At 40.7% G+C, this 144,179-nt stretch overlaps 2 protein-coding genes across 3 annotated transcripts; both read right to left on the bottom strand.

The window, feature by feature from the left end:
- Positions 1 to 57,662: 57,662 nt before the first annotated feature.
- Positions 57,663 to 64,723, bottom strand: MCM10 (minichromosome maintenance 10). The gene is made up of 13 exons (XM_086508547.1): positions 64,567 to 64,723; positions 64,432 to 64,500; positions 64,124 to 64,328; positions 61,727 to 61,801; positions 60,380 to 60,617; positions 60,171 to 60,295; positions 59,644 to 59,677; positions 59,524 to 59,570; positions 59,307 to 59,441; positions 58,825 to 58,901; positions 58,610 to 58,748; positions 58,254 to 58,413; positions 57,663 to 58,174 (listed from the first exon to the last, which is right to left on the bottom strand). The coding sequence occupies exons 1-13, from the start codon at positions 64,646 to 64,648 to the stop codon at positions 58,127 to 58,129; spliced, it is 1,434 nt and encodes a 477-aa protein (XP_086364673.1). The 5' UTR covers positions 64,649 to 64,723; the 3' UTR covers positions 57,663 to 58,126.
- A 7,118-nt stretch (positions 64,724 to 71,841) lies between these two features.
- On the bottom strand, positions 71,842 to 108,377 carry LOC147460857 (uncharacterized). 2 transcript variants are annotated; one of them, XM_086508544.1, is made up of 15 exons: positions 108,095 to 108,377; positions 107,849 to 107,934; positions 107,699 to 107,749; positions 107,475 to 107,588; positions 104,399 to 104,467; positions 104,203 to 104,313; positions 74,441 to 74,494; positions 74,318 to 74,380; positions 74,148 to 74,210; positions 73,902 to 74,078; positions 73,653 to 73,808; positions 73,475 to 73,558; positions 73,314 to 73,375; positions 73,129 to 73,234; positions 71,842 to 72,097 (listed from the first exon to the last, which is right to left on the bottom strand). In XM_086508544.1, the coding sequence occupies exons 1-14, from the start codon at positions 108,258 to 108,260 to the stop codon at positions 73,144 to 73,146; spliced, it is 1,347 nt and encodes a 448-aa protein (XP_086364670.1). In that variant the 5' UTR covers positions 108,261 to 108,377; the 3' UTR covers positions 71,842 to 72,097; positions 73,129 to 73,143. The 2 variants fall into 2 exon arrangements, with proteins under 2 accessions (XP_086364670.1, XP_086364671.1); XM_086508545.1 differs by having other exon boundaries at positions 104,257 to 104,313; positions 108,095 to 108,376.
- Between the last annotated feature and the right edge of the window lie 35,802 nt (positions 108,378 to 144,179).

The following is a 144,179-nucleotide window of genomic DNA, read 5'->3' as shown; positions in this document are numbered from 1 at the left end:
TGTCTCCCATTGTCACTGTGTAAAGCCTTCACCTTCTTGCCTAACTAGTTTTCAGCCATAGCTATAGTCCTATTCATGTGCTTGGCAAATGCACTTTGAGCAGGTGTGTACGACATAGTAAACTATTGCCAAATTTCTTGTTTGCTATATAAGTCCTTAAACCCCATTGTCAATGTGCAAAGCCTTCAACTTCTTGTCTGGTTGGCTCTTTGCCATAGCTAGGAACTTCTAGAAGACATTAAAGACTTCATCTTTTCTCTTCAAGAGGGAGACCCACACCTTTTGAGTAGAGTCATCTATAAACGTTAGGAAATATAATGCCCCCTAGAGACTTATGAGGCATATGCCTACATGAATCACTATGTACTAAATCTAGAGAATTTCCTAACTTTCAATCTAATGGCAATGTGGTAAGCCTACTCTGCTTCTCATATATGCAATGCTCACACAAACTAAAATCATGATAGTTGAGCACATGGATATAGCCAAAATGATGTAATTGCTTCATTTCCTTTTGACTCAGATGACCAAGCCAGCTATTCCACAATTGAGTAGAAGGGAGCTCAACTACATAGATAGAGTTCTCTTTCACAAAAGAGACACAGAAGGAACATAATGAGCTAGATTTTTGACCTTTGAGCATGAACAAGTTACCTTTTTTTATAATCCAGGAACCATTACCAAACAATTAGTGTATCCAAGATTGTCAGCTTATCCTGTTGAAACCAAGCTCTTAGTTAGATTTGGCACATGTCTAACTCCTCACAACATGAACCCACTACCATTGTGCATACGTAATGGAAATAGGGTGCTAGGGGGCTAGCAACATTGATGACAATGCCTTGGAGGATGCAACCTGCTCTGATACCGATTTTTGCAAATAGGGTTGCAAGGAAACACACACAACTTGGAGAAGATGAAGAAGCTGAAGGCACACAATTGAGGACATGATCATCGACAAAGGGGAATAATCCCAAATCTTTGTAGAAAGCTTTGAACTTCTCACAACAAAGGCAATGCCTTTGTGAAAAGATCTACAAGGTTGTCCTATGTCAGCATATAAGCCAAGATGGTTTCTCCTGCTGAGAGTCTCTCTAAAATATTGATAATGAACCTCAATATGCTTTTTGCAAGCATGAAAAATTGGGTTCCTCACAATTGCCAATGCACTCTCACTATCGGTGTAGATGATGTTGGTAGAGTCGTGTCCAACGCCCAAATCAACCATAAGGCATCTAAGTTATACACACTCAACCGTAGCTATGCAGATTTCCCTGTACTCAACTTCACAACTAGAAGTGGCCACACTAGGTTTCTTTTTGTTCAACCATGATATGCATGAACTGTGGAGCATGAAACAAAAACCACTTGTGGACACTCGCGTGTCATAACAACCAGCCCAATTTGAGTCCAAAAACGCACGCAACTCTGGCGAAAACGATCCCCCCTTGGGATAAAACAAGCCAAGATATAAAGTGCCACTCAAGTAGTAGAAAGCCCTCTTGACATCTTACCAATGCTTATACCCTGGGCTCTACATATATTTGTTGCCTTGTGAGACTGAAAATTGAATATTGGGCCTCGTATCACATACATAAATAAGGCATCCAACAGTAGTCTGGTAAAGAGCGACATTAGCGGGATCACCAGCATCATGAAGACTCAATTTCAAACCAGTTTCCATGAGAGTAGCAATAGGTTTGGAGTCCTCAAGTCCAAACTTACATAGAAATATCTCTATATAGTGTGTTGAACACAAAGCAATACCACCATCACACTGCTTAAATTGTATGCCCAAGTAATGATGCAAAATCCTCATATCTTTCATCTTGAAATTGCATAGCCTTTTGCAACAAGTCGATCCTTACAATGATCAATCTCACCATCTGGCTTATGTTTCAACTTGTAAACGCACTTTGTACCACTGGCATGTTTACCAAGAGGAAAATCACATAAGGTCCAGGTGTCATTTTCTATAAGTGCATTATATTCTGATTGTGTGGAATCCATTCAAAAACAGAGATTCCTCCACGTCATTTAAACTAGAAACAACCAAAGCATAAAAATATGATGCATAAGATGCATGGTGAGAACTTGAACCAATACGACTACACATAGGTGCATCCAATTTCATTCACACAAAGTATACACCAGCCATTTTGGCATACCTCTAGCTTACTCATTCTCAACCCTTTCCACATCAAGTACATCATGTACATATCCATCAATATATATCCAACAATAATAGGATGATCCATATCATTTCCAAAAACCCCCATAGGTTGTACATTTGCCTCATTGAATTTACATTTAAGTTTCCACCATTGAAAAGAGGCAACAAATTGTCATAAATGTCGTGTGAGCTTACATTCCTATCTCTAGTACATGTTAGAAGCGGCTAACGGCTACACCAATTATGCACCAAATTGTGGATATGTTATGGATGTACACAATATTTACTTTTCATTGTATAGGGCTTGGGCTCATTTAGGAGTTCCAAAGTTGTATGAGTCTAGGCTAGAGAGCTCACTTTATCCCATAGTTGAAGGGTTTGAGGCCCAAAACTATAAAAGAGCCCTATGCTTAATGAGAGGTCATTCTTGAGTGGTCCTTTTGAGAACTCTCTCCCTAGAGGAGGTCTTGATGGCCTAGCCTTTGAGCTTAATGCCCATGCTTAGAAGGCTAGTGCTAATCACATGTAATTAGTGTAATCCTCTCTCAATTAATCTAGTCTTCATTATGTTGTCAATCATGTTTCTCTACTTTCCTTCATTGTTTTGAAGTGTCGATCTTCTCTAATCTAACTCTTACTTATGCTAAGCTTCTCCGATTAGTGGAGTCCTTATCTATCTCTCTCGATTAAGCGGAGTGGGTGTACTCGTGATTGAGGGATTAGAGTTGTCCTCTAATGGTGTGCTTGTGTGTGTGTAGGTTTAAGAAGCCTTGAGCTTAATTTGATTATGTGTGACTTGATTTGGACACCATGATGGGAATGGTTGGGGTGGCCGACTTGAATGCGATCTTGTGTGCTTAATCGTCAATGCATGTAATTAGAGTTGTGCTTGAGAGATTCCAAGATTAGTGTGTTTCACTTCGTTGCTTGATGTGTGTAGATGGTTGCTTGAAATTGATGCTTGACGTGCGATTAGCATTAGTTGATTTGGGATGATTTCTATTTGCATTGGAGGATGCACGCTCTTGAATCCTCTCAATCTTTGCATCCAATGACGCTCTCGCACATTCTTTGTGTGATGCCTCCAAGCCCTAGCCGGGTCATGCTCTCTCTCTCTCCGGATTGATAGATTTGTGGGAGATTGCCTATGCTATGGCGAGCCTCCAACAGTACATGACAACAAGGACTGAACAGAACTTTCCACAAACACAACATCTCGTGAAACTAAGATACATTTAGTTTTTAAATGGTACAACTTGTAACCTTTGATTTCAATACTATCATCAACAAAAATGCATTTAACATCCTTAGCATCCAATTTTTTGTATTGTGTTTGTGGCACCAAAGCATAAGCTAAACAGCCAAAAACGTGCACGTGATCAATAAATGGCTTCTTATCATGCCATGCTTCATAAAGAGTCATATATTGTAAATCTTTAGTAGGACACCTTTTGAGTACATAAGTGGCACACATGATGGCCTCAAGACAAAACGAATGTGGCAAAAATTGACTGTTGAACATACATTGTGCGATCTCCATAAGCGACCTGTTATTTTTGTTTCAGTAACACTGTTTTGCTAAGGTGTATACGACACTATACATTGGTGTTTTATCCCACGGCTAGCCATAAATGCATTAAACTCATGAGACATATACTCCCCCTTCGATTTAAAATTGAGGGTGTCCATAGTACATTTAGAGACATTTTCAGCCATAGCCAAAACTTGTTTGAAGCACATAAACACTTTGGACTTAGATTTAAGTGGATACACCCATGCATGCCTGGAGTAATCATCAACGAAAGTCACGAGGTAAATGTAATTGCCTAAGGATGAAGTTTGCATAGGCCCACAAACATCACTATGCACAAGTTTCAATCTGCATGTAGCCTTGAACCATCCCTTGGAAACTTTGAATGCTAGATCTTACTCAAAATACATCCTTCACAAACATGCTTCAGAGGTGCTTCAAGAGGTGGCAAAGAAGCAACGATATCAGATTTTTGCAAACGGAGCAAACTAGCAAAATTCAATTGCCCAAAGTTTTGCTTTATAAGCTCACTTTGTCATACAAAGTGAGCTTATATAGCCCATGGCACAACATGCAAAATGCAACATCACCAAAATTGAGATCATGAAATGTACATCTTTGATCCACAAATTTCACAACAAGACCAAGTCTAGCAAGTGTAGATACAGACAAAAGGTTCTTTTTTATCCCAGGTACATAAAGTGCATCAACAAGTGTGAAAGAACTGCCATTCGTCTCACAGTCAACACAATCTTTCCAACTCCCTGGACCAGATAAGAGGCATTGTTGGCACAAGTGACTGTATTCCCATGAGGATAGCCTCAAGAGTTACAAACAAGCCACGATGTGATGTAATGTGCTTTGCAACACCACTGTCAAAGTACCACACATGTGAATCAGTAGCAACTGACATACATGCATCATGGACATAAGGGGGATTTAACATTTGCGAGTTTTTTATTTCAAGTTTTTTTGACAATTTTAGCAATCTTTAGAGTTTTTTAAACCAAATATGTGTCATAGCATAAAGTATCTATTTAATGTAATTTTCAATCATCAGAAGACTCCATATATGTGTGGTTGATGGAGAGAGAAAGTATAAATTCTAGAGAGATAGTATTTATGCAGTTACCATTGGAAGAAGGATCATAAATCCTTGAGCGAGAGAGAGTGACTTCTCTTCTAGAGAGAGAAAGTAAAATCATAGAGTTGTATATCACTACACAGAGAGAGAGAGAGAGAGAGAGAGAGAGAGAGAGAGAGAGAGAGACCGAGAGGGCATAACGACGTGAAAATGTAAACAAATAAAATCACCATTTCACAACTCATGCCATTAGAGTCAAATATGCTCGCAACGCATGTGATCAGAGTCAAATAATCCACAACATATAATCATGTGATAAAGTAAAAAATAATGCAAAATAGAGACAACACTATTTTCAGAGTTAAATAATCCATAGCATATATAAATGTGATGAAGTCAAAAATCATGCCAGATAGAGACAATACTAATTTTCCCAAGCTTGAGCTTTTTGAAACAACGTAAGTTTGAGGATGTAAGTACATTCGCTAAACTACCACAGGATAAGATCAAAATTAGAGTACAAAAAAGGATAGTCGCCATAAATGTAATGGTCACTCTAAAAGGCAAGTAATTTGCTCCCAAATAGCTTACACTCACATTGCTGGTAAGCACAATCAAGTGGCCAGTGCATACCAAACCAGTTGTAATTAAATGGAGGGAGAAATCCTCCTTGGTTGTCCAAGAATAAAAGCGATGTCCATTGGTGAGAGGGTTGGCTGATGAATAATCATGTGCTCCTTAGGTTCAAGTCCGAGCACTTTTGTGTACACATAGTACATATGTTTGCATGCCAAAAAGGATTTGTTGGTATTCTCTTGCTTTTGAAAATCCGGACACGTGCATGTTGGACTCTGTTTTATATGAATCTCATAACTATTTTCAGTGAGAACTCGGAAAATTACATGCTCTTGAGACCTTTTCACTTCATCCAAAAATATAATTGTCATACTATTACATGCTTCCAATTTCTTCATGGCCTCTTTAGAGATTCCATGCCTCCACTTTTTCTTCCTCGAGCTGCCACCACCTTCTTTGCAGTCGCTAGCAAGAGGTTGTGGATTTACCATTGAATTCTCTGTCCGAAATCCACTCTGATGTAGCGCGGCAAGTTCCTGTGTGGAGATATCTGTCCCTCTTGCTACTGGCCAAACATTTGGAGCAGGAGGTAAATCTTTGACTTGTCTTTTGATTGATTGAGTATGCAAAATATGATGATTACAAAACCATAACCATTGCTCAATTGTTTTACCCTTGAACATTCTTTCGGACCATATACATGGAGCAACAAGACCAATTGAGCGACTATGCAAGATATTGTCACAATTTTTTCTCCCTACCATTCCAAAACATTTTCTTTGACTTTGAATGGGCATTCTCCTGAGGGCCCACTGAGTGCGTGGCACATCACTCTCAAACACGTTGTTTCTTTGAGATGACAAAGGTGTGGTTGTTTCTTTTTGAGATCCAATATCATCATCAATGTCACTAATTTGCAGCGGAATGTTAGAAATACCTGGTCCTTGGGTATCAAACTTGATTTTTTTTTGTCGATCGCGATGATTTCGTTGCTTAGATTCCATGACATATTCCGGCCAATGGGAGCTACTTGTTCCTGTTTTGCCCCTCTTTTTGCGTTGTACTGTTTCTTTGTCTCCATGCAAAATTGGCTGCGTATACATGGGAGTCCCTGCAACAGCCTCCTATAATAGATGGGCCACGTTGGTTGGAGTTGGAGTTTGCTGAGATTCAACTCGAGAAAGCAAGGTCTCCATTGTGGGACCCGTTCCTATATAACGCCCAGTAGTATATCCCAAACGCTTTGCACGTTGAATATATGAGTTTATAACATCTGTTACAAATGCATCATACAAGGATATTTTTCTCTCTCCACCTTCACCCGCTAACCAAGTGGCATGTACACTTTCTGATAAATTAACATTGGGAATTTGTGCCCGCTCCCACGGACTTAGACCACCCTATGAAATTCAAAAAAACATGAATTAAAATTTATAAATTTCATGTATGAAAAGCTTATAAATTTTTCTAAAAATATAGATTCTCATAAAGGTACTTACATCTGTTCCAATTCCTCCCCAGTGTGAAATTCGTTGCTCCCACCATTTAAACCATCTGCTCACTCTTGTGATGCTCTCTATAGATAAATGCTGTCTCCACCATTTTTGAATTGAAAGTGCCTTTTGAGATGCAAGCACAATGGTCTTACAAGATCTCCATTCCTCACACATATCAATGTGTTGATTTATTAGATGTTGAGGTATCCACTTTTTAGCATATTTGTGGAGACTCTGCTCCCAATGAAATAGGCATGACCGTTCACGTCCCTCCATGATATTATCTGGCCCGCCATTGAAGACTGTTCGAATAGCATTCCAATTTGCACCAGCTTCATCAGACATAAAACCTGCAAAGTCAGTTGCACCATGTCCGTACTTTTCCATTGTTGAATTAAGGTTCTTCCAAAAAATAACTTGAGTCTTTGCATCCTCCTCTTTAGTTTCACATATAGCAATTATTTGTAGTGATCGTATGCTGCAAGATATTCAACATAAACATTTTCACACATCTTCTTTTATTTAATGATAAAAAAATATGAGATATTTAAATACTTAAAGATTACCTTGGATCATAAACTGAGCATGACATTGTTGCCCATCCATCTATTCTATGGGTAAAATCAAAATGTACCCACACATTTCTCAAGTCACCAGTTTCAGTTCTTTTCATCCGATTTACTAGATCAATCCCACAACCTGGTCCTTTAGTGGACATTTGAAATAGGAAGCACTTGTCATCCTCTTCACCCTGTCCAGGAAATCTACTCCCATGAAAAAAAAGGAAACATGCACTTTTTTTGAAGCAATAAAATATTATCATATCCATCCCCAATAACAACACCTTGACTCTTCCTCTCCTTTGAAACAATTGAAGAAAACCTACATGATGCATCACAAGAAGGCTAAATTTAAAATAGTTATAAAGTTAACAAATGCAAGGAACAAAATTGAGTTTCTCTTACCCTTTGGTTTGAACCAGTGGCATCATTTCTTTCAAAAAATCATTGAATTGTACATCGGATGTAACTTCAGCTTCCTCACCAATCAAGGAGTGAAGAACAAGTTGTTGAGCCACCAACATTTGAATTTTTCTTGGGCCACCCTTTTCTATTTTTAGTACTGCACCTACCAGTTTCCGCACTCTTGAAATAGCAGCCCTAGAGGTTCCTGCCTTAACATTATGACAATGTTTACCAACATGTATTGCCAGTCGCGACATTGTACCATCTCTAGGCAAAACATAATAGATTTTGCAGGGACAAGCAGCAACACAAGTAACAACCTTCTGACAATAATGACAAGTTATTGTTGTATTCTCTTCCATTGCAAGGTAGTTCTTTTTGACCTGTCTGTCCAAATATCCATGAAAATCTCTACTATTAAATTCTTGCCCCTTAATATAATGAGGACACATTGAATAATTGCACTGCATGCATCCCAAACAGTGGCTTAGACGAATTGTGCATGCTATTGCCATGGTTGTCACAGATGGGCGAGTCCACAAGTGACCATCAAAGCATTGTTCCATCCCTGTCATTCGTTTTGTTTTATCCTGAGTCACAGGTAACTCAAAACACAAATTTCCATCATAATGTTGTGGAAGTTCAGCAACTTGCAAAGGAGCTCCACGTAATGTTAACAAATCATTTAACTTTTTTGCCCCTGGATTTTGTTGAATCCAAATGACGATTGACTGAGTTTTGAGCTATCCAATATCGTCACCACTACTTTCAAGATGCACAATGCTTAAAACATCTTCAGATATCTCTTTGTCATTTCCTTTCTCATTGTCAGATACCTCTATAAATGTGTCTGAATGAAGTATCTCAAACAAGCTCGAAAAAGATCTATCTATTAAGAAATGTTGATGACCTTCGATATCCCACTGTGGTTGCAGTAAGACTTTTGTTAGGTCACAATCACTTTCAATAAGAGCAGCTAGTGACTGAAAATGGTAAGATGGAGGCAGCAAACTCTGCAAATAGTAAGCACTAAGCAACAATGAGTTTTCCTTCAACTGAATGTCGCGATTGACTATCTGACCACCAACCTTCCAAGTTATTGTTACTTTCATGTTGGACATATTCTCTCAAGCAAAAGATTACAGGGTGGAGATGCGAGAAAACTGTGGTGGATTAAGTGAAGGTGGTGAAGGTTAATGAAAGTTAAAGATAAAGTGAAGGTTAATGAAACTGGTGAAAGTTAATGAAAGATGTGAAGGTTAATGAAAGTGAAGGATTGGTAGGTAGACGAAAAGATAGTTGCATAAGATCTTGTGACGGCTCAAAGAATAATGAAAATCATAATTGAAGAAGTGCATTTAATATATGACGATTGTGAATGTATGTGCAGTGGAATATGTCATCAAATTTGAGGGGCCATTTAATTTCTAAATGGTGGTTCAAGGACTGCATTTAATGCAGTCTAATAGTGTCTCCATCTTTTGTGTGTGTGTGTGTGTGTGTGTGTGTGTGTGTGTGTGTGTGTGTATATATATATATGATTGTGTGAGTGTGTGTATAAAAAGCATAACATTCTATATGACTGACTTTGTATAAAAAACGTAGCAATTTTTTTAGTTAAGTTATATATATGCTTCCATCTTGCCATTTTATATATATGTGTGTGTGTTTTTGGTAGTGTGTATATATATATTTTTAGTTAAGTTATATACATTACTGTGCGTGTGTATAAATGATTTTGTGGGTGTGTGTAAACAACGTAGCATTTTTTTAAGTTAAGATATATATAATTAGCTCTAGAGAGTGTATGTATGTATGACTGTGCACATAGTTTTTCCATCTTGTGTGCGTGTGCGTGTGTGTGTGTGTGTGTGTGTGTGTATAACTTAACTTTAAGAATGCTACGTTTTTTATACACACAAACACATACAATCATTTTTTTAAATATATGGTTGTGTGTGTGTGTGTAAAAAACGTAGTATTTTTTTAGTAAAATTATATATATGAATCCATTTTGCGTATATCTTTGTGTGTGTGTATATATATATATATATATACATATATATATATATATATATATATGAATGTGTGTGTGTGAGTGTTTTACCACAATATCATTTTTTGTAATATATGGTGTGTGTGAAAAAAGTAGTAGTTGAGATGAAAGTGGAGTGAAGTTTAAGTGGAGTTTTAATTGAGATTAAAGTGGAGTGAAGTGAAAGTGGAGTTTTTCTGTGAAGAAGGAGATGAAAGTGGAGTGAAGAGAAAGGGGAGTTGTGCTGTGAAGAAGGAGTAAAGAAGACAAGGTACTGTGTGTGTGTGTGTGTGTGTGTGTGTGTGCACGCGTGCGCGCTTACCAGCACACGCTTGCCCGATCCACCGGAGGAGCTCCATTGGAGCTCCCCAATGTCTTTCAAGGCATGGGGGAGCTCCAATGGAGCTCCTATTGGACCTCCTCCGGTGAATCGGGCGAGCGTGCGCAGGTAAGCACACACACACACACACACTCACACACACACACACGATGATACACACTTTCATTCACACACATCAAAACACTTGCACACATAGCACAAACACACACACAATCATGCATACGCACACACATTACACTTGCATACACACACATACATACACCCACATATATAAACACTTGCATTCACAACATCAACACACTTGCACACATAGCACAAACACACACACAATCATGCATACGCACACACATTTCACTTGCATACACACACATATATAAACACTTGCATTCACAACATCGACACACTTGCATACATACACACATACACATATATAAACACTTGCATTCACAACATCAACACAATTGCATACATAGCACAAACACACACACAATCATGCATACAGACACACACATATTACACTTACATTCACACACACACACACACAATCATGCATACATCCACACATACACACATATGAACACTTGCATTCACACACATCAACACACTTGCATACACACATACTGAACACACTTACAGTAACAATTACAATGATGTAAGAACAGGTCGTTGTAGAGAAGAGGTATACAAATGTCAAAGTGGATTTGTATTTTTCCTTGCCATGAGCAAGTTGAGAATGGTTTTTTTTTTAATTTGCATTTTACGCTGTTATGCTGTCGAAATTTAGAAGTTTATATTTGTATTGTAATGCATATGCACACATACACATATATAAACACTTGCATTCACAATATCAACACACTTGCATACATAGCACAAACACAAACACAATCATGCATAAAGACACACACATATTACACTTACGTTCACACACACACAATCATGCATACATCCACACACACACATACATCCTTACATAGCACAATCATACATACATCCATACATAGCACAAACACAAACACAATCGTGCATAAAGACACACACATATTACACTTACATTCACACACACACACACAATCATGCATACATCCACACACACACATACATCCATACATAGCACAATCATGCATACATCCACACACACACAATCATGCATACATCCACACACACACACACACACACACACACATATACACACTTGCATTCACACACATCAACACACTTGCATACACACATACTAAACACACTTACAGTAACAATTACAATGATGTAAGAACAGGTCGTTGTAGAGAAGAGGTATACAAATGTCAAAGTGGATTTGTATTTTTCCTTGCCATGAGCAAGTTGAGAATGGTTTTTTTGTTTTAATTTGCATTTTACGCCGTTATGCTGTCGAAATTTAGAAGTTTATATTTGTATTGTCATTGCTAAGAAGATTTTTGTTGTTTGTGGTTGATAGATTATGGCTCGTACACCATCTAAACGTGGCAGGACAGGTATCTCTCAAAGTAAGTTCAAATACATTAAGCTATTTGTGTTCTTTTCTTTTTGTCTCATCATACTCACTAAACTAGTTGTGTTCTTATTGTTTTTTGCTTGTAGGAGTAGGATACACATTAAGGTCTGGCACTACATGGCATAGGGCCAATGCACGATCTTTCATTGCTTCTTTCAATGTCCGTCGAAAGGAGGATATTTTGGGTGATGTGCGTGAAGAAGAGGATATATTGAGTGATGTGCATGAAGAAGAGGTGTTCATAGATATTCATGCTACACAAGGTGAATTGGTGGCTCACAGCGTGTCTGAAGCAACAACAATTGTTGCTAAACCTCCCGATCATCCAACAATATTTGGAAAGGATGTTCATGGTCGAATATTGGAGGAGATTGTAGAGGGTTTTATTGTAAAGAGAGGTGGGGAACCTCCTCGCATTCCTCTCTGCAGATTGATGGAAAATGAAGCCATTAGAGTGGTGGGTCTAGGCACTGAGGGCTTGGTGAAAAGGTTTGAGATGTCTGGATACAGTGTGCTCGGAGCTCCATTTCTTGTGTCATTTAAGAAGCCAGGCCATGATCAACATTATGTTTCCGACTTAGACAAAGATGAATGGGGGCCTATTTGGCGAGAAATAAGCGATGATTTTGATGATTCCCTTCCCCTTGAGTGGGAAGACTTAAGGGGAAAAAAATTTATCGTTTGGGATGGTAATCGCCGTTTGAAAACTTGGATACGCTTAATAAAAACACGTAAGTGGTTTCTTTTTTGTTTAATGTAAAGTTGACTTGTATTACTCTATGCTTTCTAATTTTCTTTTTTGTTGTTGTAGAATTTTCAATGATAAAGTGGAGACATTGTTCTGTGAAGTGTCAATTTATCAATGTTCATAGAAGTGCAGAGGGGGAGCTTATGCTAGCTTTGCGCTCTCAAAATGAGTAGGCACATTTGTTGTTTTGAAAGTTATTGCTATTACTTTATTGATGTCATTCTACTGCCATTTAATTTAAGATATTGTGGTTTAGGATTGGTAGAACCACTGTGAGCACAAATTTTGGGCAGGAGATCTTCTTGTTCCAAAAACTGGCTGTGGCAAGCAAAGATTCTTTAATGAAAGACTTTTCCCAAGATTGGATTCGATGGATAGAGGTAGAGCTTGCTTGTGAGAAGAAGGCATCTAAAGGGAGTTGGTACAACGATCCCGCTCTTTTATTAGCAATGCTCATATGGAAGATATATTTTTTTGCCTTAAAGTACACTTTTTATGTAATTTTTAAAACTTGACATTATTTTGTAAAATCTTACTTTTTTTTTCATTTGCTCTACAAAAGGAAGACTTTGACTTGTCTCTTATCAAAGAGATGCAAGAGATCAATGATCCCTCGATTTCACTGCCAGAAAACGAAATGGTTGCTCGAGAAAGAGTAGAAAAAATATTCAAAGAAAGAGCTTATAAGGTAAACACTTTCTCTTCTCACCGTTTATGTTTGAATTTCTACAAAATTGTAAGTTCACATGTCATTTGAATTTGATTTATTTGATTGAAAAATTGATTTGATTTGATCTCGTGCTAATGCAACATAGATGTTGGCCATTGCCAACCCCGCCAATGGCCAGGGGTTCTTCTCTTTATTATTTAACTTCAATTGGATAAGAGAAAAGGATCAAGTGGGCCTTACAAGAGACAAGGTCCACTCTTTGGCAACTTCTAAAATATCACCAGAGAGGTAATAATTTTTGGATAAAAAGTACACATGAAATCATCAAATGAATCAATGCATTTATGGTTTGTTTATTGTTTGCTCTATAGGAAAAAGGAAATATTGCACTCTTTGATGCATTGCCGTGTAGATGATGTTACTTCTAAGCGTTATATTAGTGCAATGAAATTTAGAATGTACTTCCATAAAGAGTGGTATTGGGGAAGTATCTTGAAGCAATGCTTGAGGATCAAAGGGAAAATGATTGAAGAAATGCCGGAGGGCTTTGAAGCATGGTTTCATCACCAATTGAGGGACCACATTGATAAAGCTTTTGTGGAGCTTTGGAGTAAGCTCAACACAAAAGAGTCGGATGAAAAAATTCGAGAGCTTATGGAATCTTCGAGGAGAGTATTATTCAGGTAATACAATTGATATTTTTATGGTTTTTATTCTATTTTTTACTTAGAGTTTGTATAATAAATAAGTCACTTAGGAAAGGAGATCAAATAAAGTTAACTGCATTTTATGTACATGGCTAATTCAGCTTTACGATCAAACTTTGTTGAAAAAGTTGTCAATTGCTGTTGAAAGTTGGAGGGACCTCTCTTGTGAGGAGTGTATGTATCCACTATGGATGAGAGATTATGGTTTTATTGCTTGGGAAATTGAGTATTGCCCTTGGTGGCTAGATTACACTCGAGGCACCTACCCACGTGATGAAGGGAACTTCTATAAAGGTTATTTTTGGCATTTATAAAAACTACAAAATTGTTAAAGTGCTCATACTATTTAGGTTATGTTTGTGAGAAATATATTTTTGTTTGCTTTAGAGCCCGTTCTTGAAAGAAATGAAAATGGTATTGAGGAGATTGGCTCAGCTTCCAAGAAAGCCACCTCTTCGAAAAGAGTAAACAATAGTACAATTTCCTCTATAAAGAAACGATTGGATTTTGTTAGATCCAAGAAGCCCAAGAAGTCTCCCAAAAAGAACCAAAAAGGTGCTCAAGGCTCCACAGGTAAACTTGCTTGTATAGATATCTAGCTGTCACTTTCTTTCTACTCAACAATCCTTGATGAAATATTTTATTTTCTGATTATGCAGTGCCTTCCATAGATTGTGATGTGACCGTTATTGGCAACATGCTAGATGTTTACAAAATTTCTCTCGATGATGAGAAATGGTAAGCACATGTGAAAAGAAAGACTAACTATGTGTGGTGTGTGTTGTGAATGTTTGAAATACATGTATTTGATCGTATGCAGGATCTTGGATTTTCTTCATTCAGCCCATGTTGATGGGAAAAAGAGCAATGAAGTGGCCTCTCTTTTGTTTGCGGATTTTCCAACAAACTTTAAAGTTGAAAATTTTTCGGAGAACGAGGTATGCATCCTTCAAAACCACAATGGACAGTCTATGATAGTTTTGTAACTTTAATTAAATTAACAATGCGTATTATGCAAGTCCCTCCATGGAATCAATTCTCTCGAAAATTAAGTAAGAAAGTGGCTGTAATAGCTTCAAAGTATGTGGCAAACAATGGGTGGTACATCACCCTAAGCTCCACTGATCACTTTGGCATTGTGTCTAGCCATGCCATCGAGATGGGATTCAAAATGATACACACCATCCTTATTTTGATCCCCGATGGTTATGTGCGAAAGACCATTGAGATTGAGAGAGTAAGTAAATTTATTTGTTGATTGAAAAGCATGCTCGTAGTTTTCTTCAATTAGATCACATTATAATTGTAATTTGTAGGTGGAAACACTATTGCTAGGATTGTTTTATCATAAGGGTCAACGTCCTATCTACGATCGACGAGATGGAGAGAGCGTGGACAACAACTCTTTCGATGCCAAGTCCGGAATACTGGTGGAGTGCGCCGACGGAGAGTACATTGGAGGACACGCTCTTAGAGGTGCCGTCGAGCGTAGCCTTGAATTCTTTTGGTAAGAATATATGCTTCCTACTATGCGTTATTGGACTATATTACATAAAGTAAAAATGCGCATATTTTTTGCTTTTTTTAGCTAGCTTGTGCGGACATTTACTGCGGAGCACACCTACATTGTTGATATGTTTTCTGGATGTGGTGGCTTGGGCAATGTTTGCGTTGAGTTGTCTAAACACGGTCTCTGCATAGATAGTGATCCAGAGGTCTTCCATCAACATCTTTCACGCTTCAAGGCTGCATGTGTACGTGCTATTTCAGCAGTAGATGCAAATAGCGACGAGGAGACTGATTGGCAACAATATGAGCCCGGATCACATTGCCCTTGATTGACATCAACATTGGTATTATCTATCGTTTTTTCTAGTTTGTGATTTTTATGGAACGACATGTGACCATGGTGTTTGGGTGCCACTTTTTTGGTATTACTGAAGACATGTTGTTAGTGTTGATCGTCCTTATCAATTCAGCCATGATTTCATATTTATTATGCTAGATAGAAGTTAGTTGAGAGCTTTGGATTTACCAAAGTAATATACCAACACATGCTTTTTTGCGTATGTAATTTCTTTTTCCCGTGAGCATTCGCTGCTGCACGGAAGCAAGTATGAAATGGGAATTTTTTTAGTTTGAATTTTCATGCCGTTATGCTGCCAAAATTTTGATTGCTTGTTAATATAATCATGCTTTTTGTTCATGTTTGAAAACATAATCATGGTTTCATGTATACAGAAAAGTTAGTCAAGCTTCACGGAAGCAAGAATGGAATGGAAAATTTTTTTGTTTGTATTTTCACGCCGTTATGCTGCCGAAATTTTGATTGCTTGTGAATATAATCATGCTTTTTGTTCATGTTTAGAAACATAATCATGGTTTCATGTATACACAAAAGTTAGACAAGCTTCACGGAAGCAAGTATAGAATAGGAAAGCTTAACGAATGTTAGGCAAGCTTTCACAGAAGCAAGTATGGAATGGGTTTTTTTTTATTTTTCACATTGTTATGCTGTCAAAATTTCATTTGCTTGTCAGTATTTCTTTACATTGTCGGTCTAAGAATATATGTAGTTTTACATATAATATATATATATATATATATATATAATATCTTTTTATTTATTTATTTATATGTGTGTGTTTATGTATGTAAGCAGTTCTTCAACTCGGTAAAGTGTTTTTAAGTACTTGTTTATACAATATATATAGTTATTTATATGTGTGTGTTTATGTACGTATGCAGTTCTTCAACTCAGTAAAGTGTTCTTAATTACTATTTTCTATGCAAGAGTCTATGCGTGTATCATTACTTTGAGGTCTCTACCCAAACAAGTACAACCATCAATATTTTTTAGATTCCTAGTTTCAAATTGGCTTATTAGGCATTCATCCTTGTTTGCAACAACACCTACATGGAAAGGAAACAACATTCTACTAAAAGTAGGGTAAATACTAAAGACATGCTCATCTTTTTCTTGCATTATATAAAAAACTCACATCGATTTTCTTTACGTTTGGCTTTCAAACAGCTTGTAGTTACATTTGGCGGTTCAGTTTAGCTACAAGATATCAACAATACCCTAAATTATGACAGATCTTGAAGATGTGCTAGTAGACCATGCCGATTAAAAGTATCACAGCTACTTCAATAATAATAATTCAGACAGAGACATATGAATTCTTCTTGCCAAGGCACTAAAGAGTGGAACACCATCATATAGTTAAAATAAGCATCATATAATTAAAATAAGTTGTTTACATGATTAGGTAGGGAATCAAACCTGCACACACACACACACACACAGAGTACAACTTGCATCACACTAGTACAATTTATCATGTGCTAGTGCATATTTATTTAACTATATATATATTTAGTGCATAATTATTTAAATCTTGCCTCAATCTTCTACCACATTAGAGCCAGAGATGTCGAACAGGTTGATTGTGCGTTTTGCAGACAAGAAAATGGTCAATCTCCGCCTGTAAAGCGGCCCTTCGAGAGCTGTCTATGTACCCCCATGTCTCCCACTTGCCCAGAGCTTCTTGCATTGTCTCAAAGCCATCATTGAGTTCCTAGTCTCCCGTGTTGCGAGCGCGAATAAGGTGGTTGAACATCCGGATCGCCTTGTTTGTGTCACGCTCTCTCTGTGTAAACGTCTTCTTTTCTTCAAGGGGTGCGTTGGGGGGGAGTTTGTGAAGCTCTTCATGGATTTTTGCAACTACCTCATTACCAGTAGTTGCATATCCTATAGGCATTGTATAAGTACAGGGAAAATGAAAAAATCTCTCTTGATTAGCACCTCCGATTCACTTGTGCAGCATATGCTGCTTGCCTTGTAACATTTATATAGGCTAAAGCAGCATGCTCTCAAAAAGCATTGATAGTGATGGAATAGTGGCATGTGTCAGTGACATGAGGGGTCCCACGCAGCATATGCTAACTGCTAAATTGGAGCGTGCAATAATATATGCATGATTTGTCAATATGAATATTATAATCGTCTACTACTCCACCACTAACTTTTAAAGTGGGGCGTGCAATAAAATATGCATGATTTGTCACTAAAATTATTATTCCCCTATAAGATTTATAAGCATCTAATAGTGCAATGAGTAGACACCACTAACTGCCTCTCTAAGGGCTCGGGAAACACTATGATTATTATTCCCCTATGAATACTATAGGCATATAATAGTGCAATGAGTAACCACCACTAACTGCCTCTCTAAGGGCTCGAAAAACATTATTTGTGGACCCGGATTTGGAACCTTTTCACATACATATGAACAGGCAAACTCTCTCTCTCTCTCTCTCTCTCTCTCTCTCTCTCTCTCTCTCTCTCTCACACACACACACACACACACACACACACACACACACACACACACGTGAGTAGAAAACGTGCACACAACCTCCTTCTTCACAACAAAACTCCACTTTTACTTAACTCCACTTTCATCTCAATTAAAATGTGGGATATTTATAAAATATATACATTAAACCAACACATAAACAATTCTATACCAAGTTACTAAATGAAATAATTTGAACGGGCTTGAGAACCTTCTTGCCCAAACTTGAGCCGGACTTTTTTCATTTTGAACCTATCTTTCCTCTCTCCCCCTCATCTCCCACTCTCAGGCTCTCTCTCTCTCTCTCTCTCTCTCTCTCTCTCTCTCTCTCTCTCTCTCTCACACACACACACACACACACACACACACACACGTGAGTAGAAAACGAGCACACAACCTCCTTCTTCACAACAAAACTCCACTTTTACTTAACTCCACTTTCATCTCAATTAAAATTTGGGATATTTATAAAATATATACATTAAACCAACACATAAACAATTCTATACCAAGTTACTAAATGAAATAATTTGAACCGGCTTGAGAACCTTCTTGCCCAAACTTGAGCCGGACTTTTTTCATTTTAAACCTATCTTTCCTCTCTCCCCCTCATCTCCCACTCTCTCTCTCTCTCTCTCTCTCTCTCTCTCGTTGTCGGTACTCTCACACCCCGATCCTATCTCTATTTCACAAGTATGTTTTTCTCTCTCCGTCTAATCCTTCTTCTCTCTCCTTCCCTCGGTACTTATTTAACATACCACAACGCCACCTTAGAGAGCATACATATGAGTGAAATCCATGCTTCTATAAACTCGAAAAAGTATCACCTATAGCAAAAAAACACGAATTGATTAACTCGCAAATAAAATTAACCCGGACGTAAGGAGTCATAAGTGCATTGTGCACTAAATGCACATTGTTTCTATATGAGCATCACAATCTCCTTTCATAGAAGATTCTACAATAGCTGCACTTGTAATGGAACGAGCCTCTTTCTTCTTGGCCTCTTGTGCCTTTAATTTAGGGCACTACTTAATCAAGTGATCATTGACCTTGCAATATTGGCAACACATCTTCTTCTTTCCTTTTTCACCAAAATTCCCAGACTAAGTGCTGCCAGCCGAAGTAGTAGGAACAAGTGATTTTCCACTCCATGAAGAACCATGAGAAGTGGCTACATGGCTAGCTATTATCACCTTTTCTTTGAGCAGCAACAAAAGCCTATTCAACTGCACGTTGTCTAGCCCTTTTCTTTCTTGAAAGTGACTCTTGCAACAGAAATGTGCATAATGCATCAAACTTGACAACATTAGGATTTCCTTGGGTCATAAGTCTTCAAGTACTAGCAAAATTCTGCTAAGAATCTGGAAATGCATCAAGAACAGTCTACACAAGTGAACTGTAAAAAATGACTTCACCTGCAAAAATGAGTTGCTCATTTATATCCTTGACACTAGTAAGGAAAGTGTCCATGTCATCTTCCTCATGCATAATCTTTGATTATGCATGATTCCACCTCTTTACGGAGCAATGCAATTTTAGCCTCATTGGCGACTTGCACAAAGACCAGCCCAAATATCCCAAGCCTATTTAGTTGATTTAGCTGAGCAAATGTGAGTAGTAATAGTGCTCTTCACAGATAATGCAATATATGCATGAGCTTGCACATCTCTAACATCCCAAAAAGCAAGCTCAATTGTATGCAAGATAGCTCTAGTAGTAGCAATCCTGCCAACAGAACCTGCAACATCCTCAATAGTACCTGTATCCACAAAATCCAGACGTACATCTGTTGGGGTATAAAGCCCAATGTGGTCGCCCAGGTAAGTGGCCAGGCCGCCAGGTATGTACACATATTCTTTTGTAAAAACCTAATAAGAACTCACTATGCTCTACACATTACAGTAGAGCGAGTTCACCATATCATCGTGCTCTTCTTCTCGAACTCTCTCACGTCGTACTTTCGCTCGTACTCCTTCAACTGGTATCAGAGCTCAGATCGAGGCTCGGGGCAGCTTTTGCAGGTAGCCAAAGTCAGAATTTCATTCTGAGGTGATCTCGGCCCCCGTTCGGCTTCGACAAAGATCTGCGCGGGCCATTTTCGACTACGTGGTCTTGGCGGGTGCAGATCCGACTCTGCAAATTTGGGGTTTCGGCCTACGACTGCAAGTGCTGAGGATATCTGCACTTCTAGAGTGCTGATTTGTGGCTATCTACACAACAAGGACGGCTTACAGTTCTTGGAGGCGTGTCACATACGACACGGGCGCACCTACACACAGACTGTAGCCGACATCCACCAGTTCATCAGGTAGCTTGTGTTTGCTGCTTGATATTCCAGATTTCATCCTGACATTGCAGGTACTTCCACATGGGATGTATTGTCAGAGATGATGTATGTCTGTTGAGGGTTTGATGGCTGTGAGTCACGCAACAAACAACCGCCGCAGCGGTTACAGTATACAGTGGGAAATTTATGGATGTATGACTTTGTGGGAAGTCTATGTACTGTCAGATTTACTGCAGCCTTTGTTGAGGGTCGAGTGAGGTTTTATTGAGCTGGGGGATTCTCGAATGTTTAGATCCTTTTGGTGATACAGGTCTTAGAGCGATCCCTCGAGCACCCTTAGATAGGCAGCTAGGATGTATTGACTGTGAGTTAGACAGTTGGGATTGCATCTTTTCTTTACTGCCGTTGAGGCATTGTCGCAGTCTATGCTTACTGGACAGTGACAAGATAGTGAGAGACAGTACAGGTGCAGGACAAGTTTACCCACAGCTTACAGTGTTAGAGAGACAATGTTTTTGAGCTGTTTTTTGGTCTGTTTTTTAGTACACCAAAGCCATCTTACAAAGGAGACTCTGCCAAAATTTTTGCAGAATCTGAAGCTTTCTTGGTTCATTTGACAGGTTGATATTGGTTCAGAGGTCAGTTTACAGGGGGAACTCTGCCGAATTTTTCCTAGGAAAGTAAACTACTGTGAAGCGTAGCTATGGCTGGATCACAGGACACTGCTCTTTACAATATCAAGATGAGGCCAATTTCCCATTGTGGAAGAAGTAGATTTGGCACGTGTTGGTACAAAAGAAGCAGATAAAACCTATAAAGCTCAAGGGGATAAAACCACAAGATATGGACGAAGATGAATGGAGCGAAATGGATGAATTCACACTTTCTACCATTGTGCTGACTTTGGAAGAAAGCGTTTACTTCAATGTAGCAGACGAGATGTCGGCTTATGAAGCATGGACAAAGCTGAGTGATCTTTATGAGAAGCAGAGTGCAGCTTCACAGGCATACTGGCTTAAGAAGCTTGTTGACTTGAAGATGAAAGAAGGGACACCTATGTCCAATCATCTGAATGAATTCAACACCATCTACAGTCAGTTGTCAGCTCAAGGTGTCAAGTTTGATGAACCTGTTAGAGCTATGTTCCTATTGATCACATTGCCGGAAAGTTGGGACACTTTTCGCACAACTTTGAGTAATTCTACACCTCCAGATGGTTTGAACATAGCAGGTGTAGAAGGAAGTCTGCTTACTGAAGAAACCAATAGAAAGACAATGGACAAAGGCAAAGGAACAACCTTAGTTGTCAGGGGAAGGACCAAAGAAAAGTACAAAGGTGGAAAGAGGAATCAGTCTCGTAGCAAGTCCGGCAGTGCTAAAGGCAAGAGTGACATAGAATGCTACCATTGTGGCAAGAAGGGTCACATGAAAAGAGACTGCAGAGAATGGAAAGCAGAAAAAGGCAAAGAGAAAGCTGAAGACCATGGTGAGAAGAACAAGTCCTCAGTGAAGATTCACGAAATAAATGTGACAAACACTGTTGCAGAGGATGACAGTCTAGTGTCAGGAGACATCTACTTCTTGAAGAATACAATGGACTCAGCTCTTCTTACAGCATCTGATGGAAATTCACTGAGTGACTGGATTATAGACTCAGGGGCATCACTTCATGTGTCTCGATACAAGGAGTGGTTTACCTCTTATGTGACCACTAAAGATCATGTTCGGCTAGGCAATGGGCAGACATGTGAGATCTTAGGTGTTGGAGATGTTCAATTGAAGTTTCAGAATGGCTCTTCTTTCACGTTGAAGAATGTGAGACATGTTCCCGCAATTACAAAGAGCTTGATCAGCATAGGTTTACTTGATGATGCTGGCTACGTCACCACTTTTGGACAAAACATGTGGAAGATATCCAAGGGTTTGATGACAGTAGCACATGGAGTAAAGTCTGGAGGACTTTACATGATTTATGTATCAAATGTCTCTAAAAATGTAATCAATGTAACCAAGCAACCGAACGTTTCTTTGTGGCATAGCCGGTTAGGACATATGTCCAAGAAGGGAATGGAAATCTTGTCTCGTTCTGGTTATTTGCCTGGCTTTTCATTTAATGATTTTGAATTCTGTGAATATTGTCTGTATGGTAAGCAAACACAGCAGCCACATAAGCATAGAAGCAGTAGAAGAGATATACAGTTGGCACTTGTTCATAGTGATTTGTGTGGACCTATGCCTAACCTATCTCTAGGGGGAGCTTCTTACTTTATGACATTTAGAGATGATTACTCGAGGAAAGTATGGTTTACTTTCTCAAGCACAAGGATGAAGCGTTTAGTGTTTTCAAAACGTTTGTGACACTTGTGGAGAATCAAAGTGGCAAGAAGCTTAAATGCTTACGCATTGACAATAGTGGAGAGTATGTTTCAAAGGCCTTTCAGGACTTTTGTGAGTCAAAAGGTATAAAATGTGAACTTACTGCTCCTTACAATCCTCCTTATTTTGTATGTGGATGACATGTTGATTGCTTGCAAGCACTTGGAAGAAATTTCAGCTTTGAAGTCAAAGATGGCAAAATCGTTTGACATGAAAGACATGGGTGAGGCAAGTCATATACTTGGTATACGCATTGAGAGAGAGAGATCAAAGAAGTTGATTTGGTTATCTCAAACAGAGTATATTGACAAAGTCTTGCAACGTTTCAATATGGAGAAGGGAAAGGCATTGAGTGTTCCATTGCCACCATATGTGAAACTTAGCAAACAAGATTGTCCTGTGTCTGAGGAAGAACATGCTGAAATGGATAAGATTCCATATGCGTCTGCAATGGGTAGTTTGATGTATGCAATGATTGCTACTCGCCCAGACATTGCATTTGCAGTGGGAGTAGTAAGTCGATACATGTGAAACCCAGGCAAGAAACATTGGGAGGCAGTGAAAGGAATATTGAGATACCTGAAAGCTACAAAGAGTATGCGCATATGCTATGGGAGTCAGGAGCTAAGTGTAAAGGGTTTTACAGACTCAGATTATGCAGGTGACGTAGACAACCTTATTTTGTATGTGGATGACATGTTGATTGCTGGCAAGCACTTGGAAGAAATTTCAGCTTTGAAGTCAAAGATGGCAAAATCGTTTGACATGAAAGACATGGGTGAGGCAAGTCATATACTTGGTATGCGCATTGAGAGAGAGAGATCAAAGAAGTTGATTTGGTTATCTCAAACAGAGTATATTGACAAAGTTTTGCAACGTTTCAATATGGAGAAGGGAAAGGCATTGAGTGTTCCATTGCCACCATATGTGAAACTTAGCAAACAAGATTGTCCAGTGTCTGAGGAAGAACATGCTGAAATGGATAAGATTCCATATGCGTCTGCAGTGGATAGTTTGATGTATGCAATGATTGCTACTCGCCCAGACATTGCATTTGCAATGGGAGTAGTAAGTCGATACATGTCAAACCCAGGCAAGAAACATTGGGAGGTAGTGAAAGGAATATTGAGATACATGAAAGCTACAAAGAGTATGCGCATATGCTATGGGAGTCAGGAGCTAAGTGTAAAGGGTTTTACAGACTCAGATTATGCAGGTGACTTAGACGACCGAAGGTCTACATCAGGGTATGTCTTTACATTGGCTGGTGGAGCAGTATCATGGCGTTCTAGATTACAAGATTGTGTTACTCAGTCTACTACAGAGGCTGAATATGTTGTAGCATCAGAGGCATGCAAAGAATCAATTTGGCTTAATCGATTAGTAACAGATCTAGGAATCAAATAAGAGATGCCTGTGTTATATTGTGATAGTCAAAGTGCTATACAATTGGCTCGCAGTCCAGTTTATCACTCAAAGACAAAGCATGTGGATGTGAAGTATCATTTCATCAGGGAAATGCTCAAGGATAAGCAACTTCAGCTTGTTAAAGTTCACACCACAGAAAATCCTGTTGATCTACTTACAAAAGGACTTCCCTCAGAGAGCTTTGCGCATTTTCGCAAGCAGTTAGGTGTAGGGTAGTACATCACTTCTCTACATCTCTTGTATATTAGCTTGTATAGTAGCTTCTCTCACACTTAAAGTACCACATTGGACTTTAAGTGGGAGGTTGTTGGGGTATAAAGCCCAATGTGGTCGCCCAGGTAAGTGGGCGGGCCGCCAGGTATGTACACATATTCTTTTGTAAAAACCTAATAAGAACTCACTATGCTCTACACATTACAGTAGAGCGAGTTCACCATATCGTCGTGCTCTTCTTCTCGCACTCTCTCTCACGTCGCACTTCCGCTTGTACTCCTTCAACATCAATGCAATGCACAACATTCCAAATGCCCTTTGACACAAGATCATGTTGCATCATGTAAGCCCACATTGGGTTATTGTCCCCATCCAATTTATCCTCAGCAGCATCAAACATCTTGAATACATTTGTGTTGATGTCAGCCATGGGGAGTGTCTACACCTGATGTGAAAAATGCCCAAAAAGAGGATAAAAAAACACGTGCTATATAGCACAACCCAAAGAAGATTGTAAGGGACCTGTTATGTAAAAAATTGCACTGGCAAAATTTTTGCACAAAAGGACAAAATTGCATGTGCAGTACGCCTGTAGTGGAAACGGAGGCCAAAATGAGCCCTAATGAAAATTTTGAGCGAGACTATGCTCTTTGAGCTCTCTCAAAGTATTTGTTGGGTGATTCTCATCAGCTTGAGGTGTCGCATTGGAGATGTAAAGCTGCATATGCGCAAGGGTACTGAGTCCATGTTGTGAGCTACACGTGTTATACATGTGCCAAAGCTAATGAAGAGCTTGAGATATGTGCCATTGGAGATGTGAAGTTGCATATTATTACCATACTATGCAAATTTTGAGCGAGACTATGCTCTTTGAGCTCTCTCAAAGTATTTGTTGACATGGTGATGCTCACCAAAGCTGACCCAAATTGGAGAAAGTGAGCAGTTAGGTGCTGATGATGCTGACAACTATGCCTGGGAGGATGCAATCTGCTCTAATACTAATACTTGGAAATAAGGTTGCAAGGAAACACACACATCTTCGAGAAGATAAAGAAGCTCAAGGCACAAAACAAAGAGTATATTTTTTAGTGCACAAATGAAAGATAATTTAGCCCTAGAATGATGGGCGTATATACAATGCACGGGAGGAAAAAACCTCCTAGTGAGGGAAAAAATGCCCCGGTGGTCCTAAGTGTGTTCACACACATCATTACCACATATGTATGGTAATAATATGCAACTTCACATCTCCAATGGCACATATCTCAAGCTCTTCATTAGCTTTGGCACATGTATAACACGTGTAGCTCACAACATGGACTCAGTACCCTTGCGCATATGCAACTTTACATCTCCAATGCGACATCTCAAGCTGATGAGAATCACCCAACCTAACTGAACCATCTGTGAAAGCATAACTCGAGAACCACTCGTTGTTAGGAGTAATTTGATAGTTGTGGCATGTCAAGAACAACGCTAACATGTGGAGACTCAATGAGATTGAGCTCTCTATCTTTACACTGCTCTTAGAAGGTGCATAACTTATGACAATGGCTTTACCCTTCTCTCTTTGCAGCAAATGGCAATCTTTCTTCATATGTCCTTGCTTGAGACAATGGTAGCCCTCAATGTTCCTTGTGTCACATCCACGGCTCTTGCTACATGCATTCTTGCGATCCTAAGAATGGCAATGACTACAACTACAACCTCTTTGCCTTTGATTGTTCCTTCAACTACTTCCACTTTTCAAATATGCATCACCATGTCCACTAATGTCAAGAGACTGACATTGAATCTCTTTCGTGAGCAAAGCACTGGTAACATCACTAAAAACAAACTTGCCCTTTGGGACAAAGTTACTAATGGCATTGTTAAATGTGTCCATGATGCAAATAACGAACATAGCAAGGAAATTTCTTTTGTTTCATCATCAAAATCAAGCCCCTTTGATATCAATTGAGTAAACACACGGTTGAACTTGTTCAGGTGTAAACTTGCACTGCTACCTCCTTTTATGTTAAGATGCATAAGCTTCTTCATTAGAAACATTTTGTTCAATGCACTCTTACCATCCCACAATGAGCATCAAGCTCCTTCCATTGATCATCAATGTACAAACCCTCTTTGCACTCTTTCAATGGTGCTACAAGTCCTTTGTTGACTAGCACATTAAGCATTCTATGCTTCCATATAGTGAAATTTTTTCCATCAAAATTTTTACTATAATAATCTTGTTTCTTAGAAGATCCAAGCATACCGACGTTCTAACTACCAAAAAGTTACACTAAGAACTTATGGAAATTTTTTTGACAAATTAAATCAACAATCTCTCGGCACATAGATCAAAACCTCAACTAGAAACTAAGCAAAAACACTACAATGTAAATGCAAAAGAGTGTTGTAAGGAAACTAGAGGACTTCTAGCAAGAATCCGACAGAGTCTTCTATGTACATAGATAAGATGAAGTCAAAGGGAGAACCAATGTGTACAAGGGATCCTTGCAGGGGGAGCGTAGACTATTGAGCAACACAAACCTGCGAGCTTTTGGCCTTACGGAGATCGCGTTTCACAGTGGAGTACAACTCATCATGATAGCAGCCATCTTGGAGCACTGTAGCAAGCGCTAGAAGCCTGCTCATCATCGTCCTCACTAGCCATTTGTAGACGAGAAAATCACTTGAAATACTTCACAACTTTAAAACTTGAGTTGACACAACCCGACGTAGTTACGTGCCCAGAGGTATTGGCCCCAAAACGTGGCACCCCTTTCGGTATTTCTTTATTATAATATTGCTTGAGCAAAGTACAACACCCAAACGGGTCCTGTGCTCTCAGACTCTACGTCCATATGCTATGAAGAGTGAGGCCCTTGGGCTTATTTATTCTTACAAGGGATGCCCCAAAAGCTATTTAACTCAAAACCAAGTAGTCCCAAAAGAAAATGGTCAAAAATCTGCCAAAAGCCATTTGCGCAATTTACGAAAATCCGTACAGGATGCCACATCATCAACAAGCGCATATTTCAAGATTATGTACAGTCTACCTTGCCTCTGTACTGTCGTGCTGCCACGTAAGTGTCTATTGCCACATCATCACTTATGTCCGATGGTCATGCCACATCATCATTTTGTGACATACCCCCCTCTTGAAAGAATTGTAATCGCCCTCGATTACGCCTGCAAAATTAGACACCATAAACTAGTTCAGTAGACACTAACTTTAATGACCGGTGCATTATTCGACACAAATCTAGCACTTGTACAAAGACGATAGTCACATCACATAGAATCTAGGACCGTGATTCAACGTATTTAGCAATGACATCTAGATCCGCACTGGACCTCATTTTGACGTTAGATTTACTAATCCCATATTGCAATCACGTCCATAGAGTTCGTTCTGATGTAGGACCACGATTCCTGGAAACGTATTTAGCAATCACATCTAGATCTATCCCAAATCTCACTGATGTCAGATTGACTAATCCCATATTGTGATCATGTCCATAGATTTTTGAGACCAAAATGCGACAGCCATTTGGTCAATCATTCCATCTGCACTCAAGCACTGTCATGTGCGAACAATCATTTTCGGGGATCCCAATCCATCAATCACACATTGAGTTCATACTGAACAGAGTGGTTCAATCATTCAGTTCTAGCTGTGTGGCCATCTCATCCCGTAGGAATTCTTGATGCGCACACGACATTTCCAATTGAATCATTCGTGATTCAAAATTCATGATTCGCTATCAAGTTCATTCGAGAGCTGTTGCTCCAAAATCATCATCATTCTCGATTTTCGCATGTTATTTGCACACAACTAGAAATTTCTTTCAGAAAACATTAATTTCATACATAAATCAAATTCATCTTGGGGAATTTCCTTGCAGTTCACAAATCACACACTTAGTTCATTCTGAACACAATGTTTCAATCATCTAGTCATCTCATCCTTCCAAAAGTCTTGATGCACCTAAATCCCTGTGTAGCCATCTCATCCTGCAGGAACTCTTGATGCACTCACCACAGTATCCAGTCATCTCATTCATATGGGAATCTTGATGTAATAGAATCATTCAGCATCATCATTCAACTTTCAAAATTCACCATTCTTATCTTGAATCGATGGATTCATTCCCGAGCTGTTGTTGCTTTCGATTGCTTTTAGATGCAAATTCCTATGTCATCCTTGATTTCACCTCCAAAATTTCAAGAAAATGGTTCACCTTGTTGCAAAAGAGACGATGTCCGGCTCCATGCTTCCAAAAGCTTTCATAAGCATGTTCCTCGCTCCTAGTAGTAATCTGCACATAGATAACAAGAGCTTCCAGAAACATTAATTCCACACACACTGAAAGTTGTTGGATATAAGCTCTATTAGTTGCAATGTGTAGAGCTTGTTGAGGGGATCAAATTTTCCTTTTGTTACATATCCAAATTCTCAACCATTGAAGAGATTTTTAAAGGTCACGTTCTTCAATTCAAGCACCGAATTTCGACTTTTCTTTGCCTTCCCGTTGAAAGGTGTTATCTTTGTTAGATTCTCCACAAGAACCCATGTGTAATTTGGGATTCTCTATGGCTTATACCCTGTAAGACAGAGCGATGAAGATGGGACCGTGCCCGATGCGCGATGAAGTAAGGGTGGGAGTGGCTAATAAGTCTGGGGTTGGGGCACGAAGATTCTTCACTAACAATTTCCAAGGTTCCTAAGTGCCCTGTCTACTCTTTGATGGGATCAATATGCTTTGAGAAAAGCACACACTTGATGCTTTGATACCACTATCACACGCTTGGGCATCCCCAACTCAAGAATCTGTCACAACACACGAGAAAATCACTTGAAATAGTGACAACTTTAAAACTTGAGTCGACATGGCCCGGCGTAGTTCCGTGCCCAGAGGTATTGGCCCCAAAGCCAGGCACCCTCGTTGATATTTCTTTATTATATTAATGCTTGAGCAAAGTACAAAACCCGAAGGGGTCCTCTGCTCTCAGACTCTACGTCCAAATGCTCTTAAGAGTGAGGCCCATAGGGCTTATTTTATTCTTACAAGGGATGCCCCAAAAGTAGAGCCCCAAAAGCTATTCAACTCAAAAGCTAGTAGTCCAAAAGTAAAGTGGTAAAAAATATGCCAAAAACCGTCAACGCAATTTGCGGAAATCCATACAAGCTGCCACATCATCAACCAATGGGATTCCATACAATCTGCCTTATCAACGTCTATATTGCCACATCATCATTTTGTGACAATGGACACACTACATTACACTTGGCAAGTGCTACATGGCACTATTGGACGTGCAAAAAGTAAAGCGACATAGTTGTAGTACACTTGATAATGCCACATGATGTGCTAGGTTTAAGATCGATGCTCATTCTACATATAGAACTAAAGGGTCCACTCAGATACCTACCGTTTGTCTCCAATCTAGAGGTAGTTGATTAAGAGGCTATTTCAGAGCTAGTTTTAGAGTATAATTCAAAGCCTTCTTCAAAGACTGTTGACAATTTTTTCCCTTGGTTGACACTCTCTTCTATTGAGGTACAACTCTGGAAATCCCTAACCAATCCTAGGTGATGTTCATAAAGTTTTCAAATCCACTAAATTTTAAAGCTAATATGGCTAACTCGATTGCCAATCTCTCATCAATCCATAGCATTTTTCTTGCTCCAATCTATTCCTTAGCACCATCATCTCCAATAATGCCCAAGCCTCTAAAGGATTGCCAAATTAGAATTATTGATGTTCAATATTTACACTCTATATAGGACCTATTTTTGGGCAAGAATTCCCATGTTCAAGGTTTAAAATCTACATTGATGTAGAATCTTGCTTCAACTATAACTTGACTAGAAGATACTCAAAATGTATATATAACCCTATTAAGTCAAATATCCCCCTTATGAACAATAGTCAAGTATCGGCCTATTTTTCTAGACCTTTTGTGGGTGTTTGGCATGACACACTTGTCCCAATGTCAAGTATAGTATCCTAGCAAAGTTTGGTATGATTTGGATTACTTTAGGTTAACAAAAAGCCCAATCTTCACTTTGGTAATTGCTTGTTTTAGTTTTGGTTTTTGCAGGTGATCAAGATGTCAAAATTTGGTTTTGAACTCACTTATGGGCCGTTTTAAGCATGTGTATACCTTTTGTGTCCTATACTTGGGCGAAAAAGTCAAGTTTAGGTATCCAATAGCCTGATGTAGACCTCTTGTTGTCTACATTCCTTGAATAATTGTCACCTACGTATCCAACAATGGATAAATCACTCTTTCCAAAGCATAAGCACCTACTTACTATTTCTTTCAAGTAATTGAGGATATACTTTACTACATCCCAATGTTTCTTGCTAGGCTTAGCCATGTAATGATTCATTGCTCCCACAACAAATGGAATGTCTCGCCTCGTAGCCACATTTTGTACATGAGATTTTCAACAATTGAGGAATATGAAATCTTAACCATCTTGGCCTTCTCAGCATTTGATTTAGGAGAATCATCCTTGCCAAGTTTTACATATGCCATCATTGGGGTACTAGATGCCTTCCCTCACTACATATCAAAACAATGTGAGACCTATCATGTTCGATACACATACCAAGAAAGTGACTAGCTTCTCCCAAATAATTCATAGAAAAATTGTGACCTAAAATTTTCTTTAAATTTGCAATCTTATGAGAGTCCTTCCCAGCAATAAGCATGTCATCAACATATAACACAAGAAGGATGAGTGATAGATCATTGAGCTTCTTCATATACAAGCAGTGATCTTCTTGACTCTTTTGATATCCATGAGATTGTATAAATATGTCAAACATGTGATTCCATTGCGTGGATCCTTGCTTCAAGCCATAAAGTACTTCTCTAAGACTACATACAAGTTTTTTTATGCTTGGTTTAACAAACCTTTCAGATTGTTGCATGTACACATCCTCTTGGAGATCACCATAAAGAAATTTTATCTCCAAAATCCATTTGAACCAAGTCCAAGTCCTCATTAGCTACTATTTCAAGTCATCTTGACCACATTCAAAAAAGATTTCATCAAAATCTACACCTTTTTGTTGCTTGAAAACCCTTATAAACTAATCTTGCCTTATACTTAGGCTTTGATCTCCCGATGTAAACTTCTTGTAAACCCATTTGCAAGGTAATGCTTTATTTCCCTCAAGCAATTGACAAATTCTCGTCTCATTTTTGACAATCAAATTATATTTTGACTACATAGCTTGATCCCACCGCACTTATCATCCATCTGCATGGATTTCTGGAAGCAAGTCGGTTCTCTACATTCAGTCAGTATGGCATAATCCACACATGGGTGAAACTACTCAGGTGGATATGTGGGTTTACTAGAGCATTTTAGTCCTTGACTAGTGCTCTCTACCATCTCTAGAGTGTTGCTAGTGGAAGGCTTCTCACTAGACTTCTGAGTTGTTACTAAATCTAAGGCAACATTGGCAAATGTGACTCTTTTGTACCAGCCTTTTCTAAAAACTTAGTCGGTATAGGATCGCATATGTCTTGATGATAAGCTCTAGTGGCTCAACACACCTTTTATTCAATGGCAAATGAACTATTCCAATTTTCTTGCCATAAATCCAATGTTCACACGTAGAAAAATCATTGAAACCCAACACTAAAAAATAACTGAAATATGCTACAATTTTTGTTCCCTTCTTGCTCATATGGCCTAGCCGGCTATGCCATAACTCCATAGAAATTAGCTCAGCTATAAAAATAAAATTGTCTTTTACAAAAGACATATGCATGGAGTACAAAGTACCATGTTGTTGACCCTTGAGAACTACAATATTTTCCTTCTTGACAATCCATGAACTACTAAAAATAGTTGCATATCCCAAGTCATTTAGATGTCCAACAGAGATTAAACTCTTAGCTAACTCAAGAACATATCTAACATTTTTAGCATAAATTCTATGCCACTTGGACGTACTAGCTTTATGTTTCCAATTTCAATAATCTCAAGTGCATGAGAGTCACCCAATTTTACTATACCCTGATAGACCTTTTCATAAGAGGAAAACCACACTCTATGCAGTGCAACATGGCAACTCACAATAAAATCTAGAAGCCAATTATGTATATAACTAGCATCTTGTGTGACAAGGGTCTTTGCAATGAAATCTAAGGTGGTCTCCAAGATTTGTAAGGTATGAGTAATCTCAGAACACTGTGAGTCTTAGGAGACTCTACAACATTGATTTCCTCTAGCTTAGCCTTGCCCTCTACATCATTGTCAAACTTCTTAGTCTCTTGAGACTTCCTGCCTCTTTGTGTAGCACAACAATACTTTTTCAGATGCCCTTTGTTATGGCAATAGTAGTACTCAACATTGGACATGGAACCATGAGACTTACTATGATAGCTCACAATCCTTAGACTTGGCCTAACCATGAGTGCAGCCTCTCTCTTTGAGAGAGGCTGCAACATAAGCATCACCACTCTTGGTAGTCTCAAGAAAGTTCCTATGAATCTCCTCGGTGAGTAAACTACCAATTACATCATTGTTGACCTACTTTCCTTTAAGTGTGGAGCTTTTGATGGCTATACAGAAAGTATTATATGAGGACAATAAAGAGAATAACAAGAAAATATATTGATCCTCAACATCAAAATTGAGTCCTTGTGACATGAACTGACTGAAGATAACATTGAACTCATTCAAGTGTCCAAAAATGGTGCTACCTTCTTTCACATGAAGCTCAAATAAATTTTTCTTCAAGTAAACTTCATTATGATTAGTCTTGGTCTCGTAAGCATTGCATAACTTCTATCATAAATCACGATTATGACTTCACTCACAAAAGTAAATAACACGGACTCTACAAGGTGAAAACAAAAGCTAGACCTTGCTTTTGTATCAAGTGATTTTCACTTAGCATCTGTGTCACCATCACCCTCTTGGCATTCAAACAATGGCTCTAGCCGACCTTTTTGGATGAAAACATCCTAAATTTGCTCCTTGTAAATACTGAAGTTTGTGTCATTGAGCTTTTGAATTTTATAAATGTCCTTTTTAGAGCTAGAAGCTATAACTAGCAAGTATCAAAACTATGGCAAAATCCTAGAAAGAACTTGGTAGAGTTTTCCCTATAACCGGAGAAAAATCTCAAAATTAATGAGCATAAAAGTGATTAAAAAATATTGATAGTATGCATAAAGAGTGTCTTTGATAAGTGTGCATATAAAAGTGACCAATCATTGACAAAAATTGAATGCCATCATAGTGTCAAAAGTAGCTAATTCTCTCTATACATGTCATGAAGTGAGGCGGATCCTCCAAAACAATCTCCATCACCAAAAGGATCTTAACATTCAAGAATCCTCCTACTCAATTAAACCTCACCACAATCCTCCAAAGGCTCAACAAATAACTCAAGAGCAAGACCAAGCTCATTAATGACCATCTACTGATCAAGTCTCAAAAATGATGTGGAACTATTGTTGTAGATGCCAATGGGGTTCCACAAACAACATACAATGGCAATATCCACAACTCAAAGTATATGAATGGAGTAAGTCACAACTATGTGAAGTAGGATATGTGCTTGAACAAGTGTTAGTAGAGATGCAAGCATTAAACATCCCTGAAATCCTTGGGGGGATAAACCACTCTCAAAATAGATCAATGCAATCAAAACTTCTCAACACATCGATATGCATAAACCATTGAGTAAAACAATGCTCATACGTATCCACTGTTGGAATTAGGGTTGCAGGAAAACACACACAACTTGGAGAAGACGAAGGAAGCTCAAGGCACACAACAGAGAGTGTATTACTTAGTGTGCAATGGAAAGATAGATAGCCCTATAAAAAATGGGCATATATACAATGCATGGGGGGAAAAAACCTCCTCAAGAGGGAAAAAATGCCCCAACGGTCCTAAGTGTGTTCACACACATCACTACCACATGTATATGGTAACAAATGCCCCTTGGAGTGATGTGGTGAACGATAGCTTGCACATGAGTAAAGGGAAGTGCCATGCACTGAGGACACGATTAGTCCACAAAGGGGAGTAAGCCCAAAGCTTTGTGAAAAGCTTTGAACTTCTTGCGAGACAATGCCTTTGTGAAAAGATCTGCAAGGTTGTCCTATGTTGGCACATAAGCCAAGATGATCTCTCCTACTGAGAGCCTCTCCCTGACATAGTGGTAATGCACCTCAATGTGCTTTCTGCGAGCATGAAAAACTGGGTTCCTCGCAATTGCCAATGCACTCTGATTGTCAGTGTAGATAGTGTTGGCAGTGCATTGTCCAACACCCAAATCAGCATAAGGCATCTGATCCGTACACACTCAATCGTAGCTGTGAAGATTGCCATGTACTCAACCTCACAACTAGAAGTGGCACACTAGGTTGCTTCTTGCTCAACCATGATATGCATGAGCTGCCAAGCATGAAACAAAAACCACTTGTGGACACTCGTGTGTCAAAACAACCAGCCCAATCTGAGTCCGAAAAAGCATGCAAATCTGGCCGCAATGATCCCCCTTGGGATAAAAAAAGCCAAGATGTAAAGTGCCACTCAAGTAGCAGAAAATCCTCTTGACAGTCTGCCAATGCTTAGACCGTGGGGGCTTTGCATGAATCTGCTGACTTGTGAGACTAAAATTTGAATATCCGGCCTCGTGTTGCATACATAAATGAGACATCCAACATCAGTTTGGTAAAGAGTGACATCTGCAGGATCACCAGCATCATGAAGACTCAATTTCAAACCTGTTTCCATGGGAGTGGCAACAGGTTTGCAATCCTCAAGTCCAAACTTACATAACAATGTTTCTATGTAATTTTTTTGACACAAGGCAATACCACCATCACACTGCTTAAATTGTATACCCAAGTAATGATGCAACAAGCCCAAATCTTTCATCTTGAAAGTAGCATTCAAATCAGCCTCAAATTCACAATATGTCTCTCATTTGGTCCAGTGATCATCAGATCATCCACATAGAGAAGCAGAATGAGAAGTACTTCACCCTCACGCTTTACATACAATGTGCTTTCTGTTGGACTATTATGAAAGCCTTGTTTGACCAAATGAGTGTCAGCCTTCTCATACCAAGCACGAGGAGATTGCTTCAACCCATACAAAGCTTTGTTACATTTGCACACCTTATCCTCTTGTCCTTTCTTGACAAAACCGCGAGGCTGCGTTACATAAACTTCCTCAAATATGTCACCATTCAAAAAAGTAGTAACAATATCTGATTGATGTACATCCCAACCAAAATGAGCTACCAACACACATAGAAAATGCACAGTAGTCATATGACAAGTGGGAGAAAAAGTCTCTTCATAATCTATGTCTTTTTGTTGTGCATAACCCTTTGCAAGAAGGTGAGCCTTATAGCGATCAATCTCACCATCCGGCTTGCGTTTCAACTTGTAAACCCACTTCATACCAATGGCCTTTTTGCCATGATGCAAATCACATAAAGTCACGTGTCATTTTCTATAAGTGCATCATATTTTGATTGCATGGCAGCCATCCAATATTTTGAATTTTGTGCTTCATCAAAAGATAGAGGTTCCTCAACATCATGTAGGCTAGACACAGCCAAAGCATCACAATCTGATGTATAAGACTCATGGTGAGAACCTGGGCGACTAGACAAAGGTGCATCCAATTTATTGTCACCCAATGTATGCACCAGCCATTTTGGCATACCTCTAGCCTGCTCATTTTCAGCCCTTTCCTCATCAAGTACATCATGTACATCTACATGAGTAATAGGCTGATATGTAACATATTCAAAAACCCCATAGGCTGTACATTTGCCTCATTGGAATTTACTTTTGTACTTCCACCACTGAAAAGAGGCAACAAAGTGTCATAAATGTCATGTGAGCTTATTTATTGTCTCTCTAGTACATGACATCAAGGGCTGAACAGAATCTTCCACAAAGACAACATCCCATGAAACCAGAATATGCTTTATTTGTGGATGATACAACCTGTAACCTTTGCTTTCAGCATATAACCAACAAAAATACATTTGACAGCCTTATCATCCAATTTTTTGTGATGTGTTTGTGGCACCAAAGCATATGCCAAACATCCAAAAATACGCATGTGCTCAATAGAAGGCTTTCTCACATGCCATGCTTCATATGGAGTAATAGAATGAAAAGCTTTCGTAGGAAACCTGTTTAGTACATAAGTGGCACACATGATGGCCTCAAGCCAAAAAAGAATGCGGCAAAGCTTAACTTTTGACCATACATCCTGCCATCTCCGTAAGTGACCTCTTTTTCCTCTCACCAACACCATTTTGTTGAGGCGTATAAGGCACTATACATTGGTGTTTTATCCCACGACTAGCCAAAAATGCACTAAATTCATGAGACATGTACTCCCCCCTCGATTGGAACGTAGGGTGCCCATAGTACATTTCGAGACATTTTCAACATAGCTAGAAATTGTTTGAAGAGCATATAAAAACTTTGGACTTCGCTTTAAGCGGAAATACACATGCATGCCTGGAGTAATCATCTATAAAAGTCTCAAAGTAAAGGTAATTTCCCAAGGACGGAGTTTGCATGGGCCCACAAACATCACTATGCACAAGCTGCAACCTGCATGTGGCCCTAACTGAACCATCCTTTGGAAACTTAGAACGATGTAGCTTACCTAGAATACAACCTTCACAAACATGTTTACAGGTGCTTCAAGAGGCGGCAAAGAAGAAACCATATCAGATTTTTACAAATGCAGCAAATTGGCAAAATTCAGATGGCCAAAACGTGCATGCCAAAGTCTTGCATCTAAAATAGCCTTTGAATCCAAAACTGCATTTGCAAAATTCTACCCACACTTGTCATACAAAGTGAGATTATACAACCCACGGCATAAAATGCCAGATGCAACAATTTCATCACCAAAATTGAGATCATGTAATGTACATCTGTCATCCACAGATTTGACTACAAGACTAAGTCTAGCAAGTGCAGATACATACAAAATATTATTCTTGATCCCAGGTACACAAAGTGCATCAACAAGTGTGAAAGAACTACCATTTGCATAGCAGTAAGCACAATCTTTCCAACTCCTTGAATAAGAAAAGAGGCATTGTTGGCACAAGTAACTGAATTCCCATGAGGGACAAACTCAAGAGAGTGAACAAATCATGATGTGAGGTAATGTGCTTTGTAGCACCATTGTCAAAATACCACACATGTGAATCTGCAGCAACTGGCATGTATGCATCATGGATAACATAGGTACACTCTGCACTAAAAGCCCATTTTGTATCAACATCAGCATCACTGTCTCCTTTCAAAGAAACTCAAAAATAGCTGCATTTGTAGTGGAACCAGCATTTGCAATGGAACCACCCTCTTTCTTCTTAGCCTCTTTGGCCTTCAACTTAGAACACTGCTTGATCAAGTGATCATTAGCTTACAATAATGGCAACGTCTTCTTTTTGCCCTTATCACCAGAATTTCTAGACGAATTGATGTTAGCAGAAGCATTAGGAACATGTGATTTTCTACTCGCAGAAGAACTATAACAAGTGGTTGCATTGCTGTTACCACCCTTTCTTTGAGCAGCAATAAAAGCCTGTTCAACTGCACACTGTCTAGTCCAATTTTTTCTAGAAAGTGACTCTTGCAATAGCAATGTGCACAATGCATCAAACTTGACAACTTAAGAATTTCCTTGGGTCATGAGTCTCCAAGTACTAGCAAAAGTCTGGTAAGAGTATGGCAAAGCATCAAGAACAATATGCACAAGGGAACTTTCTGAAATGACTTCACTTGCAGAAATAAGTTGCTCATTGATATCCTTGACACCAGCAAGGAAAGTGTCTATATCATCTTCGTCATGCATAATCTTCGACTCCAGCTCTTTACGCAGTAATGCAATTTTTGTTAGGAAATAAGACGTAGCTAAATAGATAATTGAGTAGATTACTTAATGGAGAGAGACAGATTTATATACACGAGATTATAGAGTAGAGAGAAAGAGAGAGTACACACGATATACGTGGTTCACCCAATGTGGGCTACGTCCACAGGAAAGCAGCCACTCAATGGCTTTAGTACTTCAAAAGAAGAAGTAGTTTACAAAGGGATTAAACCCTTGATAGAGCTCCCGCCTTGCTTCACTCTCACCACCTCACACTCACCTTGTTGCATCAACTTCACACTATGAAATGTGTGCAGAAATGGCCTCCTTTTATAGGCCAAAAGGGTTGCCCTCTCTAATGAGAGACAGCCATGTGTAGCCGCCCTTGTGCGAATAAGTCCAAATCGGACCCTCCAATCCGCCCATGTGTGGCCACCCTTGAGAAGACAAGTCCGCTTTTGAATTTGGCCACCGGCCATTGAATTCGGCCACCGGCCACCAGCCATTGACTTCCGACCACAGGCCACCGGCCATCGACCACCAGCCATCGGCCATTGACTACCGGCCACCGGCCAACCGACCGGTTGTTTTCCGACCACTTTCCGGCCGCCATCCGGCCATAACATTCCGGTGAAAAGGAATATTCCGGCGAAAAAAAATCTCTGGGTCCTCCGTCCCCGAGGCCTCTAAAGTTGCCCCTGATTTTTGTCTGTGAAAATTTTGGTTTCCGATGAGTGATTTTCCTTCACGCACGATGGCTTCTCCTCATAATGGGGGCCTTACAAATGTGCGCTTTTACCACAGAAAATTACAAGGGTAAATCAGGCTCCATACTTAACAATCTCCCACTTGGAGACTGATCTTCAAACCAAACCTGTGACTGCTTTCCATTCTGGCTTCTTATCCTTGAATGCCGATTGAAGATGAGCAAAAGCTCAACTTCTCCTTGTTGACCACCTTTGTAAACATGTCTGCAGGATTTTCACTTGTATGCACCTTTCCTAGCTTGAGTTGTCCCTCTTCCAAAAGAGTGCGTATGAAGTGATATCTCACCTCAATGTGCTTTGTCCTTGAATGAAAGGCTGAGTTCTTTGCAAGATGGATAGCGCTTTGGCTATCACTGTACAAGACACAATTGTGTTGTTTGAATCCAAGCTCTTCTAAGAATCTGTGAAGCCACAGAATTTCTTTGCTTGCCTCCGTCATTGCTACATACTCTACTTCCGTGGTAGAAAGTGAAACCACTTTATCCAGCTTTGAAGCCCAGCTTATTGTTGTGCCTCCAACCGTGAACACATAGCCAGTAGTGCTCCTTCGAGTATCTTTGTCACCTGCCATATCTGCATCAGCATACCCTTCTAGAAAAATATCAGTTCCTCCAAAATACAAAGCATTTGTTGTTGTCCCTTTTAGATACCTAAGTATCCACTTCACAGCTTGCCAATGCTCTTTACCTGGGTTTTCCATGAACCTACTCACAACTCCCACTGCATGTGAAATGTCTGGCCTTGTCCAGACCATAGCATACATTAGAGAACCTACTGCTAGAGCATATGGAACTTTAGACATATAGGCTATCTCCTCTTGTGTCTTTGTACACATATCCTTCGTTAGTTTAAAATGACGAGGCAAAGGTGTAGAAACTGGTTTTGCATTTTGCATTGCAAACCTTTCTAGTACCTTCTTGATGTAATCTTCTTGAGATAGCTTTATTGTCTTCTTCGTTCTGTCCCTTGATATTTTCATACCAAGTATCCTCTTTGCAACACCTAAATCTTTCATTGAAAAATATTTGGACAGCTCCTCTTTTAGGTCTTTGATGTCCTGCATGTTAGCACTTGCAATCAACATGTCATCAACATACAACATTAGTTTAAAATGACCAGGCAAAGGTGTAGAAACTGGTTTTGCATTTTGCATTGCAAACCTTTCTAGTACCTTCTTGATGTAATCTTCTTGAGATAGCTTTATTGTCTTCTTCGTTCTGTCCCTTGATATTTTCATACCAAGTATCCTCTTTGCAGCACCTAAATCTTTCATTGAAAAATATTTGGACAGCTCCTCTTTTAGGTCTTTGATGTCCTGCATGTTAGCACTTGCAATCAGCATGTCATCAACATACAACATTAGGATGATGAATTTCCCATCTCCCAAATTCTTCGTGTAGACGCAGTGATCCGAGTTGCATCTTGTGAATCCATGATCCAACATCCATCGATCAAACTTCAAGTACCATTGTCTTGATGCTTGCTTTAAACCATACAAGCTCTTCTTTAATCTGCAAACCATTTTCTCCTTACCTTTTACTTCATACCCCTTTGGTTGAAGCATGTAGATTTCCTCCTCTAAGTCACCGTGAGGAAATTCCGTATTTACATCCATTTGCTCGAGATTTAGATCATGAGCAGCCACAAGGCTTAAGACAAGCCTAATTGAGTTCATTTTTACAACAGGAGAAAATATTTCATTGAAGTCAATACCTTTCTTTTGAGAAAAACCTTTTACCACAAGCCTAGACTTGTACCTTTTCTTCCCACCTTCTTCTTCCTTTAGCTTGTACACCCATTTGTTTTGAAGTGCCCGCTTACCTTTAGGCAACTCAACCAACTCCCATGTTTGGTTGCGATGTAGTGAGTCCATCTCCACTTGCATGCTCTTCGTCCATTGTTCTTTGGATTCATGTTGCATAGCTTCTTCGTATGATTCCGGCTCTCCAGAATCTGAGATCAAGAGATGGTTGAAGGAAGGAACAAACCTTTCTGGAGGTCTAATTGCTCTTGTAGATCTTCGGGGAATAGGTTGAGGCTCCTCATTTGGTTGACGTTGTTGCACATTGTCACCGTTTGCAGTCCTTGAGTCTTCACCGTCCTCAAGCTCCATGTACTCATCACCTGTTTCTTTTGTTTTTTTTCTTTCCAAGTAATCTTTGTACATATTTTGTTCGTTAAAAATTACATCCCTACTCCTTAAGATTTTACCATCTTCAGGATTCCATAGGCGATACCCAAAGTCTCTTTCTCCATAGCCAATGAAGAAACACTTTTTGGACTTTGCATCTAGCTTTGATCTTAGGCTTCTATCTATCTGCATGAAAGCCTCACACCCAAACACTTTGAGAAATGCATAATTCACCGGTTTACCTGTCCATGCCTCTTCTAGAACTCCCCCATCCAATGCCGTTGAGGGTGACCGATTGATTAAGTACACAGACGTACTTACAGCTTCCGCCCAAACCTCAAGCGGTAGGCCTGCATGTAGCCACATGCTTCGTGCTCGTTCCATGATTGTCATGTTCATCCTTTCCGAAATCCCATTTTGTTGAGGTGTCCTTGGGGTTGTCCTTTGCCTCCGAATTCCATTGCTAGCACAAAAGCTTTCAAAAGCTTGGCTGCAATATTCGCCTCCATTGTCGGATATGAGGCATTTAACCTTGGTACCTGCTTCATTCTCCACAAAGACTTTCCACCTTTGAAATATGGAAAACACATCGGAATTATTCTTCATTACATAAACCCATGTTTTCCTAGTTGCATCATCTATGAATGTTACATAGTACAACGAGCCACCAACAAGTGATGGTGTACTTGGAGGACCCCAAACATAAGAAGGAACCAACTCAAGTTTTTTATTTTTTCTTTCATTTTTTGATTTTTAAAAGTTTACCCTCTTTTGTTTTCCATAAACACAATCTTCACAGAACTCTAAGTCCACTTCTTTCAAACCTTGTAGAAGGTTTTTTGATTGAAGGATTTGCATTCCTTCGGCACTCATATGCCCAAGCCGGCAATGCCACACCGCACTGTTGACTTCTGTATCTATTGCACAAGTTGAAGATTGCGTGCTAATAGTACACAAGTAAAGTGTATAAACCTTTTCTCCTTTGGCAATCACCAAAGTTTCCTTTGAGATCTTCCACTATTTGTTTCTGAATGCAATGTTGCGACCTTCATTGTCCAATTGTCCTATAGATATTAATTTTTTGCAAAGAGAAGGAACATGCCTAACATCTTTAAGCTTCCATTCATTTTCATTAGTAGTTTTGGCACAAATTGTACCTTTGCCGACAATTTCACAAGCTTTATCATCTCCAAAGTATACATACTCAAAATTACTTTTGATGTAATCTTGGAAATGCTGCTTGTGCGGTGTCGCATGGAATGAAGCCCCAAAATCTATTATCTAGGAATTAGACACATTGTCTACTGAGAGAATTAGAGCATCTTGCTCTACTTTACTTGCCACATTGGCCTCCAATGTTGGCTTGTTTCCTTGAGACTCCAACTCCTTCTTCATCTTAGACTAGTAATCCTTCTTGACGTGGCCCTTCTTGCCGCAGTTCCAACATTCAAGAAGTGACTTTGTGTGTGAAGGAGTACGAGCAGAAGTGCGATGCGAGAGAGAGTGCGAGAAGAAGAGCACGACGATATGGTGAACTCGCTCTACTGTAATGTGTAGAGCATAGTGAGTTCTTATTAGGTTTTTACAAAAGAATATGTGTACATACCTAGCGGCCCGCCCACTTACCTGGGCGACCACATTGGGCTTTATACCCCAACAACCTCCCACTTAAAGTCCAATGTGGTACTTTAAGTGTGAGAGAAGCTACTATACAAGCTAATATACAAGAGATGTAGAGAAGTGATGTACTACCCTACACCTAACTGCTTGCGAAAATGCGCAAAGCTCTCTGAGGGAAGTCCTTTTGTAAGTAGATCAGCAGGATTTTCTGTGGTGTGAACTTTGACAAGCTGAAGTTGCTTATCCTCGAGCATTTCCCTGATGAAATGATACTTCACATCCACATGCTTTGTCTTTGAGTGATAAAGTGGATTGCGAGCCAATTGTATAGCACTTTGACTATCACAATATAACACAGGCATCTCTTCTTTGATTCCCAAATCTGTTACTAGTCGATTAAGCCAAATTGATTCTTTGCATGCCTCTGATGCTGCAACATATTCAGCCTCTGTAGTAGACTGAGTAACACAATCTTGTAATCTAGAACGCCATGATACTGCTCCACCAACCAATGTAAAGACATCCCTTGACGTAGACCTTCGGTTGTCTAAGTCACCTGCATAATCTGAGTCTGTAAAACCCTTTACAATTATCTCCTGACTCCCATAGCATATACGCATACTCTTTGTAGCTTTCAGGTATCTCAATATTCCTTTCACTGCCTCCCAATGTTGCTTGCCTGGGTTTGACATGTATCGACTTACTACTCCCACTGCAAATGCAATGTCTGACGAGTAGCAATCATTGCATACATCAAACTACCCACTGGAGACACATATGGAATCTTATCCATTTCAGCCTATTCTTCCTCAGACAGAGGACAATCTTGTTTGCTAAGTTTCACATATGGTGGCAATGGAACACTCAGTGCCTTTCCCTTTTCCATATTGAAACGTTGCAAAACCTTGTCAATATACTCTGTTTGAGATAACCAAATCAACTTCTTTGATCTGTCTCTCTCAATGCGCATACCAAGTATATGACTTGCCTCACCCATGTCTTTCATGTCAAACGATTTTGCCATCTTTCACTTCAAAGCTGAAATTTCTTCCAAGTGCTTGCCTGCAATCAACATGTCATCCACATACAAAATAAGGATCAGCCAACTACCATCCTTAGCCTTCTTTGTATATAGACAGTGATCGAACTCACTACGTTTGTAGCCTTGAGAAAGCATAAACTTGTGGATTTTATGGTACCATGCCCTCGGTGATTGTTTTAAGCCATAAAGACTCTTTAACAACTGGCATACCCAATCTTCCTTTCCTTTCTCAACAAACCCTTCTGGCTGCTGCATGTAAATTTCTACATCTAAATCACCATGCAAGAACCCTGTCTTGACATCCGTTTGGTGCAACACCAAATCTAATATGGCAACCAACGCAAGAAAGCATCTCAATGTAGTCATCTTGACCACCGGAGAGAAGACTTCATCAAAGTCAATGCCTTGTTCTTCCTTAAAGCCCTTGGCAACAAGCCTTGCTTTGTAATTTGGGTGACTATAATGAGCGGTGATCTTATACCTGTAAACCCATTTACAAGGTAGAGCCTTTTTGCCCTGTGGTAATTTAACTAGCTTCCATGTCTTGTTTTTATGCAGAGCTGTCATCTCTGACTGCATGGCCAATTGCCAATTCCCGGAGTCCTTCATTTGCACTGCTTCCTTGTAACATGAAGGCTCATTGCAATCAGTCAACATGACATAATTCATAGATGGAACAAACCTATCAGGAGGTCGCGTGACACGTCCAGATCTACGCACAATAGGTGGCTCAGGCACAGCCACAACCTATGGTTCCACTCTATCCTCTCCTTGCTCCTCTTGAGCCCTGACATTTTTTCTTGCACGTGCAGGTCCATCTTCTTGGAAGACAACTCTTCTAATCTCCTCAACCCTCTTTGGTTTAGAATGACATTTGGATTCATTAAAGTGAACATCATTGTTGCGGACAACCTTTCTAGATTCGGGATCCCAAAGTCTGTACCCCATCTCACCAGAATTACCATAGCCTAGAAAGATGTACTTTCTACTCTTTGGCTCAAGTTTGTTCCTAAATTCCTTTGGAACGTGAGTATATGCCTCACAGCCAAAGACTCTGAGATGTTTGTATGAGGGCATTTTGCCTGACCATACCATCTCTGGCAAAACCTTGCTAGGAGATCTATTTATAAGCTAAACAGCTGTTGATACAGCTTCAGCCCAAAACCCATTTGGCAGCTGTGCATTAGACAACATACTTCTGACCTTCTCTTGTATGGTCCTATTCATCCTCTCAGCAACACCATTTTGAGGAGGATTGTAAGGAGCAGTAAGTTCACGTTTTATACCTTTTGACTCACAAAAGTCCTGAAAGGCCTTTGAAACATACTCTCCACCATTGTCAATGCGTAAGCATTTAAGCTTCTTGCCACTCTGATTCTCCACAAGTGTCACAAACGTTTTGAAAACACTAAACGCTTCATCCTTGTGCTTGAGAAAGTAAACCCATACTTTCCTCGAGTAATCATCTATAAATGTCATAAAGTAAGAAGCTCCCCCTAGAGATAGGTTAGGCATAGGTCCACACAAATCACTATGAAGAAGTGCCAACTGTGTATCTCTTCTACTGCTTCTATGCTTATGTGGCTGCTGTGTTTGCTTACCATACAGACAATGTTCACAGAATTCAAAATCATTAAATGAAAAGCCAGGCAAATAACCAGAACGAGACAAGATTTCCATTCCCTTCTTGGACATATGTCCTAACCGGCTATGCCACAAAGAAACGTTCGGCTGCTCGGTTACATTGATTACATTTTTAGAGACATTTGATACATAAATCATGTAAAGTCCTCCAGACTTTACTCCATGTGCTACTGTCATAGAACCCTTGGATATCTTCCACATGTTCTGTCCAAAAATGGTGACGTAGCCAGCATCATCAAGTAAACCTGTGCTGATCAAGCTCTTTGTAATTGCGGGAACATGTCTCACATTCTTCAGCGTGAAAGAAGAGCCATTTTGAAACTTCAATTGAACATCTCCAACACCTAAGATCTCACATGTCTGCCCATTGCCTAGCCGAACATGATCTTTAGTGGTCACATAAGAAGTAAACCACTCCTTGTTTGGAGACACATGAAGTGATGCCCCTGAGTCTATAATCCAATCACTCAGTGCATTTCCATCAGATGATGTAAGAAGAGCTGAGTCCATTGTATTCTTCAAGAAGTAGATGTCTCCTGACACTAGACTGTCATCCTCTGCAACAGTGTTTGTCACATTTATTTCTTGAATCTTCACTGAGGACTTGTTCTTCTCACCATGGTCTTCAGCTTTCTCTTTGTCTTTTTCTGCTTTCCATTCTCTGCAGTCTCTTTTCATGTGACCCTTCTTGCCACAATGGTAGCATTCTATGTCACTCTTGCCTTTAGCACTGCGGGACTTGCTACGAGACTGATTCCTCTTTCCACCTTTGTACTTTTCTTTGGTCCTTCCTCTGACAACTAAGGCTGTTCCTTTGCCTTTGTCCATTGTCTTTCTATTGGTTTCTTCAGTAAACAGACTTCCTTCTACACGTGCTATGTTCAAACCATCTGGAGGTGCAGAATTACTCAAAGCTGTGCGAAAAGTGTCCCAACTTTCCGGTAATGTGATCAACAGGAACATAGCTCTAACAGGTTCATCAAACTTGACACCTTGAGCTGACAACTGACTATAGATTGTGTTGAATTCATTCAGATGATTGGACATAGGTGTCCCTTCTTTCATCTTCAAGTCAACAAGCTTCTTAAGCCAGTATACCTGTGAAGCTGCACTCTGCTTCTCATAAAGATCACTCAGCTTTAACCATGCTTGATAAGCCGACATCTCATCTGCTACATTGAAGTAAACGCTTTCTGCCAAAGTCAGCATAATGGTAGAAAGTGCCAATTCATCCATTTCGCTCCATTCATCTTCGTCCATATCTTCTGGTTTTATCCCCTTTAGCTTTATAGGTTTTATCTGCTTCTTTTGTACCAACACGTGCCAAATCTGTTTCTTCCACAATAAGAAATTGGTTCCATCCAGCTTCTTGATATTGTAAAGAGCAGTGTCCTGTGATCCAGCCATAGCTACGCTTCACAGTAGTTTACTTTTCTCGAAAAAATTCGGCAGAGTTTCCCTTGTAAATTGACCTCTGAACCAATATCAACCTGTCAAATGAACCAAGAAAGCTTCAGATTCTGCAGAAATTTTGGCAGAGTCTCCTTTTTAAATGGCTCTGGTGTACTAAAAACAGACCAAAAAACAGCTCAAAAAACACTGTCTCTCTGACACTGTAAGCTGTGGGTAAACCTGTCCTGCACCTGTACTGTCTCTCACTGTCCTGTCACTGTCCTATAAGCATAGACTGCGACAATGCCTCAATGGCAGTAAAGAAAAGATGCAATCCCAACTGTCTAACTCACACTCAATACATCCTAGCTGCCTATCTAAGGGTGCTCGAGGGATCGCTCCAAGACCTGTATCACCGAAAGGATCTCAACATTCGAGAATCCCCCAGCTCAATAAAACCTCACTCGGCCCTCAACAAAGGCTGCAGTAAATCTGACAGTACATAGACTTCCCACAAAGTCATACATCCACAAATTTCCCATTGTATGTTGTAACCGCTGCGGCGGTTGTTTGCTGCGTGACTCACAGCCAGCAAACCCTCAACAGACATACATCATCTCTGACAATACATCCCATGTGGAAGTACCTGCAATGTCAGGATGAAATCTGGAATATCAAGCAGCAAACACAAGCTACCTGATGAACTAGTGGATGTCGCCTATAGTCTGTGTGTAGATACGCCCGTGTCGTATGTGACACGCCTCCAAGAACTGTGAGCCGTCCTTCGATGTGTAGACAGCCACAAATCAACACTCTGGGAGTGTCGATATCCTCAGCACCTGCAGTCGTAGGCCGAAAACCCCAAATTTGCAGAGTCGGATCTGCACCTGTCGAGACCACGTAGTCGAAAATGGCCTGCGCAGACCTTTATCGAAGTCGAACGGTGGCCGAGATGACCTCAGAATGGACTTCGATGTGTAGACGCCACAAATCAACACTCTGGGAGTGTCGATATCCTTAGCACCTGCAGTCGTAGGCCGAAAACCCCAAATTTGCAGAGTCGGATCTGCACCCGTCGAGACCACGTAGTCGAAAATGGCCTGCGCAGACCTTTGTCGAAGCCGAACGGTGGCCGAGATGACCCCACGAGATTTGGGGCCGTGTCTTCGCCTGTCGAATTTCACTCCAATCTGAGTTGGTGACTCTAGCCTCCTGCAGTGCTGCCTCGAGCCTCGATCTGAGCTCTGATACCAGTTGAAGGAGTACGAGCGGAAGTGCGACACGAGAGAGAGTGCGAGAAGAAGAGCACGACGATATGGTGAACTCGCTCTACTGTAATGTGTAGAGCATAGTGAGTTCTTATTAGGTTTTCACAAAAGAATATGTGTACATACCTGGCGGCCCGCCCACTTACCTGGGCGACCACATTGGGCTTTATACCCCAACAGTGTGTGGCTTTGAGCGATCATGACCCTTTTGGTTTTTGAACCTCTCCTTAGGCCTTCCTCTTGTTTCCACTGACAATGCATCACTTGATGAATCACCTGTGCTTCTCCTTCACATTTCCTTGCTTAGGAGAACACCCACAACATCACCAAACTTAAGAGTATTTGTGTCAGAGATAGAGTTACTTATATCCATCACAAGGCTATCCCAATTATCCGGTAGAGACGATAGTATAAGGAGAGCTCGCACTTTGTCATCAAAATTTATTTTCATTGATTGAAGTTGACTTATGTCGGTGTTAAAGTCATTTAGGTGTTCTGCAACTAAACCTTTCTCTTCCATCTTTAGATTGAACAAGCACTTCATCAGAAATACCTTATTGGATGCCGATGGTTTCTTGTAGAGGCCGTCAAGTGACTTCATCAAGTCCTTTGTGGTCTTCATGTCCGAAACGTTAAAGGCCACCATTGACACCAAGCTTAGCCAGATTGTTCTTAATCCCTTTCGGTCAAGGACAATCCATGCTTCATCTGCCATTGTTGCGGGCTTCAGAGAGCAAAAGTGTAAGTAACAATTTACTTCATGAGGAAGATTTTTGAGCTTTGCATTAAAGAAGGTGATATAATTTTTGAGCACTTGAATGCATTCAATGTACTTTTTAGTCAAGTGATATCTTATGGATTGGAGTTTGACAATGAAGTACGGCCTATCTTCTCATCGTGCTCTTTACCCTCTTTATGGGACATATTTTGCACAACAATTAGTAACTTTGTGCCTAAGGGCAAGTTGACCTATGATGTTGTGTTTTCTAGTCTAATCATTGAAGAGATTCATAGGAAGTCTTTGGAGCCTACAAAGCAAGGTGATGCATATGTTGCGAGTGGCAAATGTAAGAGAGGTAGCAATCATAGCCGTGCCAAAAGTAAGGCTCATGGAAATTATTGAAGCAAATCTAGAGGTTCTTTACATAAATGTCAAGTGCTACCATTGTCACAAGAAAGGACATTTAAAGAAATATTGTTGTACATGGCAAAGAGACAATAAAAATTATCAAGACAGAAAAAAGCCTAAGAATGACATCAAGGGAAAAGCTAAGATTGAGGAGCTCAATGTGCTAGAGTCCTAAGATTCCAGGCGTGCATGAGGTCCATAGTTCCTTAGATGTTCTAGTCTTTACAATAGATCTAAAATTGGATACTCTCATTGCACAAGATGCTAGCTTTGATTAGAATTAGGTCATAGATTCCATGTGACACCTTATAGAGAATAGTTCTTTAGGTATGAACATACTCGTGACAAAGTGATGCTTGATGATACCTATGAGCTTGAGATACATGGTGCTGGAGAAATCAAGCTAGTCATGTATAATGGCACAAAATTCATAGTCATGTCATATATGTTTCCAAGTTAGCGAATAGTTTGATATCTGTTGGTTAGCTTGACGACTTGGATTGCACGATCACCTTTGGGAATGGTTCATGGTCAATAAATAAGAGAAACCATGTGATTATCAGGGGTCAGAAGCATCAAATGCTTTACTCTATGTTTGTTTTGTGTGTAAAAGAGGATTGTATATCCATAGCTGAGTTGTCGTCTATTGAGTTATGACATAGCCGGCTAGGCCATATGAGCCAAAAGGGAATGAAAACACTAGCTTTTTGGTTAGTTTCCTATGTTAAATTATTCTGATTTTTCTAATGTGTGAGAACTCCATCTATGGTAAACAAACTAGAAGCACCTCATTGCCAGGTGTTTGTAGCCACTAGAGCTTGTTCATAGCAATGTTTTCCGTCCTATGTCAACCAAGTCTCCAAGGGGAGCTAGCTATTTTGTGACTTTCATAGATGGTTTCACTAGGAAGTTGCAGGTTTATCCTTTGTGTCATATGGATCACATCTTCTCTACTTTTCAAAAATTATTAGCATTGGTAGAGAATCATTGTGGTACAAAGATCAAAACCTTGAGGACTGATAATGGTGGAGAATACATCTCAAAGGAGCTTGAGATTTCTATAACAAGAGAGAGTATTAAGAGGAAACTTATTGCATCTTACACACCTAATCAGAATGGACTTGCAAAAAGGATAAATTGAACAGTTCACAAGCGAGTCACAACCATGCTTTCTATGGCAAATCTAACTCAAAGGTTTTGGCTAGAGGTAGTACTAACAGTGGTACATATCATTGATAGGTCATGTAGTATGCCATTGTATTACCAGATTCTAGAGCTACCTTGGTCTGTAAAGAAGCCACATTATGATCATCTATGTGTCCATGGATGTGAGGAATATGCACATTTTTCCAAAGAGATTAAAAAAAATCTAGACCTAAAGTCGCACATGTGTATTTCCCTTGGTTATGATGCACATAGAGAGAAGGGATATCGTCTTTGGCACCCAAAATCTTGCAAAGTAATTCGTAGTTCACATGTTAACTTCATTAAATCAAAGATGCACAATAAACCTATCAAAGAGATTGAGTATAGAATAGTCACATTCAAGGACATTACCTTAGAATCTATGAAAACTCAGAAGACTAGTGATGTACCTTCCACTAGCAGTGCTCCACTTGACAAGGTAGAGAGCGATATTAGGCTTTGAGACAATTTACTAGATTCTCACATTGAAAAGGGATTTTAGTGTCAGTATTGAAGCAAAAACCATCATATAAATTCACTGACAAGCCATCATCCTGAAGAACAACCCAACTTAAGTGTTTGAATTTTTTTTTAGTATGTTACTAGCTAGAGCATTGAACAATAGTTGGCCTATAAATTTGAGTTTGATTTTGCATCACAGTATAGTCACACAAACAACAAAAGTCAAGACCCAACATCTCTTCAAAGTATGGCGTACCCCATAGCATGTGTATTTGTAAAACTTAAATTTGAGATTAGTAAGACCAGAAGGCCAAAAAAGCCAACAGATGATGCTCCCCTTGAGTGAATTAGTAACTCAGATCCCACACCTTGACTTCATGGTTGTTCATCATCGTTATGTTGTAAAGGTGGAAACTTGGAGTCTTGGGAAACTTGACCCATGTCACTAACTTATAGCAAATGAAATTGTACGACGCATCATTGTCTACCAACATCCACACCTTGTGCCCTTGTATAGACCCATGCATATGCGCCAACTCATGTAGACCAAAGGTCGGCTACCATATAGAGGCCGTTATATAGCATGCGTGCATTGCTTCGATGTGTTTTACCTCCACATTGGAGAAACGAGAGGAGGAATCAAGAGGTAATTGGTACACCATGTGCACTGCTTTCTCGTTACCTTGGGAAATAGATCTCCCCTTGGGACAATCCTTTTTGCTATGTCCACTCCTTAAACATGAAAAACGTAAATTTTCCTTTTTAGCCTTCTCAAACTCTTCACTAGATAGAGGGCCCCTAGACCCCTTGGGTTTCTTGGATGCCTCAAATGCAGCTACCATAAACTTCCTTTTATTGTGCCCATGCTATGTATGTGCATTTTCATGTGTAGTGTCAGGCACATGGGTGTTATGTAGTGCTTTCTCATCAGAATCGTCATGTATATGTGCTTGCACCATAGCTTCCTCCTAGGTCTTGGCATGCTTCTTAATCTTTGATAACAAGCTTTGGATAAACCCACACACTTGCTAAAAGGTATCTAAAATCTCTAGCTTGAGGATCACGTCACGATAGTGCAAGATATACTCCAACAATGTCCTATGTTGGCGCATAGAGCATTGGCCCAAGCTGCCCAATTTTCATCCGCTTTATTTGTGAGCTGAAATTCTTTTCTAAATATAGCCTCAGAGGCTGCCCAAGTCTATGGTATGATGCCCTTTTCCTTGAGAGACATCCACAACTTGTAGGCCTTGCCTTCTAGTATCATACTTGTTTGCGGTTCCTTTACTACATCTAGAGTGCATCTAAGACCATGAATCCCATCCTATTTGCTAAGGAATATACTCACAGTATCTTTGTTGCGTTCGCTCTCCTCTCCCCTAAAAATTGCTACCTTGGTATTTTTCAAGAATTCATCCACCTCTTTTGGGGAGAGAAGGCGCAACCCCTCCAAATTGGGCCTTGCTCATGCAGACCAAGTGTGTTCCCCACCCAAATTGCGAGATGCAAAAACCCGAGTCTACTCATTTATTGGGCCCTTGGCTGAGTGTTGCATGAATTGCACAAGTATATGAGACATTTTAGTGATATTTTCATTCAGATTTGCAAAATTAGACTCTAAAATAGTCGTGCGTGTTTGCAATGCTCTAAAATCTTGAATGTCAAGTAATTCATAGCTATCATCTAGCCCTAATGTCATGCGGGTACCTCCTTTAGAGTAGCGGACCGCGAGGCATTGAAAAGTGGTACTTGTGCAAGATTTTCTAAATCAAAATATGCTACATGTTAATGTTCAAATCCATGGCAGTGTCATGTTGTGCTAGTAAGAGAAAAGAATTACCTAAAAGGTAGCATCGCCAATTGAAAACAGTTCAAAACCACCGCACCTAGAGATGATTAGTTGTGCTAATTTCAATACTTCTAAATTCCACTGTCATCGAGATTCCCTTAGAGATTGGTCCACCACGATCATTCATAGGTGTTGGTAATTTGTCGAGCAATGAAACCTTGACCTTATAAAAACATGTACCGGACTATGATTCTTTGTATATTTTTTGACATTGTAGAAGACTGATTGAACTTCTTTTCCCTAAATGCCTCTGCCACCACTTCAAGCGGGTAGATTTACCTTGACTACAGTGAGAAAACAAGAGTGTCGTGACGGATTCTCGACTTGGGGGTGCCCAAGCCTGTGACACCCATAGTACACTGGACACTACCACGTAGGTGCTTGGCACACGACCTAACATTTAGGATATTGACAAGTGCACTATGATTAAACTATTGGACCACACATCATGTGGTATTATCAAGTGTAGTACAACTATGTCACTTTACACTTTGCACGTCCAACATTGCCATGCAGCACTTCAAGCACTTGCCGAGTGCAATGCGGTGTGCCATAGTACACTGGACACTACCATGTAGGTGCTTGGCATTTGCGACATTGACAAATGTACTACCCTTACACTACATTACACTTTTCACTTACCACATGGTACCAAATCCATTTGGTAAGTTCCAATTACAATGCAATGCATCCATAGCACAACTGGTGCTGCCACATGGCATCTATGTGGTTGTAGGTGTACTATGGTTACACCGCATTATGCTTGGCACCTACCACATGACCGTTGTGTGTACTATGAGTACACTACATTACACTTGGCACCTACCAAGTGGCAATTGTTGACAAGAACCAACTGTAATGTGACATAATTGTAGACACTTGGCATTGACATGTAGGGACTTGGCATCTAGCCTTGACATGTGGCATTACCAAGAGTACAACAGTTACAGCCACATTGCACTTGTTTCTAATTGTCATGTGCCAAGTGTAATGCAATGTAACCCTAGTAAACTTGGGCAATACCGTGTAACACCCCATGGTTGGCAAGATTACTACGATTTCATTGCATATTATGCCCGGCACATGTCACATGGCCAGCAATGGTCATGTGGTAGGTTCCAAGTGTAATGCGATGTAATCATAGTACACTTTGAACTACCATGTAGGCGCTTTGGGATGTGGCCCTATCACATGCATCATTGCCAAGTGTACTAGAATTACACCTCAATATACTTGGCACCTACCATGTGGCAACAATTGCCATTTATTAGGTGTCAAGTATAATGTGGTGAACCATAGTCCACTTTGCAATGCCACATGGCACCTATTTGGACATTAAATGTAATACACTTACACCACATTACACTTGGAACCTACCACATGTCAATTGTTGGCCATGTGGAAAGGATCAAGTGTGATCTAATTGTTTTACACTTGTCATTACCACATAGGCACCTAGCATGTGGCATTGCCACGAGTACTATGACTATAGTGCATTACACTTCGCAGTTTCTAATGATAGGTGCAGTGTAATGTTGTGTAATGATAGTGCAATTTGTGTCCATGAGAGAGAGAGAGAGAGAGAGAGAGAGAGAGAGAGAGTGCGCTTTTGTACAAAAGAGAGAAGGGGGTGTACCTAATGCCGAGAGAGATAGAGAGAGATAGAGAGAGAGAGAGAGAGAGAGAGAGAGAGCATGTGTGTACTTATGATATAAATCCCTTCATAATATGAACTATATAAGTAGACTAGCTTATGTCTTGAACTCTAACTCCTTATGCAAGTAAGCAACTTTTGCCAAATTCATACCCGTATACAAAAAAGCTAAACTATCCCATGCCTCTTTTGGTGTTCATGCTGAGCGAATGTGTAGAGTAACACGACACTTAACGAAAATCATAATCAATGCATGAGCCTATGCATTCTTTGCATCCCAATGTGCCTGCTCAGTAGTAGGCGAAACAACTCTAGCAACACAAAAACAGCTAGAACATGCACCATCATCTGCAAAACCTAGTCTTACATCATAATCCTGCACAATGTTCCAAACGCCCTTTGCAACAAGCCTATGTTGCATCATGTATGCCCAAAGTGGGTAATCATCCTCATCTAGTTTGTCCTCGCCAAATAGTAAGTAAAAAACGTACTAGTTATCAGCCATGGCCAATGACTGCACTAAATTTGCAAAAATGTAAAAAAACCTACATACAAGGACAAGATAGCTTGCGCAATACTTCCAATAGTGAAAATGGAGACCAAAATGAGTGTGAATCAAAATTCCGACAAACCCAATCTCAAAGATCTTGTCTAAAGGTTATGTAATATAATGTTTGTTTACACACATCACTACCATAATATGGTAAAGCATTCTCAATATGATACTCTTGCCCATGGAGGCTCAAAAAAGGAGGAGATTTGAAATGTTGAAGGTGTAGGGAATGGCCCTGCAGTGGCCATTCCCTAAAATAATGGGCGACCTCATGGCGATCGACGGAGGCCGGGAGCCATGATGGGAGCGCATTATTTTAAGAAATGGCCACTACAAGGCCATTCCCGACCGTCATGGTCGTTGGGGGAGAGGCCAAGTATAGCTGGAGTCTGACAACAAGCGTGAGGGTTGTACCCTGCAGCTGCACAGTTGATACTTGCACAGTTTCCTAGTGCTGAGTTGGCCTTCAATGATTGCATGCGGGCAAACAACGTTCTGGATGCTGATGTGTCACTCCCTCATTAAATTCTGAGTGCTGATGTGCTGCTCACCGGTTCATCCAAGGAAGCATGGATTCCATTTGCTGAGATGGCGTGCATCCCATGGTTGCAGAGGAGCATTCTACAAAGGAAACGGCAGTAGATGGACAATCGAGATTGTCAATCCCACAACCGACGGCTCTAATGATAGGAGATTACTTATGCTGAATCCAATGGTTAGGTTAGATTACAGCAAAATTCGGAGACTCATGGGAGGATCTCGAAAGCCAAGATTTGGGAATGGGATCAACACATGTTAATGTTACAGAAGGCTCTTAAGAAGCTTACATTATAAAAGCTCACGAACCTTAAGGAATAAGGATATCTTGCAAAGGCGTATTAATTTATGCTTGTCTAATTTATGGCTATGCATTTCATGATTGCTTGGCAAACTTATTGTTTCCTTCTTTAATGCACACTATTTGCCCAATCCAATTTGTACTACTAACCTCTCTCTCTCTCTCTCTCTCTCTCTCTCTCTCTCTCTCTATACTTGCTAGGTGATATGAACTATCTATCTTTGGATTACACATTCAATACCTTTACACAATTCCCATTTGCCTAGGGCATGTGTGCACATGAATCCTACCACATCAAAATAAATACACTTTGGACTACCACAATTTATACATTCTTGACATAATAATTGGAAAGAACGCTCCATTGTGCCCTATGGATGCTTTGTCATGTAAGAAGTTTACCATGTCATCTCAAAATTCTCATAATGTCCTTCAATCTTAGCTTCATATCATTCTCTCTATATGTTACACTACGCACCTTCCAAACTCAATGAATTGAAATTGAGGTTTAGAAAGGAAATGTCTTACTTTTGCTCTATCATTGCAAATTTTATTGGGATTGTCTTGGTGTAACGACCACATGGCACCCAACAGATGCTAGGTGGCCACCTAGTATGAAAGCTCTCACCTTGGATCATCTTAGAGGGCTCTCCATAGACCCTCTAAATTAGAGGGCCTTCTAGATTGAGGGGCCCTCTCATGATGGTAAAGCAAACCCACACACCACCTACAATGCATACACAACCAGTACCGTGTTCAATTCTCAAGCTTGGACCCAAAAGCAAGAGTTGTTAAAGAAGATGACATTCCCACAATCTCAGTTAGAAGGCCCTTTTACATCTAGGGAGTGATTGAAAGAACCCCTACATTAAAGGTGCCACAATTCTAGGAACGCTTTTAAAGTGTTTGGAGAAATGTATGGACCAACTTTTTCTCGATCGGAGGACCCTTCACAGTCAAATGCTCATCACAGTCAAATGTAAATGTCTGAATACCTGTTTGATTGTTTCTTGCACGACTTGGGTTACTTCTTGTGCACCCCAAGCTGTTTTGAGAGCTCAGCTGGCCCTTTGTATCAACCTCCTAACCTCTTCAACTTATGACACTTGATGTCGCAAAAATAATGCTCTAGTTACAACCTTGCAGCCTCTTTCAAGAACTACAGAACATGGTGTATAATCTCTTGCAATCACCACACCATGCTAATAGAATGGTGGAGCTTTAAGAGGCTTGTCGGTACTATTTTGCATTGGCATGTGCACCCGAATCTTACATTGTTCAGATGGATAAGATTAGCAAGAGATTGCAAAGAGCAATGCAAAGAATGTGGAGATTTATTTGGTTGATTGAGGATGGAGATGGAGAGGTCAAGTATGGAGAGAGGTATAGAGATAAGAGGAGATGAAAGATTTGCAACAAGCCATTTTAAAGAGGACTAAGATCTACAAGCTATAGCTCTTAGAGAGAGAATGAGGCTAGAAGCGAGGGCCCTTATGGATTATAGACCTACTGGCTATGACCTCTAAACAGAGAAAGTGGAGATATTGAAATGAGAAACTAAGGTAATGCACTGTCAGAGAGAAGGAACTTTGAAACACACAGGGAGTGCAAGCGTCTGCACTTTGAAACACACAACGGAGTGCAAGCGTCTGCACTATATATTCGAACCCCAACTGGTGGGATAGACAATTACCCGTGTTTTTAACAACCATTAAGTGAATACCAATGGAAAAGTCATTTGATCAGTTAAATAAATTGCAGATTAGATGGAAAAATCAACAATAAGGGCCAAATCTCTTACACACGGGTTGACGATGCTACAAATGCTTATTGTAGTGATCATTCAATAACTTACTTCCTGGATAAAGACCATTATAAGGAGAACTCTGATTGTTGGTTCTCAAGCAACTTGTTTAGGTAAGGTGAGACCTTCAATATGCGAACTCAAGCAAGATCAATCAGAGCCACCCTGCCCAATAAGCACCACCCTTTTTCTGCTTTCCACTCATACCCTCTCTGCCAAACAAAAATCTAAGGGAAGGGCAAAAACCTGCAAATGCATGACTTTGAGGCAGGTAAAAGCAGGTCTGCTCTGCAAAGAGCAATGACAAATCCCAAGTTGCCCTGGTTGGATGTAACAAGGACTACACAAGGAACCTACAACATTCTGAATGTGTAGAGGCTTTTGAATATCAATGTGGCAGCAGACCCCCTTGACCAAAAAGCTTCATTGCTTGCACCTGCATCCATGGGAAGCAAAAGAACATAAGTAAATCTCCACAAAGATGTTGGCAGCACCTCATTTACTGGCATTCCTACCATAGCATCATCATCATGATTGTCTTGTGCCTCGAGGTCAAGCTCAATCAACTTAGGCTGGGAAGACAAAACCTTGCATTTGCGCTTTTCAAGCGGTTTGGAGGACAAAAGCTTGTCATTTTGCCCAGATTTCGATCTTCCAAGCTCTTCTAGTTGCTTCCTGCAAAAATGACATGATTACTTGGCATATGTGTTTTGTCTGTGTGTGATCTTCCCAAATAAGAGAAACAAAGTTGTTCAAAAGCTACCATACCACATTTATTCATAAACAGCTTATTCAGGGACTAAATTTATTAGGCATTATACAACCTTTTGTCAGTGCTCAATAATAATGCAGATGAGTATAATCACTTTACCTTTTTTGCACAGGTCCAGGATCAGTGATGCCTTGCTTCCTTTTAAGATCTGTAAGTCCATGCTCCGTCTTAGTCAAATGGTTTGATTTTGATTCGCTGGTGCTTCGACTTTTTGAAGTTGAGCTGGGTTTGACATTCTCTGCAATACAAATCGTAGATTTAGATATTCAAGGAATGACGCTTGTGCTTGTCATCGATGGATAGTTTTCACATACCCTTGCTTTCATCAGCTAGACATGCAAGAAATCTGATTCCCTGAGATTGAAACTTGGTAGTCACCTTATCTGCATTGCTTTGAATAGCAGGTCAAAGTCAGTTTGTCAGATGTGAGAGCATAGAATGCGCAGAACAAAGAGCTCAAACAAACATTTCTATGACTCTCACTGATGTGCAGAAATGCCATGCATCTACAATTAATGCATGATTAACCTGAATGTGATAGCAGAACAAGAGCCCAAACAAGCATCTCGCTGATGTTGTGCAGAAACAACATGCATCTACAATTAGAGCACGATTTGAGCTGAATGTGAGGCTCGTCCTCTTTTCTCTTTTATCAACACTCATTAAAATTTCTGAAAAAGCAGTCTTCTTTCCTCCAACGGATTGGTTTTCCTAATTTTATGCATGCCATCTCTATAGCTGACAATTTTGATGTGCAATTTTGTCACAATTTGGCACGAGAGTGTACAGCAGCTACCTTAGAACATTTTTTAGTCCTTTCACAGACATGATTCTGACCGGTTTTTCCCGTTTAGTTGAGAGATTTTCCTCAGAACACATATTCTGAGATACCCTTCCTTTCTGTAGAAAAGACAGCCCAGTTGACAGGTTCCTGGTAACAAAAACCTAGGCATGAGCTAAATCAAGGATTTGCAAAGGTCTTTGGATTAAGCTTCCAACTTCAACAAACGCACCCCCCCTTGAGCTCTGCTCGTTGTGATCTATATTTTTGTCGCATTGCCTGAAAAACAAGGCACCTTGTCAAATGTTTGTGCATTAGACAGTGTCATGAAGAGCAGTGTTAGGATACTTACACCACTGTGATATTGACAATAGTCACCATGCTGCCTGAAACATTATTGATGTTTTATATCAGTCATTTGTAGAAACCTTTGCATGATCAAAATGCTTCATTCACATTATGAAAAGATAGAAACACATAATCATTGAACTTCTAAGGTTCAAAACTTCTGAGGAGGAAAATTAGAATATAAGAAGCAAACAAAAGTGAGATATAATCATAAAAGACATCACAAGACGAGCTCCTGTCAAGAAGAAATCAGCTGTCTTAAAAATGTAACTGTTAAGATTTAGAACTAGAAAGCCAAGAGATGGAGCATGAAAATCAGCTCAGTTTTACAATTCACAATAAATTCAAGCCAATCCAGGTAAAATAGCATGCAAGGTTTTCAACACATCAAACGCACCCAGATCAGCAACAAACACAACAAATACACCCCTCGTGGAAAGAGGCCTTTCTTCATCAAATTTTTCTCGATCAAGTCGTTAAACTACTTACAATAAGCATGCATGAGAAACAAATCTCAAGTCAAAACCATACCGATTAACTACGGCAGTGCAAGGAGCACCATCTTTTCTTTTCCCCTTGCAGACAGAGAAGTCAACAGATGTCCCCAACTTTAGAAGCTGATCACTTGCAGATATGTTAAGGCTTAATTCCTTTCTCTGGAAAACGACAAACAGAAGACTGATTAAAGGCAAGGTTTGAAGCAGAAATAATGCCTAGATGTATTTACTCTTCAAGGCCACCTTATCATCCCGTCGTACTTTTGCATTGAATATGGCAAGAATGCAACCTGCAGGCTCCTTGTAATGATGTGAGAAGGCCTCTCCAAACAAGAATACTGAGATCATCGTAGAATCCAATGAAGCAATCTTCCATATGGTAAAACTTTGACCAGTTGAGCTCACTTTGGGAGTCCCTTTTCCAGCTAAGACGCCTATGGTTGCCCATGACCCGCTGATGTTCTCACTCATTGTGGCAATTCTGCAAAGCCAAAAAAAAGGCCAACAAAAACACAGTGAAAAAATGTATCATGTAATGGGCTCTTTATGTTCATTTGTTTGCTGCATGCACTACCTCGCATGCATGCAGCAATAACTGAGTAGCTAATTAATTTGAATTTCATGATGTGCAATGGATTTCATCCAGATGTTTGCTCTTTTTTCTGTAAAAAATATGTAACTTGACACTCACCACATGGAGGTGGACAAACATGAATCATAAGCATCTTTCCCCTGGCAATTTTGATAATTGCATTTCATTGGTGAAGACAGTATTCCCATTTTGCCTAAGGATGCTTATAACAGAGTTGAAGGACTATAGTTGTGTTGTGATACATCGAAAGGTTCTTTAAGAAAGAAAAGGGATAATTGCAGCAAGTCCATTATACTGTTGTTGGGATCTGCATAGCCATGTGAACAAACATGACTTTGGCAGCCACTGAATACGAGTTTCCAACACACTGCTCTCCTCTCGATGTCTGCTCCTTGGTGATTGAGTAGTGCTGTGGCTTACTTGATTTGGCAGGACAGTATGGAAACTAAGGGCGATGAATGGGATCCATGAGCAGTAGTCCACTTTCCTTAAAATCAGGAAAGGTACCTCAAATACACAGGATCACAATGTACCCAAAGCATTTTTGAAAGATAATTGACAAAAAGATTGTAGCAAGTTTATTTTTAAGGTAGGCTTTCCACTTCTGTTTAGCATTACTCATGGGCATCAAAAGTACCTACAGGTTAAACTCGAGTTGCTACTTGGCGATGATATGATGATGTGGGATACCCTAGTAATGACATGAAGATGTAGGACCTTGACATGGATGACCTATACAACTAATGAACTTCTTTTGATGAGCTACTGCTCACTGTTTCATTAGCCTTTGAACTCAAAAATACAGCAATGTCAATTTCATAAGTTCATTCCACAGGATTACAGACAAAATGCACACACTCGTGGATAACAAATGGATGCATTGTCATAACTTCTCAGTCCTCTCTTGTAACTTGTTCTACATGCCAAAACTCATGCTATTTGTGAGTAATTTCCGATATATAAACGAATCAAAAAGTGTCAGTTGCGATGGACATTACTTGATAGCTTGCAGAGGCACAAAACGAAGATCCAACAACTGATTGTTCAAGGAACTTTGAGAAACCAATCTGTTTCTGCAGCATAGCAAGAAAAATCCAAGAAATTATTTGAAAATCATAGTGAGCTACCAATAGACTTAAAGAAAATGAAATCCATCAATCACCTGTGAAGATAATCAGTGCTATCATAGCAGTGAATCAAGTCTACACTTGAGTCTTATGAAAAGACATTTGACTATCAACACGGGGCAGCCTCGATGTAATAAGTCTGCTATTGCTTGTAAGAAGTTAAGAGGCACCATTCTTAAGTTTAGGTCTACCATTCTTAAGCCTCGATGCTATTGCTTGTGCTACGAGCAACACCCAACATTTAGCGTAGTCACATAAGCACATACGTACAAGTTGATTCCATACCGTATCTTCGTACAGCACAAAAATCGTAGGTATGAATTTTTACTTTAGTCGTGCATTTCCATTGCTTGTGGCTGGGATACTTGGGTGTCTTTGTCCCTCTACAATATTATTACTAGAAGTGTCAACTAAGCTCCACAATGATTGATATGCTCTATACTAAGGACTTTTGGCGTGCAATCAAATCATACAATTATACCACTACTTAAGAGTGGAGACCCACTACTCCCAAGAGTTACGGGACCATCATGATTGTTCATCTATTGGCCAAGATATATGGCTCTACTTTAGAGTAGAGCTTTATGTATTTCAACAAAGTTTGAGGACATTAGATCGAATGGTCTGACTTTAGCCAAGAATATAGAACTTTGGGCCACATTTTACCTTGAGAGCAATAATTGAGGAGGGTTGGACACACGAAAACGGGATCTATGATTGATTGGTGGATCTCTGCAAAGCTTTTGTTACAACGTCACATGCAATGAGTGATGAGAGGGATGGAGGATATTGGTGTCTCAAGTGCGAGCCACTGGGGTATATCCAATTTTGTTAGATGTACCATTAGGGTAAAGCAAGGATATTTGCTTCTCCTAATGCTTTTTGGGCTTTACATAGATGAGGTTTTCAGATATATCGAGGGAGGAGGGACAGGAACTACATTAGCTAGGGTGTTGTGTCACATGCGCATTGGACTTAAGGCACGTGGGCAAGCTACTATTGTAGGTCAACATCAGTCTTAGTTAGCTTAGGATCTAGCCTTGCGTCTGTGAGCCTAAAGGAAGGACGTGCATGATCAAGTGGGTCATAGTTGCATACTCTCACTTGCAGAGGACAGTCAGTTAAACATAAAGGCATATGAACAGGCACTTAAGTCAACATTTATAAAAAGGAGGTAGGGCAAATGGCAAAAAAACCTACAAAAGAGTCACTTGGCCTTCAATTTATAGGACATCAAACCTAATAGCTGCAAGGGCATCCAAACCCCACAACACCTCAACAACTAGCGTTTCCATCGCTAGCACCCCAACATCATTAGCATTTTTGCATCAGATAAACACCAACGTTTTGCAATTTATCCACATGAAGTATTCAACATCAACTTTCAACATTTAGCCATTGTATCAACATTGTGCAAGTAATCTAAAGCAAGTACTTGCTTTGGCAATACAGCAAGGGGGTCCTTGAGGGTCGACATGCGGTGTCGTCTCTCTTTTCTCTCTGTGCCTCTTTCATTGTGTTCAATTCTTTCAAGTGAAAGTAAAGTAACCTTGTGTTTGTGCGAAGTACTAGATCAGACTTAGAATCTTTGTACCCTTTCCTGCACCTGACATGTTGACATCTATATTGTTATATGAAGTTTATATTGCACTTATATCAATAATCAAACTCACCCAACACAGTTGCAATCCTTAGAAACCTTGAGCACAGATAGTGATCTTTGGGTGGACTTGCAAAAGACCAAAGTCGTGGTCTCAAACACCTCAAAAATGTGGGGTGAAAAGATTTGCATATCCGTTTAAGGAGCAATTTCAATCCAGTTATAAAAGAATATTGTGGACCATCTCAACTATTAACACTTGAGGAGGAAGGCAGATTATTTCGCTGATGCTTAATCCTTGAGCACTCTGTTCCTTGAGTTGCCATGCTTCTAAATTTTGCCTCCACAAGGTTAGGCATTTGTCTGGTATGTACTACTGTAGTATCAATTTGTGTTTATTATGATTAAGGAATTTCTGTGATCATTAAACAATATATGCCTTATAAGAATGGTTTAACTATAACCTTTATTCGTAAGACTATCTATTTGCAGAATCCTCCTTAAGAACGAACATAGACTACTGCTATTTATATGCAGGAACATTTTCAAGCTTGACATGCATTCAATGTATGCCTTCGAGCAATGAGATAGTTCAGCAGCTTCATCTACAACCAAGTGCACTACAACACGGTTTATTCTAAAGTTTGTGGATGATAACAGAGTAATACCTGATTCTCAATCTTGAATGCAGCTCGACTTCGATATGATTAGCCGTATCAAGGGGGCGAAAACGGGGGTGAGAATTGGGAACGCTTGTGCGATAACTATATTGGGGAGGGCATGGGGGTGCAGTTTTTGGAGGCAGCTTCACCACCTCCCGAAAAGCCTCCATGCTTGCTTTTTGATGGTGATCATCATCGTCTGACGCATATCCTGCAAACACCAAGTATGCTTCGTTTTCTAGTGACCAAACAGGCAATTGCAAAAAAGCTAGGCACTTGTCAGAGGAGAATGAATACATTGGAAAGTGCCTCACCAAAAACTTCAGCAAGAGCCGATCGAACAGCTAGTGGAGTAGTAGCCCTGCTATCCGGAGACGTGGTATCTACGTGCAAGTACGGTAAGCGGGAGGGTTGCTAAGAAGCGAGCGATTAATCAGAAAGAAGCTTACCAGAGCGAGAGGGCGAAGATGGCGGGGTTTCTGGAACACTTTGAAAGGCCAGAAGCAGCTCCAGCTCGTCATCGCTCGCCATTGCGCGCACGAGAGACAGGAATGTGCAGCGCGGGAAGCTTTCAAAAGCGTCTACTTGGGAGTATATTGGTGAGAGCTCAAAGGAGGTATACCCTCGCCACTATCTTACACACCCGTCAATGAAGGGTGCGAAGCGGCTTTGATCCCAGCCGTTCAATCTTTGGTGAACTCGGGATGAACTAAGGGTGAACTTGGGGCAAAAATGGTGCCATGTGTTCACTCCTAGTTCACTCGTCTCACGCGGTGTGGGTCGAACTCGAGACCTCTCGGTTGACACACGAATGCCTTACCACCACGCTAACGCGTGTCATTGTCCATGTTGGCATGGCACATGATCACACCCTAGTTTACCCGCCCCCAATTCACCCTCAATTCATCCCAAGTTCACTGCATGATCCGACGGTTGAAATTAAAGCTGCCTCGCCCCGCCAAATTTAGGCCCTAGATCCCCTCTAAGCCATATGGCCGTGCCATATAGTGACGGGAGTATACCCGCTAAAATTTTCCAAAACCAATCCTCGCAATAACACATCCTTAGGCTGCTTAAACATCGCTTGCCCAAGCTTGGGCACGTAGACGTGGAAGCCAGCAAGCATTGGTGGACGGGCATTGGACCATAGAGCGGGCAGCCAGAAGCCCATGCCGCCCAAGGTTGGGCGGTGAGTAAGCTGGTGACAACGAGTCACCAGCTCACATGAAAGGGTGTTTCCAACCAATGTGCTATGTAGGCTTTTTGACAGGCATGCAGAGTTTCATACGTTTGATGTGTAAAGAATGCATGTCTGACCTGAAAAGGGATGGGCATGCAGCCCTTGAATCCAGATTCTCACGAACAATTATTACTACTCCAAAATTAACCTTACGAATTCCACAAACTTCTGAGTTGTTTTTAAGGGTGCAAATTCTCTCGGATTACCTCTTCTTCTCTTGAATCTACCTCACAAAATTCTTTTTGAGAAGTTAATGCAAGTTCTTTATGATCTGTATTATGAGTTTATTATTACACATTTATTGCTTGTCTTATTTACAAATAGCAGGGTGTGACATGTCTTCATGGAAAAGAAACATTTGATATATGTTAGCTTGAGAAAAAAAACGTATTGTGGTTTTTGCTTGCTATTGTAAGGTGTGCCTTCTTGACAAACATCATCGTGTAGCTTCAGGTTTCTGATCATGCATTCTGAAGGTTGAGCCTTAGGTCTACATAGGGCAAAAGCTTGAAGGCTTGGGGAAATCATTCCACTCGAGAATCTAAACGCTTTTAGTGTCTTTGATTGTGCATAATCCTCATAGTGTCGGTGCCCCACAACCTTGTCACTTAAAGATTGCATTGATTTTGTGTATTGTGTCTGGTTCTCAAATCGTTCTCGTACTTAAAGTTTAAAATTTTGACATGTGTGTTCAGCTTTTCCTTTTAGACTTTCCCATGTCTCAAAGAACATTGTGGGCTATGCTTCATTTCACAAAACAACATCCACCTTTTTAGAAAACAAAAGAAGAGATGTCGTTTCAAAGATGATCCTTCTATTGAGGAAGATGCAGAGCTACATCTGCATGATAGCAAAGTAAGCAATGATGATGCCACAAATAGGAGCATACAATTAATGCTCATGAAAAAAAAATGAATCTAAAAAAAGTGCTTATATGCGCTTGCACGGAATCCTACTTGGGCTGGAAGTAACAACGCTTTGAATTGGCAGATTTTGAATCTGGAGTGTTAGAATTGTTTGTGAGTATTGTAAGCAAATAACAAAGCATGCAAGTACCAAATCTCATGAAAACACACCCTACATGTTTGGAAAAAACAAGGTGACTAATGATGATGGGATCCAAGGACGTCGAGACCCTTCAATCATAAGCACTAGAAAATTGTGTGTTACGATTAGCTTTTAGTATGCTCATGTCTACTCAATGATAAGATAGTGAGACCCTTCAATGATAAGCACTAGAAAATTGTTTGTTGCGATTAGCTTTTAGTGTGCTCATGTCTACTCTTGATTTGTTAGAATTTTGCCAGACTCTTCATTTGTTGAGAGACCTGTATCGAAAGCATGCAAATCTTTTGTGGGGTATATTATTGAGGATTTTTTACTATCTTGTAACGTGTTAAGGCTTCAAATTTCTACGACATTATGCTTAAGGAGTCAATTGAAGTAGCTTTGGATCAGCACATGATTGTGTGTGCATCTTTCATAGAGTATTCAAAGCATGTTATAGCTTTTCTAAGATTCTTAGAGATTGAGGAAGGTACTTCTCATCATTTTCACAAACATGCAAGTCTTTTTTTGCGGTGATTCAATAGATCAATTCAAAATGGTGTGTATAGGCACGATGGTGCCTCGACCATGGTTGGTTGGCATAACGGGGTAACAACTCCTTTTTAAATGAGCATATCCACTCATTGCCACACTAGTCTAATTCTTGTTGAAAAAGCAAAAGTCTAACTCATTGCCTCACCTGCAAAAGCCGTCTACTAGTATAGTAGACCAGTCGAAACCATCCATTAATTGTTTCCTGCATCAATACACTGTCAATCACATTGTCAGAAGAATCAACAAAGACATGGAAATCTTTTTCCAATATGGAGGTAAGAGAACTAGTGTCTGGGCAGCATCATTTTTAGGCGGTGATAAGTAGAGTCGCATTTCGAAGTCCATTTAAAATTATCCGCAGTGCTAACACATTTAAAGGTACCACAATATGTGCCAAAAATCACAAGTGCCACCCATGCCACCGCACCTATCCGAGAAATCTTAAGGTCACTTTTCGTGAATCGTGTGGTGGTGCTTACATGATAGCCGCAGTTTTGATGGGATCAACCGTAATTCCTTCTTTAGAAATGATGTGTCCCAATAACATCTCACTCGGCACAACAAACACACACTTCATCAAATTAATGCTTAACCTGGTTTCTCAACACTTTTCGAAACAATGCTGGAGGTGATGCAAGTGCTTTGATTTTTTACCAAAATAGAAAAATCATCAAAGAAAATCCACATAAAATATAACAAATATGGACCAAATATTTGTTGCATATCCTTTTGAAAAGTGCTTGGTGCATTCCGCAATCCGAACCATATTAATGTACAAGCAAATACTTCCCAAGCAGTTATTAGTATCGTCTTTGGTTAATATTCAATTGTCACTCGCATTTGATTCTAACCACTGTAACCATCCGTAAAAGAGTACGTATGTTGTCCTACAACTTCATCCAAGATGGAATCCAAAAATGAAAGCGAAAGATCTAGCATCATGGCCGCATTTAGCTTCCGATAATTGGAGCTTCTTTTTCTTTTTAAGGACCACAACAATTAGGGAAATCCACTCCGTGTTTTAAATTGGATCTATGAATTCCACCTTCAACAATTTATCCAGCTCCTCTTTTACTTATTTGGCATAATAAAGATTCATACAATACCTAACTTACTTGGTAGGCACCACATCCTTCTTCAAATTGATACAATATTGGTAGAATTTGAAATCAAATCATGATTTGCCTTTAAAAATTCGGCTTCTTCTTCATCCACCAAACATTCCATCACATTCCCTGGCTCGATAACAATAGAGCGGGTCTCCTCACAAACATAATTGACTTGTTAGTACGGGATCTAAACCTTCCTTTATCCTCTTCATATGACTAAAGCATGCTTTGTCCAATTTTACTTAAATCTTAACATGCCAAAGCCATGGTCGACCCAACAACGTCTGATAATCTTTTTTCATTCTTTGTATATTTAGCATTACAAAGAACATTGCAAAGGATATTTCACAATATAAAAAGGCACACCTTGTAATATACCTTGAGCTCTCACTCGTTGTTGAGTCATCTACATCTAAAGGTGTGGCTCTGTAACATTCACGATAAAAGATAAAGATCTCATCAACATGTAAGCTTGAATTCACCAAATATTTGTGTACTAATGGCTTCTCCTTATATGGGGACCTTACAAATCGTGCAACATACATGGTGATGGGCAAAACTAGCAAGTGGACATTACATGTATACTAACAACATTAGCCATATTGAAATCACTTCACTAAGATCGATGAAGGAACAATGTTGATGAATTTGATGGGAAGGCTAGCTCATTAGCCCATTAAAGGATCACAAAAAATCAACGAGCTAATGAAAAGATTTAATTGACACAAAATTTGTTAATTCAATGAAGAAAAATATTCCAACAATGTAGAGTAACAATCAATCCAACGATGGAGTGAAGTTCATACTAAAGATTATGGTACTAGTACTCACATAGAGAAGGAAGCAAAGGTAATGGCAAATAGAAAAGAATGTTACTAAAAATTGGTTATTGCATAGAGACAAAAAGTAAAAGTGTGGAATCTCCGTTTGAAGAAGAAACTTGGAAAGGGGAAGCTTAACAAGAATCCAACGTAAGAGATTAAAATCATGATTTTTTTTGTACACGCATACTTTAACTTGGAAGAGTTGGTTGATCCACAAGTATATATGCACTAGATGTCACTTAACTATGATGCTAGAGATGATAAAATTTGATATGTACAAAGTGAATCCAACCATGTAAAGAAAGCTGAAGAGATTACAACCTTCTTCATGCAAGGTTTTATTGAAATGGATAATAGTATGAGTGGTAGTTTCTAATTGGGGCAATACTGAAGAATAGTAATACACTGTTTGCAATGACTTCAGAAACTTCACTACCCAATCAAATATCCTTTTTTTCTACCTATCACCAGCAGGCTATTGGATGAGGTAACAGGTCATCAAATGTACAATTTTCCTAGATGAATACAATGGTTTAATTATTTGAGGATCGCTCCAAACAATAGAATAAAGACTACATTTCTTACTATGAGATACTTGCATGTATCTAGTTTTTTTTAAAAAACTATTGGCTCTACTTTTTAAAAAAATCAATACATTGGAATATACCCTCCTCCCAAAACCCTGCACGAGCATGGCCATCACAATCGCCTCCCCCCTCCTTGAGCAGCTTGGCTCGCCTCTTCGATTCCCTCTCCCCAGTCTGCCTACCTTTCTCTCCTCTGACTCTCAACCTGCCCCCCTTCTCTTGCTGCTGCCTTTTTTGAGCTTCTGCAACTCTTTGCCGCACAAGCTTACCATTCCTATGAGAGAATGCCCGCCTCATTGCTGGGTTTGATAGAGAGAGAGAGAGAGAGAGAGAGAGAGAGAGAGAGAGAGAGAGAGAGAGAGAGATGCCAAGCTTCCGACCTCATTCAGAGGGAAGGAAAGAACACTTTGAATCGAAAAAGAGGGGTAGATGAAGAGCACTAGGGCGCCAAAAGCAGGGTAGCAGAAGGCAGACATGTGTGCACCAAGCTAGATCACTCCCCCATTGTATCTCCCAATTGCCTCCATTCTTGCCTCATGCAAACTGCAATTGTGGAAACCTTTCAATTCTCACTTCTTACAATGAATTTCCCTCACATCTTCAAAAGATTCTTCATAGATGGAATTTACAAAATGGGTATCCCCTACTTATGCCATTTGGTCTATGCAACATAACAACCACCCTTCAATGGGGCACGATGGAGGTATTTGTTGAATTATTGCATAAATTCCATGGAAATTTTGTAGATATAGTTATCTACTCAATTGAAGATAAAAACTGCAATCTTGGAGATGCCTTCAACATGCAGAGGAGGATTTATTTGAAATCATTAAAGATATCTTCCGGTATGGAAAGACCAATTGTAAGAGTATGTGGTCTCTAAAAACTGTATAAAGATGGCTATACACTTATATAAAAGGGTATCAAGTTTGTTCAGACTCTTATCAACTTGAATTTGTAGCCATTAGCAAGCCAATGATGGTCTAACTAGACACTATACCTGAAAAGTTACTTTCGATGTTGATGCAGATACTTAAGACATAGCAATTGGAGCTACATCGGCTCTTGTGATGGTAGAACTATACTACAAGTGGAGCTCAATTTTACTATAGAAAGAGAAGAGTGGGAATGGTGTTTAGTGCCACTACACATTTAAACATAAGAGGTTCATTTACGTGTGGGTCAATCAACCTTCTTTCTTTGATAAACAAGGTTGCTAAAAAGAAGAGACTCGCCCAACAGATGATTTTTTTATGACAGTTCGGGGTCAAAATACATGATACATGGGAAGCCATACTATGCTGCCAATTTCTTATCAGAAGCTGTAGGTGAGGAGGAGACTACCTAAGGGAGCCTGTAGATCTCTCAATCAGAAGCAACAAACAAGGTGGATACTTCGATTAATCTAAGTTGCTGAATACACAGAACTACCTAAAGAGATGAGCAAAGCTGAGAAGAAGATGTGAGGCAACAAAAAAAACAGACCACCAAGTTGGTATTATGGGGGTTGCGGTTGGCATAGCCTCTGGTCGAGGCAAAAGACATTGTGCAATGTGCAAGAGGAGGGTCTCGAGAAATTTGCTCATGGTTGTTTGATGTTGAGGCTTCCTAATCACTTATTTGTTTTCTCAAGATTTCAGAAGAGCAATGCTTTGAAAGAGTTGCACTCAGTACAATCGAACAAAGCATGCTTTGATTATCCAAACAAACTAACTTAAGTACTGACATCTCCCAATTTTGGAGTAAATTTGTCTTTTCAAAGACAGAAATCCAAGTCCAATTTCAATGGCCCTAAAATTTCAATGTCAAAACTTGGAACATTTTAGTCCCTTTGAGCTAGCAATTGACCTTTTAACATCAAGTTTAAAAAAATGATTTTTCTTGAGTATTACATGAACTTCCCCAACAAGTCGCTGAATAGCTCCACCTTAGAACACACAACTTTCCCAAGCCAGCAAAAGAGCTGTCCTTTGCAACAATTCAAAACGTTCACCAACCTTTCAACTTGATACTCCATAATAAAGAAATCTAGAAAATAAAAAAAGGGAATTATAGCATGAGAGAGAGAGAGAGAGAGAGAGGGCAAAGTTCCCTGCTTCCGATCTGCATGTTCTCTCAAACAACTGACAGAAGAAGAATAGCTCCTCACACCCTCCAATCACCACCCTTGCCCAACTTATCCCAGAGGAACCTAAAAACACACTAGCCAGAAAAGGGATTATCCTTCTCTTCATTATTTTACATTGCGCATAGCAACCCTGCCGTGTACTTGCATTCAATGTGCGACATAAACTTCTAGCTACGCTTGGAGCAACAGTCTCTTCCACGAGTTGGTTGGAAAAAACCCCCGAACCATCAATCGTCCATTCTTTTCAGAAGTTACGTAAAAACTGACCGTTGGACTATGTAGTGTCTTTGACTACGCTATGCCATTTCTACCTTCCTTGAACAACTGTGGGTCCGCATGTCTAGACGAAATAAGACGAACACTGACTTTTTTACATCAGAGACAAATCAGCTGTCGATGCTGTGACTGCCAGGCAAAGCCTCTGGAGCCATGAACCCTGTATTTTTGCAGCAAAGCGCATAATAATCAGCTTCCCCTGAGGTTGAAGAACCTGCACATAGAGCTGCATTTCAAGAACAAACATATCTAACCACAACAAAACAAATGCAGAAGGGCTAGACATGCAACAAGTTCTGAGCAAAAACTTACTACTGCAATTAACCGTGAAGACAAACTTCAAGAGTAAATCATTAACAACATCTTCTGTATTTGAAGAAAGAAAGAGAGCATAATTATTCAGCATATTAATTTTATAAGACTGCCTAAATTGTCGAATTGATGGATACAAAGCTCTGCGACCGATATGTAGTTGTACTGGCGAAGCTTTCGTAAAAGCTTCATTAGACAATAGTGGCTTTGATCGAACTATATGATGCCAGCCCTTGCAATGCATCTCAAAGGCAGGATAAAGCCCCCAATAACGGGACACCCCCTTTAAAAAATCATGACCCCGCCCCCCCCCCCCCCCCAATTTACCTACAAAACCGGTTGGTCAAGTGGAGAGCACTAGCTTATGTGGAGTAATCTCATTTGCTAGTACCCAGGTTCTCACCCTGCCCGTCGCTGTCTGTTTATTGGCGGGTCACTATCCTTCATACTCTGCTGCCTCCTTTTTGCATTGAGGATAGTGCAAGCTGGGCGCAAAGCCTGTGTGCTGCACCACAAGGGAACAAGCCAATATTGGACGAAGATTTTGCAGCTTTCCTTCCCCCAATTTCAATCTCCTGAAGTTGGGGATTTTTTCCCTAGAGCACTTCTCTTGTTAAAACACGCCTTAGAGAAGATTCTCAAGGTCCTGCATTTTCCAGTAGTGAACGTATGTCCGTCAAGTGGGAGTCCAAAGGTATTAGAGACTAAACAAAATCATTATGTTTTTGAAGGTGTGGTCTTTACTTTAAGAGGTACTTCCATATGCTCCACATATATATTTTTGTCATCACTTGACTCTCGTTTAGCCTTAGTAAAAACCACATTTTCCTTTATATCCTAAATTTTGACCGTGAAAATCAAGGTCTAATGTAATTACAACCAGGTACTTCATTTTCAACCAGGAAATTTACAATAGTTTTTCAATTACTTTACCTGAACACAAGAAGCTCATTTGTCAGCCTGCTTAGCACGTTTTGCTCTTTTATGTGAATGACCACCGTGGTGGCCCTTGGAAGATCTTACCGGCTTCTTGCTAGGTCTGCATTCATCACGCAAAATTTAATCCCTTCAGATTCCAACAGGTCCTCTTGATCAATGAGCATGATTATTCTACTTACGCCAGTGCTGATGACAAGAACATGAAGATAAATAATGGAGGAAGCACCAACAGTGCTGCACTCTGCATTTGCACATCAAATTATCTTCAAACTCCCATAAAAGTTAGAAGCACTAACAATCAAAACCTTCAAAATCAATTGAATATGTTGAGTAATCATACCAAAAACCCCAAAAATTCGTTGCTTGTTGCTAGCACTGCTAAAAAATCAACTTTTTCCATTTTTCCTTTCATTGACTCTTGAAGCTGTTAAAGAAGATCCCCTCTAGAATGTAAGAATTCCATTACAATACTCTGGCATGTGAAAACCCACCTTCATGCTTTTAAATAGAACAGAAACCTGCTTGTGATAAGCTGTAGCAGACGTCAAAAATCTTCTATAACCCTTTGTGAACTTGTCACTATATGGCTTCGTCAATGATTGAGCTTTCTCATAATATGGCCTTAATAAAGATGCAGCTTCTTCCACATACGGTCTGCACGCCTCTCTTGCAACCTGCATAAACAGAGGCTTGTGGAATATGAAGGGAAAAAATCCAGCAGAAAAGGAGGCATGTAAAAATATCATAAACACAAAACGATGACAGACCTGTATGTGAGGCTCCATGGCAACTTGAGCTTTATTCAAATGTGGCGAGACGAAATCCTTGGAGGCCTGGTAACCTTCCAGCAACTTCGACCTAGCTGTTTCAAAATGTGGTGAAACCGTGGTAGACACAGACTCCACACTACTCCTGAATGCAGGAGCCCAATTATTCTCTGCATGCTGTTAAGCAAGATCTGTCACAAAAATAATCGACAAGAAAATCATTCACTCTAACGTCAAAGAATTTACCGTTTTCAATTTTTCAAGATGAGGCTTTGTCCACTTTTGTGCAGCTGTCATTTTTTCTGATGCCTGCAAGCAATGTTCAAGCAACATTAAGCATCCTGCAGTTAAATTACCAAAGAACGGAACATTCTCAAGTGTTTCCTCAGTAAAGTGACAGATGCCAAAACGCAGACCCTTTCTACTGTCATGTCAACCAAAGGCTGGCCATACTTGCTCCAATGCTCCACTGCCATGGCCTGCAGCAAGCATTCGAGTTAGAAATGTCCTCCACAGACATGAGGTTTGAGTTGATTTACCTGCAGTTCAACTAGCCTCATTGAAGTCCACGGAGGCAGCCAACCACCATGAACCTGCACAGGAGTGTAGTAGTGAAATTCATTAGCTTATAAAGGAAGAACGTTTGATGGAAAGTTAACAAACTTCACGGCTTGAAATGCATTGGCCCTTCATACAAACCTACTATAATAATAGTGGGGGAGCTTCTGTTGAAGCACTCTTCCAGTCACAAGTTTATATAGTCAGCTCTAAGAGGGAGGAGAGGGGGGGAGGGACCACCTTTCCTCTTCTAAGAACTCGCCACCTGCAGCGTTTTCGATTTATCTCTGTTTGTGCCTTACAAAGGTACTTTCTTTCGTTGCCTAGTTTGCTGCTTGTATGTATGCTTTGGTGTGTGACGTTCTTTTCCTTATGTGCAGTGCCTGCTTTTGCCTGATAGATTGTCTGGTTGATTGGTGTGGGGTTTTGCAGGTACGAATGCATGTGTTGTGCTTGCACGCTTGTTCTCTGCTTGCTTTTCTGTTTCCTTGGAGGAGGGGTGGGTGGTTGTTAGACTTACACCACTCTGCTGCTTCACAAGTCTAGGGCATACTTGTACGGCTAGTATGTCTCCGGGCTGGCCACCCATAGTCTAGGTTGCTCTTGATCCGGCCGCCCACTTTTGTCCGGGCACCCACATATATTTCCATTAATCATTTTTCTGTTGGGTCGGGGGGATTTTTATCAAGCCTTGCCCTATCTCCCCTTGGGCACCTACTTATGGGGCCAGGGGGTACCCACTTCCACATCTCTCATCTCACAGAGATCACACATTATACTGATTGTACTGAGGGTCTTCTGCTCATGGTAGTCATGGGGGTACTGATCGCCCCCTCTTCACCACCTTTGGCGTTTGTGTCTACTGTGGGAGAACCCCCGAGGTCGTGGACGTCTGGATCTGCTTAGTTCTGTGGCTCGATCAAGCAGTGTACCTCTAGTATGAGTAGGCTCCGAGATTTGTTGTAATGACTGCTCCGTTGGCTCTCCTCTGGCTGGTGTAAAGAAATCTGTGATTCGTCTCTAAGACTGTCTTTCCTCTGATGTTCTCAGCAAGCTCTCCCTAAGTTTGCGCAGCTCTAGCAGGAACAATCCGAGACACCTCTGATCCTTGTATCTCATGACTCTAGAAAAAGGTCCGAACCCTTCTCTGAAGGGGCAGTGGAAGTGGCCGCGTATCTCATAGTGTGCCGGGCAGTGACATGTGTAGTGCACCTCTGTCTCTGGCTCCGACATGCAAGACGCCCAACCAATGTACTGACCATGGAGGAGGTCGATGAGATCCGGCAGTGACCGATGAGAAATTTCATCTGAACCCACAAACCCCCCCCCCCCCCCCCCCTCCATTTCCTTTCTCCTTAGCGTCTTAGTGTTAGTTCTTTGTAACTTTGTAATTTCCGTACTCAGACATGGTATCAGATTCACCAATTGTAACTTTTTGGTCTCATAGGTCATTTTGGCCTTTTGAAGACGTTAATATAGCATTTCATTTCTCTCTCCTCTCTCACGCTTCCGCACACGCACACTCTCCCATGGTATCAGTAGCCAAGGCACGTGGTATCAGAGCTTCAGGCTCTGCCTATTCTGAGGCGTTACATCGCATCATGTTCTTCTCCCAAGGGCTGGATCAACCAACTTTTTGCCAGATCTGCCAGCGTTTTTACATCAGCCAGGCAAGCGCACAAACGGGAGCCATTTCTGTCACGGAGGACCTCACCTCAACCTGCGTTTTTTGCAAGAAACATCAGATCTGCTGATTTCCCTGCTAGCGCTACCATTTCTGGACATCTTTGTCGTGGAAAACCCCTCCAGATTCATTGGCGTCTTTGACCTTCATCTGCGTTTTTGGGGTTTCAACCCATTTTCGACGGTTTTATTGGCCACTTTGTGTCGTTGACACCTTCTACAAGTTGCTGAGCACCTAGGGTACCCATCAAGCCTTTGTTTTTTCAGCAAACAGAAGGTATTTGGTGCCAAAAAGTGCAGCAAAAGTGGGCTGCAAATTGACCTGCGTTTTTGCAGCAGGAGGGCAGCGCTCAGCTTTTGGACCCCGGATCTTGCCACCACCTACCTGGCTTTGCATCTTGTGCATTGCCGGGGAGTATCCTCTTCGTCTTCATCAGATTTCAGCCATTACCCCTTGCTGTTTTCTCTGTTTTCAGCCCATTTGGGACAATGACAGTGATTCACCACCCTCCCCTACACCCTCTGCACCGCTTAGGACCATGCCGGGAGCGTATGAGCACGCTGAAAATCGCTGGACAGCAGTGTTTTTAGTCACCTCCCAGTTGTGTTTTTGGGGGGACAGCAGCCACATGGCTTGTGTTTTTCATAGAGGATGAAGTTACCTCCTGCAAGGACCACCATCCGGTGGTGGTCCGTGCGGTCTCTCAGTGACTGCTACAATAAACGATATCTTCGACATCGGCTTGATCATCTACGGGCGTACGAGCACTCCTGTAACAGACTTGGACACTCCAAGTCGAGAATCAACCGCGACAGCACCAAATAACCACTTCAAAACAATTCACAGATCACAATAGATTTGCATAGGCCCGGCGGAGTTCCGTGCCTAGAGATATTGGCCCCAAAGACTGGCGCCCCTTTCGGTATTTCTTTTTGTATTAATCAATCATCAAAGTACAAGAGAGCGGTTAGGGTTTCACTCTCAGACTCTGTGTCCAGATGCTCTGAGAAGTGAGGCCCTCACCACTAATTTAAAGATTACAAGGGATGCCCAAAAGCAGAGCCCCAAAAACTTTTAAAATAAAAAGCATCAATTCTCTCTCTCTCTTAGAGTCTTCTCTTTTTTTTTTTTTTTTTTTTATAAAGCAAAATTCGAGTCGCTCATCATTTCGAAAAATATAAAAAAATAAATAATTAAAAGCCTCCGCGATTTTCGAAAATTAGGGTTTCTGGCAAAAATTAGGGCTTGCAGGAATTTTAGGGTTTTTGGCAAAAATTAGGGTTTTTGCTGTCCGCCACGTCATCACTTTGTGACATACCCCCCTCTTGAAATCATTGTAATCGACCGCGATTACGCCTGCAAAACCGACAAAAGCCATAAACCATCTTAGCAGACACTGACTGTTAGTACCTACGTACTAAGAACACACATCTAGCACATGTACAAAATCGACAGTCACATCACAGGACATCACCAGACATCACAGGACATCACATGACATTCAACATTCATTCGGATCTTAGACCATGATTTATCGGCAATGTAGCTAGCAATCACATCTAGGTCCAATCCGGACCTCATCGATGTCCGATTGACTAACCCATATTGCAACCATGTCTATTCGAGATCAATCAGACCAAAATGCTGCAGTCATTTCGGCATCAGTTCCTGCACTCACAAGAAGTCAAGAACAAATCAGTATCATTATCAGGAATTCCATTTCATAAAGTCATCCAACAGAATACTGTTAGCTCTCAGTATCCCTGAAGCTCAAAGAGACATCAGTGACTTTAGTATCAAAATCGAGGCATCTATTGACAAAGGAGCGGAGTAACTCCCCTCTTGTGCATCCCACTGCACCAGATCTTCGGCCAAGCTGAGTTTCTGGGTTCCGTTTGGAGTAGACTATGCTAAACCAAAACATCGAGGTAAAGTTTCACAATCCGAGGAGTATCTGCTAGGTCCTCCTCCTCCATCCACTTCGCATCAAATGCAGGAAAGTTCTTGAACTAAACCAAGAACCGCCTTCAGACTTTACCTTTCTTCGTATCATTATGTGCCAAAATCTGTTCAGGAACAAAGATCTCCTCGTTTTCTTCCACTTCGGGTTGCTCATCAGGCTCCCCATCATCAGGCACATCACCCTTAACAGGGTTCAAGAGACTCACATGCAATGCATTATGAATCCTCCAAGTATCTGGCAATTTCAATCGGAAGGAGACATCATTTATCTTGTCAGTGATCTGGAAAGGTCCGTAGTATCGCATACTAAGCTTTGGAAAAAGCCTCTCCTTTCCCTTTTTCTTTCTTAGGCGTGCCTTCTCAAAAGTAAGAGCACCCAATCATCCTCCTTCAGTTTCAAGTCGCAACGATGGCGATCCGTTGCCTTTTTCTGTCGTTCTTGAGACTCCTGCAAAGTCTCGCGAACCTTGGCAAAAGCCGTATCCAAATCTCGCGAATATTCATCCGCTTCAAATATCTAATCTTCAAACTCAGGAAGGATGGAACCTTCGTAGCACTTTCAACAATCTCACATGGCGTCTTCCCCGTCGAAGAGTGTATCGTGTTATTATAGGCAAATTCCACCAAAGGTAAGTTCTTTTCCCATTGAGTCTTTTGATCTAAGATACAAGACTTCAATAAATCTAAAATCACTGAATTGGCAATCTCAAATTGCCCTTCAGTCTGCAAGTGGAACGATGACGAGAACTGCCACTGCGTGCCAATGTTCTCCCAAATTGCCTTCCAAAACAAACTCATAAATCTGGGGTCTCTGTCGGAGACAATCGTCTCAGACATGCCATGTAATCAGAAAATCATCGTGATCATTCTGTGTTCTTGGGAGATCAAAAATGAAATCCATTGCAATACTTTCCCAGGGGTGGGTGGGTGGGTATGGGTAAAGGCTGTAACAATCCCTGTGCCTTATGCCTGTCAAACTCGACCTTCTGGCATACCAAGCAACTGCGCACAAACTCTTCCACATTCTTTTTGAGTCTCGGCCCAAAGAAGTAGTATCTCTCTACCCCCTTCATGGTGGTAGCAATGCCGCGGTGACCCGTAAAAGGTGGACAGTGGCATTCAGTCATAACCTTTTCCCTCAACAGCTGTGTAACGCACAACATAGTCTTTTTCATCAAGTAGCCTTCCCGAAGGGAGTATCCAGCTACTGTCTCCCCATCGTGTATCCGTGTGAAAATATCTGCAAAATCTGTATCTGTGGCATACTGATCGACCATATCCTCGAAGCTCCTATGATGTATCGCGGAAATAGCCAAAACCAACGGTTTCCGAGACAAAGCATCTGCCACCACATTCTTTTGTCCCTGCACATGGACAATCTGGAAGTGGAACTGTGACAAGATGTTCGCCCACCGCATCTGCTTTTCCGAAAGCTGCTTCTGTGACAAGAAGTAGCGCAAACTCTGATGGTCCGTAAAGACAGTAAAATCCGCTCCGAGTAGGTAATGCCGCCACTGAGTAAGAGCATGGATAACCGCCAAAAGCTCTTTCTCATAGATCTGTGCTGTCATCTCCGGCCTAGAGAACAAACGGCTCTCGTAAGCTATGACATGGCCTTCTAGCATCAAGACCGCACCCAGACTACGACCACAAGCATCACAATATACTTCAAATGACTTCTGCAAGTCCGACAAAGTCAAAATAGGTCCCGTAGTCAATTTCTCTTTCAATGTCCGAAAGGCAGTCACCTCTGTGGGTCCCCACGAAAAAGGTACTCCTTTCTGTGTCAAGGTATGCAAAGGGGAAGCAACCTCTGCAAACTTTCATATGAACCGCCTGTAGTACGAACACAATCCCAAGAAGCTTCTAACTTCATGGACATTCCTCAAATCGGGCCAATCACAGATAGTCTCTATCTTGGCCGGGTCCATTTGCACTCCTGCTGCTGACACAATGTGTCCCAAAAAATGTATCTCTCGTAGGAAAAAATCACTTTTCTTTGCATTAATCACTAACGAGTGATCTCGTAATGCCTGAAAGATTTGAAGCAGATGATCTCTGCGTTCTGCCTCATTCTTGGAGAAAACAATGATGTCGTCAAAGAAAGTGCCAACAAATAGCCTGTACTCTCGAAAAATCCTGTCCATCATCCGGTTAAATGTCGCAGGAGCATTGGTTAAGCCAAAAGGCATCACCAAAAACTCAATGAACCCAAAAGTCGTCCGAAAAGCTGTCTTGTAGACATCTCTTGGCGCTATCCTGATCTGATGATATCCACTCTTCAAGTCAATCCTGCTAAAGCACGAGGATCCCTGTAACCTGTCAAGTATATCATCGATCCTAGGAATCGAAAATCTGTTCTTGATAGTGATTTTGTTGAGAGCGCTATAATCGATGCACATTCTCCAAGATCCATCTTTCTTCAAAACCAACAACACTGGAGAGCAATACGGTGAAGTACTAGGCTGGACAAGACCCTTTTCCAAGAGGTCTTTCACTAGGTTCATAATCTTTTCATTCTGTACTCGGCTCACACGATAAGGTGACCAATTCGGTGGCGTGCTTCCAAGTATCAGATCAATGGTTTGATCTTCAGTTTGATCTTCAGGCCCTCTGAAAAGCAATCGGCATGAGTGTGGAGAAAAATCTTGGCGTTCTTTTGATCGGGTCAAAACATATTCAACCTTTATCCATCGTTCAGTTCTCTTCCAAAAGAATGAGTAAGAAACTGAAGTTCATCAAGTACAATCTCTAAGCCCTTCATTTATCAAAGTCGCTTTCTCCGCCCGGTAGTCAACCACGGCGTAGTTCTTGTGGTACCAAGGGATCCTGAGTAGAACGTCACTCGCGTGCCCTAAACACCCCTGTCATTGCAAACGAAGTTTGCCAATGCTCGGTGTAATGGCAACATCCCATCCGGGTGCCAGTCGAACTACCTCCGCCTGTGGCGTCAGTCTGTTGGGCGTAATCGAGCCGCCAATTCCAAGTGAAAAGAAGTTTACCTTGGCTCCTTCAAAAGAGCTTCATGATCCTTCACTTTGCCCCAAAAGCGGCAAAGTTGGTACTTTCATTCATTAGATTCGGTGCAGGTCCCACGCTATGTGGTACCAATTCAGCTTTTCTATCTGCCACATTCCTCAACTGCTCTCGAACTCTCAGACCTGTCGTCATCTTTATCATTCTGTTCTTTCTGTGCCTTATTAGGGCACTTCGCGGAGATATGTTCCTGTTCCCCACATCCAAAGCACTTCCCCTCTCTGATGAAGCTAGCTCTCTCCTAAGGAGTAAGCTTGGGTTGTGCATCCTTTTTCTCTGCATTGCCCTTTTTCTTTCTACTTTCATTCCCAGAAGTCTTTTAGGCTCGTTGTGTCATGGCCTCATCTGTGGGGTAGGTCAGACTGCCAGAGTGAATGGCAAAGCCCTGCTTCGCATGACTCATCAACTCCTGAATAGAAGCTGACTTATGTTCCGCTTCTAGTGTTGCCATGTGTCCACTATGCCTCTTTGAGTTAATTTTTCTAGTACCCATCGACTTATTAGTGTAGCGAGGGGTTTGGAGTGCAAGATCACACAGAAGACATCCTATGCGTAGGATGTCTTTTTGGCCTGTTTGACCCCACACTTGACCCGCAGCTTCTTGAATGTCAATTCATACTACAATATGGAACTTCTTTGATGAGAAGTTGAAGTCTTTTAGCAGCCTTGATGACTCGGATCTCTGTAGGTAGACCCAAGGTAAACCGCTCAATTTGTTCTCTGAACGAGATCTTCTTGAATGAAAAGGCGGGTAGAAAAGAGCTCCAGAATCCTTCACAATAAGCATTGATTGTATCTTTCTTGGTCATCCGAAGATGGTTCCAAGCAGCTCGTATATCTCGTTCATATTCTTGCGTCAACCAAGAAGAAATAAAAAGCTTCTTAAATTTCAGCCATTTAACTGGCACAGTCTTGTTTAAAAGAAGCATCAACCACCAAGTACGAGCATTCCCCTTAGAGTAAGAGGAAGCTCTCCGAATCTTGGAGTGCTCTGAATAGCGTCCTCCCGCGAAAGCGATGTCAAACTGTTGTATAAAAGACAAAGCCTTCGAAGCATCCGAGTATCCTGAAAAAGTATCAAACTTGATTGAGTGGCCACCTTCCTTAAACTCTCGGACTTTTTTGCTTTCATCTTCGAGAAAGTCATACTGGTTGGCTTTGTAAAAAAAATTCTTCTTGTTCGCATAAAAGTTTCCATCATCGGAATCTGAGCTGTCTGTAGACGAGTCCTCAGTAAAACTGTCAGTCTCTGGGCGAGATGTAGCCTTCTTTGCCTTTTTCTTGCCCTTTCTGAAGCTTTGTTTCTTGCTTCGCTTTTACCTTTTTTTGTCTTCTTCACTCAAATCCGAGGAGCTAGAAGAACTATCAGAAGAAGAAGAAGAAGAATTGGGTAGGTCTTCAAACTTGACGCGCTTCTTCAATTTCTTTGCCTTGTAAAATGTCGACCGACGACCCAAATATCTCGGGAAGTCAATGCCTTTCTTTTGCTTTTTTTGCCGTGCTTTTTGCCTTTCTTTTGCACGTCAAAAAGCTGAGCAATCCATGCATCAACCACATTCTCCTGTTCCTTCTCTGTATATTTCTTGGAGGCAGAAGGTTTCTTGAGAGCGGGTTTCGGGAGTGGTGTTGTGGTTCTTTCCCACTCCATCTGTACCTCTTCCAAAGAGATCTGGTTCATATATTTTGCCATCTTTGGGTCCTTGGCAAAATTGAGCATCATCTTTGTTGCATCGCCGATCAACTGACGACGCTCCATCTCTTTTTGCTCCGCCTGAGTAGGCCGAGGCGGGCCATACTCTCTGCCTGAATCTACATTGTGATCCCAGCCCGCATCTCCAGATGCAGAGGGAGTCGACTGATCATTGCCTGAAGCCATAGGTGCCGCGGAAAAAAAAATTCCGGGATCGGATTTCTCGTAGAAGAGAAATCGGCCGTGCTCTGATACCACTGTAATAGACTTGGACACTCCAAGTCAAGAATCAACCGCGACAGCACCAAATAACCACTTCAAAACAATTCACAAATCACAATAGATTTGCACTGGCCCGGCGGAGTTCCGTGCCTAGAGATATTGGCCCCAAAGACTGGCGCCTCTTTCCGTATTTCTTTTTGTATTAATCAATCATCAAAGTACAAGAGAGCGGTTACGGTTTCACTCTCAGACTCTGCGTCCAGATGCTATGAGAAGTGAGGCCCTCACCACTAATTTAAAGATTACAAGGGATGCCCAAAAGCAGAGCCCCAAAAACTTTTAAAATAAAAAGCATCAGTTCTCTCTCTCTCTCTTAGAAAGTCTTTTCTCTTTTTTTTTTTTTTTTTAAAAAAAAAAGCAAAATTCGCGTCGCTCATCACTTCAAAATAAAAATAAAAAAATTTAAAAAAAATAAAAATATATATATATATATATAGCCTCCGCAATTTCCGAAAATTAGGGTTTCTCGTAGAAATTAGGATTTGTAGGAATTTTAGGGTTTTTGGAAGAAATTAGGGTTTCTGCTGTCCGCCACGTCATCACTTTGTGACAACTCCAGAGGGGGTGGTGACTTGTGGTTTGCTATGGACACACCTATGCACTCATCAGAGAAGTTCACACAAGATATGGCCATGCTCATGGCATATGGGATTCCGACATTCCCAGAGAAGACACCACCATCTTGGGTGGACACACTTACCACTTGACCTCGACAAGTCAGATCACTTGCTTACACATGAGCCTCTACATGGACTTAAGGGAGAGGATCTTGGATCTCTTCTTGCTACTTGGACAAGTTAATTGCTTGGATCTACAGACTGGAGTGGGACTTCAGTGCTTTGGACTCTCTTAGAGAGTTTACTCGTGAGATACGGGAGATCAAGCATCATTCTGCGACTACATCCGGAGTCACCCGGAGCTTGGCTTGGATGGTAGTGCATTTGCTCTTCTACACTCCTGATCAGTTGGATTGCTACCTTCAGAGTGGCTTACACTCACCCTCGGTAACCTTACAACAGACTTATCCCCCAACCTGGGCAGTAGGCCACTCCCAGCTCATTTACATTGAGAGCCACCCCGAGATGCGGTTTGGTGGCGTTGTTGGCGCGGATTATGTTTTGGTTGACACCGGAGGATTGGAGATAGGAGATACAAGCAAGGCAGCCCAGACAGATTGGTCAAGCCTTTCCTCTTCTCAGAGGATCTTCATTGCGCAGACTGCTCAATCTGGCTTCCCTTCTTCATACACGATGATCACGGTGCAGATAGCTACGTCTGACCACACCTCTTCTCAGAGGTCCTTCACAATGCTGACTATTGAGTCTGGCTTTCCCCTCATCTCGGATTACCCTACCTACTAACAGGAGGTGGTCCGTGCAGTCTCTCGGTGACTACTGCAACTTACGGTAGCTTCTACATTGCAGACTGTTTAGTCTAGATTTCCTTGATTCGGAGGAGTTTACGGCACAGATTACTACATCTGGCCTTCCTGGAGTTTTTCACATCTTAGCCACCTGGCCACACTAGGTTGCAAGTTCATGCATTGACAGGATTCCGGCCATTCTCATGACGGTTCTTGGGCTTCTCTATTTTCTCCAGACGGTTTGACCACAAACACCACAGATCCTATTGGACAAGACACTTGCAGGTCTATTGGCACTTCTTTTATGACAAGGAGTTGTTTCAAACTCAGTTCGGGACCTTCACGCGGTATCTTCACCCTGTATCGGCTGAATACGGCAGTTTACTACACTGCTCGTGATGGCACTTTACCATGGAGATTTCTTGGCGGTCACGACACCCCAAACTGCTACTACACTCGCGGTGTTTGCCGGAATATTATCCTTCAGTGGACATCGCAACAGACATCTTCATCATTTGCCTCACATCTTCGGCTTCATGCGGTTTGTTCAGCATCAGGTGCTGAGAGGGGGTGTTAGACTTATACCACTCTGTTGCTTCACAGGTCTAGGGCATACTTGTACCGCTAGTATGTCTCTGGGCTGGCCACCCATAGTCTAGGTTGCTCTTGGTCCAGCCGCCCACTTTTGTCCGTGCGCCCACATATATTTCCATATATCATTTTTTTGTTGGGTCGTGGGGAGTTTTATCACACCTTGCCCTACCTCCCTTGGGCACCTATTTATGGGGCCAAGGGGTACCCACTTCCACATCTCTCATCTCACAGAGATCACACATTATACTAAGGGTCTTCTGCTCATGGTAGTCATGGGGGGCTGATCGCCCCCTCTTCACCATCTCTGGCGTTTGTGTCTACTCTCTCTCTCTCTCTCTCTCTCTCTCTCTCTCTCTCTCTCTCTCTCTCTCTCTCATACACACGCGCACTCACAGTGGTCGGTGGTTGAAGGGCTCTTCCCCATGGAGTATTTTCCTCCTTGGTTGAAGGTTTGTACAAGAGCTTCCTTGTCATCGACTTTGAAGATTCCTTTGCAAGTTTAGGTGTTTTAACTTTTTTTCTCTTAATGTCTTCATCGACTTATCCAGCTGCTGTAAAGATCTCTGTGCAAGTGGCTGAAGACCTTTCCTTTGGATAGGAAGCAGCCTACTCTTAGATATATGCAGCTGCTCGATTGCACCTTTTCGCAGAAAGCATGGAGTCACATATCAAGGATCCTTCGGCACAATTTCCTACCTCTCATCGACTTGGGTGGCATGTTTCTGTAGTTGCTCTCCTCTACTTGCTCTCCCCTCTACTCATACCCATTGTAATAGACTTGGACACCCCAAGCCAAAGATCTAATGCAACACACGTGAGAGAAACTGAAAGAACTAGACAAAACTCGAGAGAAAGAGACAACACAGAGCATGTGTAACAGACTTGGACACTCCAAGTCAAGAATCTACCACGACAGCACCAAATAACCACTTCAAAACAGTTCACAATTGACTCAACACTGGCCCAACGGTGTTTCGTGCCTAGAGATATTGGCCCCAAAGACTGGCGCCCCTTTCGGTATTTCTTTTTGTATTAATCTGAGTTCAAAGTACAAGAGTGTGGACAGGCGCTCACACTCAGACTCTGCGTCCAGATGCTCTGAGTTGTGAGAGGCCTGCTCAAATATTTAAAGTTACAAGGGTTGCTAAAAGCAGAGCCCCAAAAGTTGAAATCAAAAACTTCAAGTAAAAGCTTTGAAAATAAAGCAAAAGTACTTCCTTTCTAAGCAGAGAGGGTTTCTCTTTCTCTCTCTCTCTTGCTAAAGTGAGGATTCTCTCTCTTTCTCAACAATTTGAGTAGAAAAAGCAACGCCAAAAAAACTGCACAGCTTTCCTTAATTCACGCTGATGTCCGTATAACAAGCCACGTGTCAGCCCGCCACGTCAACAAATCAGGGCTAGGGTTAGGACAAAAGTAGGGTTTTTTTATTTTAGGGTTAGGGTTTCAACAAAATTAGGGTTTTTGATTTTAGGGATAGGGTTTCAGCAGAATTAGGGTTTCTTGCAACCACGTCATCACTTTGTGACATACCCCCCTCTTAAAAGCATTGTAACCGCCCTCGATTACGCCTGCAAAACAGACAGAAGCCATAAACTGTCTTAGCAGACGCTGACTGTTAGTACCTACGTACTAGGAACGCACGTCTAGCACATGTACCAATCGACAATCACATCACAGGACATCACTAGACATCACAGGAGATCACATGACATTCAACATTCATTCGGATCTTAGACCATGATTTATCGGCAATGTAGGTAGCAATCGCATCTAGATCCAGTCGGGACCTCATCGATGCCCGATTGACTAACCCCTATCGCAACCATGTCTATTCAAGATCAATTAGACCAACATGCTGCAATCATTTCGTCTAACAGTTCCTGCAGTTACAAACAAGTCAAGAACAAATCAGTTTCATATTCCGGAATTTCATTTCATAAAGTCATACAGCAGAATACTGTCAGCTCTCAGTATCCCTGAAGCTCAAAGAGACATCAGTGACTCTAGTATTCTAAAATCAAGGCATCTGTTGACAAAGGAGCGAAGTAACTTCCCTCTTGTGCATCCCAGTGCACCAGATCTGCGGCCAAGCTGAATTCTGGGTTCCATTTGGAATAGACTATGCTAAACCAAAAGCTTCAAGGTAAAGGTTCACAATTTGAGGAGTATCTGCTAGGTCCTCCTCCATCCACTTCGCATCCAATGCAGGATAGTTCTTGAATTTAACCAAGAACCGCCTTCTTACTTTACCCTTATTCTTTGTGTCCTTATGTGCCAAAATCTGTTCAAGAACAAGGATCTCCTCGTTTTCCTCCACTTCGGGAGGCTCATCGAGCTCCCCATCATCAGGCACATCACCTTTGAAAGGTTTCAAGAGACTCGCATGAAATGCATTGTGAATCCTTTAAGTGTCAGGCAGTTTAGTCGGAAGGAGGCATCATTGATCTTTTCAGAGATTTGGAAAGGTCCGTAGTATCTCATACTAAGCTTTGGAAAAAACCTCTCCTTCCCCTTCTTCTTTCTTAGGCGTGCCTTCTCAAAACATAAGAGCACACAATCATCCTCCTTCAATTTCAAATCGCTACGATGGCAATCCGTTGCCTTTTTCTGTCGTTCTTGAGATTTTTGCAAAGCCTCGGGGACCTTGGTAAAAGCCATGTCTAAGTCGCGCGTATACTCGTCAGCTTCAAAAATCTTATCTTTTTTGCGCTTAGAAAGGGTTGAACTGTAACAGACTTGGACACTCCAAGTCAAGAATCACCAAATAACCACTTCAAAACAATTCACAAATCACAATAGATTTGCACTGGCCCGACGGAGTTCCGTGCCTAGAGATATTGGCCCCAAAGACTGGCGCCCCTTTCGGTATTTCTTTATGTATTAAATCAATGTCAAAGTACAAAGAGCGGTTAGGGTTTCACTCTCAGACTCTGCGTCCAGATGCTCTGCAAAGTGAGCCCTAAACCGTGTATATAAAGATTACAAGGGATGCCCAAAAAGCAGAGCCCCAAAAGCTTTCAGATCAAAAGCAGTTTCTCTCTCTCTCTCTCTCTCTCTCTCTCTCTCTCTCTCTCTCTCTCTCTCTCTCTCTCTCTCTCTCTCTCAATGAGAGCAAAATAAAGCAAAGCGTAGCCCAAAAGCTGGGATTTGCATCACTCAAAAAAAGCTGGGAAAGCGTAGCCCAAAAGCTGGGATTTGCATCACTCAAAAAAAATGTTTTTTCTTTTTTCTACCTCCGTGATTTCCGAAAATATCCGTACATTGCAGCCGCGAGGCCTGGCCGCCTGCTTTTAGGGTTTCAGCCAACAGTTAGGATTAGGTTTTCCAAAAATTAGGGTTTCTGGCAGAAATTAGGGTTTGCAAGAATTTTAGGGTTTCTGGCAGAAATTATGGTTTCTGTTGTCGGTAGCCATGTCATCACTTTGTGACATACCCCCCCTCTTGAAAGCATTGTAATCGATCGCGATACGCCTGCAAAACCGGCAAAAGCCATAAACCGTCATAGCAGACACTGACTGTTAGTACCTGCGTACTAGGAACACAGATCTAGCACATGTACCAAATCGACAGTCACATCACATGACATTCAACATTCATTCAGATCTTAGACCATGATTATCGGCAATGTAGCTAGCAATCACATCTAGGTGCAATCGGGACCTCATTGATGTCTGATTGACTAACCCCTATTGTAACCATGTCTATTCAAGATCAATCAGACCAAAATGCTGCAGCCATTTCGTCTATCAGTTCCTGCACTCAAAAGAAGTCAAGAACAAATCAGTATCATAATCAGAAATTCCATTTCATAAAGTCATCCAGCAGAATACTGTCAGCTCTCAGTATCCCTGAAGCTCGAAGAGACATCAGTGACTTTAGTATCAAAATCAAGGCATCTATTGACAAAGAAGCGGAGTAACTCCCCTCTTGTGCATCCCACTACACCAGATCTTCGGCCAAGCTAAATTTTCGGGTTCCGTTTGGAGTAGACTATGCTAAACCAAAGCATTGAGGTAAAGTTTCACAATCCGAGAAGTATCTGCTAGGTGCTCCTCCTCCATCCACTTCGCATCAAATGAAGGAAAGTTCTTTAACTTAACCAAGAACCGCCTTCGGACTTTACCTTTCTTCGTATCCGTATGTGCCAAAATATGTTTAGGAACAAGGGTCTCCTCGTTTTCTTCCACTTCGGGTTGCTCATCAGGCTCCCCATCATCAGGCACATCACCCTTAAAAGGTTCCAGAGACCACATGGAATGCATTGTGAATCCTCCAAGTATCTGGCAGTTTCAATCGGAAGGAGACATCATTTATCTTTTCAGTAATCTGGAAAGGTCCGTAGTATTGCATACTAAGCTTTGGAAAAAGCCTCTCCTTTCCCTTTTTCTTTCTTAGGCGTGCCTTCTAAAAACGTAAGAGCACCCAATCATCCTCCTTCAATTTCAAGTCGCGACGATGGCGATCCGCTGCCTTTTTCTGTCGTTCTTGAGACTTCTACAAAGTCTCGCGAACCTTGGCAAAAGCCGTATCCAAATCTCGCGAATATTCATCCGCTTCAAATATCTAATCTTTCGTGCTCAGGAAGAAGGAACCTTCGCAGCACTTTCAACAATCTCAAATGGCGTCTTCCCCGTCGAAGAGTGTATCTTGTTATTGTAGGCAAATTCCACCAAAGGTAAGTTCTTTTCCCATTGAGTCTTCTGATCCGAGATACAAGACTTCAATAAATCTAAAACCACTGAATTGGCAATCTCAGATTGCCCGTCAGTCTGCAAGTGGAACGATGACGAGAACTGCAACCACGTGCCAATGTTCTCCCAAATTGCCTTCCAAAACAAACTCATAAATCTGGGGTCTCTGTCGGAGACAATCGTCTCAGACGTGCCATGTAATCGGAAAATCATCGTGTGATCATTCTGTGTTCTCGGGAGATCAAAAATGAAATCCATTGCAATACTTTCACAGGGGTGGGTGGGTATGGGTAAAGGTTATAACAATCACTGTGCCTTATGCCTGTTAAACTTGACCTTCTGGCATACTGCGCACAAACTCTTCCACATCCTTTTTGAGTCTCGGCCAAAAGAAGTATCTCTCTACCCCTTTCATGGTGGTAGCAATGCTGAGGTGACCCGTAAAAAGGTGGACAATGGCATTCAGTCATAACCTTTTCCCTCAACAGCTGTGTAACGCACAACATGGTTTTTCTCATCAAGTAGGCTTCTCGAAGGGAGTATCTTGCTACTGTCTCCCCATCCCATATCCGTGTGAAAATATCTGCAAAATCTGTATCTGTGGCATACAAGTCGACCATATCCTCAAAGCTCCTATGATGTATCGCGGAAAAAGCCAGAATCAACGGCTTCCGAGACAAAGCATCTGCCACCACATTCTTTTGTCCCTGCACATGGACAATCTGGAAGTGAAATTGTGACAAGATGTTCGCCCACCGCATCTGCTTTTCCGAAAGCTGCTTCTGTGACAAGAAGTAGTGCAAACTCTGATGGTCTATAAAGACAATAAAATCCGCTCCGAGTAGGTAATGCAGCCACTGAGTAAGAGCATGGATAACCGCCAAAAGCTCTTTCTTATAAATCTGTATTGTCATCTCCGGCCCATAGAACAAGAGGCTCTCGTAAGCAATGACACGGCCTTCTTGCATCAAGACCGCACCCAGACTACGACCACAAGAATCACAATATACTTCAAATGACTTCTGCAAGTCCGACAAAGTCAAATCTGGTCCTGTAGTCAATTTCTTGTTCAATGTCTGAAAGGCAATCACCTCTGCGGATTCCCACGAGAAAGGGACTCCTTTCTGTAACAAGATATGCAAAGGGGACGCAACCTCTGCAAACTTTCGTATGAACCGCCTGTAGTACGAAACACATTCTTCAAATCGGGCCAATCACGTATAGTCTCTATCTTAGCAGAATCCACTTGCACTCCTGCTGCTGAGACAAAGTGTCCCAAAAAGTGTATCTCTAAAGCAGATGATCTCTGTGTTCTGCCTCATTCTTTGAGAAACAATGATATCATCAAAGAAAGTGCCAACAAATAGCCTGTACTCTCGAAAAATCCCGTCCATCATCCGGTTAAATGTAGCAGGAGCATTGGTTAAGCCAAAAGGCATCACCAAAAACTCAAATAATCCAAAAAGTAGTCCGGAAGGCTGTCTTGTAGACGTCTCCCGTCGTGATTCGGATCTGATGACATCCACTCTTTAGATCAATCCTGCTAAAGCACGAGGATCCCTGTAACCTATCGAGTATATCATCGATCCTAGGAATCAGAAATCTGTTCTTGATGGTGATTTTGTTGAGAGCTCTATAATCGATGCACATTCTCCAAGATCCGTCTTTCTTCAAATCCAGCAACAGTGGAGAGCAGTACGGTGAAGTACTAGGCTGGACAAGACCCTTTTCCAAGAGGTCTTTCACTTGGTTCATAATCTTTTCAGTCTGTACTCGGCTCACACGATAAGGTGGCCAGTTCGGTGACGTGCTTCCAGGTATCAGGTCAATGGTCTGATCTTCAGGCCCTCTAAAAAGCAATCGGCATGAGTGTGGAGAAAAATCTTGGCGTTCTTTTTTATCAGGTCAAAACATATTCAATCTTTATCCATCGTTCAGTTCTCTCCCAAAAGGATGAGTAAAGAAACTGAAGTTCATCAAGTACAATTCTCTGAGCCCTTCATTTATCAAAGTCGCTTTCTCGGTCCGGTAGTCAACCACGGCATAGTTCTTGTGGTACCAAGGGATCCTGAGTAGAACATCACCCGCGTGCCCTGAACACTCCTGTCATTGCCAACGAAGTTTGCCAATGCTCGGTGTAATGGCACCATCCCATCCAGGTGCCAGTCGAACTACCTCCGCCTGTGGCGTCAATCTGTCGGGCATAATTCCAAATCGAGCCGCCAATTCCCAGTGAAAAGAAGTTGGCCTTGACTCCTTCAAAAGAGCTTCGTGATCCTTCACTTTACCCAAGAGCGGCAAAGTTTGTACTTTCATTCATTAGATTCGGTGCAAGTCCCACGCCATGTGATACCAGTTCTGCTTTTCTATCTGCCTTTTCTGCCACGTTCCTCAGCTGCTCTCGAACTCTCAGGCCTGTCGCGTCATCTTTATCATTCTGTTCTTTCAGTGCCGTTTTAGGGCACTTCACGGAGATATGTCCATGTTCCCCGCATCCAAAGCACTTCCGCTCTCTGATGAAGCTAGCTCTCTCCTAAGGAGTAAGCTTGGGTCGTGCATCCTTTTTCTCTGGATTGCCCTTTTTCTTTCTACTTTCATTCCCAAAAGTCTTTTAGGCTCGTTGTGTCATGGCCTCATCTGTGGGGTAGGTCAGACTGCCATAGTGAATGGCAAAGCCCCGCTTCGCATGACTCATCAACTCCTGAATAGAAGCTGACTTATGTTCCAAGCAGTGATCTCGGATCTCTGTAGGTAGACCCAAGGTAAACCGCTCAATCTGTTCTCTGAACGAGATCTTCTTGAATGAAAAGGCGGGTAGAAAAGAGCTCCAGAATCTTTCACAATAAGCATTGATTGTATCTTTCTTGGTCATCCGAAGATGGTTCCAAGCAGCTCGTATATCTCGTTCATATTCTTGCGTCAACCAAGAAGAAATAAAAAGCTTCTTAAATTTCAGCCATTTAACTGGCACAGTCTTGTTTAAAAGAAGCATCAACCACCAAGTACGAACATTCCCCTTAAAAGTAAGAGGAAGCTCTCTGAATCTTGGAGTGCTCTGAATAGCGTCCTCCCACGAAAGCGATGTCAAACTGTTGTATAAAAGACAAAGCCTTCGAAGCATCTGAGTATCCTGAAAAAGTATCAAACTTGATCGAGTGACCACCTTCCTTAAACTCTCGAACTTTCTTGCTTTTATCTTCGAGAAAGTTATACTGGTTGGCTTTGTAAAAATTCTTCTTGTTCGCATAAAAGTTTCCGTCATCGGAATCTGAGCTATCTGTAGACGAGTCCTCAGTAGAACTGTCAATCTCTGGGCAAGATTTAGCCTTCTTTGCCTTTTTCTTGCCCTTTCTGAAGCTTTGTTTCTTGCTTCGCTTTTTACCTTTTCTGTCTTCTTCCCTCGAATCTGAAGAGCTAGAAGAACTATCAGAAGAAGAAGAAGAAGAAGAAGAAGAAGAAGAGTTGGGTACTCCTTCAAATCGAACACGCTTCTTTTGTTTCTTTGCCTTGTCGAATGTCGACTGATGACCCAAATATCCCAGGAAGTCAGTGCCTTTCTTCTGCTTTTTGCCGTGCTTTTTGGCTTTCTTTTGCGCGTCAAAAAGCTGAGCAGACATCTTTGTTGCATCGCCGATCAATTGACGACGCTTCATCTCTTTGCTCCTGAGTAGACCGAGGCGAGCCATACTCTCTGCTAGAATCTTCGTTGTGATCCCTGCCCGCATCTCCAGATGCAGAGGGAGTCGACTGATCCTTGCGTGAAGCCATAGGTGCCGCGCAAAAAAAATTGGGGATCGGATTTCCCGTAGAAGAGAAATCGACTATGCTCTGATACCACTGTAGCAGACTTGGACACTCCAAGTCAAGAATCAATCGCGACAGCACCAAATAACCACTTCAAAACAATTCACAAATCACAATAGATTTGCACTGGCCCGGCGAAGTTCCGTGCCTAGAGATATTGGCCCCAAAGACTGGCGCCCCTTTCGGTATTTCTTTATGTATTAAATCAATGTCAAAGTACAAAGAGCGGTTAGGGTTTCACTCTCAGACTCTGCGTCCAGATGCTCTGCAAAGTGAGCCCTAAACCGTGTATATAAAGATTACAAGGGATGCCCAAAAAGTAGAGCCCCAAAAGCTTTCAATTCAAAAGCAGTCTCTCTCTCTCTCTCTCTCTCTCTCTCTCTCTCTCTCTCTCTCTCTCTCTCTCTCTCTCTCTCTCTCTCTCTCTCTCTCTCTCTCTCTCAATGAGAGCAAAATAAAGCAAAGCGTAGCCCAAGGCTGGGATTTGCGTCGCCAAAAAAAAAGTTTTTTTTTTCACCTCCATGATTTCCGGAAATATCAATAATTGCAGCTGCGTGGCATGGCCACCTGCTTTTAGGGTTTCCAACCATTTTAGGGTTTCAACCAGCAGTTAGGATTAGTGTTCCAAAAATTAGGGTTTTTGGCAAAAATTAGGGTTTGCAAGAATTTTAGGGTTTTTGCTGTCGGTAGCCACGTCATCACTTTGTGACATGAACCGTCGCAGCACCTTCAACAATCTCAAATGGCGCCTTCCCCATCGAAGAGTGTATCGTGTTATTGTAGGCAAATTCCACCAAAGGTAAATACTTTTCCCATTGAGTCTTCTGATCTGAGATGTAAGACTTCAATAAATCTAAAACCACTGAATTGGCAAATCTTAAATTGACCGTCAGTCTGCGGGTGGAAAGATGACGAGAACTGCAACCGCGAGCCAATGTTCTCCCAAATTGCCTTCCAAAACAAACTCGTAAATCTAGGGTCCTATCGGAGACAATCGTCTCAAGCATGCCATGTAATCTGAAAATCTGGACCACAAACAGTCTCGCTAAGTGATCCGGCTTGACTGTCTTCTTCGCTTGAATGAAATGAGCCTGCTTGCTAAATCTGTCGATAACAGTCCAGATACCATCGTGACCACTCTGTGTTCTCGGGAGATCAAAAATGAAATCCATTGTCATACTTTCCCAGGGGCGGGTGGGTATGGGCAAAGGCTGTAACAATCCCTTTGCTTTATGCCTGTCAAACTTGACCTTCTGGCATACCAAGCAACCGCGCACAAACTCTTCTACATCCTTGAGTCTCGGCCAAAAGAAATATCTCTCTACCCCTTTCATGGTGGTAGCAATGCCGCGGTGACCCGTTAAAGGGGTGTTAGGGAATAATGTTTATAAAGGCATTTTAAGCCTTGAGTCCAAGGGCCCAAATGTGAATGGTCCTTGGACCTTTAGGTCACTTACTCATAATAAAGAGAAAGCCCCAAAACTCATAAAGGAGCTCTTCTCCCAAAATCGTACGCTACTCTCTCTCTCTCTCTTTCTCTCCACGCATGCTCCTGCTTCACGCTCCTCTCTTCTTCTGCATCACCATCACAAGAGGCACCAAGTAGGCTTCTTCTTCACCTCCCCCACACATGATATCAGAGCCTAAGGTTTCCCAGAAGAGCCATCTCGCGAGCACAGATCAGAATTTCAATATTTTGCTCGCTTTGCGCAGGGTTTTCTACCAATTTGCCTCAAACTTGGAGTCTCCATTTCCGCGAAATTAGCGAGCAGTCAATTTTCACTGAAATTGACCAAATTCGACATCAATTCGACACAAATTCAGTAAGGCATTTCCACTAGTACCGGTCTGAAAATTCAGCAAAACAGGTGTTTAGAGGTCTGAATTTTGCCCTAAAACAGTGAATTTCAGCAAGCAATAGATGTATTACACCTTGTGGAAACCTTTGGTAAGGGTTTGGCAGTGAATGTAAGCTAATGTGGACTGATTTTGAGTGAAAATCGGTTGCTGTTTTTCTGGTACAGCAGGCTGTTTTTGGCCTATTTGCGCACATTTGGGTGGTTTAAGTCGCCAAATCAGGGTTTTAGCATTTGCACTCACTTGGGATGGCTTCAAGCGGTGAAAGTGGCGATCTTTTGCACATTCGGAAGCTTGAAGGGGCCCATAACTTTGCGATATGGAAGAAGCAATGTTATAATGTGATGCTGCAAAAGAAACAAGCAAAACCGATTAAAGTGCAGGGACAGAAACCTATTGACATGTCGGATGAGGAATGGGAGGAGTGGACGAGTTAGCTCGTTCCATGATTATGCTTTCAGTGTCTGACAGCTTATTGTTCAATGTTGAGAACGAAAAGATCAGCTTGGGGCATGTGGAAGAGATTGGATGATTTGTATGCACAACAGGGTGCGGCTAGTAAGGTTTACTTGCTTAAGAAGCTTATGGATCTCCGTATGAAGGAGGGCACACAAAATGTCGGTGCACCTCAATGAGTTCAACTCAATTTTCAGCCAACTCTCAAGTCTGAAATTTGAGATTGACGACGAGTTCAGAGCCACTTTTCTGCTATGCACATTGCCCGAGAGTTGGGATATTTTCCGGACAGCTCTCAGTAGCTCGAGTGTAACACTTACATATACGGATGTAGAGAGTTCTCTCCTCATGGAAGAGATGAACAGGAAGAACACCACTGGGGGTTCTTCTAATGCATTGCACTTGAGGGGCAGGTCCCAGCAGAGGGAGAAGTTCGACCATAAGCGCAAGGCACGCAGCAAATCTCGCAAGAAAGATGTTGAGTGCCACCATTGCGGTAAAAAGGGCATTATAAACGCGAATGTTTCAAGTGGAAGAAAGAGAAAAACAAAGGTACTGAAACAGATGCAAAGGACAAGGGAAATGCAAAGAAGAGCAATGTTTTGATTGAGGAAATAAACGTTGCAAGTAGCTGTGAGAGTGACAACAGCAATGATGTACTCAATGCCTCTTCTTTTGATGCACATACCTTGGCTATGGGTTCTAGTGAGGACACGCATACTTGGATCCTTGATTCAGGTGCCTCTTTTCATGTGACACCTCACAGGGATTGGTTTTCTCAGTGCACAGTGAGATGCAAGGCACTGTCTATTTGGGGGATAATTATGCATGTGATATAGCTGAAATTGGCACTGTGCAGTTCTCTTTTGCAGATGGTATGACCTTTGTTTTGCATAAAGTGCGTCATGTTCCACAACTCAAGAAGAGTTTGATCAGTTAAGGGCAGCTTGATGATGTAGGCTATCACACCACTTTTGGTGATAGCAAGTGGAAAAGGGTCATGGATTGTAGCCAAGGGCTGCAAAGTGGACACCTTATATCATTTGTACGTATCCAGTGTGTGTGACCATGTTGTCGCCGTAACCGAGCAGCCGAGTGTTCCTTTGTGGCATGGCCGGTTGGGACACATGAGTAAAAGAGGAATGGAAACTCTGTCTCGTTGTGGTTATTTGCCGTGTTTGAGGTATGCTGATTTTTCTCATTGTGAGCACTGTATTTATGGTAAGCACACTCAAACACCGCACAAGAGATCTCTTTCTTTAAAGTCTGACAGGTTAGACTTAATCCATTCAGATGTATGTGAAATGCCCCAGTTGTCCTTAGGGGAAAAGAAGTGCTTTGTCTCGTTTATCGATGATGCTACAACGTAAGGTGTGGGTGTATCCAATACGTGCTAAAAGTGATGTTTTGGATACTTTTAAGAAATCATACTGGCAAGAAGCTTAAGTCTTTGCGCTCAGATAATGATGGAGAGTATGTATCAAAAGCATTCATTGGCTTTTGTGCTGCTAAAGGCATTAAAAGAGAGCTCACTCCTCCTTTTAATCCCTCCCAAAATCGAGTTGCAGAGAGGTTAAACCGGACTATCCAAGAGAAAGTTCGGAGTATGCTGTCACATGTTGCATTACCTCATGGTTTTTGGGCAGAAGCTGTGCAAACAACTATTCACTTTATTGATCGCTCACCGAGTAAGACTTTGGGTGGAAAGGTGCCTGAGGAGGTGTGGTCCGGCAAGCCACCCTCATATGGACATTTGCGAGTGTTTGGTTGCGAGGCCTATGTTCACATCCGGAGTGAACTGCGCACCAAACTTGAACCCAAGTCTAGTAAATGTATTTTCCTAGGATATGGTGAGGATGGTGAAATGGGGTATAGATTATGGGATCCCACATTGCGGAAAATCATACGCAGCAATGATGTCATCGTCAATGAAAATTGCATGCATAAACAGCCCATAAGAGTCGAGGAAGTGCGACGGGTTGTTTTTCGTGAAGACGTGACTCATGGACAGCCAAGAAGGCCCAATGTTCAGCAGCAAATGCATGCTGAAAATGGTGCCGAAAATCAGCCAATAGGTGCTGAAAATCAGCCCCAAGAAGTTGCCATTGATGCACCACAGGTTGGGGAGCAGGTTGATGGCTATAGGCAACCCGTTGATGTGATGCAACCGGCTGAACAGCCTGCTGTTTTTGATGACTTACAGACTGAAAATCCACCTCTTATGAATCATTGGGTGCGTAGGTCTACTCGGGTGACAAGGCCTCCCGATAGATATGAACCGTCTTTGGACTGTGTCATGCTTACTGATTGTGGTGAGCCGTCTTGTTATAAAGAGGCTATGCAACGTGATGACAGTAAGAAATGGTTCAAAGCAATGGTTTCGGAAATGCAATCTTTGGAGAAGAACCATACATGGGATTTGGTTGATTTACAAGACAAAGGTCACATCTAATGCTTCTTCCAAGTACAAGGCACGTTTGGTTGCTAAAGGGTACAAGCAAAAGCATGGTGTTGACTTTGATGAGATTTTCTCTCCTGTCGTGAAGCTTTCTACATTACGCCTTGTTTTGGGTTTGGTTGCTTCTCAAGGTATGGAATTAAAGCAAATGGATGTAAAAACAACGTTTTTGCATGGTGATTTGCTTGAGATAATCTATATGCTGCAGTCAAAAGGTTTTGTGTCAAAGGGACAAGAGAAAAAAGTCTGTAGACTCTTGAAGAGCATGTATGGTTTGAAACAGTCTCCACGTGCATGGTATCACAAGTTTGATACATTCATGAGGTCTCAAGGGTACAGAAGATGTAATTCCGATCACTGTTTGTATACCAAAAAGGCTAGTGATGGAAGTCTTCTACTCTTGATTTTGTATGTTGATGACATGCCTATTGCGAGCAGAAATGTCATTGAGTTGAATGCATTACAGCAAAGCTTACGGAAACACTTTGACATGAAGGATCTTGGTAATGCTAATTATATTTTGGGCATGCATATCTCTCGCGATAGACCCAACAAGCGTCTGTATCTATCTCAATGAGATTACATTGATAAGGTGTTGCATCGTTTTCATATGGAAGGGGGAAAGGCAATTGGTACTCCGTTGCCTCCATATGTAACACTTTCTGCACAGGATTGCCCAAAGACAGATGATATGCGGGATGAAATGGCCAAGATTCCTTATGCATCAACCGTTGGTAGTTTAATGTACGCTATGGTTGCCACACGTCCTGACATTGCATTTGCGGTGGGAGTGGTGAGCAGGTACATGAGTAACCCTAGCAAAAAGCATTGGGAAGCAGTGAAATGTATCCTGAGATACTTGAAACACACTAAAGACTTATGCATTTGTTTTGGGAAGAGTGAAACATCTATGCATGGCTTTACAAATGCAAACTTTGTTGGACATCCAGATTGCAGAAAGTCTACCTCTGGATATGTGTTTACTTTCACAGGAGGTGCAGTTTCTTGGATTTCTAGACTACAAAAATGTGTTGCTTTGTCTACCACTGAGGCAAGCAAAGAAGCTTTATGGCTCATGCGTTCGGTAGAAGAGCTTGGCATCAAGTCACAGGTTCCTGTGCTACATTGTGATAGTCAGAGTACTATTATGCTTGCAAGGAATCCTGTTTTTCATGCCAAGACAAAGCACATAGAGGTGAAGTATCACTTTATCAGGAGTGTGCTTGAAGAAAAAGCTATCACCCTTGTCAAAGTGCATACAGATGACAATCCTGCAGATCTTCTGACCAAGAGTCTCCCAGCAGAGAGGTTTGCATATTGCCGCCAGATGATGGGGGTTCGATGAGTAAGTGTATAGTCAGCTGATGTACCATAGTTATGCACATTGCCTTTAGGTGGGAGGTTGTTAGGGAATAATGTTTATAAAGGCATTTTAAGCCTTAAGTCCAAGGGCCCAAATGTGAATGGCCCTTGGACCCTTAGGTCATTTACTCATAATAAAGAGAAAGCCCCAAAACTCATAAACGAGCTCTCCTCCCAAAATCGTACACTACTCTCTCTCTCTCTCTCTTTCTCTCCACGCTTGCTCCTGCTTCACGCTCCTCTCTTCTTCTCCATCGCCATCACAAGAGGCACCAAGTAGGCTTCTTCTTCACCTCCCCCACAAGGTGGATCAGTCATAACCTTTTCCCTCAAAGGCTGTGTAACGCACAAAATGGTTTTCCTCATCAAGTAGCCATCCCGAATGGAATATCCCGCTATTGTCTCCATCTCGTATCTGTGTGAAAACGTCTGCAAAATTCGGATCTGTGGCATACTGGTCGATCATATCCTCAAAGCTCCTATGATGTATCGCGGAAATAGCCAGAACCAACGGCTTTCGAGACAAAGCATCTACCACTAAATTCTTATGTCCCTCAACATGGACAATCTGGAAGTGAAACTATGACAAGATGTTCGCCTACTGCATCTGCTTTTCCGATAGCTGCTTTAGAGTGACAAGTAGCGTAAACTCTGATGGTCTGTAAAGACAGTAAAGTCCGCTCCGAGTAGGTAGTGCCGCCACTGAGTAAGAGCATGGATAACCGCCAAAAGCTCTCTCATAAATCTGTGTTGTCAATTCCGGCCTTGAGAACAATCGGCTCTCGTAAGCAATGACATGGCCTTCTTGCATTAAGACCGCACCAAGACTACGACCACACGCATCACAATATACTTCAAATGACTTCTGCAAGTCCGGCAAAGTCAAAACTGATCCCGTAGACAATTTCTCTTTCAAAGTCTGAAAGGCATTCACCTCTGTGGGTCCCCACGAGAAAGGGACTCCTTTCCGAGTCAAGATATGCAAAGGGGAAGCAACCTCTGCAAACTTTCTACTGAACCGTCTGTAGTACGAACACAGTCCCAAGAAGCTTCTAACTTCAGGGACATTCTTCAAATCGGGCCAATCACGCATAGTCTCTATCTTGGCCGGATCCATTTGCTTTCCTGCTTTGCAGAGACAATGTGTCCCAAAAAGTGCATCTCTGGTAGGAAAAATTCACTTTTCTTTGCATTAATCACTAACTTGTGATCTCATAATGCCAGAAAGACCTGAAGCAGATGATCTCTATGTTCTACCTCATTCTTGGAGAAAACAATGATATCGTCAAGGAAAGTGCCAACAAATCATCCGATTAAATGTCGCAGGAGCATTGGTGAAGCCAAAAGGCATCACCAAAAACTCAAATAACCCAAAAGTCGTCCGAAAGGCTGTCTTGTAGACATCTCTTGGCGCGATTCTGATTTGATGATATCCACTCTTCAAATCAATCCTGCTAAAACACGAGGATCCCTGTAATCTATCGAGTATATCATCGATCCTAGGAATCCAAAATCTGTTCTTGATGGTGATTTTGTTAAGAGCTCTATAATCGATGCACATTCTCCAGGATCCGTCTTTCTTCAAAACCAACAACACTGGAGAGCAATACGGTGAAGTACTAGGCTGGACAAGACCCTTTTCCAAGAGGTCTTTCACTTGGTTCATAATCTCTTCGTTCTGTGCTCGGCTCACACGGTAAGGTGTCCGGTTCGGTGGTGTGCTTCCAGGTATCAGATCAATGGTATGATCTTCAGGACGAGCAGGTGATAACTCGCCTGGCAAGCCCTCTGAGAAGCAATCGGCATGAGAGTGGAGAAAATCTTGGCATTCTTTATTGATATTTGTCATATCCTCGTCACTCAACTCTTTCAAAAAGATCAAGTAAACAAACAGATTGGATTTCATTAATTTAGAAATGGCCGAAGCCGATACAATAGGGACAGACTCGCCCTTCAGTTTTATATCTAGTACAATGGTTCTGCCCTTCTCTGTAGTCAATGTCCCTTTCCTCGCCCGATAGTCGACCACTGCGTTGTTCTTGTGGTACGACGGAATTCCAAAGAGAACGTCAGAACCTTCCAAAGGCATTATGTAGAAGTCCTCATGCCCCCTGACAATGCAACCGAAGTTTGCCAATGACACGTGTAATGGCTAGGTCCTTGCCGGGTGCCGCTAGAACTACCTCCACAAGTGGTCCCATCCGATCGAGAGTGATCTCGAGCCACGCCGTCAATTCTGGTAAGATTCTCGAGCCACGCCGTCAATCAAAGAAGATCAGGGGTTCTTGATCTTTCACTTTGCCCCAAGCTCCGCAAAGTTCGGTACTCTCGTCCACTTTGTTGCGATCGGTACCCACGCAATTTGGAACCAATCCTGTTTTTATCTTGCCTTTTTTTCCACGTTTCTCAGTTGCTCTCGAACTCTCAAGCCTTTCGTCGTCCTTGTCGTTCTGTTCTTTTTGTGCCTTTTTAGGGCACTTTACGGAGATATGTCCAGTTTCCCCGCATCCAAAGCACTTCCCCTCCCTAATGAAGCGAGCCCGCTCCTGAAAAGTAAGCTTGGGTCGTGCATCTTTCTTTTCTAAGTTGCTCTTTTCTCTTTCTACTTTCATCTGTCGACGTCTGTTCAGCTCTTTGAGTCATGATCTCATCGGTGGGGTAAGTCAGACTGCCAGAGTGGATGGCAAAACCCCGTTTCGCATGACTTATCAACTCTTGAATAGAAGCTGACTTCTGTTCCAAGCAGTGATCTTGGATCTCTATAGGTAGACCCAAGGTAAACCGCTCAATCTGTTCCTTGAACGAGATCTTAAATGAAGAGGCGGGTAGAAAAGAGCTCTAGAATCTCTCGCAATAAGCGTCCACTGTATCTTTCTTGGTCATTCGAAGATGGTTCCAAGCAGTTCATATATCACGTTCATACTCTCGAGTCAACCAAGAAGAGCCTCTTGAATTTCAGTCATTTAACTGGCGTAGTCTTCCTTAATAGAAGCGTGGACCACAAAGTTCGAGCATTTCCCTTAGAGTAAGGGACGGCTCTCCGAATCTTAGAGTGCTCTGAGTAACGTCCTCCCGCGAAAGCGATGTCAAACTGTTGTACAAAAGACAAAGCCTTCGAAGCATCTCTATAACCAGAAAACGTGTCAAATTAATTGACTGTCCACCTTCCTTAAACTCTTGGACTTTCTTGCTTTTGTCTTCCAGAAAGTCTTACTCGTTGGCTTTCTAAATCTAAAGCGAGGGCGGACCTTTTTATTCATACCGAATTCTTAGGTTTTCCTCTGTAGAACTGTCACTCACTGGGCGAGATTTTAGACTTCTTTGCCTTTTTCTAGCCCTTTCTGGAGCGTTGTTCTTGCTTCGCTTTTTGCCTTTTCGATCTTCTTTGCTCGAGTCAGATGAGCTAGAAGAACTGTCACAAGAAGAAGAAGAAGAAGAAGAAGAATTGGATACTCCTTCAAATCGAACACGCTTCTTCTGTTTCTTTGCCTTTTCAAATGTCGACTGACGACACAAATAACCCGGAAGTCAGTGCCTTTCTTCTGCTTTTTGCTGTGCTTTTTAGCTTTGTTCTACGCATCAAAAAGCTGAGCAATTCGTGCATCAACCACCGCTTCTAATTCCCTCTCTGTATATTTCTTGTGAGCAAAAGGTTTCTTAAGAGCGGGTTTTGGAGGTGGGGTTGTGGTTTTCTGTCACTGCTCGTGCACCTCCTGGAAAGCAGTCTCGCTCATATATTTTGCAAATTTTGGGTCCTTCGCAAAATTGAGCATCATCTTTGTTGCATCGCCCATCAATTGACGACGCTCCATCTCTTGACGCTCCATATCTCGATGAATCCAAGATAAGCAGATTCAGGCAACTTATTAACAACGGCACCTTTAATGATGAGTGCAACTATAAACTCATGGTAGTCATCCACAAGTCAATATAACCATCAGCTTCATCATGCATAGTATTGACTAAATCCTATGACATTAATGCCCAACACTGGGTGTAAAACTAGGTCCCAATATATGCTCCCACACCACACACGCCATACATCAATACAACTATCTTTGTACTGAGTTTCTATCATATCGCTCATTGGAGGCCAATCAGCTGAGGCATAGTGCCACTCAATACTCTTTACAGCTAGTCCAAAGAATGTAAAAGTCTGTCCCCCCAAGTCTGCAGGACAATGAAACAACATTCTTAGCTGCTCTCAAAGACCCTGCATTCTCTCTCGTTGTTCCTATTATGCAAACCTTAACAAAACTCTCAAACGTCCAAGCATAGTGTACATGGAATAGCCAATGCTTTGTTTAAGGTGATGATATAAACAGCCGATCTTGTTGTAGATCTGAAAGAGGCAGCATTTGCTGCTTCGTTTAAGTATCTCCTACGCACATGCAGCATGCGAAACAGTAAGTCAACCGTAGTGCAAGCTTTAGCACATTCAAATTACCCCCTCGAGCGGACTACCTTGCTCATCAGATTAAAGCGCACACACCTTGACACCTACCTGCTCAAAAAGAAGAGCTACTCTCGAGTAAAACAGCATACAAACAACTTTCACCTTTCGAAGCTCATTATCCTTTGCATCTGCCTCTTGTTGCACTCTCAACAATGTAGCCTGACAATAAGCCACAAGCAAATTTCGTGAAACATGAAAGCACAAAGAAGTTCTTCACAAGCCTGAAGGTTCTATGGATAATCACCTCAGCAGCACGGAGTGCTTGCTCTGCTTTTCCAATCTGCTTTTTCTGCTCAGCCACTACCTTTTCAAGCTGCAGACAGAGAGTTAAAACCACACAAACCCTGAACATGTTAATACAAATTTGTGAGGACTAGAACAACTGAACTAGCTCAAACAAAACCAAGCACAATACAGCTGTGTCCAATAAAGCATTCACAACTTGCTCTATGAAATTTCATGCTCCTCTAGATCATTTGAGTACCACCATAATCTTGCGCATCACAGTGAGAAAGGCGATAAGCCACTATCTCATGTTAGTAGAACATTCCTTAACCTTGAAGAATAATAGTAATGTAAATACAACAAGTTCCTATGCCTTCTTGTGGCAAAGAGAGACATTACACATGAAATACTGCATGCCATACAAATTCACATACATCTAAACGAACCAAAATTCATCGTCAAGAAAAGAGCAAGGTTAAAGTTGATGATAATAGGGAGCCATTCTGACAGTAACACTGAACGATTGGTTGATATCCAAAACAAGTTTTGCACAGTTAGAATTTTTGTATAGAGTGTTTACATAAGCCGCATCTGTGTTATGCGATTCCCATGCCATTCATGGAAGAATTCATGCTTGGATGAGTGACTGTTGATACAATTTAGTAGGTTTTGTTTTTTGACAGGTCTCATCGAGAACAATTACTCTTCTCCAGGAGAAAGACACGCAATAAATTGTTGATGTGGCACCCTCATGGCAACCAACCGAGAAAGGAGGGTGCAACCAACCGTACGGACGCGAGCTAATGATGGGCCTAGTGTACTAATGGGAGCAGGAGCTGATGACATGGCAAGGGCATCGTATATACTTTTTAAAGTCCACGTGAGTTGGAAAAAAAAGTCTACACTTGCTTTACAAAATAAGAAGTTCTCAGGTTTAGTTTGTGAGTGACTTTTTGCAATATGAGGCCCTTTTGCAAGTTGTAACCAGATCCGGAGAGTGGCCTCTCTGAGCAACTTGTACACTTCACTTGGAATCAATATAAACCAAAAGATGCCCTATTTGGTGGCCAATCATCTCTGAAGGAAACTCTGCCTCATAGTGCTTCTTTACCGATCCTTTTCTAAGCAACCTTTTTATCAACCTTCAGTCTCTTTGCAAGTCTCAGCAATGCTTTCACCCTGGCACGTGGAGAAATCAGACCTCAAACAACTTGCGATAAAAGATCCAACTCTTTGACACAGCATAGCTCTAATGGCATGTCAAAGTGGTGGGCCGCAGCGGAAAAGGCGACAGCCACCTGCCTCAAATATCTCTTTGTAGACCTCGCTCTAAATGACCCCGCAGCCATGTGACAGTAGATCCGTTGCTAGGAATGCACTGGGAAGCGGAAGGAGAGATTGTCTATGTCATGGATCTGGCTCCTACTACCTCCTCGACCAGGTCCGAACTTAAACAACAAAAACACAAGGGGAGATGTTGGAGAGAGAGAGAGAGAGGGAGATCCAACAAAGAGAGAAATTACAGGAGAGAAAATGCTACCAGAGAGAACGCGGAGGGCGACCAGCCAAAATTGATGCTACTATGTCCTAAAACTAAGCTCATACAAGAAGCATGACCCCCTACCACCCTTAAAGCATTTAGCAACTCAAATAAAGGTATCCTCACATCAGCCACATTTGATGCGGAGTGTAATGAACACCCCACTCACTCTCAAACACAAGTAATGACATTTATACTCACTGTCATATGGGGCCAATGCTCTTATTCTTCTCAAGAGCTAATTCCATAATGATAAACGTACATCAAGGTGCCTTGTGCATTCAGGAATTATTATTTCGTGCTCACTTCATCTAGACCAACGGAAGAGAATCCCCATAAACCATGTGAACACTCTGGAGCTTATTGACTCTTAAATATTGGATATACCTTGATGACCTTTAAAGGAAAGTGCCAAGTATAGACTCATATGGATATACCTAGATGAATCCAGGATATACCCAGATTCACCCTTGAAGGAAAGTGCAAGGTATAGACTCATGGTAGTCACCCACGAGACAATATAACCATCAGCTCCATCATGCATAGTATTGACTAAATACCACAACATCCCCACTAACTAGGTACAAACATATGCTCCCAAACACAACACACACCACACGCACACACACATGAGCATACATCAACACAAAGTTCAGCGTGCTGAGTTTCTATCATGACTCCGAAGATCAAGGGCAGAGACTCAGCCATAATGAAGCCTAGCACTAAGAGAAGCGTTAAATTGGAAAAATTAGCACAAAAGAAAAGGAAGTTGATAGGGCATATGCACCACAAAAGATAGAAAGAATTAGCACAATATCAACTGGTCGTAACTCGGACGAAAACTTCACAATGTGAGGTCTGCATGTCCGCTATACGACTAAAAAATATACCTAGATGAATCCAGGATATACCCAGATTCACCCTTGAAGGAAAGTGCAAGGTATAGACTCATGGTAGTCACCCACGAGACAATATAACCATCAGCTCCATCATGCATAGTATTGACTAAATACCACAACATCCCCACTAACGTCGTCAGTGCCCAATAGTGGGTGTAGACCTAGGTACAAACATATGCTCCCAAACACAACACACGCCACACGCACACACATATGAGCATACATCAACACAAAGTTCAGCGTGCTGAGTTTCTGTCATGACTCCGGAGATCAAGGGCAAAGACTCAGCCATAATGAAGCTTAGCACTAAGAGAAGCATTAAATTGGAAAAATTAGCACAAAAGAAAAGGTAGTTGATAGGGCATACGCACCACAAAAGATAGAAAGAATTAGCACAATATAAATTGGTCGTAACTAGGACGAAAACTTCACAATGTGAGGTCTGCATGTCCGCTATACGACTAAAAAATATACCTAGATGAATCCAGGATATACCCAGATTCACCCTTGAAGGATGCACAACAAAAATTATCACAACATATTAGCAGGATACTTTGCTTGATCCTCAAGCCTCAAAGACACACAGATACGAACCGAGAAAAATCACTCGATGTACTTTTATAAGCAAGGGCATGGGAAAGAAGTATAGGGATTACTTGTTTAATCTTAGATGAATGGAGTGATTGAGCAGCCTCTAAAGTTTTGGCCTTGCTTCTGGAATCCTGTAGCTCGAGTTCAGTTCTCTTGAGATCATCCTCAAGTTGGGTAACCTGAACACAGTAGGAAAGACTGTAGATTTTTCAAAGATAAGTTACAATTCTTGACAAGGCGTAGCTTAATCCCCGTAACTATGAAATATTTCATTAGAGTTGAAAATTGCCTTCGAGCCTAGCTCAGTCAGGACATTGTCGTACTGCAAGCTCTCCTTTTTCTGATAAAATCAAAGCACACCCATTTCATAAGCACGCATAGAAACCATAAAATACTGCTACCAAGTCACAATTGACTGCCAGTAAATGTCACATCAAACCTTCAAGTTTTCCAGCTCAACTCGAAGTGCAGAAATGGTCTTCTCTTTATCATGTATTACAAGATCCTTCTCAAGCGAGCTTTCCTCTGCCAAAACATAAACAAGGCAAACTTATGATGGATGCACACAGACAAAGCCCATGCATGTGCAGTGATAATGTCCATTATCTACCAGTGTTCCTACAGAGAGAACGCTCAATGCAAAATCCTGGACAAACAAATCTGTAAAGAGAGAGACAAAGCTTACCAAGATCCTGATATTGGCTTTTGAGGCTATGGAGCTCGAGAAGCAACGCCGGGTCACGCTGGGGTTTTGCAGGGGAAGGGGCGCCATCGCTGTGAAGCTCTATATCGGCTCTTGCAGAGAGGGGGAGGAGAAGCAGCAGCAGCAGGCGGAACGATACGGCCGTCATAGCGCACAAGCGAGTGATGCTCCTCTCGCTCCTGTTGCTATAATGAATAGGTTCGTGGGCACATCATTTCTCTCGACTCTTTCGCTTCTCTGCGATTCCGCGGTCAACAAGGTATTTTAAGCATCTTGCTATAATCTTCTACACCTGTGACAATTGTGTGTGTGTGACCACGAGAGAGAGAGAGAGAGAGAGAGAGAGAGAGAGAGAAGAGAGCAGCACCTTAATTAATAAAGTCAATTAACGAGTTCAAAAGGTGTGCTATTTGTACTGGAGCAACTGATGTCCAGCACATCCATGGTGGAGGGAGCGATGGCTTGGCCTGTTGGTTGTGTTCATTGGTTATTAGGTGAAGGCATGGAGTCTGCACTTGTAGTCATGCCCGCCCAATATCTTAGGATCCCTTGACTGTATGCTGCCAATCATATTTTATCGCATGTTTTCCATGCAAGTGCTCGCACATGCTACTTAAGGATGGGCAGCCAGTGTGAACTTTACACACACTTGCAAAGGACATTTGTGCATAAGGCTGGGTTCAGACTACCCCTCTACGCATGATTTTCATTGAATTGGACCAATGGAAGGAGACCCCTTTGGAGTAGCCATTCAGGTTGTGCAACCCCTTGGTGCACACATTTCGAGATGGCATGCTTACTTGTGTCCAAGTGCTTGCGAGCGGGCTAGAAGGTTGTCCATGGTTAAGAGAGTCCCTTCTCAACCAATCGGGTGGAGAGAGAACCTGACACACCACACTTTTTGTGAGAGAGTCCACCCTTCGTGAGCCATATATGGTGTGTGAACTAGACATTGAACTTGAGTAGCGTCTCCTTGAATTCTGAGTGGAAAAGATGAAAGCACCCCTTGTGTAGTTTGAAATGAACCTAATTCTCATGAATGACGTTGCCTTTATTGCCATGATAGTGAGTAGTGTTAAGGAAAAAACAACCTCGAGGAGTTTAAAGGCTAAACTTGGGAATTCTTTGCAAAATTCTATGCTTGCCTTAGAAAATTAACAAATTTTGGCAGATTTAGTGTTGCCAAAAGCTCACCTACTAAATTTTGATAATAGCATTGTTTATGTTGGTATGGATATTTGTTTTGTGGCCAGCACTAAGCATCTCTTGGTTCAATGATCGTTTCCTTTTTGTGGATGTCATCTACGGGATTGCTAACATTACATACCCATGTTTGAGCTACTCAAGTTTTGGTTTTGTCATGCCATACACTATTTGTGTATAAATAAAATATCCTCTTATTGTTTTGCCCACCTTTGCCTCCAACATGTTGCACGACATGAGGATCACTATAGGACATTCAAAGACATTATGTTATGCACAAATTGTGCCACCAAGAGCAAGACTTTAAGGAACATTTTAGAGGAAAATATATAGGCTCAAGTTCCTCTATGTACCTTACAAGAGAATGTACTCCTTGATAGAGGGCCTTCAAACTACTAAGCACAAAACATTGATTATGTATTAGAATAAGGGAAATGTATAGGTTCAAGTTCCCCTATGTACCTCACAAGAGAATCTACTCCTTGATAGAGGGCCTTCAAACTACTAAGCACAAAACAATGATTATGTATTACACAATGTCATAAAATCTAATATCTAGCTAACCCAAATAATTTTCTCATATTAAACTGATCATTTAATGTGGGAGAATAAACGAGAACAAGAGTTAGAATAGAGACATGTGCTTCTAGACCTATCTCAACAGGGGACCAAAAGGAGAGATGGTTGCATCTCAATAGGGGTCCAAAAGGAGACGGTCTACCAAAGAGCAATGTGCAATAAGTGCTTTTAAACTTATCTCAACAGGGGACCAAGAGGAGAGATGGTTACATCTCAATACGGGTCCAAAAGGAGGTAGTCTATCAAAGAGTAATGTGCATCTAATGGAGCTTAAAAGACCTTAGGGTTAGCTTCCTTAAAGACCTCCAATAGTTAGTGTTAAAGGTCCTTTGACCTTAGGCAAGATAGGGCTGAGCTTGAGGTGGGAACTCGACCTAAGCTTGAGGTGCTTGTCGTGCTTGATGACTAAGGTGCTTGTCATACTTAACGAGGAAGTTGCTTGAGAAGCTTCCCATGCATGGGGGGGTAAGGTGCTTTAGTAAAAAAGAGACCCTACAAACTCAATGAGGAAGATGCTTGAGAAGCTTCCTATGCATGGGGGATAAGGTGCTTGAGTCAAAAAGAGACCCTACAAAGGAGGGGGAAGGTCCCATAGTAAGGGGAATCTTTGACTTAACCTCCCACTCACCCAAAGGGCACCCCTTTTCTCAAGGGGCACATGAGACACATGTCAGACTCTCCCTATGTTTAGCCACATGGTGTGCTTGAATGCTATTGGTTGGGCTAAAGAGGGGTCCAATGAGCTTCTAGCTCCATCCAAAAAATATCTACATATTTTCAATTTCTCTCTCTCTCTCTCTAAGAGGTAAGGAGGACACTTGTCCAAAGACTACCCATGTACTTGAATGCATGCTACATGTGATTGGCTAGGGGGAGAGGGGTCCAATGAGCTTGAAGCATGTGGAAAGGCTAGATCGCCCCAAGCAAGCAAGGGGGGTGTTGGGGGGGGGTATACACCACACACACACTCATTTTGTGGATTCATTCTCACTTGGTGAAAGTAGAGGAACTCCACCTCCTTCTCCGATCTTATGAGAAGTGAGAGCCTACACCAACACTCTTGGCTATGGAATGCAAATCCAACCAAGAGCCATGCTTCAGTGCTTAAGCTTGCCATCTTCTCCATCTTCATTACTATGCTATTATATATGCTAGTAAGAAGAGTGATGATAAGTGAGGAACTATTTCTTTCTCCTATGGAATATTTCTTCTTCCTCTTCCCTACCCTCATTCCCTGCTAGCTCTCTCCATCTGAAGGTGTTTGAGGCCTTGGGACTGAGGCTTGGGATAGTTAATGCTTTCTACAGAGTTTATGTTACGCTTGTGATGCATGAAGCCTTCCATCTTCATTGCATCACCTAGGTTACAAGGAACACAAAGATTGTATTGTACCAAGTCTCTCTCGATGGAAGAAACTATAATACAAATGCCTATTGGAGGGGGGACCGGCTCTGTATGAATCCGGTCCTCAATTGTTGTCATGTTCTCTAAACTCTCTCTCTTGCAAAAGTATTGTTCATTCCAAGTTAACTAAGTACCATGTTTATGTTGCTACCATCAATTAAGTTCACCCGCTATGCTCACAAAGTAATCCCACAAAAGTGCTTCATCTAATTTCCTAATTCCGCTACTCTCAAAGTTCATAGGCCATTTCCATTACACACAATGAGTCCACCCACGTAAAATATGTACACAAACTATGTGTTACCAATCATACTATCATGGACAAATTTTTCTTGAATTCTCTCAAAATTTGTGTGTGCCTATAATGCTTTTTGCATGTGAATGAAATCATTTTTTATTTACTATTTTATAAGCTTGAACAAATAGCAACTCACTTTTCTATTTTGGAGTATGCACACAAGTTTTGAAAAGAGAGAGACTCTCGAAAAACGATGGCATTGTGAATGTACAATCTAGAAGAAATTTTACAATTTGGATATTTTGAAAGGAATGTTAGGTTTCAGGCCAAGTGGCCAGAGGCCATGGCTGGGTGCCCGCCCATTACATTTGATTGTTTGGTTATAATGGAAATAAGGGGAGAGAGAGAGAGAGAAAGAGAGAGAGAGAGAGAGAGTTGTACTCTCTACAGGTCCACCAAGATATTGTTTACTGTCATCATCCCCTTCCCCTTTCCCTTCTCTCCTTCCCTTTCACTCACAGGATCGGATCCTTCAAGTGGTATCACTTTGCATTGATGCCCAAATCTCCCATTAGACGAGTGATTCGTATAACTCCTTTGCTATCATTTGCTACTACAACATACTCTACTTCACGTGGTAGACTAAGACGTACAAACTTGTAGACCTGATCGCTATGAAATTGCACTACTAGTGAATGTAAAGACATAACCTGTCGCGTAGACCTTCTATTGTCCTCGTTCCCTGCATAATCTACATCAATACACATGCCTCTTTTCCTTCAAAGAAAATTCAGAACTCTTAAGAACCATTTTCACTTTTCATCTTATAACAGGAGGGCTCACCACAATCCATCGACATAATGTAATTGAGGCTCAACACAAGCCTCTTGGGTGGCGTAGAAACCCTCATTGACCTCCTTAATCCAACAAGCTCTACATAAGGAATAAGTTGTCGCATCAAAATTTCACTGCCTCTTAGGTGGCCTAGAAACCACCCTCACTGACCTTTTGAATGCAATAGTCTTTGCACAAGGAATAAGATGTTGCATTAGCATTTCATTGCCACTCTAAGTACTACATTACTCTTCACATGGTTATAGCTAATGGGAGCAGCACTATGCACACTTTGATCACTTTGTGGCACATGGATAGTTTGTTGTCTTTGTTCATGATCAATGGCATACTATCCTGGGATATAATTCTCCTCGCCTTAACTTTTTAGGGAGGATCTTTATACATTTTCTTCTCGTATGAGAATGCACTTTGAAGACTTTGGCTCTAGCTTCTTTCTAAGCACTTTGGGTACATGCACAAATGCTTCACAACCAAAGACTCACACATGATCCTATGATGGCTTTCAATCACTCCAAGCTTCCTAGAATTCCGCCAACAAGTGTCTTGCTCGGTGATCTATTGATCGAACGAACTTCAATCTTGAGAGCTTCAACCCAAAAACCATCTAACAACTTAGTGTGAGATAAGAAGCTACAGATTCTTTCTTGGATGGTGCAATTCATTCTCGCAACAAATCCATTTCAGGCAAGTGTATGAGGAGAAGTAAGCTCTCTCCTTATGCCATGTGTATTTCAAAATTCATTAGAGACATATTCTCCACCGCTATCAATCCTCAAGCATTTAAGCTTCTAGTTTAACTAATTTTGGACAAACAAGTTCCATATCTACATGATATGAAAGGCATCACCTTTATGTTTCAATGGATATGCCCAAGCCTTGCAACATGCATCATCTATGAAAGTGATAAAATATGCCCCACTACCTAGTGACTTAGCAAGCATAGGCCCACACACATCCAAATGCACTAGAGCTAACTTCTCAAGATTCTTCTCGTTTCTTGCCCTTGATGTAGCATGCTCATCGTATATACAATGCTCACGCGGTTAAAATGCTAAAAAGTTGAAGATAGGCAAGTAACCCAAAGGAAAAAAGAGTTTTGATTTATTATGGCTCAAATGACCTAATTGAATGTGCCATAAAGAGGTATTTGGTTGTTCAATTAGTTGTAGACACACATAAAGGGTAGAAAGTACCAAATTCGTCTTCTGTTTCAAGTGTCATTATTACCAAAGTGTGTTTGATAGCCAAAATCATCAAACTGCCCAACAAAAATCAACCTCTTTGTGAAAGAAGGAACGTGTCTCACATTTTTTAGTACAAATGGAGAACCATTGGTAAATTTCATATACACATCGCCCACACTAGCGATATCACAAGAACACATCATAGGTCTTAGAACTTTGGTGATAAAGGCAGAAAGAAGAAATGTTATAAGTTAAATTACTCACATCATCAACTTGTGTCCTGATGTTAAAGAGTATTGCAAGAAAGATGGAAATGCACCCATTGCATATTCTTCAAGTGCAAATTCAAAAAATGTGGTGTAAGGTACAGAAAAGGCTTTTACTGCACGATGGCAAGATGCCCATTTATCATGATGTTGTATTGCAAAGATTGTGGATAATGTGTGGTACTTTGATAAAGGTGCAACCAAGAGCATTACGCTAGACTGTGATGTGTTCACTTCTCTTGATATTGTCTCTAACATGAATACTTTAACATGTGCCAAACACTTCTTGTCTAGATAAGGGATTTGGAGTTGTGCTTCCTCCAAGTGGCAGGTTCTTGCACTTTTCTTGTGCTTCATATGTACTTGATAATTTTTTGTTTGTATCCACACTTCTCAAGCTAAACTTAGAGTCGAGTTTGTGTAAAAGAAATGTACTATGCATGATCTCAAATGAGTGAAACAATTATGGCATTTGTTTTGATTGTGATAAAAGCTCAGTGTGTATAATCAATGCTTGAAAATACAGCATGCTAGTTGCTTCCTTGCCCCCTCTGAGGCACCATTGAAACATGTATGTGAAGGTTGTATTTTGGCAAACTGTAGTGTTCTAAGTCTTTAAAGGATTTTTATGTGCAAGATTCTTTCAATTTTAAGCTTGTCCACATTAACATTTATGGTTTGATGCATACTTCATCTATTGGAAACTTTTTTACTTTGTGACTTTTACTGATAATTTTTTGAGACATGCATGGGTGCACTTGCTTAAGGCAAATTCCAAAGTGTTTATGTGCCTCAATGAATTTTTGTTTATGTCTAGGCATGTATCTAGTTGTGTTGCAACAAACACACACTTGTGAGCTCAGATGAAATATGTTCCTCAAGCATCAAGAAGATTACCCATTAATGTCAAAAGGACTAAGGGTTAAATGAAAAAATTGTGTGCATGTGAGTGAATTGTTTGCCTCGAGCATTGGGTAGATTTTTTAGGAAGGTATAAGGGCCTAAAAATGTGGAAATATACATTGTGATAGACAAAGTCCCTCAAGCACCCATTAGCTTTGCCACCTACTATGGAATGGTGGGGTTGTTCAAATGTTGATCCATGAGCACTAAGTCCCTTTTCACTAAGATGACCCATAGTGGAGGTTGAGAATAATGTAAGGGTGAGGTAATGCCATCAATATTGCATTTTAAATAGAGTCCCAATGATGAATCACCAATTGATGATAAGGAGGTGATAAACAAATGTTATAGGCTATTTTGTCTCTACTCTAGAGAGAAAATACTATATTCATCATAAGTGTAAGCTTGCAAGAGGCGGTAGCTATATGAGATTCTAATAATGCTCAAGACTTTCAAACACCCACAAGCTCCTATTAATATGTTTGGGTGATTTATGCTAAGTTGAACGCTTTTGTTTGTGTGAAGAACTCACCATTGTGAGTGATTGTATTATATAGTCATCAACAAATATACAAATCAGCCTCAAGCTTAAGTTGAGCGAGAAATAGAGGATTACAACCGAACTTATTTACTAGTACCTAGAAACTTACTATTGCACGGGTTGCCAAAAGCCAATCATCCGAGCTATGCCTTTTAATTACCACATATATTATTTCCTTGCTATCCTGGATAATCTCTGAGAAGCTAGCCCCAGAGAGGCTGCTATTAAAGATATGACAATTCCTGGCCTTCTAGATGTTACTTAGGATTTGGGTACAAACTAACAATGCAGAACTACAAAAATGTTTACCACCAAGGCACAAATCACTCTTGAAAAACCCTATCTTCCACGTCCTTTGTACCCATTTGCATACCTTTCCTCAAGGCCTCTAATAGCCGAGCATTCCATGAAGAGGTGGCCCAGGTCTTCGCTAGCCAATCTTTACCGTGAACATATGTCTGGTCCAATACCATGCGCTTGAATCTTGTTGCCTGTCGTCAAGGCCCCCCAAAGTACCTTCTACAAAAATATCTTCATGGATTGTGGCCACTATGGATTCTAGATGTTCATCGTGACCTCTACCCATCTAGCCTCATACCATTGCTTCTTCCACTGCTTGTTTAAAGGGGCAAACCAATCAGCCTCGTAAATTAACATTTGGTAGATGCCCTTGGTATGTGGTTTAGAGAATTGGCTACTCGTGAGCCAATTCCAAGCTTTCCACTCAAAAGTAGATCCGTAGATCGGCATCAACACATGGTCTAGGCCTTATAGCACCCTGATGGCAAGTAGCTTCTCAGTGCCACTGAGTTGAAATTGGTCCACCACCTGGTTAGAGGACCTCCAACATTTGCTATTTCTATCCCAGAAGTGGCACATCTGTTGAAGTCCTCTATGTTCATCTTTCTTGCAATTTCTCTCCAATAAGGGTTCAAGGTAACCCCAACAACTTTAGACAGCCAAGGGGACGAGTGATGAGATGGAATTCTGGAAGTACCTGGTTATTTTACTCCATTCTAGTGCTCCAATAGCTCTACAACACTTTTGCACCAACTCTCCCATGATGCCACTCAGTCTTAAGCAAGCCCATCCTGGGGCCATAAGTTTATCGTGCACCTAGTTCAACGCTTTCTTATTCATGTTTCCTTTGGCTTATAGAGAAAATGGTTTGAAAGGCTTTTAAGCGAGGTATGAAGTAGATAGAAGTCTCAATGCTAGTCTCTTCAGTGTCAAAAGAAACATCTAAAATGTAGACATGTAGTAGTGTTAGTGTGTATACGCGCTTCACCAGGGGCACTTTTCTCCCACTGGGTTTTTCCCCCTGGACATCTGGTGTGAAAGGACACCTTATCTCTTAGGGTCTCATATAAGCTTTGTAGCTCTGAGTTTGTATATACTCTATTATTATTCTAATACAGAGAGATAGACTACAGAGATCTCGTACGCAAGCTCTGTGTCTTCTCCTTCTCCATCTTCTTCCTACTCTCAGTTGCTATCTTCCTTTTGTTTCCTGTTTCATCATCTTCAACAATTGGTATCAGAGCAAGGTGATTTTTCCAGACCCTCTACTTGCGTTTTCGCGTCCGCGAGCACAATAGCAGTTTTCAGGCAGTTCTCGAAAAATTTTCTCGTGGGAGTATCCTCGACGTTCCGGGAGTGTTCTGAGCAGGTGACTTGTGGTTTTACCCCCCTCTTGAAGCCGTTAGAGCCCTCAGAATTTTGTTTTGAGCAGCGTAGCAGAAGTTTCTTTTCGGAGGCGTTTAGATAAAGAGGGTGTGCTTTTGACAGATTTTCTTCAGGTAAACAGTTCTTTTGGGAAGCAACTTGTCTTAGCTTTGTGCTGAGATTTTGTGTAGATTTTTGATTGCATTGGAGAGGAGATTTGTGAATCTCTTGGAGGTTCTTTTGCTCTCTTGTGTGCATCCACAGTATGGCTCAATCTACGGAGAAAGAGATTTTTGGTGCGTTTATATCCGAAGGATTTTTTGGTGCATTTAAGGATTTTTTGGGAAAGAAAGGCATTAAACACCAATGCACTATGCCATACACACCACAACAGAATGGTGTTGCAGAAAGGAGGAACATGTCTTTAATGGAGACGGCTAGATGTATGCTCAAGGCTAAGAGTTTGCCTCATAAGCTATGGATGGAGGCAGTTGCTTGTGCAGCACATGTTTTGAACAGGTGTCCTACTCATGCCTTGAAGACCATTACTCCATATGAAGCTTGGCATGACAGAAAAACTTCAGTCAGTTATCTTCGTGTTTTTGGTTATCTTGCTTATGCTCACATCCCTGAGCAATTACGTGGGAAGCTTGATGATAAGGCAATCAGATGTATATTTGTGGGGTACAGTAGTGGAAGTAAAGGTTATAGACTTTACAATCCTGCTACAAACAAGATTTTTGAAAGTCGTGATGTAATTTTTGCAGAAACTACTGCTCAACCTACGGTCGCTTTTGATGTACCTCATATGCAGACACATGATGTATTTGAAGGTTTGCTTCCTTCTTTTGTAGAGAATCAAGAATCACAACAGGTTGATTATCTTGATCAATCTTTTGATCAGCATGTGACACCTCATGATGTAGAGGAAATTGTCCGTGAAGAGCAAGAAGTTCTCAGGGAAGAAAGAACCTTGCCTAAATGGGTTCAAAAAACTTTGCAGGATAGCAAGTTGGATGCACCGTTGCCACGAAAAACACGTGCTGGTACTACTTTTGGCAGAGAGCAAGTAGATTTGGCTTGCTTTAGCACTCTTTGTGATGAAGATGAGCCTGATTCATTTGAACAAGCTTTAGAGTGTGTTCAGTGGAAAGATGCTATGCAGCAAGAAATTGATTCTATTCATAAGAATCATACATGGGATCTAGTGGACTTGCCTACAGGTAAAAAGCCTATTGGTACAAAGTGGGTTTTTAAGGTAAAAAGGAAACAAGATGGTATTGTTGACAGGTACAAAGCAAGGCTTGTGGCAAAAGGCTATGCGCAACAGAAAGGCATAGACTATGATGAAACCTTTGCTCCTACTTCTCGTGCATCCACAGTTAGATCACTAGTTGCAATTGCTGCTCATCATGGTTGGAAAGTGCATCAGTTGGATATCAAAACTTCTTTTTTGAATGGTGATTTGCAGGAAGAAGTTTATGTAAGTCAACCAAGTGGTTTTGTTGTAAAAGGTCAAGAGCAAAAGGTATGTAGATTGCGTAAAGCTTTGTATGGTCTCAAACAGGCTCCAAGAGCATGGTATGAGAAGATACATACTTATTTGATTGGCCAGGGATTTCAGAATAGTCCAACAGAAAGTACTTTGTATGTCCAAAAGAAAGATGGAGTTCTCATTATGCTAACACTTTATGTGGATGATATGCTTCTTACAGGCAATACTGCAGATGAAATTGAAGCGTTTAAAGATGCTTTGAGAACAACCTTTGAGATGTCTGATCTTGGTTTTCTACATTATTACTTGGGTATTTAGTTTGTGCAATCAGAGGATGGCATATACATGTTGCAGGCAAAATATTTGCATAAAATTTTGGACAAGTTTGGTATGCAAAATTGTAAACCAATCTCTACACCTGTAGAAACTGGATCAAAGTTGAGCATGCACGATGCTGGAGAACCTTTTGATGTACATACTTATGCAGCAACGGTTGGTTGCTTGATATATTTGGCAGGCAACACTCGTCCAGACATTCAATTTGGGGTTTCACAAGCAAGCAGATTTATGCACAGCCCAGGTATGCATCATTGGCAGGCTGTGAAGCGCATACTTCGTTACCTTTCAGGTACCCCTAATCTTTCCATGTTCTTTCCAAGGGGGGATATGTATGGAAAGCACAGTTCTATGCAGCTTCTTGGTTACAGCGATTCAGATTGGGCTGGTGATTTTGACACACGACATTCCACAAGTGGGAATTGTTTTTTCTTGGGAAATGCATGTATATCTTGGCTAAGCAAGAAGCAACCCACAGTGGCTACATCAACTTGTGAAGCTGAGTACAGGGCAGCTTTCACGGCAAAAGTTGATTGTGTATGGATACGCAGGTTATTGGCAGATCTTTGTGAGTGTCAACAGGCACCCACTACCATTTTCACTGACAGTCAAAGTGCTATGGCAGTTGCAAGGAATCCAGTATTTCATGCAAGAACAAAGCACATAGAGGTTCACTACCACTATGTCAGGGAAAGGCTACATGTAGGGGAGATCACACTAACTTAGTGTCCTACACAGGATAACATTGCAGATCTATTTACGAAGGCGTTATCACGAGAAAAGTTTGAAGCTTTCCGAAAAGCTTTGGGCTTACTCTCGTACACATGATGATCTGCTACCTTGTACGGATTCACACTATCACTACAAGGGGGATTTGTAGACATGTAGTAGTGTTAGTGTGTATATGCGCTTCACCAGGGGCACTTTTCTCCCACTGGGTTTTTCCCCTGGACATCTGGTGTGAAAGGACACCTTATCTCTTAGGGTCTCATATAAGCTTTGTAGCTCTGAGTTTGTATATACTCTATTATTCTAATACAGAGAGATAGACTACAGAGATCTCGTACGCAAGCTCTGTGTCTTCTCCTTCTCCATCTTCTTCCTACTCTGAGTTGCTATCTTCCTTCTGTTTCCTGTTTCATCATCTTCAACATAAAAGCTACCTAAGAGTTCTACTTATATATATTTCCTTAGGCTTATAGAGAAAAGGGTTTGAAAGGCTTTTAAGTGAGGTATGAAGTAGATACAATTGTCGCTGCTAGTCTCTTCAGTGTCAAAAGAAGCATTCAAAAGCTACCTAAGAGTTTTCTAGAGACTCCAATAGAATCTAAAGAGTTGAAACAACTAACAAGTGGGCTTGGAACAAAAAAATCATGATAACATGTATTGAAAACTCCCAAAAGCTACCGAGTAATTTTTGAGAGATCTTGTCATGCTTTTTGGAATGATTCAATACTCAAAGGTATCTAGGAACATGAGGAAAAGGTGCTATTGTGACATGAAGATTGGGAATTAGCCTAATTTTCATCCCCAAGTGTTGGGGTAAAGGCAATGTACCTTGTCTTGGGCAGACGTCTAAATGTACGACCGTCTACCAACTCACTAACCGCTCACCCCTTATTCTCTATGTACAATAGAATAAGGAGACAATGCTTGTTGCTCTATTCTCCACCCACATAGAGTTCTACTACTTCTCTCCCTTCCCCACACGCACGCACACACGCATCATGCTCTCACAAGTAGTATCAGAGCCATGGTTTCCCCGCTCTATTTCGTGTGCATATGGGCTTCATGGAAAAACTAAGGTTTTCAAAGATTAATGTCTTGTCTATGTACTCATAGTGCAGAGGGGAGTCGATTTCCCTTTGCTGGAGTGCTCTAGAGCTTGGAGCTTGGAAGCACGAGGCGAGATTGAAGCTTTGTGTGTGATAAAAGAGAGCACACAAAGCATTGGAGCATAAAATTTGTTGCTGAAAATCAAAGGAGGAAAAGCAAGGTGTAGTTTGGCTAAGGCTTGCACCACTTTAGCTTGAAAGCAAACCGAGAAGTAACACAAGGCCTGACTGTAGCGTTGGATATTACAAAGCAATAAGAAGCAAAAAATAGCGCTCAATGTTATAAAGCTTATGTAGGACAAGAAATTTAAATTAAGTAGTGCTACAATTTCCCACAAAAGATTAATCCTGTGAAGGAGAGCGAGGTGAGTTTCAAGGTTTGTAGCACTACAGAGAAGGAGCCCAAGTGAAGAGGAGAAGAGAGAGAGTGTGTAGCACTCCTCTGCACACACCAACTCTCGATGAAAGAGAAGGAAAAAGCAGTGTCGTGCATACACACACACACACACCTTTGAAAATAAGAAGAAGAAGCAAGAGAAGAGAGAGGGCACCCCTTGGCATCGTGCAAAGGGAGGGTGTGCGGAGTGAAGCTATATGCAACACACACACACACACCTTGATTTTTAGTTTTATGGTGTACCTTTTATGGGCATCACAATTCCTTGTCGATTTCCCTCATCTTCATGATATTAGCGACAAACATAGAGTGAGGGAGGGAGAGAGAGCACATCGACTCTTCTCCGACACTTTTGGCATTGACTTCTTTGGCATTTGGAATGAGTGAGGCGCTTACATCTAGTGGCAGAAGTTGACATTGACAACTTCTTTTCCTGGGCATCGGTGACAATGGCAACATCGACTATAGATTTTCTCACATGCATTGTGGCATTATAGCAAGAAAGAGAGAAAGCTTGTTGGTAGTGGGAGGTAGAGCAAGCTCGAGAACTTGGCAGCTATATGTGCCATGATTATATGTATACCTCATGTGGTTCTAGAGACTGATTTTCTCTGATTTTCAGCACAAGCATGTTGGCTTATAGATACATGTGGAGTTATTCGTTGCCCTTTGTAGTAGATTTTGTGCGTTCACAAATGTATTGAGCTCTTTTTGAGAGCAAATTTGCATTGCCATGTAAGATTTTTTTTGCTGTGATGTTTGAAATTTGTGTTTGACTTGCTGTAGCTTAGTTGGCTATCACAAGTCTTGATAGTTTATAAGTTTGTAGATAACATGTCGTTGGGCAGATTATGGTTTTGCAGTAGTTCATAGGTGTGGGAAGTTTGTATATATAGTCTCTGAGGAGTGCGGTTTGAGCTCCCTTGAGAGTGCGTATCCCCATAGATACTATTTGCATCACATGGCATCGACTTGAGTGCATGTCCTACTATGTTTAGTAGGAACTTTTTCCATGTATGTACATTATATGTGGTTTCCATAACCCATTGTACGCTTCTGTGGAGCCATTGTTGGCATTTATAGCAATCTATCTATGTTCAACATTTGACATATTTTTGGTCGTTTTGTAGTGGTCAAGACCATCTCTCACTTTGGCATCATGGATGCGGATTTTATCATTGAGATTTTGCTCATTTTATAGGGGAGTCTGTATCCACTTTTCCCTAGATTCTTGCCATACGTTGCACGTATCTACAATCTTATTCTATGATGGTACAATGGTCAATTTACTCCCATTTTGGCAGTGGCAAGTGTTTACTCTCACTTTGATAGATTCCGAGCTTGGACATGGATTTAGTGTTCTTGTATCCACTCTTGTAAGAGTGAGATCTACACAATGCTCATAGTGGCTACATGTATATTTATAATATGCACTATTTTTTATAGACAACATTTTGCCTGTGAGTCTACTGCATACAGTTTACAAGTAGTCACTAGTTACAAGTTCTACATGCTTACAAATGCAAATTTATGCACTTGTTGGATTTGTAGCACTAATTGTGGGGTGCATCTTTGAGCATAGTGTTCGCTCACAACTTGTATGCATAATTATGTGCTTTATATTATTTGAGAGTTGTTTTATCCTAGTCTTGAGTTGATACTCTTTATGCTTGCATTATCACTTGGTGTTTGTTTATGTGCAGATTCTGCTTGGTTTAGAGAAGACTTTGGACAATGCTTCTGCACATCCCATGGTAGAGCTTAGTCGAGCTGCTATAGATTGCATATGTTATGACTAAATTGTACAAAAATGCTTTGAATAGAGAAATGTTTTTGTGAAAATATTTTCTTGTTGTTCAGATCCAACTGTTGTTTGAATATGGTGTTCTTTTGTGTTTACGTAGTTTATTTAAAAAGCAACACATACATAGTTTAAACACAAGGACCTCCCAAGCAACTGGGTGGGCTGGGACATTGACTTTGGAGTACACATTGTTTATGGTCTTTAGACATATCTACTATCGGTAATCCTTGCTTAAGTTGAAAGGTGTTAGGTGGCTTGGACAAAGTCTCTAGATGAGGTTCCTATTCGTAGTCATTATAGTCCCTCGACTTGAATGGTTTAAAAAAATAGGAATACCAATATCATAGTTCCTTTTTAGAATTTTTGTCTAAACTTGATATCTACTCTCAAAAACTACATTTAAATGGATGACATATGAGGGTCAAATGCTCATAAAAACATTGTCTAAATACTAGCTCACAAAGCCTTTAAAACTCTTGATGGAGTACAATGTTCACAAAAACATTGTCTTATACTAACCACGAAGCTTTAGACCTCTTATTGATAACCATTGTTTGTTCTTATACAAAGCTGAAGATAAAACAAAACAACACTCTCACTAAGGTTGTTATTAGAGATAACCGCTAGCTTGACTTTAGGATTTACTTGTATATTAAGTTTTTTATATTTCCCAAGATATTAAGTTTTTTATATTCACACACACATAGACACACAAACACTTAGCCCGCTTTAGGTATATGACAAGCGCTCTTTATACCATTGGTTTATTTTGGTGACGTACCATGACCAATGTGGTTGGATCATTAGTGGCTCCTTTGTGGTAACACTTTGAATTTTTTATTTTTTTTTCCTTCTCTCTTCTTATTTCTCCTTGAACCTCATTAAATAACAAAGAGTTACACTTTTATGTCGTGCTCAATTCACTTTATTACTGATAGATTCCCTGCAACCCTAATTAGTGTTTCCTTCAACAATCAAATCTACTTACCATCTTGACTTTAGTGATTACTCAAATGCATACAAACTATCATGAAACCATAACAAGCAAGGGAAAGAAGGAAGGGGGGGGGGGGGGGGGGGGGGGGGGGGGGAGAGAGAGAGAGAGAGAGAGAGAGAGAGAGAGAGAGGTGCTCACATGTCCAATAGTTTCCGTTGTAATCTCTAAGGTCAAAAGTAGGGATACCAAATTTCAATTGAAAATTTTGGTAGATGCTTGAAATAAGGCAAATGTCCCAAGGTCAAGGCTAAGAAAATGTTTTTTTCCCCTTTGTCGAGTGTACTTGGATAAATGTGTGTGTGTGTGTGTGTGTATGAGAGAGTTCCAGTGTACTTGGATGAATGTGTGTGTGTGTGTGTGTATGAGAGAGAGAGAGAGAGAGGACGTAAGAAGGTTGAACAAGTCAAAGTGTGTATCAAAGAGAAATGAAATGAGAGCTAATGCCCACTTTGTAGCAATGAGACTTGAGTCACGAGTGGGCTTCTCTTTTTTGGCCTGCTAAAGGCCTTAGTACACTATGAGTAAAGGTTGTTCAAATTTCTTTGCTTGACAAGTATCCCAAGGGGCCTTGAAAGTCTTTTGAATAGAAATATATCATAGTCTTTTAAATGCTTATTTTTCAAAGTTGCATTCACCTTTTTGGCTTTCTAAAAGAAACCATAGTGTTGTGTTTGGTTAAGGAGACTTTCATTGTTTTCCATGCATGATGGATGGAGACTTACCTTTCATTTCACATCTTGACATGTCTTTACTTTTCTTAAATTCTATTGTTTTAAAATGCTAAAGTGAAGCTTCACCTTGCATAATTTTAGTAAATTTCACACACACACACATATGTTTTTTTTTGCATTCTATTGTTTTAGAATGCTTAAGTGAAGCTTCATTTTGTATAATTCTAATAAATTTTATACACACACACATATTAATTAGTTCTTTCTATTTTATCTTTCATTTCACAACTTCACATGGCTTTATATTTCTTACATTTTATAGTTTGATTCCAGTCAGAGTTAACGTTCAAAAAAGTCTATTTTATTAAACGGCTGCTGATTGAGTTTCCTTCTCACAAAGAAGAAAACCAAAAATACTAGCATAATTTTTGAGATTTGCAAAAGTTTTGGACGACTTTCTTACATATTTCATCTATTTTTCTTCCGTTTACCATGGTTTGCAGCTAGCTAGTCTCGATTTCCAATCGGCTCAAGATTAAGCTGAGGCAATCCTTTCTCAAACACTGATACCAGTTTAATCAACCTAACAATTTTATAATTTTCTTAATTTTTTTTAAAAGTCATCGTGACCCTTTCACTTGTTGGATATTGTTTTTATTTTACTTATTTCTCATTTTATTTTATTTCAAAATGTTTATATGCAACGTGCACCTTTCACATTATTTAAGTGGGGATTTTTGTGATATATAAACTACTTATGATTACCAAAATACTCCTCTAACTTGTGAAAATTTCAAAAATATCCCACAAACTTTAAAAAAAATTAAAATACTCCCGTATTTTGTCAAAAATCCCAAAATACCACATTTTCCAAAATTTCCAAAATACCCCTAGTTGTGAGAGTAGTTTTCTCAAAAAATATTTATTTTTGTAGCTCTTCATAAGAAGACTGGTTGCCTATTATACAAGATGCTAAAACTACAATCTAAGTTGGTTAGGTAGGCTTTAGAAATGATTGCTTCATTATTATTAGACATAATTGTCTTTTTTGTGAGGCAATTTGTGACAAATTACATGCTAAGCACTCAAAAAAGGATCTCAATTTTCAAAAAAGAATAAAGATGAGAAAATCTTGAACAATCCAACCAAAATAGATACAAGGGTATTTTGGGAATTTTTGAAATTTGAGGGATATTTTGAAAATTTCCACAAATTAGAGGGGTATTTTGGTAAATTTCTCTAGATTATACAATTGTATATTAAAACACAACAAAAATTCCATGTGATTATGGGCATAGATATAAACTTAGTCTCCCTCATCTCCCCTTAAGTTAGCAACCCTTAGTGTTTCCTCACCTTGTCTATCACGTGCTAGCAACAATATGGCAAAAGGGCAAAAGTTAAGAGTGCCTCTTTTCTTGCCTTTGCCTTTGAGGCTTGAATTTGTATTTGGTCTCTTTTTGGTTTGTTAAAACAAGCTCTAGAGGAGAAGCCTAAAAGGTCGTTCACATTTTGACATGCATCCCTCAAGTGGGGCTTCAATCAAGAGAGATCTAAAGAAAATCATTCATTTTTGGAAGTGAGGGGTCTTCACTTTAGGAGCTAATTTCCAAGGTTCCATCAACCTTTTTTATTTTTGTCCTCACTTTGCTTTGATTTATCTTCAAAACAAGGTGAGGAGACACGAAGGCCTGCTAAGTTAAGGGGAGATGAGGGAGACTAAGTTTAAATTCGTGCCCATAATCACATGGAATTTTTATTGTGTTTTAACATAAAATTGTATGATCTAAGTAGAATTACCAAAATACCCCTCTAATTTGTGGAAATTCTCAAAATACCCCTCAAATTTCAAAAATTCCCAAAATACCCTTGTATCTATTTTGGTTGGGATTGTTAAGATTTTCTCATCTTTATTCATTTTTGGCAATTGAGATCCATTTTTGAGTGCTTAGCGAGTAAATTTGTCACAAATTACCTCGCAAAAAAGGCAATTATGTCTAAAAATAATGAAGCAATTCATCTCCAAAGCCTACATAACCAACTCAAATTGTAGTTTTAGCATCTTGTATGATAGACAATCATTCTTCTTATAAAGATCTACAAAAATAATTATTTTTGGAGAATTTTACTTTCACAACCAGGGGTATCTTGGGAATTTTTGAAATTTGAGAGGTATTATGGATATTTCCACAAATTATAGAGATATTTTGGTAATTTTCCCTATGGTCTATTAAGATATATAATCACAAGTAATTTACATATTACAAACAACTCCACTGAAATAATGTGAAAGGTGCACATTGCATATCAACATTTTGAAATAAAATAAAATGAGAAAGAAGTAAGATGAAAACAATAAAAAAATATTTTAATGTTTTTTCATAAGAAAACATAAATACAATAAACAAAAAAATATTAAAACAAGAGAGTGAAATGAACTTTTATGAAGTTTTTCAATGAAAGAATCTTTTATCAATACCTCATATCATGGGATCAAACTCCTATGAATACATTTTCTAATCTATACTATATATGAAACATCTTAAATTTTTCAAGGAAGGAGAGGCCCTCCATGTGTCACTCACTGCTTCACTTAAAAGAAAACCTCTCTAAAATGCAAAAGGGCGAGTAAGATTGTAAAACGTGGAAAATTAGTTTTTTCAAGACTGACCTATTCCTTGGAAGTAAAAATTCAGGTAATCCTACACTCCTCGTCAGTACTCAGATCGTCAGATACTTCTTCTTTCAAAATGTATGGCAGTCAAGGAACCGCCGTGTTTTTGAGGTGGCAAGCTTCGCAGAAATTATACAAGAAAGCAAAGTGCTAATATGGGCACTCGGGCGCAAGCATCACTCTGAGGATTGGTCTAGGACTACTTGTGCCTTGTTGTTAGTAGATGGAATGCCTAGGATGGGGGCAAATCTTGGCCATCAATAAATAAAAGATCCCAGAATGACAAGAGTATGGACCTTGTGTATCAAGGCATGTAATTATGATCCCTGGATGTTGTCATGGCTTAACATAAGCATGACAAAACCTTGTAATTTTTTGGGCTACTCAATATAATTCACTCACAATTGTGAGTTTTGCTATTAAAAAAAAAAAGATTGTAAGAAATAACAAGCAGCTTTTCAACTTTTGTCAAATGCAAAACCAAAAGAATTTCCTTTTCTTTAGTTTAGTAGAAAGTGTTTTAGTAATAGAAAGTCAAAGGCTTTCTACTTTACATAGAATGAATGCATTGGTTTAAATGCATATAACTAAAAGGAGATAAATTTAGTGAAGATTTTATTATTTAATGTGAATTTAATTTTTGAAGATATATTTGACTTTATATTTTCAAGAGGTTTTTTTCAAGACCAATATTGATTTTTTTTAATAAAGTTTTTATTTCTTTAAAGAGAATGAGAAAAAAAAGCTTGTGTGGTGTCGACTTGGGGTAGTTTCACTTTGAGAAAATACATGCAAATGAAGGAGTAGTTATCCATGCTATTGACCATGAATGAGAGAGAGAGATCATCACATTGCATGTGTGTGCATGTACATTGCATGTGTGTGCGTGTACATGCACGCGAGAGAGAGAGAGAGAGAGAGAGAGAGAGAGAGAGAGAGAGAGATTTTCCTTTCGAGCTCATAGGACTTCGTCTCACCAAAGACACCCTTCAAGCCCTTCAAATTTCTTTTGGGCGGGGGGGAGCGGGGGGGGGGGGGGGGACGGGGGGTCATTATATATGCGACTATTACGTGAGAACATCAGAAGGGGTTATTAGTTTTTTTTACTCACATTTTACATACAGAAGAGTACCATAAAATGTAATTGGGAAAAAAATTACATATTGAATTAATTGTAAAAAATTCACAGATAACGAATTTAAAAATAGTCCACTCACGTGATATACAAAATTTATATATAGTGACCCCCTCCCCAGGTCAAATTTCCAAGATACAATGGTTTTCTTTGAGTAATAGTGTATTTTCAAAAGGGTAGCTAACGTTTTTCACCCATAAAAAATAAATAAAATGTCCAACAAAGATTAACCCTCACATTGGCACCCCAAATAGGGAGAGAGATTGCCGAGTTAATGTACTTTTTACCAATTTTTGGATACTTTGTCCTTTTTATTTTTAAGAGTTAAACCATGGGCATGCCTAAAAATCAATAAATTGATAGGCAAAGGTGCCTATCAAAAATCAACCAAACACACATACACACAAATAGGAAAATGTTTTAGTGTCCAACTAATGATGCACTAAGCAAAAGGGAGAAGAAGACAAAGAGAGAATAAAATGTTTTAAGGCTGTAAGAACAATCTAAAAAGACGATAAAGTTACATAACAAGGCTTTAACACTTGAATATATATGGGAAGGAAGGAGAGAGAGAGAGAGAGAGAGAGAGAGAGAGAGAAGAAAGAGAAGAAGAAGAATAATAAAAATTTTAATCCCATAGGAACAATCCTAGAAGATATATTTGGCAACTTGGGTGAGAATAAAGTTATTTTTGCTTCACCTTCTAACTCTCTCTCTCTCTCTCTCTCTCTCTCTCTCTCACACACACACACACACACACACACACACGTGTGTCTTGAAAAAAGAAGAATTTAAAATGTTGTAGGAGCAATCCAATGAGATCTCAAAGATCTATTCAATGGTCTCAAGTTCAAGGTTTTAGAGAGAGAGAGAGAGAGAGAGAGAGAGAGAGAGAGAGAGAGAACAATCATAGCCATCTATACTTTTCTTTACTGCGATTGAAAAAAAGGAGTTTGCTCATCCTTTTCATGCATTGACTTGAGGTCATCACTTTAACGCAATGCCAATGTGTCAACTACTATACCACGATGACAAGTCTTATGTGTATGCACGCATGAGCTCCATGCAAACTGCTATCCATCTAATACACGTGTGTGTGTGTCTGAAAGAGAGAGACGCACACGAAGAGAGAGAGAGAGAGAGAGAGAGAGAGAGAGAGAGAGAGAGAGAGAGAGAGAGAGAGAGGATTTTGGGGAGGGGGGGCACGAAAGGAGCATAAAAGTTTTGAATGTCATAGTTATTGTACTATAACAACAATAAGAGGCTTCAAGACCTATGTGACAAATCTTCGATATAAGAATAGCAAATATATATATATGTATATATATATATATATATATATATATATATATATATATATATACACGCACACACACAATATACATATATGTATATACACACACACACATGTGTATATATATGTATGTACATATCTTTATACATATATGTATACATGTGTGTGTGTGTGTGTGTGTGTGTGTGTGTGTGTGTGTGCGCGCGCTCAAGCAGGGTATGATACTCATATTCTCAAATTTTCAAGGAACCTAATGTGTACACAAAAAAAGGTTGTCCTACATTGCCTCAATGTCCAATCATGACACATTTAATAGAGCAACAATTAAGCCAAATGGTTGGTATAACATAGATTGTGTGCAAGGGAATAGGCTCAAGCTGGTTGATTACAATCTGCTCTCTCAAAGAGAAATATGTTTTATAATTAGATGATAGAGATAGATAGAGATCAATGCCATGCATGATTTTATTCACAGCCTCGATTTTACACCACGTTCTTCAGTTTAGCATAATGGACAAAACTCCTATAAAATAAACAATTAAGAAACCTTACTCTGTTTTCATTTCTATCACATTCTAAGATGCAAATGATGTGAAATTATACATGAACAAATAGTGTGCACCTTATCATACTAAGTTACTTATGTATTGTTGTGAATAGGAGATGATGTAAACCATTACCATGCTTGTGAACATAGATAGAGATCCAAGAGAAGCATCTAGATAGCAGCATAGATGTAATCACGTTCTTAATATTAACAGCTCATCTCTTTAGCTTTTCTGGTACATTGGAAACTATGAGCCCTTATATTTTCATAACTCTACTCTTTGAAATGAAAAGTTTTTTGATTACACACTATAGCAATTATGGGTCTTCATCTTTAAAAACTTGCTGGCTTACCCAGTTTGTATTTCTCAACTTGGTAGCACTTTTGTCAACTCTAGGTAGACCAAGGGAAAGATGGTATTCTTGCCATATAAAAAGTTACGATGTACACTTCTACCATGACTTGCTCATAAGAAATACGCAAGGATAGAAGTAAGAGAGTGGAGTAGAGATAACGAATTCAATTGTGTTCCTAGTGTTGAAAACAATTCTAGAACCCACTCCATTTTCAGAAAAAGCTTTATTGTTACATTGACTTCAGACAACTTTCATATCTTCACACTATGCTAACTTACCTAATATGTATAATGAACGTTGATAGCATTGCTATACCAAGATACATCAGAAGGAGGAGACTCTCTCTCTCTCTCTCTATACCACAATAAAGGTAGAACACTCCTAAGTTTTTTGAACAAGGGCTAGCACCTCATGAAAAACAATGTCTATGAGAGCTCTCAAGCTTGGTATCAAAGAATGCTTTGTAGAATCCTACATATATTTATGTTTGTTAGAATCTTCAAGAGGTTGTGTAATGCATTACTTTTAGAAATGAAATAGAACATACATGTAGGAACAAAGTTTTGATAGTGTTTCACCTGGAAGAGAAAATATCCCTACCAGAATAGAAGCGTTATTTCTTTGGCCACAACAATGCGTGGGTCACATACTAGTAGCATTTAAAAGACTATGAAGTGTTTCTATTCACAAGACTTTTAAGGCCATTGGGACACTTGTCAAGCAAAGAAAATTGAACGACCTTTACCCATAGTGCACTAAGGACTTTAGCAGGCCAAAAACAAGTGAAAGGGTCAGGATGGCTTTCTAAAACAATAAGAAAGTGATAAAATCATTAGGTTGAGTTTAATTGGAATCAGTGTTTGATAAAGGATATTTGCCTCAGCTTAGCCTTGAGCCGATTGAAAATCGAGACTAGCTGGTTGCAAACCATGGTAAAGGAAAAAAAAAGGTGAAATATGTGACAAAAAGTACAAAAATATTACAAATTTCAAAATTTCTACTAGTATTTTGATTTGCTTCTTTGCGAGGAGAAAAATTGACCGACAGCCACTTTATAAAAGAGACTTTCTCGAACACTGATTGGAATTGAACTATAGAATGCAAGAAAAGTCAAGCCATGTGAGGCTGTGAAATAAAAAGAACTCATTAATATATATATACATATGTCACTACAAGAGGTCGTATGCACTTGTGATGTTTTTAGCGACGCAAATACATTGGGTTTTTATACTCCTCGACGTGCTAAGACCGTCGCTAATAGCATCGCTATAACCGTCGTTATCTGCGTCACTATCCGCGACGCTATATAGCGACACATAAAGCGACGGTTACAAGCTACCTATAGGGACGCTCGTAGCGACGTTGCAGAGCCTTATATAGAGACGCTTATAGCGGTGTCTGAGAGTTAAAAAAATTGGGTGGCAGGGAATCACCCATCAACCATATTGAATGTTTCAATAATAGAGTAAACCTAAATGAATCCAAGATAAGCCCAGATTCACCTTTGAAAGAAAGTGCAACGTATAGACCCAAAGTAGTCACCCACAAGACAATATAACCATTAACTCTATCATCCATAGTATTGTTTGCAGAATAAAGATACAAAACTGACAAAAGTAATTGATGAAAGTAAATCAATGACAATTGTACATATCATAGGCAAAATCACTTGATTGTTAAGCTTTGCAAATGTAATAGTTACAACACCATTGTCATTATTGAGAAAATCTCTACAAGAGGTACTTCACATTAGCGACGCTCGCAGGGTGACGCTTAAAAGTGAAAATCCACGGTGTCGCTAGTTTATTTGTAACTTAGCCATGCTCATAGCGAGGCCCATAGTGACGCCGAGACAGGGGTAAAAAATAAACCGAGAGCGCCCGAAAACTCAGATCTCGGATCTGAGTTTTCGATGCTCAAGCAAGCAAAGGTAACTTGCGCTCTCCCTCTCTCTCTCTTTCTTCTCCATACACACACACACACACACATACACGAGGAGAGGAAGGAGAGCCAGGTATGCTCCTTCCCTCTCACTACAAGAGGTCACTTGAATTCCGACGCCACATTACCGGTGTCACTGGCGAGCCAAGTTTTTAAAAAAAATTGATTTTCAAAATTTCGACGTCTATTTCAGCAGGTGTTCAGACGCCGGCGCGAATGCGCATTCCGACGCCCCTTCCATTGGTTGTTCCGATGCCTATATCGGCAACAGCTGTACCGTCGGTACCTACAAAAATCGAAACCGCGGGCTTTCTCTGTGCATTTCTACTAATTCTTGCGTCTCATCTCAAGCTCTCCTCTTCACCCTCTCTCACAGATCTGCTGCGATACACGCCGTCGGAGGTGCTAATCTTGCTTGTAGGTTAGCACATAACACTAAGGTAAGATTCTTTTCATGTTTTCTTGTAGATTTAGGGTTTTGGGTTTAACTTTGTGTTTGTGTTTGTGTGTGCGTTTTTGCAGGTTCTACGACTTAGACGACAACTTTCATTACTCAAATAGAACTAATGTGAGTGCTCAAACCTTTAAATGCATATTAAGTTTATTTAAATTACTTTGTATATAAAAAAAATAAAATTTAATGCTTTAAACTTTCAATGCTTTAAAAGAAATTAGGATTTGTTATGTGAAATTTCATTTAAAATTATGAAAAAAATTTGTTTAAGTTTATGAAAAAATTTTGTTTTGAAGAAAATTTTTATTGAATTATGTCGTTTTTCAAATTATGTAGTTGATGGGGTGTATGTTTTAGGTTAAGTTTAAGTTATAAGTTAAGTTAGATTAGGTTAGGTTATGTTAAGTTAAGCTACGTTGTTATGTTAGATTAAGTTAAGCTACGTTAAGTTAAGTTATATTAGGTTAGGTTAGGTTAAGCTACGTTAAGTTAAGTTAAGTTAAGTTAAGTTAGGTTAAGTTACTTTAGATTATGTCACGTTAGGTTAGGTAAAGCTACATTAGGTTAAGTTAGGTTAAGCTACGTTCGACAATATGACAAGTTATAGAGCTTACTCACAGCGCATATTAAAAACAACACAATGGCGATCCGTTCGTCAATATGGCAATCCATAAAGCTTACCCACAACACATATGCATTGTGGTCAAGCTCTATGGCTTTCCGTATTGCCAACGGCTCGCCATTGCGTTGTTTATATGTCTGCGAGCGGATTTCAAGTCTTAAAATAGCACTATGGCGAGCCGTTTGGCCATACGGCAAGCCATAGATCTTGCTTACAATGCGTACGCATTGTGGGCAAGCTTTATGGTTTGCCGTATTCCAAACGGCTCGCCTAGGGTTTTACTATATGTTTGTGAGCGATTTTCAAGCGCTAAAATTACTTCGTGCCCCTAAAAATAACACAATGGTGATCCGTTTGGCAATACGACAATCCATAAAGCTTTCCCACAAGGCGTATGCATTATGGGCAAGCTCTATGGCTTGCCATATTGCCAACGGATCGCCATGGTGTTGGCTATATGTCCGTGAGCGGTTTTCAGGCCATAAAATCGCGTCGCAACTCTAAAAACAACACAATAGTGAGCCGTTTGCCAAATTGGCAAGCCATAGAGCTTGCCCAAATCGCATATGCATTGTGGGAAAGATCTATGGCTTGTCATTTTGCTAAACGCCTCACCATTGTGTTGCTTTTATGTTAAGTTAGGTTATGTTAGGTTTAGGTTATATGTTAGTTTATGTTAGAGCTATCGACGGCATAATAGTCGAGAAAATACAAACGGACTTCGAATATGACGTGTGTACTTCAAAAAGCGCAATCGGACTTCTAAGTGATTCGTGTACTTCTAAAAACGTAAACGGACTTCGGTTAGGTTAGGTAGATGTTATAAGGTAGGTTACATTAAGTTATGTTAGGTATAGGTTTTACATTAGGTTAGATTATATTATAGGTTAGGCATAATGATTATAAGTTAGGTTAGAACTAGCGTCAAATTAATAGTAGTAAAAACGCAATCGGACTTCGACGATTACTCGTGTACTTCTAAAAACGCAAACGGAATTCGGTTAGGTTAGGTAGATGTTATAAGTTAGGTTATATACATTAAGTTAAGTTAGGTATAGGTTTTACGTTAGGTTAGATTATAGGTTAGGCATAATGATTATCGGTTAGCTTAAGTTTAAGTTATAAGTTAAGTTAGATTAGGTTAAGTTATGTTAAGTTAAGCTACGTTGTTATGTTAAGTTATACGTTAGGTTAGGTTAGGTTATTTTATACATTCGGTTAGATTAAGTTAAGCTACGTTAGGTTAAGTTATATTAGGTTAGGTTAGGTTAAGCTACGTTAAGTTAAATTAGGTTATCTTATATGTTACGTTACGTTAAGTTACGTTAGGTTATGTTATGTTATGTTATGTTAGGTAAAGCTACATTAGGTTAAGTTAGGTTAAGCTACGTTTGACAATACTACAAGCTATAGAGCTTACCCACAGCGCATATTTAAAACAACACAGTGGCATTTCGTTCCTCAATACGGCAATCCATAAAGCTTACCCACAACACATATACATTGTGGGCAAGCTCTATGGCTTTCCGTATTGGCAACAACTCGCCATTGTGTTGTTTATATGTCCGCGAGTGGATTTCAAGTCCTAAAATAGCACCATGGCGAGCCGTTTGGCAATACAGCAATCCATAGATCTTGCTTACAATGCATATGCATTGTGGGACTTTGAAGTGACTCGTGTACTTCTAGAAAAAACACAATCTGACTTCAAAAGTGCACACAGATTGAAAGAACCTTAATATATAGTCATTGATCAATAAAGACGAGATTATTACCATGTGGTCCTAATCTCCGTGTACCTCTAGACCGAGGTGTGCGGGGATCGGGCCTGGCTAGAGAATGTGAGGTTGTTAGAGCTAGCAGAAAATAGTTGAAAAAATGAAATCGGCCTTCAAAAGTGCACACAGACTTCAAGAACTTAAATATATAGTCATTGACCAATAAAGACGAGATTATCACCCTGTGGTCCTAATCTCCGTGCACCTCTAGACCGAGGTGTGCGGGAATCGGGCCTGGCTAGAGAATGTGAGGTTGTTAAAGCTTGTAGTCATAACAACTAGAGTGTCTTAATTATTTGTTGCATCATTGGTAGATTTCAGTAGCAGAGAGATGCAGCCAGAGCACGTTTCGAGTCTGCTGGACCGTCACATCTTGGGAGTGGAGGCTACGATACGCTTTGACATGATTTTGTAAGTATTGTATGTATGCTTTAAATTATTGATAGTATATATGTTATTTGAAGATTTATCTAATGATTAAACCATAATTTTGCAAGAAGTTGCCGTGAAGCGCCTTCTGACACGTCAAGAGGAGAAGTATAGGTACAAGCATGGACTTGTGGCCCTTTTGACCCAGCTGGAGGAGGAGGGAGAGGACGTCGATTGGGAGGCATTATCATGAGGGCTTCTCACTCAGTGACCTCTTGCATATGTACAGTTTTGTAGTACTTATGTTTATGGTTTATGGTTATGTTTATGGTATGGTTAAGGTTTGACACTCGACTTATGTTTATGGTTTATGGTTATGGTTGTGCAAGGTTATGGTTATGGTTTTGGCAATCGTGCTATGGTTATGGTTTTGCTATGGTTTTGGTTTTGGTTCAGGTGATGGTTATGGTTATGGTTTTGCTATGATGGTATAGCAATCATTCTATGGTTATGGTTGTGCAAGGTTATGGTTATGGTTTTGATTCATGTGATGGTTATGGTTTTGCTATGATGGTATAGCAATCGTGTGATGTGGTTATGGTTATGGTATGGCACACATGTTATGTTTATGGTTTTACAGTTTTCGACTCATGTTAACAAGTTATGTTATTCTTACAATTTTGCTAGTTGCCATACACTCGCTCTTTAGCGTCAGCTTGTAGGTGGAGTGCGGTTGCTTGTGCACTCTTCCTTTGGGCAGAGAGGGCTGTTTTCTTTTGTTGCAGTACATGCAACATTAGTTCCCAGCCCTCTCTGCCTTTTTTTTTTTTTTTTTGGGCAGTTTTTGGTCGTCGGTACAGGTTATGGTATGATCGCCGGTATGTGTCACGGAATAGGCGTCGGAATTTGATTTATTAATACCAAGGCTTATACCATTGATTATTTCGACGCCTGTTTATACGCCTATTCCGACGCCCGCTACACTGATACTTATACTGACGCTACGATACCGACGCTTCTTTCGAAACTTATTTCAACGCTTTTAGGTTTAAAATTTAGCGCTATTTCGTCGGTACTTGTGCCGAATTCTGTGCGACCTCTTGTAGTGTCTCCTCTCTCTCGTGTTCCCTTCCCCTCTCTCCCTCTCTCTCTGTCTCTCTCTCACGCACACACACACACACACACATTGTGCTTTTGAGAGAGAGAGAGAGAGAGAGAGAGAGAGAGAGAGAGAGAGAGAGAGAGAGAGCATGCATAAACAAAAAACACACACACACATGCATAAACAAAGAATGCATACACACACATTGAGAGAGAGAGAGAGAGAGAGAGAGAGAGAGAGAAGAAGAGAGTTTTAACGTCGTAGGAAACTATCCCAAGAGACCTTAAAGATCTAGCCGACGAGGAGTTGAACTCAAGACCTGTTATACAAGAGGGAAATGGCATAACCAATCTACCACACTTGGGTGATAGAAAGTTTATACCATTTTCCTCTTTTCATTGGCACACACACACACACCCACACACACACACCCGAGAAGAAGAGAGTTTTAACGTCGTAGGGAACTATCCCAAGAATCTAGCCGACAAGGAGTTGAACTCAAGACCTATTATTCAAGAGGGCAATGGCATAACCAATCTACCGCACTTGGGTGATAGAAAGGTTATACCATTTTTCTCTTTTTATTGGCACACACACACACACCCACACACATACACACCCGAGAAGAAGAGAGTTTTAACGTCGTAGGAAACTATCCCAAGAGACCTTAAAAATCTAGCCGACGAGGAGTTGAACTCAAAACCTGTTGAACAAAGAGAAAGAGAGAGAATAAAAAACCAAAGAGAGAGAGAAAGGGGTAGAAGACGAAAGAGACAGGTAAGGGGAGAAAACAAAGAGAGAAAGATATTATGTTAAAATTTAAATTAGATTAGGTTAGATTACATTTAGATTTATGTTTATGTTGAGTTTATTTACGTTATATTAGATTTAGATTTATTTACTTTAAATTTAGATTTACGTTAGGTTAGATTAGATTTATGTTTATTTTGAGTTTAATATTAAATTAGATCTAGATTTATGTTCGATGGACCATGCAAACCAGCAATTCCACCTGCATGTTCGACTACTGCTGCCGCCGAGAGAGAGAGAGAGAGAGCAAGAGCGAGAGCTCACGCGCGCGAGAGCAAACAACGAATTTGAAATTTAAAATAGTGTTATGAAGTGAGGCCCATTCACATCTACGCAGCTACTAGCCCCATTGGTATCTCTTTTACCCTTTAATGGAGCGAATCACCACATGTTCGATTATGTTAGATTTAAGATTAGATTTTGGACCGAGTTTTTATAATAGAGTCTACCTTTGTGATTACGGTAAAAGAATTAGAGTTAGACAAACGGTGATCCCTCTCTTCCTCTCTAGTGACGCGACCTTAAGCTGGAAAGCTTTCAACGCCATGATACTCAGATTGGAGGCCAACATGTAACGTGTTAAGTAATCCCTCGAACAAAGATCTAATATGAAAAGATGTTAAGATGCTGTGAAATGCTACAACTAGAGAAGAGGCAAAGGGGTTTTGTCCACTACGTGCACTATCATGTAGACGTGGGTGTGTAGATTTCTTGTACCCACAAATATAGGCATCGACCAATAAAGACGAGATTATAACCCGATGGTTATGATCTCTGTGCACCTCTAGACCGAGGTGTGCGGAGATTGTACATGACTAGAGAATGTGAGGTAGTTTACAGTGTGAACACACAGAGAGAGAGAGAGAGAGAGAGAGAGAGAGAGAGAGAGAGAGAGAGAGAGAGAGAGAGAGAGAGAGAGATAAAAGACGAAGAATGCCAATAGAAGAATAAATTTGTTAGCCAGGTTATAAGGTTTCTACCCTCATTATGAGTAGTGAGGAGGATGTGGGGCCGTCCAACCGAAACACCTATCTCTCAACGAGGATCTTATGTCCTTGTAATCAATCCAAGCATGCTATGCGATGGAGAAGATACATCTCTTTGCAACACGTTCGTGAATTCGGCGAGTTCGATCCATCTATTATAGATCGAGTTGTTGCCAATTATAACTCATCGGACTCTGGCGCTGGCCAACATGTAGCAATCTTGCAACCCAATAGACATGTTCGCAGGCGCTTTGGTCAAGCACCATATGTGAGGCCACAAGATGTAGCCTCTGAGACAGCTCGGGGGATGATCATGCGGACCACATTCCCAACGAGGCAATGTTTAAGCCCGAGATCGATGAAATGACCGAGACGATCATGGATTCAGAAAGGCTTATCTATGATGATATGAAAAGTGAAGCGGATACGCCATTGTATGATGGAGCATGTGTGTCTAGATTGAAGGCGCTCCTAGTTCTTCTCAACATGCAGACAAATATTGGATGGAGTGACACTAGCATCATAGTGCTTTTTAGCTGATCTATTACAATGTGTTTACTCTAATAAAAAACTCTAGATGTATAATGATCTAATTAATTTTTACACAATTGTACCATATTTTTTTCGTTGTGTAGATTGCTCAAAGAGCACATACTGCCAGTTGATAATGTGATGCCAGATTCCAGAGAGGAAGCAAGAAAGATTTTGCAAAACTTTGGGATGGATTACAATTCGATCCACGCTTGTCCTAACGATTGCATTCTTTTCAGAGGGGAATACATAGACATGGAGAAGTGTCCGAAATGTGATTCCGAGAGATATCGAGTAGATCTCCACGGAACAAAAATTCCACAAAAGGTCTTGCGACATTTTCCTCTGCTTCCTCGCATCAAGCATTTATTCGAATGTAAGTCCATGGCCGCCCTAGCATCATGGCATGAGGAGAATAAATCTTCGGATGGTGGGCTATGGATCCCTGCAGATTGCGCAGCCTGGAAATAGATGAAACATGGTCGGATTTTGCTAGGGAAGCTCGAAATTTGCACCTAGGCCTGGCTATGGATGGCATAAATCCATTTGGTCAAAGATCAACATCTTACAATGTATGACTCGTTGTCATCGTCAACTACAACATTCCCCTGTTGGTTGACTACGAAGAAGGGGCACCTATGGCTAAGCTTGATTGTGTCGGGGCGGTATAAAGTGAAGAATATGGATGTGTATCTTCGTCCACTATTGGAAGAGCTACAACAATTGTGGATTGGCATAAAAGTGGTGGATATGAGGCGACACACAGGTCGACGGAATGCTTTGATCAGAGGCATTCTAATGTGGACCATGCATGACTATCCCGGACTAACAAAATGCTCAGGTGATTTACACTTAAAACTCAAACATTGTAAATCTTGGTTTTTCTCAAGCTTATATATTATCATGTGTATACATGCAGGGCTTCAAGCGGATACAGAGCACGTGTCACATGTGGACCTAGACTGAATGCACGTCGGGCACCCTCATTGAAGAAGCAAATCTTCGAAGGTCATCAAGCGTATCTTCCAGAGAATCGTGCGTCACGCGACGGCTTTTTGGGAAGAGAGCCACCGAGGATGTCTGCACAAGCATGGTTAGAGCAAAAGTAGATGTGTGATGACGATTTGCCCCCAAAAATGAAGACACTCCTCGCTTCGGGGTCCAGACTCCAGTCGAGATACCTGACGTCCGTACCCCCTCGACACGCTGCTAGAGACCCATGCCGGGACACCCAGGTTCACGCATCATCGGCGAGAGGGCTTGCCTTACTCCGTCGACTTCAGCAGCGGCATCATCTTGGATCACTACAAGAGGTCACGCAGAAGTCGACACAGCTACCGACGAAATAGCGCTAAATTTTAAACTTAAAAAAGCGCTAAAATAAGGTTTGAAAGAGACACCGGTATCCTAGCATCGGTATAACTATCGGTGTGGCAGACGTCAGAATAGGCCTATAAACAAGCGTTGGAATAATCAATGGAATAAGCATCGGTATTAATATATTAAATTCCGACACCTATTCCGTGGCTCCTATCGACGGTCATACCGAAACCTATATCGACAACCAAAACCCGCAAATTTCTTTTGGACAGAGAGGGCTGGGGAACTAATGCTGCATGTATTGCAGCAAAAGAAAACAACCCTCTCTGCCCAAAGGAAGAGTGCACAAGCAACCGCACTCCACCTACAAGCTGACGCTAAAGAGCGAGTGTATGGAAATTAGCAAAATTGTAAGAATAACATAACTTGTTAACATGATTAAAACATGAGTCGAAAACTGCAAAACCATAAACATAACCTGTGTGCCATACCATAACCATTACCATTACCATTACCATAACTTGCTTGTTATACCATAACCATAACCATCACACGATTGCTATACCATCATAACAAAACCATAACCATCATATGAACCAAAACCATAATCATAACCATAACCATAGCAAAACCATAACCATAGCACGATTGCTATACCATCATAGCAAAAACATAACCATCACCTGAACCAAAACCATAACCATAGCCTTGCACAACCATAACCATAACCATAACCATAACCATAGCAAAACCATAACCATAACCATAACCATAACCATAACCATAACCATAACCATAACCATAACCATAACCATAAACCATAAACCATAAACATAAGTGGACTGTCAAACCTTAACCATACCATAAACATAACCATAAACCATAAACATAAGTACTACAAAATTGTACATATGCAAGAGGTCACTGAGTGAGAAGCCCTCATGGTAATGCCTCCCAATCAACGTCCTCTCCCTCCTCTTACAGCCGGGTCAAAAGGGCCACAAGTCCATGCTTGTACCCATACCTCTCCTCTTGGCGTGTCGAAAGGTGCTTCACGGCAACTTCCTGCAAAATTATGGTTTAATCATTAGATAAATCTTCAAATAACATATATACTATCAATAATTCAAAGCATACGTATAATACTTACAAACTCATGTCGAAGCGTATTGTAGCCTCCAATCCCAAGATGTGATGCTCCAGAAGACTCCAAACGTGCTTTGGCTGCATCTCTCTGCTGCTGAAATCTATTGGGATTGTCTTGTGTCTCTTATGCAATCCCAATCCACTCCTCTGCGTCCAACCATGCCGGCTTGGGATCGCCGTCATTGAACCTGTCTTTGGCCTCTGACCAATGGTGTGACATTGTGGACCTCGCCACGCTCAAAATCCAGGCGTTCGAGACCTGGTCGTACCCCTCTGCCAGCTTGTACTCTCTCTGAATGGCGTCGGCAATGTAATTCTTTCTCTCAAGATCGAGATTTTTCCAAATCTCCATCATAGTATGAACAAACTGAATCGTACAGAGCTGTCAAATCCTCTGTCGCATTTTCTTTCTCACCCTATCTGCCACAACAACCTCATCCCTGCTCATGTACACCTTGCTAGGATCATGCTCGTGTGATCCCCAAGGTGTACGTGGTGTGCCCATCGGTGAACTATCTACTGAAGAGAGTGGTGGACACTCTCTCGATGGTGTGGACGCATCGGTAGAACCGCTACCACAGCAACCACCGCCTCGAGAACAACGACGACGTCGTCTCGAGGAAGAACCACCCGTCGGTGTAGAGGGCACACGAGTCCTAGGCGTAGGGGGCACACTAGTCCCAGGCGTAGGGACGGCCGTAGTAGGTCTAGAGGTACCTGCACTTGCACCCCAAAGGTGCTGTGCCATGGCGATCTGCTCAGGTGTGAACTGAGACAAAAACGAGCCTATCTGCTCGGGTGACATGCCGACCGGAGTGACTGGAAACTTAAAACTGGGAGAGTAGGGCTCATCGTCATCGGCCATGGCTAATCATACACAAAAAACACCCACAAAATACGTTAGTTTATGTAAGAAATGCTTAATCAATACAAACAACAAATCAACGAAACTTCTACACAAATGAGACAAATCAACGAAACTGCTACATAAAGGACCAAAAATGAAAGTGTATTGTAGACTAATAAAAAGAGCCACGCAAAAGGTTTCCTAGCAAAAGTCATGAGTTAATCTCTCATCCTCTATGAGATCTGATGCGCCAAAGATGTCTATCTCAATTTGTACTTCTGCATTTTCTTCATCAAACTCTACTTCTTCGTCGCTCTCCACATTAGCTTCACTATTTGACACCTCATCTCTAGGTTCAGACAACTGCTCAATGCTGACATCCACCTCAAAATGTAAACTTAAAGTTGGAGTGGGTACTGCGCTTTGTTCATGAATCACCTCTTCGAGCTCAACATCCAATCCTTCACACACTTGCTTGCTACATGCAGCAACTTGAACGACATAGAGCGAGCAGGGTTGAGACAGATCATTCTCATCATTTTCTGTCTATAGTGGATTGTGTATGAACACAACTTGTTCACAATGCTGCTCCATGACAAACTTCGTAATCCGAATGGGTTTACTCCGTCCATTGCCAGACCAAAGCGGATACATCGAGGCTCGTTCTTAAATGTAGTCTGATTGCGTTTTTTCTACTAGTAATTTGACGCTAGCTCTAATAACATAACCCTAACGTAACTTAATGTAACCTAACTTATAACCTAAACCTAACCTATAACCTAGCTTAACCGAAGTCCGTTTACATTTTTAGAAATATACGAGTCATCTTCGAAGTTTGATTGCGTTTTTTCTACTATTAATTTGACGACAGCTCTAACCTAACCTACAATTGTTATACCTAACCTATAATCTAACCTAACGTAAAACCTAAACCTAACTTAACTTAATGTATATAACGCAACTTATAACATCTACCTAACCTATAACCTAACCTAATGGAAGTCCGTTTGTGTTTTTAGAAGTATATGAGTCATCTTCGAAGTCTGATTTCGTTTTTACTACTATTAATTTGACACTAGCTCTAACTTAACCTATAATCATTATGCCTAACTTATAATATAATCTAACCTAACATAAAACCTATACCTAACTCAACTTAATGTAACCTATTTTATAACATCTACCGAACCTATAACCTAACCTAACCGAAGTCCGTTTGCATTTTTAGAAGTACACGAGTCACTTCGAAGTCCGATTGCGTTTTTAGAAGTACACGCGTTATATTCGAAGTCCGTTTGTATTTTCTCGACTATTATGTCGTCGATAGCTCTAACCTAATCTATAATCTCACCTAACATATAACTTAAACCTAACATAACCTAACCTAACATAAAAACAATACAATGGTGAGACGTTCATCAAAACGACAAGCCGTAGATCTTGCCCACAATGCATATGCAATGTGGGCAAGCTCTATGGCTTGCCAATTTGGCAAACGGCTCACCATTGTGTTGTTTTTAGAGTTGCGAAGCGATTTTATGGCCTAAAACCGCTCGCACACATATAGACAACACCATGGTGAGCCGTTGGAAATATGGCAAGTCATAGAGCTTGCCCACAATGCATACGCCTTGTGGGCAAGCTTTATGGCTTGCCGTATTGCCAAACGGATCGCCAATGTGTTGTTTTTAGGGACACGAGGTAATTTTAGTGCTTGAAAATCACTCGCAAACATATAGACAACACATGGCAAGCCGTTTGGCAATATGGCAAGCCATAAAG

The sequence above is a fragment of the Adiantum capillus-veneris genome, chromosome 3 (assembly GCF_014529385.1).
Source record: "Adiantum capillus-veneris isolate H3 chromosome 3, ASM1452938v2, whole genome shotgun sequence".
NCBI lineage: Eukaryota > Viridiplantae > Streptophyta > Polypodiopsida > Polypodiales > Pteridaceae > Adiantum > Adiantum capillus-veneris.
Note: the sequence above shows the minus strand (reverse complement) of the source record. Positions and strands in the feature narration are given on the sequence as shown.

Coding starts and splice junctions, on each gene's coding strand:
- MCM10 (XM_086508547.1), bottom strand. CDS start 64,648: ATGGCGAGCGATGACGAGCTGGAGCTGCTTCTGGCCTTTCAAAGTGTT. Junction 64,329..64,431: donor GGCTCTTGCTGAAGTTTTTG/GTGAGGCACTTT, acceptor TGGTGTTTGCAG/GATATGCGTCAGACGATGAT. Junction 58,902..59,306: donor GGACTAAAAAATGTTCTAAG/GTAGCTGCTGTA, acceptor TGCTATTCAAAG/CAATGCAGATAAGGTGACTA.
- LOC147460857 (XM_086508544.1), bottom strand. CDS start 108,260: ATGACGGCCGTATCGTTCCGCCTGCTGCTGCTGCTTCTCCTCCCCCTC. Junction 73,809..73,901: donor CCATGGAGCCTCACATACAG/GTCTGTCATCGT, acceptor CTGTTTATGCAG/GTTGCAAGAGAGGCGTGCAG. Junction 73,235..73,313: donor TTCTTGTCATCAGCACTGGC/GTAAGTAGAATA, acceptor TGATGAATGCAG/ACCTAGCAAGAAGCCGGTAA.